At 39.6% G+C, this 144,179-nt stretch overlaps 2 long non-coding RNA genes across 2 annotated transcripts; one reads left to right on the top strand and one right to left on the bottom strand.

The window, feature by feature from the left end:
* Positions 1-3,953: 3,953 nt before the first annotated feature.
* On the bottom strand, positions 3,954-12,142 carry LOC118973299 (uncharacterized). Its single transcript, XR_005062564.2, has 3 exons — positions 12,010-12,142; positions 6,387-6,455; positions 3,954-5,075 (listed from the first exon to the last, which is right to left on the bottom strand). It is a non-coding gene; the product is annotated as an uncharacterized lncRNA (long non-coding RNA).
* Positions 12,143-51,922: 39,780 nt separating this feature from the next.
* On the top strand, positions 51,923-105,275 carry LOC140843820 (uncharacterized). The gene is made up of 3 exons (XR_012121778.1): positions 51,923-52,257; positions 103,630-103,713; positions 105,166-105,275. It is a non-coding gene; the product is annotated as an uncharacterized lncRNA (long non-coding RNA).
* The last annotated feature ends 38,904 nt before the right edge of the window (positions 105,276-144,179 follow it).

Genomic DNA, 144,179 nt, shown 5'->3' with positions numbered 1-144,179 from the left:
TCCAACAAAGCTGGAATTATGACTTTCCTTAAACATCTTGAAAATTTAATGCAATTAGTTGATGGAATGCAGATTCGACAAAAGTTTGTTGCATACTTGCTGGCTTTACTCATTTCCTGAACAAATGTTTTTTGAGGACCTACTGTTTGTTGCAAGCTGTGCCTTAGCAATGAGCAAGACAAAGTCCCTGGCATTAATAATTTACAGTGGGAGAAAAATAGCAATGGCTAGAGGACATTGTTATAAATTATGATTATACTTAGAATGGAAATAAAGTTCAAGAAAGAATAAGAAACGCAGAAGGTAACTTTTGCTAGAGTGTATTTGGTTAAAGGCAGATCTCACCTTTGCATGTTCTACCGTGAATTAAAATTAATTATGATGTTTGAATGGAGGCAAAGCCAATAGTTACTAAACTACATGTTTAGTAGTACGATTTTCAGTCTCCCCATAATCTGCATGTTTCTACTAGACTTATGACACATAGCCATGTGTTCATTTATTCAGCCAGTGCATATTTTCTGCCAGGAAATCTGACAGGGGCTAAGGATACAGGGATCAATAAAGAATTCTCACTGCCCCAAGGAGCAAACTATCTAGTTGAGAGAGCCAGTGACATAAATAAATAATTATAACAGTGCAATAAGCTATGGGAAGATTATGAAAACAGAGTAGGGAGTGATTAACTCAAGATGTGGAAGCTGGGGAATTTCAGGTAGAGCTGGTATAAGTATCTGCAGAAGCACCAAAGCAATGAAAAGCATGGCTTGTTTTTCAGTGCAGCAGGAATGAAGTTTGCGAGGGAGAAAGCGTGGCTGATGTACCAAAGTTCTGGAATTCCAGAGCATTTTCAGCATTCCTCAGAAACCAGACCTTGTAGCCTCACCTTTTGCACTGAAACTCTCTTTTTCACCTTATCTTGATTATAATTCCCGCCTGACAGGTAAGCAAACCAAACCTCAGTGAAGTGATTTGTCCAGGTCATGCTGCTGGTAAGGAGCAGAACCAGGCTAGAACGGATTTCACTGGTATTGATTTAAAGTTTATGGAAAGAGGGTTAAGACAGCTTTAAAAAAATATCTGTCTCACAAAGTTCACTTTCCTGTTTTGTATAAAATTTCTGTTTAGTCCTTAGAAAAGTATATAAAATTCTCCAAGAATTTAATGGTTGTGGACCTATCCATGCCCTCTAATGAAATTATAACTGGGGGGAAAAGGCAATCCATTTAATTCTAAGCTAAAACACAACAGACAAAATTTAAGAATGAAAGGGAGTGAGCTTTAAAAACAAGGAAAAAGGTCAGTTTAATTATTGCTTTGCTCGGCCCATGTGTAAACAATTTCTTGCTTAAGCTCTTGTTGGGTAGAATAAAAAGATATTTTCTGAAGTATTCGAAAGCCATGTTTAGTGAATTTGAATTTGTCTTGGTTTGTATTTAAGAGGACAATTAATGAAAAAGAGGGATTTAAAAGTGACTTATGCACTATCTCCACTAATTATTTTTTATAAGGACTGATTCGTGATTCAGAGTGCTGTTTTTTTCTTCCCTTTGCACGTCCAAAGCAGCAGTAACGCATGTGTGTGCTGAGGCATATCAAAGCCTGGCTGAACCTTCCTTAGCAGGTCTGGTGGTTTGATGTTAGTTCAAAGGAAACCTCCAATCCCAAAGACTTTTAAATTTCTTTCTGCAAAATAAATTAAATGCAAAAAGCCAACATAAACCTTTCTATGCCTCTATGTGAGTGATATAACCAAGTTGTTTCTCTCCAAAGTGTTCTTTGGATATATGTGTTTTTCTTGCACATAGCATATATTTGTATGATGTTCAAAATATGACTCAATCTTGAAAAGATGGACCAAGAGGATGGGGCTCTTTTGAAGGATGCTCTGTGCCTGGTTCAGGGCAGGACACTGTGGGGTCTCAAATGCATGAATGCTATGTTCTAATTTATTTTTCACACTGAAGTTTCCTACAGCACACATGTAAGCATGTCACTCCCTCTCCCCAAATTGAATAAAGAAAACCATCCTTCATTCGCCTTGTAGGTCCTGCAGGGTCTGGGTCTTTTCTGCCTTCCCAGACCCATCTGGGATCTTCCTCATTCTTGTGTCCTTTGTCTTTGTGTTCCTGTGGCAACTGCGCTACCACAGGGCCTTCGCACGGCTCTTCCCTTCCTCCAGGAAAGTACTTTCCTACCCTCTTTGCCTCATGTAACCCCTATTATTAAGTCTCAGCTCTCACCACTGCTTCAGGTAAACCTTCCTTGACATCCTTGTGTAATTCAAACCTTCTATTATGTGCTCCCACATGACTGTGCACCTCCAATATTGTGATATAATTTGAAATAGATATTTAGTCTTCATGCCCAGTTCCTGACACAGAGTTCTAAACCCCTTGGAATTTCTGAGTGATAATGCTAGGGTGCCTTTTGTTATTCATAATAAGCCCCTTTCAACCATACCCACATTATGTTGAGTGACTCTTGGAGGATGGGGCTGCTTGCCAGAGGAACCAACCTTGAGGTTAGGGGGTTGGAACTTCCAGCGTCTCCCAAGGGAAGGGGAAATGGAATTTGAGTTCAGTTACCACAGGCCAAAGATTTAGTCAGTCATTCCATAAAACCCCTAAACAGTGGGGTTCCAGGAGCTTTGGGTTTGGTGAATGCTTGAAGGGTGGTGTACCTAAGGAAGGCACGATGCTTGGTGCCCCTTTCCCTTACACCTTGCTCTATGCATCTCTTCCATGTGGCTGTTCCTGAATTGCATCCCTTATAATAAATTGGTAATCACTAAAATGTTTCCCTGGGTTCTGTGAGCCATTCTAACAAATGATCGAACCTGAGGAGGGGGGTGTGGGAACCCTTTATTTATAGTTGGTCAATCAGAAGTACAGGTGAGAGACCCTGGGACTTGAGACTGGCATCTGAAGTGGGTGCAGTCTTGGACTGAGCCTTTAGTCTGTGGCATCTGCGTTAACTCTGGGCATTTAGTGTAAGAATGTTGGTAAACTGCAGGACACCCAGTTGGTGTCGGCTGAGAACTTCAGAATTGCTTGGTGTGGAAAATCCCACACTTCTAGTGTCAGAAGTATTGTAAGAAGGGGAAAAAGTGTTTTTCTTTTAAACTCCTTTGTGGTGCCATCCCCATTGCTATAGTAGTGCATTTATTTGTACGATTGGTTAACTCACATCAATCTCCTCCACTGGATTTACAGGAGAGCTGAAACTGAGTCCCTTTTGCTCGCTATTATATCCCCCGTGTCAAACACAGATATATTGCCGTGGCTTAATAATTATCTGTTGTATGTATGAGTAAATGAATAACAAAGTTAATGGGTTTCAGGAAAAATTGGTTAGAAGTCATGTGCATAGTAGAAAGGCCACTGGACCAGAGTCACAAATCTAGAACCTTATGCTTATTAAGCCAATGAACCAATTATTGATTTTTACTTCCTGAGTTAAGCACAGTGAATACCCAGGTTGGTCAGAAGAGTAAGATTCCATCCTTGACCCTGAGAATTTCACAGTCTACTTAGGGAAACAGTAGCATTAGCCTTGGCTTGGGGAGTAAGGTCAAGGGTTATACAGAAGGCCCTTTTACTCTGGTCTTAAGGGACAATAGGAGTTTGCTTTCAGACTCTGTGCAAATCATTCATCCTCACTTATTCTACAAAAGTTTTGAGAACCAAACAAAAGGGATGTTGCTTAAGTTCCCCAAGACTCAGGTTTTTCATTTATAAAAAGTGGAGATGATGCAGATATCCCTGCTTAACTCAGAGGCCTGTGGTGTGTTGGTAAATTGGAACTCATCATCATCTTTTCCAATCTCCATAGGGTGCTCTCTTGAACTATTGTTGCTAGAAAGTTATTTACAGCACATTTCTCAGACAACCTTGCAGCTAGGGCTACAAATGTGATTTAAGTTTCTCCACCTAGATCCAACAGCTCGTGATTTGGAAGATGGAAGGTAAGTAGGAGCCATCTTCCTGCTGCTTTGGCCATTTGCTTACCCAGTTACAGAGATGTTTGCTCCCTGTTGCAGCAATGTTCCAGGACTGACTACCTAATTTTAAGCATGCTGAGAGGCAGTTGCATCAGCCATGACTTCCTTACACTTATATTGCAGCCACAGCGATGTGTCTTTGAACTCAACAGATCCACGCGTGGCCTCCTGACTGCTCCCTGTGATTGACAGTGGTGAAGGCAGTGGGCCAGTTCGGCAGTATTGTTCTGGTGGTCTTTCCTGGAGGCCCAGGCTGGAGCTCGCTCCTCCAGCCCTTCCAAAAACTTTGTAGAAGTCAAATTCCTTCGTTAAATCCCTTTCTGACTAAAATAACTGGGGTGGAGGCTTGTGTTTCCTTCTACTGAAGCCTAACTCATAAAGGGCTAGTGTGCATTGCCAATGAGGCATTTAATGTAGAAGTGCTTTTCATTGATTCATCCATCCATCCATCCAACCATTCATGCATTCATGTATTCATGTATTCAATGAATATTTATTGAACATCTACTAAAACCAGATACTAAGCTTGGCACTAGGCACATGATGGTGAGTAAGTCAATATGGTCTTATAATCATGGACTTAGGGGAAGAGGCAAACAAAAAAGTAAGTAAGTAACAAACACTTAGGTAATCATAGTTGGTGCCGTGTTGTGAAGTGAATAAATAAGGGGTTGAAATAGAGGATAATTGAGGGAGTGGGAGGAGGAGAACTTATGGGCTCTGTCTGGGCCTGTCAATCTCTAGGCATCAGAAATTCTACTTTTTGTCCTCTTTAAAATCAATAATCCAAGGGCCCCCACCTTCAGAACTCAGGTGATCTGTTAACAAGATACCACAGAACATGTGAGTGACTTAATTGTGCTGCATGTCCCTCTTAGCATGTGGCAGTTGTCAAATGAACACACATGCAGAAGGGTAACTGCAAGCCCAGGAGGAGACCTGGCAGGGGAACCTGCCTTTGGTGAATTTATCACAGTCCAAGATCAAGTCCTCAGCCTCGTGGACTCTTGACTGGCCAAGAGTGTTCTGACTGTAGGTTCATCTTTTTGGGATGGGCATACATGAGCCAAGTCTGCAGAGATAAGTCATTATTAGAAAGACATCCTCTGAATCTCCACCCCGAACTATAAATGTCAAGGAAACTGACCACTTGACTCCTGACCCAGAACATTCTTTCCTCAAGGGCATGCTAAGTGGGAAGGCAAATAAGAGTTTGCTGGGTAAACCTGGAGTCAGTACAGGTATACCCTGTTTTCTGAAAGTTTGCCTTACACAACTTTACTTTTACAAAAGACCAGCCTTAGTATGGTAACAGTTTGTGTGTGTGTGTGTGTAAAAGTGAAAATCCTCTTTGGATTTCTTTCGGTTACTGAAAACTGATACTAATATAGGTCTTTTGTAAATGAGAAGTTGTGTAATACAAAGAGCAGGGGATACTCTTTGTTTTACGCCATTCATCTCATGAAGATTTTACTTTCAGATAGCAGGAAAAACATGTGCTAGCATGCTCAGTACTTAATGACGTGGCATCTGCTTGGTCTAGGGCTATCCACGGGCAGTACCTACATCTGCCTCAGTGGCTCTTCTTTCCATACCTCTGTGGTTATCAATCTCACTTCTGATGAACATTTTGGATGTGACACAAAGGGATGTCAAATACATGCTATTCTGCCATCATCCCCCCTCCAGTGCGCTGGCAGACATTACTAATTGATCTTGGCTCTATTTCCCACTGGGCCCAGATAGAGCTTCAAAAAATCCTTTTCTATATGGCACTCCAGGAGACCACAGTCAATTGACTGAAATTGACATTTAGGATGAAAATTCCTTTCTCTGGGTCAAAGGGCAAATCTGGTTATAGACTCCATCTACTCTTACTATGACTTGCATACCCATGTTTTATTTCATTCTCAGAGGGCAATTCCAAATTCTTGGTGGGAAATGTGGGCTCATGACTCATTTACATTTTGACTAATATCTTCAATGTCTTCACTCATTCATTCAATGAATATCTATTGGAAACTATTAGTACCAGCCTTGGGTCTCTCTGATGAACCCTACTCTCATGAGGCTTATTGCTCAGTGTTCTAAGCCTAGGAATGGTTCTAAAGATGGGAACTTGAAGCTGATCCACTGTAGAGTTAATGCTGGACTCCAGTCTTCCCCCAGAGGCAGGCACCTGTTTTTCTGCAGGGTATGGCTTGTCCTTTGGGACACTGGCACCCAAACCAGTGACAGCTCAGTTCCTTTTAGATTATATATTTTCTCCTTTGATTTGTGTACCTGTGGGCTGATGCTTATTTATGAAATCATGCAACAATACCTGAGCTTAGTTTTTGGAATACAAGGCTTTTTTACAAAGAGAAAAACATGTGCCCCTTACCTTTCAAAGGCAACTGCAGAAACAAAGGTATTTAATATTCTCCCAACACCCCAAGAAATGTTGGTTGTGCTGTAATAAGAAAGGGAGAAAATGATTCAGTTTCAGAAGTAAAAAAGTGACAGGACAAACAAAAAGAAGTCTGTTAGGAGGAAGCAATAACCTAGGAGAGGAGGAGAGCCTGCTGGAATGGAAAGACTGGCTGAGTGGGTTAAACAAAGCAGGGCAAGTGAGCTGCTGCTGAGCCCCTAGCCTGCCACCTCCCTGTGGATGAGACACATATGCTAAGGCTAATGGGTCAGGAAAGTTCCTGCTCAGGTTTGCCTGCTGTTTGCTCAGGGCCCCCACTGGGCAGTCAGCTCCTGCTTCCAGCACCGAGCTCCAGAGCTGGGAGAGGCCTCTCCTGTGTCCCATGGTGCGCTCCTGGCAACAGGCAACATGGGGCTTAGACACCTGCAGCTGGGGCTTGTCTATGATTCCCTCCCTTCACTGCCTCCTAGAAAAGTTTCTCCTTGAAAACAATGGGTGTTTAGAAGTGGCCTACTTTAATGTCAAGGAAGGAAATAAAAGAGAGAAAGGAGTAAAAGGAAAAACAGAAAGAGGCACTATAACAGGATGTGAAGGGCTTAGGTCACACGGTCAGCCCTGGGTTCAAATTCTGACATTGCCATTTACTAACATGGAGTTGCTGGATAAGCTATTAACCTCTCCAAGCCTCAGTTTCCTCCTCTATCAAATGGAGATAATTATGCTGATCTCATGAGGTCACTGCAAATGAGATAAGATATCTAAAATCCTTGGGCCCTTGGCCCATAGTGCAGTAAGGACTCAGAAAAGGTAACCGTGACAGTCAAACTGAGTGAGGCTTTTGCTATTGACCGTGATGATGCTGGTGACCATCTCTCTGGGCTTCAGTTTTGTTATCTATGAATGACTTGATCCGAGTGATCTATGGCACCCCTTCTGAGAGTCTGTGCTTTCAAGATTAAGAGGAATTTAGGCTTAATAATGAAAGACAAACACAACTGACATTTGTATAGTTCATCAAATTTGCAAGTCATTTTATACAAATTTGCACTAGAATTTCATAGTCATTCTATGGCTAGGTGGAATTACCCCAATGTACAGTTAAAGAAACTGAAGTTTGGTAAAGTCAAGTGATCTGCTCAAGATCATGAGGTCAGCAAATGGCAGGATGGAGACTCGTCTTTCCAGCACAACACCAGACTGCATTTGGGGTTCCCTGAAATGCATTCACATTTGCACCTCTCAGTTTTTGCTCATTCCTTTTCCTCTGCCTGGAATGTCCTCCCTGTCAGAACGTCTCCTTCCAGATTCCATTAGTTCTGTTTCAGCCTTTCTAGAGCTTGCACCATGAACAGGCTACTATCACATATTATCCCCAGATGGCTGTCTCCTCCCTGGACCCTGGAAAGCCCTTTGAAGCAGATGCTAGTTTTTAATTGTCTTTGTATTCCTAGTTCCTATCATGTTATCTGACATATATTAGGTTCTCAATAAATTTTCAACCAATGAATGAATAGAAGTGATGCATATTGTTCATCAGCCTGGTTGGGGAAAGAGATGGTTTTGAGGCAGTATAAAAATATTGGAGAATCAATCTATTTTACAATGGCTCACATGAGTCAATCTTTAAAAAAAAATGAGACCTTTGTCTTTGGAATTTGTATAACACTTACTGAAACCTATTAAAAATGACAATGTACATTCTTAAGAAATTTTGATTGGTCAGCATTTTCAAGGTGACATTTGGGAAAATAATTACATCTAAAGGGCTAAATTTGCCAAGTATTATTCAATTTCAGGTATGCCACAAACAGACCAACACAAAAGTGATGTGTCATGAATGATTCGTCCAATAGACATCTTACTTCTTTAGGGCCTGTTATTTCTTTCTCATCCTGGGCTTAAGGGTCATTTATCTTATCCCCCAAAGGTTCAGTGTGATGGTTGTTTTAGACTACTTTGATAGGACTTTAAATGTCATGGCTCTGTGTAGGAGGAGGAGATTCAAGGTTAACGAGAACTCAGACCACACTGAGTGTAAATCTGGCCCTTTGGATTGACAGCCGTGGGTGAGAGACACAGAAGATTTCTTTGCACAAACATTAGATGTGGTTTGACCTTTCTTGGCAAAGGAAATGAGCTGACTCATTCTGAGCCAAGTGGAGCTCTACTGGGATTAAAGATTCAGGAAGATCAATTTGAGAGCTGGAAGGGATCTTGAGGGGATCTCTACATGTATATATATTTATATATGTATGTGTATATTGTATGTGCATATATGTATACATGTATATTTGTATATGTATGTATATTTGTGTGTGTGTGTACTCATTCTCATCCATTTGTATGTTTGAGGCAGCAGATTTGCAGAGATACACCAGCTATAGACTAAATGTTTATGCACCCCCCCAAATTTATATATTAAAGCACTAACCCCCAAGTGATAGTGTTTGGAGGTGGGGCCTTTGGGAGGTGATTAGGTTTAGATGAAGTCAAGAGGAGGGAGTCCCGATGTTGGGATTAGTGCCCTTATAAGAAGAGGAAGAGAACAGAACTTTCTTTCTCTCTCTGCCATATGAGGATATAGCAAGAGGGCAGCCGTCTGCAAATCAGGAGCTTTCTCCAGACACCAAGTCAGAGGGTACCTTGATCTTGGACTTCCCAGCCTCCAGTACTGTGAGAAATAAATATTCATTGTTTAAGCCACCCAATCTATAGTATTTTGCAATAGCAGCCTGATTAAGATAATACTCAAGGGGTTTGTGAAGCCCATGAAAGTAGCATGTGTGTACAACTTTTGCCAACTTCTCAAAAAAAGGTCCCTGGAGGCTGGCTTGTTTCTCCCTCATTTTTCATGTTCTGTTGAGAAGGAAGGATTTTTGTTCTACTCCCTGACAGGTCAGAGGATGGGAAGCCCATTCCTGGCTTCATTCTCTCAGCCATCTGGCCCAGTCCTCCTCTGGAGCAATCTCTCTGGTTGGAGAGTCGGATTGTGCGCCTCTAAGAGTGGCCTGGACTCTCTCCACAGAATCTACCTGCTATGGAGGCAGCACTAGCTTTACGGGCATGCAGCCTATGCAGTTGTGCAGGCCCTGTGCTTGATTTAACCTTCTGCTGATGCCATTTAAAAATTACTAACAATTGTTGAATGCGGGCACTGAATTTTTATTTTGTACTTGTCCTTGCAAATTATGTAGCTGGTCCAGGAGTGAAAGCACATTACCACTTGCTCTCCATTGTGGGGAAGTGTTGAAGAGGGGGAAGCCAGCAGTTTTGGAGGGTACATTTCAATTTAAAGGGGGAAGTTTCAGGAAGCCCATTTGGCTACAGAACCTCGGCTTACTCTTCCACCAGCCTCCCTGGCTAGTCGAGGGGTCCGAGAGGCTTTGTTGCATGTTGGTTATGAGTGTGGGCCCGGGCACCACCTCCAAGTACAAATCCTGCCCTTTCAGATGACATGGCCATGGGCAAATGGCTTAAGCTTGAGGCCCAATGTTTTCCATCCTGTAATACTGCCAAATGATCTGACATGTCTCAGTACTTACTGGTCCTAGAACATAGTAAGTGTTACTAATGACTGCTATTATATTAAGATCTCCATGACTTCTGTACCTTATTTCTCTTGATTTAGAATTCAGAAGGGAAAGATAGGATGTTATTTATTGAGTTTCTGTAAAATTCATGTCTCAAGAAAGGTTAAGAATTACCAAGAATTCTATGCAGGATAGACTGATATGAGAACATCCTTTAGAAGGATCCTTCCCTGCTGTCAAGGAGTTTGTAAGTTCACTGTCTGGAAACTGATAGTGCAAGGTAATATGGGAGAAGAGCTTTACCCTTTGGAATCAGCTGGTGACAGATGAACCCCTCTCATTTAAAAAAAATTTTATTAAGTCCCCTCTCATTTTTAAAAGAAGGCTTTTTTAATCATCATCTTTGTGACCTCCTCCCAGGGCACCACAGATGGGTATCTGTCCTTCCCTAGACAAAAGTTGCATGTATTATCTGAGAGGATGATGTGTTTATAAGAGATTTGGTTTTCAACTCAATAAATCAAGTCTAGTGCAGTATTTCGGTAGCCTCTATGACTGGCTTAATAATTCTCTAGAATCATCTGATTGTTTTCTCAACTCCAAAAGGGGGATGATTATTTATTCTTTCACATCATTCCTGACCTCAAGAAACTTATAGACTAGTGAGGTGACCAAAATGTAGATGGCCAGTGACTACACAGGGTGTGCAAGGTGGTAGAAGGAGCATCTTATTCCTTGTGGGCTGCTGTAGGAAATTATGACAGACTGAGTGGCTTAAGTGACAATTTATGTCTCACAATTCTGGGAGGCTGGAAGTCTAAGATCAGGGCCAAGTTCTGGTGAGGACCCTTTTCTGGGTGTATTGGCGGCTGTCTTCTTACTGTGTCCTAACTGGGTCTCTGACCTCTAAGGGCACTAACCCTGTACATTAAGGCTCCATCCTCATGACCTACTCACTTTGCAAAGGTGGTACCTCCTAATGCCATCATGTTGGGGTGGGGGACAACAAGCATTCAGTCCATTGTGAGAAGGAGGGGTGTTCTGGCTGCCTACAGGGCCAGCTGGAAGAGCTTCACAGAGGGGTGAGTCTTGAACTCTGTTGAAATAAAAATAGAGTTTTCATGGTAGACAGTGGCATGTGTGTGTGTGTGTGTGTGTGTGTGAGATGAATGTTTTAAGAAAAGTAAAATGAAAGTAAAAATATTAATGTGCAGATAGAGCCTGCTCTTCTGGTGGCAGTTGCTTCAATTTTGGACTTACTGGTGCTGTAAATGAACGTCTTATTTACATATTCTTCCCACCAAAGACTCCCTTGCTCTTTCTTTCTCCCCAGAATGCCTTTATGTTTCAACAATCATCCCCTTTTGCAATTCATACCTGGTTTGGCAAAATTTCTTTCTGGGAGTTCAACACTGGTAGGTCGTTTTCTAAATGACCACAATGCGATAAAGTTTCGAAAGGTTTCAAACGACTTCTGACAGGCTCCTTCTGAGTGAGGGTGCCATGGGGAGAAGGGGGCAGGACGGATGACTCAGCAGAGGCCAAGCAGGCTGAGACGCAGAGGGGCCTGGCCTGAGCGGGAGACACCTTTCATGCCAGAGCTCTCAGTGAGAGGCTGCTCGCAGCATCTAAGGCAAACGTGTGCTTCCACTGTCAAAAGGCAAAGACGAAGTGCCTCAAAATATGTCCCAGGTTTGAGCTCAGAACAAGAGCTCTGCTGAAATCCTGTGTGGTGAGTGAAATCTGTGAGGGGGCCTTACCGCACCCCGCCTGAAGGAAGTCTTCTGCATGGTCTGGCCGTGGGACCTCAGTCTCCACATCTGCAGTGTGGTGCCCTGCGTCTCAGGGTAACCCCCAACGAGATGCCTGCAACCTGGAAGGTGCTTTAGGCATTATTATCATTGTTTATTTATTCCACATCACATAGCATGTGTTGAAGCTATCAAAAAACAAAGAAACTAGCCCAAATTAAATAGAAACAAAGCAAAGGAAAAAAGGGGGAGAATTTTTTGAAGGTGCTATAAAATGCCCCAGGCTGGGAGGCTTAACAGAAATTTGTTTCTCACAGTTCTGGAGGAAGGAAATCCAAGATCAAGGTGCCAGCAGATTTGGTTCACGGTGAGGTCACTCCTCTGGGTTTGCAGATGGCTGCCTTCTCGCTGTGTCCATACTCGGTGGGGGGTGGGCCGGGGGTCGGGGTGGTGGGGGGAGAGAGAGAGAGAGAGAGAGCTCACTTCTCTTCTTATAAGGGCACTAAACCTAATCACGAGGACTCCACCCTCATGACCTGATTACCACTCAAAAGCCCCATTTCTCAATACCATTAACTTGGGGAACAGTGTTTCAATACAGGAATTTTGGGTGTACACGAACATTCAGTGCATAGACAGAGGACTTGTAAAGCTTGTAGCCGTCGTCATCCCCAAGGCCCAGAGCCTCAGAGAAAGGCAGAAGCTCTATGCAGGAGGCCACAGGCCTGTCACAACAGACAGGAAAAAAGGTTTCTGTTGAAATTTACATCAATGCTACAAAGGATGCCTTTCTTCCTTCCATCTCTCCTTTACCTGTCCCGTGATGGGCCTAGTGCTAGACACAAGGGCAGGGCTCCTCTGAGCGTTCCCAGACCACAGGGGACAGAGGCCTTGGAGCCCACCGTCCCCACGCCATGTGCAAGTAGCTAGAATGGCGGGAGGGCGTTGAGGTGGTGTCAGATGCCAAGGGCTCCTGAGACTGATGCTGGCAGTCACGAGACCTGCTTCCCGTTTGGCCTGTTCATTACAGGTTTGAGTTCTTATTTACTTGTATGTGAATATTTATTCCTATACTTATGTACTGAATATTCATTTATAAAGTGTCAGAAGCAGGATTTATACTGTAGTCCTGGTGGACCACATCTGATCATCATTTGAGCCAAGGCACCCACAAAAGCCTGACTTCTTGAGATCTTTTCTGACAACACTCTCCTTTACCTTGATGCAAGTTGCAGGGAGGATGTTCCCCTTTGGTCTAAAATATACTGTGCTTTCATTGACTCAGAATAGGTCATCAGACCCTGGTGATTGTCCCAGTATAACCCTGCTCATTTCATGCTCATTCACTTCACTTCATTGCAACTCAACTTAATTGAATTCAGTTCGGTTCAAAACATCTGTGAGGAGTTTCCAGGCACTGGGGAGGCCCAAGGACCAGGCACTGGCTGCTATTTCCGGGTCTTGGCAATTTCCCTATTGGCCACTGGGTGGCAGTGTGTCCCATGAAATTTTCATTGTGCCGTGCTGGCGGGGCTCCTCCCCCAGCCTAAGGCTCAAAGATTCTTGCACCTCACTTGGATTTGTTTAATGCACATTTCCAAATTGAATCGACAGCTCGTATTATAGCTGTGCGTGTGCAGTATATGTGTTTAATTATACTGTGGAATTAAATTCAAAAGGGTGAGAATGTGGTTACATGTGCACATTTCCAAAGCCTGCTCGAGTTAGCAGCTTTTGCCCAGGCCCAGTCAGAGGTGGTGAAGCTGCAGGGGAAGCTGAGAAAAGCCTCAAACCCAGAGGAAGGTGGCATCTACTTGGAGCAAAAGGGAACTGTGCAAACTCTGCTTCCTGGGCCACTGACAGCCACAGCCCTGAGGTCTGGTCCTACCCACCTGCGGCCCCGCGTTCAGACACGTCCCTTCTGTGCTCTTCCTCTAGCTCCTAGCTGGGTGGTCTCATGAGAACCGGCCTTCGGGGGGCCTGCATATTGCCCCATCCCTCCGTCCCCCAGCATCCCTTACTCCTACGTCCTACAGAGAACAGCAGCTTTACTATGTGGAATATCAGTGACTGTAGAATGGCATTAGACAGGGCTTTACTGTCCGCAGATGTCTCTAATGGTGCCAATTCAGGCACTGGAAGGTCAATGCTAACAGTTACTAGAATGGAAAGTCTTCAAGGTTATTTCCATAGCATCCTTAGCAAGTAGGATTCATTTATGTTGAATACCTCAAGTGATAGGGAACTCCCTGTCTCACAAGTAGATCCTTTCCTTCGTGATTGTTTTGTTTAAAAAGGGCTTATTTTCTTTGAGTTGAAATCTGGCCTCCTGTGGGTTTTAACTGCAGACCTTATTCTTTCCTCTAGGGCCACACAGGGAAGACCTGTGGATCTTGTTTATATTGCACATTTTGATCTGGTGGATCTGGGAAGGGCCAGAGATTCTGCATCTCTCACAAGCTCTCAGGTGATGCTGTCCCTTGGTTCAAGGAAACCACTGTGAGTAGCAGGGGACTAGAGAAAAAGCCTTGGGCTTTAGAATTATCTCTGGATTTAAATTCTGGCATCACTCTCTAGCTCTGTGACCTTGGAAAAGGTACTCAAGTTCTAACCTACAAAATGGGCATTATAAAGCCTAAGTAAATAATGCTTAATTCTTTTATTATGTGAGTTAAATGAAATTGTAAGTTCATTTTGTCTAGGAACGCTTTCAGCGGCAAGTAAAAGAAACTTGACTAATACTGGCTTAAACCATTTGAGTTAATTTTTCCTGCCTAACAGGAAGCACAGTGAATGATAAGTGACTATTAGCATTTGCTCAGCTGCTCATTGATGCAGTCAAGTATCCAAGTTTTTTAGTATCTCCTTCCCTGCTATGCTTAGCATTTTAACTTTTCATTCTCATGCTTCTTGCTGCATGGTCACAAGATGGCTGCCATTTTAGTCCAAGCATTATATATACATTCAAGGAAAGAATAAAAGGGGATGTCTCAAAAATGGCAGTCTGATTCTTTCATCCGGAAAGCGGAGCACTTCCCAGAAGACCTCCTGCAGAGTTTTCCTTAAGTCTCATTGGCCAGGGCTGGGTCACATAACCCCTCTTAGTTTTACAGGATCTTGGCATAACAAATCACTGCCAAAAAGGAATGGAATTTTTATGGTTCGTTACCTTAGGCTTGCCAAATTGCTCTGAACAGAAGTGTAGTTTTGTCGGCAAGTGTCTCAGTCGTATATGGCCTGCTATAACGAGGTATCATAGACTGGGCGGCTAAAACAACAACTATTTATTTCTCAGTTCTGGAAGCTGGGGAGTCCAAGATCCAAGCACCAGCAGGTCCAGTGTGTGATGAGGCTCGCTTCCTGGTTCATAGATGGCTGTCTTTGTACTGTGTCTTCACAGGGAGGAGAGAGGGTGAGACAGCTCTCTGGGCTCCTTTTCACAGGGCACTGATCTTATTTATGAGGGCGACGCCCTGAAATGCCTTGTAAGAAGTTGAGCTCCCTGAGGCCTCCACGCTGTCAGGACACACGTCACACATGTAAGTGCTTTTTAGTTTGCAGTCCTGGTCTTCCAGTTATCCTACCCCAGGTCCCAAGGTGAGTGCATGAGGCTTCGGATGATTCCAGTTCACCACCCTTGGGTCTTCCTAGCTGAGGCCTTGGCATTGGGCAGAGGAGACAAGCCGTTCTTACCAGGCAGTCTGACTTCCCAACCTACAAAACCTGAGCATAATTCAATGGTTCTTGTTTTAACCTATTAATTTTGGGGATAATAACTTCCTTAGTAATGGTAATTGTAATAGAAGCTAATAGAATTTGTCACAGAATGTTTCCCACAGTGCCTGACAGAGTAGGTGCTCAAACTATGCTACTTACTAGAACGTCTCTTCACTCTCACCGAAACTGTTTATGTCTTTGGTACCGATGACTAGACTAAGCAAGCTATGATAGATATCTTAATGTCTTTCCAATGTTTCTCCGCTTGAGTTGATTCCATGTTCCTTTATCAGCCTGCTTGCTTTCCTCTCAGTGCATCCCTGGTGATACGCCCTATTTGAAGTTTGGCTTCCAAATCTAATGATAGTAACAGTGAAGATTCATCAAATGATTACTATGTGCCAAGCCCTTTGATAAGCACATTACTTAATGAGGTAGGCACTCATACCCATTTTAAAGTTGAGGATACTGAGGCACAGAGGGGGCAAATACTTGTTCATGGTAACAGAGCTAGTACGTGTTGGAAGCTAAAAGCTCTAGTCTAGCTGTTCTTCCTAATGGAAAGCAGTATGTTGGCTGTATTAAGACCATTGCAATAGGATCATGGGCCAGGTGGTGTCTTTGAGATTCTATGGGGTTGCAGGGAGAAGAGACATATTGTGTATATGAATAGTTCAGTAAAAACCATGCTGGAAGAAGAAGAAGCCATCTGGAAGATTTGTCAGGTCTCCAAGTTCCTATCTCTTGAGAAATCTTAACATTCTCTGGCCTCTGATATTTGTCCTTTCTGTGCTAGTTTTCAACACCACACCTGTCCTTTGTCCATGGACCGTTTGTACTGGCCACGTGTAATCCCCTTTCCTCTGCCTCGTCCCACTCTGTATCCTTTCCCAGTCCATTCATTGCTCACTGCTGCCATTCAGATGCTCAGTGGCGGACCACCTCTCTCTGCTTGACTACCCAAAATGGCCTTGCGCTCCAGCCCCACCAGTGTCCTATTTCTGAGAGCAAAAACAGGTTAAATTTATCTTAGGAAATATTTCAGGGGTCCTGGTTATCACTACTTCCTTTTTCAAGTGCTCATAATACATCCCTTCCATTTATAACTATATTAGAAAATTTTCACTTGAGTTTGACATCAAAATCACTGAACCCACCTTCTTTTGGAGAACTAGAATAACAACATACTTGTCTTCTGTCACCTGTCAATAACAAGAAGAGTTTTCCCTCCCCCGGTCACTCCCTGTTTACTTGCCAGAGCTAATCACTTAGACTTTGAAAGCGTCTTTTAGTTCTCACTGCTTTTATTTCTAAAAAAACTCAATTTTTCCCCTTAATTTTAAAATTGTGAACTTTTTCAATTTACTTTCTGTTAGAATTCTCATACCTTTTATTTTCTCATCTATGACAAATTTATTTCATTCAATAATCATTTTTGACATTATTTTGACTATAAAGAGATTGCTGAGCCAGTTAGGGTACTAGGATCATATTATAAAAGTTTAATAAGCAAGTGAATGTAGAAGAAAACATTATTCTCTTACTTAGTCGTAGCCTAACATTTTGCCACAGTTGTTCCAGGTATAAAACACAGCATGAGGGATGCAATTGAAACCTTCCTCTTCCTAATCTCATTCTTGTCCTCCTCTCCTAACTTTCATAGAGTAATCACCATCCTGAAGCTGGTGTTTGTTATTCTGTGAATTATTATTTTTTACTTGTATTCTATATGCATGTATTTCTAAATTGTATATAGTACTGTTATGTTTAAAAGTTTGGTATAAATGGCAGAATACTTTATTTTGCTGTTTGTACCTACTTCCCCCCCCCCTCAATATTTGCTTTTGAAATTTATCCATGTTGATACATGAAATTGGCTTTTAAAAGTAATGTATGGTATTTCATTGCATGACTATACCACACTGTATTAATCCATTTTCTTATTGATAAAGTTGCATTCTTATCCCTTTTTTTTTGTCATTATGAACAAATGCTGCAACGAACATTTTTATAATTGTCTTCTTGGTCATATGTGGGAGGCTTTTCTGAATAGGCTGAAGTATAGTATGTAAGCATTGGCAATTTTATTAGATATTGTCAAATTATTCTCCAAAATGGTTGCAATAATTATGTACCCACCAGCACTGGATGTATTTTCCTGGAATGGTCAGACTTCTATCATTATCTTTTTCCCCAATATCATGGGCATAAAATGGTCCCTATATGTGATTTCAGTTTACAATTCCCTTTTACTTGTGAGGCTGAACATCTTTTCAAAGATTATTGGCCATTGCTTCTAAGTGATTGCCTCATATTTTTTATTTGCCCAGATTTCAGTGTACCAACTATTAATTTTTAAAAACAGATGTTCTAACATATCGGTCAATGATATTTTCCACACCAGCTAAGATGCTTTTGGCCTTGAGTAACAGAACCCCAACAAACACTAGCTTCAATAACTGATGTGCAGTTTTGTCATGTAACAAGATTGATGGCAGTAGGTGGCTCCAGGGTAGGTGTAGATGCAGATTTAGACGTGGCTCTCCCTGTCTTTCTCTTCCGCTGTTATAGTGTGTTGGCCGTATCTCTTGGGTGGTGCCAAGACCACTGGTGCAGTTCCAAAGAGCATGTCCTTATGTCACACAGGCAGGAGCTGGGAGGAACATGGTGGGGCCTACACTGGGCCTTTGCCTTCAGTCTTTTTCCTTTATTGGGGTACATATTCTTTCTTAAAACCCCCTGAAACCTTGTGCTTGTATCTCATAGGCCAGAACCGATCACAAGTCTGTATTAGACAAATTGCTGGTACTTAGGTATAGGACTCCATGATTGGTTGAGGCCAATCCCAGTTCATCCTGGGACCTGGGCAGACTGCATGGACAAAGATGGAAATAACTGTTTTGTAGGCAGCCAAGGTGTCTCCCTTTTCACAGATCAATAAGTAATCTTCCAGTTCATATGCTTTTCCTCCTGAGCACCTTCCTTATTAGTCTCTGTCCAGCCGGTTCTTCCCAAGGCCTGCTTCACAGCTTTCCCTTTACTGTTTTCCTTGTTTGGATCCCTTTCCTGAAGGCAATGTTTTACTCTTTCTTATTTTTTTCTCTGCTTTTACAGAATCTCAACCCTTCAGGAACTTCCTAAGAAGGAACCTATAAGAAGTAATAATATATGCTTTGAACATTGCTTGTGTGAAAATGTCAATATTCTACCCTCAGATTTGATTCACCGCTTGGTTGGAAAAGAATGCTAGGGTTCAAATAATCTTCTCTCAAAATTTTGGGGGCATTGCTCTTTTATTTTTTTTGTCTCCAATGCCTAGAGGTCCAGAACCATCCTGAGTCCTGGTCCTTTGATGAAAAGTCTCCTTCTCGTCTCAAAAGCTTTCCAGGTTTCCTCTTCATCCCTGGCTTCTGAAATCCCACCCAGCTCTGCTGCGGTGCTGGGCATTCAAGAGGCTCTCTCACACAGATTTTTATCCTATAATCCTGGGAAACAGCCTTGTTTTATGCCTCTGCTAGTTCCCTTTTCTCTGTGCTGACTTCCTGGGATTCCTGTTGGTCACATGGTAGACTTTCTGGATTAATCTCCACAGCTAACTTCCTATTATTATTATCATTTTTTGCTTAATTTTCCTCTCTTAGCCTTTTTGTTTTACTTTCTGTGAGGTTTTTTTTGGCTTGATTGTCCAAATTCCTTATGAGGTTTTTTAATTTGCTTTCATATTTTTAATATCTAAGAACTCTTTCTTGTTCTTTAATAAACTACTTTGCATCACAGTGTATTCTATTTTAAAATATTGCTGAGGAGGTATTTCTTTGATGTTTTCTTCTGTTTCCCAGATCTTCTGCTGTCTCTAGGTTTCTTGTCTTCTATTATCTCTCACTGTGGGAACTTTACTCTTAAGTATGATGGCTTCTTGTCTGTTTGTCCTCATTAAAGGGGAGGCACTGAAAGGTCAGTGGAAGCTCTGACTGTGTGAGCTGGGCTGGTTGATGAGGGAGGGATTCATGTAGAATGATTGGAGTGTAGAGTAATTTTTTGATGCGATAGCTCCAAAGTCAAAATCTGTAGGCCTTTATTCTATGACCATTTGCAATTCGGTCTCGATTGGACCTAACAGTAGGTCTGCATAGCATCGGGTTTCTGCAACATTAACTTATTCATATTTCTCAAGATATCAAACATCCTTAGGTCTCAGTTTCCTTGTCTATAATCAGATGGAACTGGGCTAAGTGACCTCAAAGGACTCTTCCCACTGTATGATTTTATAATATAATCAGGACAGAGATTAGTTAAGAGATGGAAGCATATTAGAGGAAATCAACTATGCTAAAATACAAAAATCCTTTGAAGCTGTCAAGAGATAGGATCTTAAAAATCTAATAAAACTTTTGACTCACTGGGGACATGACTCAATGGGAGATAATTAGAAATAAACTTGGAGGGAGGACTCAAGGAGGGCTAATATTTAGCAGCAATGCCTTAATTAATTTTGCCTACGCCCTTGGGATGCTGACGTCACTAGGTTTTGCAGTCTACCTTTTGGAGCTAAGCTGCACATGTAAGCTGGACATTGCTGATTGAATGGGGCATTATAGATCCAGAGAGGAAGGAGTATTAGATTTTAATTTATAATAACCCATCCAAGATCCTGGGTCTTAGGCTGATAGATTCCTACACAAAGGTCAACATCTTGGAGGATTTCTAAAATTAGATTCTTGTTTACTCCTAAAATGAAGATGTATTCCTTCCCCTGGGGCTGCATGAGGTTAAGGGACTCTCAAAAGGTAGTAGAAAAAACATTACTTGGAGATTTCACATTTCTGCACAGAGATTAGTAGGGTCTAATGTGTGTGTGTATTAAAATTAAAGCTAAGTCTTAGTTTAAATTCTATTTGCTTACTTAGACTGCAAATTCCTGCAAAACTGGTGCCTGTGTCCCTACCGTTTAAAAATGTATCACTCACGCAATGTGTGCAGTTGGTGTTTATTGCACGTTTGAGGAAATGAATATTTTGAGATGCAAACTTGCCCTAGAAAACTGCTTCCTTTTCATCCATTTCTCATGCTGAAAATCTATAGGTCACCATCCAAGTTCAGTGTATTCTAAGCAGGCTGGGGATTGGAACCGGGGCTTGTTTAAAAGATAAAGGTACATTCAGCTGCACTTCATGGAATTCCAATGTCAGAAAATACCTTAAGGAATAACATCTCAGCCAGTACAGCAGTGTGACTTGTCCTGCAGTCACCTCAATATTATGTTGCCCGAATAGAAATATAGCTAACCTGTCATAATGGTATTTACACAGAGCGCAGGAGAGAGTGATGACAGAGGAGACATTTAGGGGAGATTTCCTGGATTTATGATATTGATTTTTGCTCTTTGTATGAGGAAGAAATTAACATTGCTCCTCCTAGAAATATGTTCTCTGTAATGAGCTTGGTTAGCTTCATGAAATACAGCTTATCTACAGTGTTAGTGTTTGCCAGGAAGGGCAACTGGATTCAGAGAGAGGCAGGCAGTCCCACCCAGAGATGGGGCTTTATTAAATTGCAGAAAAGGAAGAAGAAAACTCAGGCTGTCTTTGGTTTTGGCAAAGCTAATGAAAGATGCTTTTGTTGGAGAAACTTGTTTAAGAGTTAGAAGGGAAAGAGGCTTTGCATAGTAGCACAGACTTGGGGGGCTACTTTTTATGTTTTGTTCTGAATAGAGACGTTCATTCATTTATCCGTTCAACAAACATTTGCTAGGGCTGGACACCATCCTCATCACTACGGATGTAAGGAATTGCCTTTAGGGCACTCAGAGACCAGAAGGGAAACCACCCAAACCAGCCTCATAGCAGCTGAGTGTAGAGACTTTAACTTTTTGGGAAGTTCATTATCTTCCCTGAGGATGATGTAATGGGAAACTTAATTTCGGTAAAGCCTAGTGTCTACGTATCATCTGTAGTTCTCTGGTACCTGGCACAGCATCTGGCCTCAACTTTGAAATCAGTTCTCCTAAAACACGCCTTTTCTCCTTCCTCGCTGTCTTGGGGGATCTACGATGACTTCCTGGTTTGCCTGCTGAACTTAAGATCAAAAGCCTGAGTTTTAAAGCTTCTCATAATTTAGCTTATCTTTTCAGTCACATGTGAGTAGCCCCCTGGGGGGCACCTTCCACTTCTGAGATTGCTCTGAGTCAGCTGTTTCTCTCTGCGAATCTTCAGCTTATTAAAATGTTGGTAGTGGCTGCTGCCCCAAGGAGCACCCCTACCTCCTGCCCCCGAAACCCAAGGGCAGCTTTGCCTGTGACCCACCCACCCTTCCACAGCCTACAGACTGGCACCACAGGGCACAGCAGCCTTGGCACCCATTGTCCTGTGTGGTCTGTGCCCAGGCTGGACAGCTGGTGGAATATTCTGCATCCACCCTGCACAGCCCTGCAGACCCAGTCTTTATCTCTTCCACCCTCCATGCTTGTTCTTCCTCATCTTTGCTTGTTTGGATTCCTGCCATTTTTCAAGACCCAACATAACAAACTCCCTTCTTTGCATTTGCCAACTATTGAGGGCCTGCCATGGACACAGTGGGCCTGTAAGGTCCTCACAGAACTTAGAGTCCAGAGTGGGGAGAGAGACAGCTATCAAATATCAGCCAAATCAGCGTAAATTGTGTGATGTGGACCCTGCAGGGGGTATGGTAGTAGGGGTTGGAGTGGTGGAGCCTGTGGAACTCCGCACCCTGGCTGGGACTCTATACCCAGACCCTGGACCTGATCTGGGGTTGGGGAAAAGAAGGAGCCTGCAGGGTGCCTTCTCTGTGGTCCTGGCCTTTGTGTTGAGGTCTGAAGTGAAGTGTACATTGTCTAGGCAAACAGAAGGGAGTGTCACACAGTACAAGTGGCATGTACAAAGGCCTTGGGGTAGGGAATTCCGCATAATGTGTTTGAGGAATTGACAGTAGCCAGTGTGGTGGCCTGCAAGTCCCATTTCTTCCACAAATTCTTCTAGGATTCCCCAGAATCATGTCCTTATATCCTCTTGTTGATGCATTTATAAAGAGTTTTATGGCTTCAGTAAGCATTGATTCAGGACCTAGTATGCGCTGTGAAAGGCCCTGGGAGCAGAAAGCTGTGAGCTCTCACAGTACCTCTTTCCTTTTGCTTACCCTGCTGTAGTGCTCAGCCCATGTTTAAGTATTGTGTGTTGCTTCATTGCTTGTTTTCCTTCCCATACCTCATCAGAGACTGTAAGTAATATTCTGAAAGGACCATCTTTCCTCCTTATTAGAACATCCCTAGATCTGGGAACAGAGCCAGGCATAGAGTAGGTGCTCACTATGTATCTGTTGAATGAATACTTGTGTTGGATTAAAGCCTGATGAGACATGGTTGTGACCTAAAGGAACTTGTGTCTGGTAATTGGTTTACAGATTGCTTTGCATTATTCTTTAATGGCCTCATGAGTGGAGCAGAAATCTCTCCCACTAGACTGTAAGCTCTCAGGTGGCAGGACTGGTCAGTTAGCAGTTGCCTTGTGCAGCCTTAGTCTAAGAACTCATAATGAAAGAATAGGATTTGAGAATTCAGCAGCTGATGGACACAAGTTTGCAAAATAGAATCCTTTGTGATAAAACAAAGTCCTCTGAAACTTCTAGGAGAAATTACTTCAAGAGATAATAATAAGACAAGTTCAACTCAATTCACTTATTGCCTCAGTGCTTTTCCTGTGAATTCCTGACTTTACAATATAGAGTTCCATATTTATTGGAATTAAAGAAGGTTTTAGCCTGCCAGGTAAGCACCATATATACTTTATTTTTCTTGGTATTTGAGAAGCAGAACTGATAGACCCAATCTCTGGCCACTTCCTATCTCACCCCCTGGGTCACTGTCTGAACTCTCACATGCAAAGGTGACACAGAAAGCCGGGGGTATTGTTATTGCCTCTCTCCGTGGCTTATTGCCTCCATTAAAGAAAAACGGATCTGAGATGGGATCCTTCAGCTTGGGGTCTGCGGAGGCTAGCCTGAGCCCCAAGGGAAGGCCAGGGGTCATCACGTACTACTGTGAGCCCGCTGTAGCAAGGTCCTAGGAGGAAGACTGGTTAACCATGGGGTGGAATTCTATTTGGGGCTTTGCAGGTTGGTGCTAACCCCTCCAGCGACCTTGCCCAGACTTGTAAGTCCGCTGGCTGCGCCCCTGCAGGTTTGGCCCTCTCTTCTGTGTTTTAGGCAAGGTCTTCGAGGAAGAGAACAGGGCGCAGTTCCTGGGAAGAAATGAGCCCAAAGGAGACTCCGCCAATTACTGCACCTGTCAGTGTTCACCAACAGATAAAATTAATTCAGAAACCCAAACAGTCTGCAGAAAACCGAACACAATTATCTAAGAAATTAAGTTATACCGTCGCCATGACCTTTAATCAATCATCCAACCGTTAATGTTAATTTTGTGATCTAAAAATCATAGTTCTATTTGCATTTTAATGGCTGCTAAATGAGTGTCATCAGGAAGAAATAATGGCAGGGTGGCCTTTTGCTACAAATTCTTCCTTCCTAATGGTGATGCGGAAAGCGAGGAATAGGTGTTTGGAAAAGGTTTTGTTTCGCCTTCTAGCAGATGTATGGAGCTGCCCTTCTCAAATGAAAAAACAAGCAATTCCCCACAAATACCACCACCTGTTGTTATAAATAAATCCATGCTGTAAAATGGAACGCAAGCTTAATGGCAAAATCATTATGGGCATCTTACCCCCCTCCCGTCAGCCCTTCATTATGGCCTTTTAACAACTTGTTTCTCAGTCATGTACCTTTTTAAGCTTTCCACTGGCCATCAGGCTCCATCCCTAACCCAGAGAGAGGGCCTGTGGATTTGTGGCTAAAAATAAAAAGTTACCAACCTCGGGGAGAATGATCACACATCCGTTTGCATGGTTTCAGCGGCTAGAAACTGGCTACACGCCACTCCATAGTTAGGGTTCCCTTTAAATCTTAATCCAGACATCCAGGGGTGAATTTCACAGCTAATGAGCCTAACCTTCAAGTAAGAGCATAAAATCCTAATTAAATCAGGGCATCGTGAAGTTATTGGCAGGCCGCTGATAATTCGGCAGAATCTTGCTATATGAGTAATTATAGGAAAATTATAAAGCATTAGAACTGGAATATTGTATCCTTTAATTATCCTCTTATTTATCTCCAAACTCTGTTAGTCCACTGTACACTGTATTACTCCATCTATGAATATTGATTGTTTAGCAGGTGCAGGATATTATCCTTAGTAAAATATTATGTTCTTCACCTGAAAGTAAGCTTCTTTCCTCCCATCTCTTGGAAGAAGTGCCATATGAATTATTTCTTCTGATGAAAGAGGTCTTGAACTTATAAGTTTAGAAAAAAAGCTTTTTTTATTTTTTTAAAATAAAGAGCTTCAGAGATTTTGAGTACAGGAAATTCAAATCGGGAAGAGAGGAGAAAATATTAGAGATGCTTGCTGACTTATTTTTTTCTTCCAAGGAAAGATGGGGGAAACGTTCCTGCTAAAATTGCAAAACTCCATTTCATAAAAGATTTATTAGCAATGACAGAGGGAGATTGCTGAGTGGAACCCTGATAAATGCCTTGTCTTTTTTCACTGCTTTAAAATTACGGGTTCTGTCCATAAAGTACTGATTAATTCATATTCACTCAATGACATACCCTCTTTTTCTCCCCCAAGCAAAGATTATAAGCATTTTACTTCAACAAATAAAGAACTCTGGGTGGGATGCATACTAATTCATTTAGCTCTGGAACTTGTACTGCAATTTATGCAGCTAATCACAGCAAAGCAGGAAAGAATCTTTTCTTTTCTGTGACAAGACCTGCCTACCTTTCAGCATTCCCCCTTTAAGGTATTATTAATCTCTAAACTTCACAAAATGGAAGACTTATCTAAGACCCTTTAAAAGAGTGGCATCATACGTAGCAACTCCCACAGAGAGAAGTTTCTTTGCTTTCCTAAAAGACTGCATGTAGCAACTGGAATCTTTTCTTGTTTCAAGAATCCAGGTAAAGTAACTGGTATCTGTTCTAAATTTCCAGAGGAAACTGATTGGATTTTTTTTTTTTTTGAAACTGGTTGGATTTTAAGCAGAGTATTTATTTCAGAATACTGGGTGATTGAGGCCAAGAGAAATGGCAAGGTACCTGGAGGACTGGGAACAGAGTTCAGGCTGCGGATGAAGAGGTAGCAAGGGCTGTTAGCTCAGGAGCTTACCTGAGGGAAACACAGCCTGTTGCAGCGAATGACCAGCACTTCCCTGCTTCGGGAGGTGGTCTGATAAGTTACTTACCTGCACTTGTCAGAGAGTCAGCAAGTTTTTTCAGTTTTAGTGAATTTTTAAATTCTAAGACTAATAGACTCCTATTTAAAATATTGGAAAGTGTAGAAAAGTACTAGTAAAAGAGTTATTTCACAAGCCAGCCCTGTGCTAGGTAGGGTCCTGGATTAGTAAGGGGTTTTCCACCAAAGAAGGTCCCTTAATTTTGTTGGGAGCACTGGACTGTAACCTCCATGAAGGCACATGTCAGGTCTGTCTTGTTCACGTGGTTCAGCGCTTGGCACATGGCAGACACTCATATATTTGAGGGAATGAGGTTGTAAACAAACCGCAAACAACTGTGTATGTCCAAATTTGATTTTAGATCATTTTGATGGAGAGTCCTAGAAGGATTAGTGTGAACAGCTCTCTAGGTTTTGAGTAGTCTCTAAGTTGAAATTTTTTTGGAGGGGGTTTGAGGTTTTCTAAGTTTTGAGTAATTTCTAAATTGTTTTGTTAAGCATCTAGTTTAAGTAGGTATAGAATGACCAGATATCAAGTTACGGTAGAGATGGGGAGTACTACTTTCCATCAAAAAATAAGACCAACTCATTGAATACGTCTCTGTGCCAGTTCTGGAACTAAGCCCAATTTATCTCTTTCAATCTTTACAACAACTCTGAGAGGCATGCATTTTTTCTCTCCATTTTAAGTTTGGCTCAAAAAGTGTAAGCACTTGCTTAAGACCATATGGCTAGTAAGTGGCAGACCTGGGATTCGAACTCTGCTTTGTGTGACTCCAGCACTGTGTTCATAACTCTCAGTTATGCAGTCTAGGTCAGCCAAAGACAGGGATCAAATGTAGGAGTACAGCTGGGGGTTGGCACATGGGGAGGTTTAGCAGATCCACCACAAGGAGCTAAGTCTAGGGGAAGACCATGTGGGATTCTTTTGAATCAGGGTCTACTGAGGACCCAAGATCTGGAAAATATGCTGGGCTGTGACTCACGCAGCTTTGAAGACACTGAGTTCTGATCAAGCTGGCAATGAGAGTTGGGAAAGGCAGGGCTCAGTGGTCAGGAAGCTAATGACTGGCATTGATGGACAGGAGGCGGAGCCATTGAAGGTTGTCTCATAAGACTGTATTCAGCTGCTGGGAAGGTTTGGGCTTTGCAGTTGACAACTTGAGGTGCAGGATGGGGACTTAGCCACTGGTGGAAATAGAATGAATCATTATTGACTCCATAAAGTGTCTTGTTGACAGAGAGGTCATCCTATTTGGCTTGCTTGGAGACAGAATTAGTACTAGTGCCTGGAATAGGACTGGAAGGGAATCCGGTTGACTCAGTGACCAGGGCTGGAAGGTGTGCTTAAGTGAGGCAGACCATCCCATGTTTGTCTTACTTCAGGAAACAGTTATACCTAATAAAGAAGACTCAGGATCATTTTTACCAACATTAATTGAAATGTGGCATATTTCAAACTTACTCCCTTAATAATAAATGAATGATAAAAGTTATTATACACCTAATATGTGTCAGGAACAGTGCATAACACTTTGCTTGCATCTCATTGAATTCTCACAGCACTTCTGGGTGATAAGCTCTGTTATCATCATCTTCATTTTACAAAAAATAAAATGAAGGCTTGGAAAGGTTAAGTAATTTATGTAAGGTCACATATCTAGGAGGTGGGAAGCAGGGCTGGATGTACCAAATAGCTGGACAAGTTCTTAAAATACTGATATTTTCCTCTTCTAGTGGGTAAGTAGTCACTCCAAGCCCCTCTGAGTGTCCACACACCCACGAGACCATCTGACCTCCATCAGACTATACTAAGATGGACCAGCTAAAGAGGGGTTGGTTCAGCAGGAAGTCCTGGGGTCGGTGCTGACTTTCGTTAGGTGGTCCCTTTGCTGAACTAGGTGTACATATTTTGGCTATCATCCCTGGGTAGAGGTAGTTTTCATGGCGTTCGTCCCACATGGCAGGCTTGGGTTAATAAGCAAAAACATTCTGTAAGAGAAAGTACAAACCAACCTGGGGGTCCAGACGCACAAGCTCTTCCTGGTGTTGCTTCACGAACAGTTGCTCCAGGGAGGGGCTGAGGGTCTTTCCTGTCATTAACCCAACTTCTTTTCTCAATGTTTCGCACTTTGTCCTTTGTAAATGTGCTAATCTTATTAAAACTCCCTTGTATGTCCTGCTATTGCTTTCTGTATGGCAGCTGGTGAAATAATGTAGGGCAGGTAATGAACTCCAAGAATGTTGAGGTATTTACTTCAGCGCAGTTTAATGAAAAGAGCTGGGATCCAAAGGCCGCCCACTGGAGCTGAGTTGGCCCCATCAAGTATTACCTGTGTGACCTTGCACAGGCCACCAAACCTCCTTGAGGCTTTTCATTTATAAAAAAAGGGGGGTAATTCTATCCATTCCCCCTAGATTCCTACCATCCCTTTAAATCTTTTCACCAGAGAAAGATGTAAATTAATATCACAATAGATACAATCTACTGTACAGTGTAGTTGTCTAGTCCTCGAGGGCACTGAAAAATTGGCAGAGCAGATCATTAATAGTTTCCAAGATAGAATCCACACCAAATCTGCTTCCGGAGAGCAGACATGGGTTGTCTGTCTTATTTGTTGTGATGGGTTTGTTTACTGGAGCTCTTCTTTTAGAACTGTCTAGAACTTTTCCAATTTAAGTGATTCTGAAATGACATTTCCAAAACTAGCCTAAGACTTTGCTCTCCCTAGCCTCACTTCACATCCCCATGAAAGAACACCCAGGCTTCATTACGTTTACCCAGATAGACTCAAGTAAATCCTACTGTAGATAAACAGCCCATAAAATTAACCATGGGTGAGCAGACTGCCTCTAAATGCACTCTTTAAAGGGCATGCTCTTTAAGGGGAGACACCAACCAGGGAATGGATTTGGAGATAATATTTGTGTTGCAGGTGTGACCTGATAAGGCACTAAAAAGCTCAACTTACCATTGTAGAAATGCAGTATGTCCATCACCAGTATAGCCTACATATGCAAAGTCATTTACTGGAGCATGAAAAATAGCTCATTATTTGTTAGGAGTGAAAACGAATAGGTACAAAAAATAATATGGGAAAAGTTGTTAAGTACTGGTTATATACATTGTTTCTTTTCATCCTTAAAGCTACCCTGTAGGATAAATATTACTGGTCCTCTTTTATAGATAAGGAAATTGACCCCATGGGGTTTACTAGTTATCTGTCCCCTAGTTATGAGTTGTAGTAGTGGTTCTCAACCTCTAGGGTGACATTTATCAATGTCTAGAAACATTTTTACTTGACACAACTGGGGGCAAATGCTACTAGAATCTAGTGAGTAGAGGCCAGGGATGCTGCTAAATATCCTTCACTGAACAGGACAGCCTCGACAGCAAAGAACTGTGTGGCACAAAATATCAATTGTGTTGAGGTTGAGAAGTCCTGAGTTGAAGAAAGTGGCAATGAACCCAGGTTTTTTTGATTCTTAATTCAATGCTTACTTCTCTACAGGTTTTTAAAGAGAAATAGAACTGTCATTGAGAAGTTTTTCCAGATGGTGTTGATCTAGTACATGCTAGTTTCAGCTGGCATTATTTTGATTGGTCATTGTGTCTATTTATTTCAATGAGTTCCTGCAGAACTGGCTTAACTGTTTTGAATATTGCCTCTGGGTGTCACATGATCAAATTTGGCAGTATCTACTCTGTAGATGGTGGAGGAAGAATCTCCTTATCACATAACAAAGAGGATACAATGAGGAGAAAAATGAACTGGGGGTTTCTTTTAAAAGGCTCTCCTTTGGCTTACCCATGTAAGTAAAATAATGCCATATCATGTATTTAATGCTTTATAATTTTCAAAGGCACTTTCATATTCCCTCAGCAAATATTTTTTGAGGAGAAAGTAAGTGCTAGGTCCTCTTTTAGTTCTGAGCAGACAGTAGTGACTGAAGCAGACTTTTGGCTTCGTAGAGCTTAGGTATGAGGGGTAGGGGATAAAGGCAATAAGGAAATAAGTAAGTATATAATGTGCCAGAGAAAGATAAGTGCCCTGTGAAAAAGAATAAAACAAAGTAAGCATAATAGGGAGTGTGGGTGTGGGGGTGTTGCCATTTCACATGGGTAGGTGAGGAAGGTCAAAAAGGGAAGGTGGTATTTTTGCAGAGACATGAAGGTTGGAGGAGCGGGAATCATCGGGGTATCACGGGGAGGAGGTTTCAGGCAGAGAGAACAGCAAGTACTCTGGGATTGGCATGTGCTTGCCAAGTTCAAGGAACAGCAAGGAGACCAGTGTGGCAGGACCTGAGTGGGTGAGGAGTGAGCGCCTGGAAATAGGGTCTCAGAGACAGTTCCAGGGAGAACTTGTAGGCCACTGAAGGGTTTTGGCTGAGGAGTGATGTGATCAGACATAATTTTAAAAGATCAGTCTGGTTGCTGTGTTGACACTAAACTAGAGTAGTTAAGAGTTGAAACCAGCCATTTCCAAGGCCGCTGTAGTAATCCAGAAAAGAAATAACTGTTGTTGGCAGCAGAGATGTAGCCTGGGGGTGGTGAAATCAATCTGATTCTGGGTATCTTTTTAAGGTTGAGTCAACAGGATTTGCATCACATGTAGGTATGAGAGAACGAGAGGAAGAAGAGATGACCCCAAGTATTTTGGCCTGAGAAACTTGCCCATTCAAGATGGAGAAGCAAGTTTGAGGTGGAAAATCTGAAGTTCTGATTTGAACATGTTAAGAGTAAGGGTTTATTAGACATCTGAGTGGAGGCATAGAGATACATCATATCATGTAGCATATAACATATCCAATGTTATATCTTTCTTTGACCAAAGGCCAGTGTTTAATAACATGCCCATGGCTGCAATGTGATGGTTCTATCCGATTCTAAGACCAATACTGATGGAGAGTTCTAGATCTAAATCAGCATACACAAAAAAGTCTCTAATAGCCTCAGTCCCTAAAAACTTTCTTTAAACTGTGCTTCTTTGTGACCTTCCCTAAAAATCAAGGGACAGTCACACTGGGACAGAGGCACAGAGCTTGTCAAAACGAGATGACCTCCTGGTGTGGCCCTTGGCATTATTACCAAAGTCATTAAAAAGCAGGGCGAAAAGCCCAGGAAACTCAGATTCTGCCCACTTCAAATATCACTTTTTTTTAAAGCTTTCTTTTTCTTTATGCATCTACAGAGATAACAAAAGCGAAATCCTACTCTATGTGCTTGTTTGGTTCATTTTTGGCCAACCCTTTGTTTTTTTCCCCTCCATTTTTATTATAAAAAATTTCATACACACAGAATTACCCAGTAAACATTCATATACTGACCTCCTAGCTTCTACTATTAATATTTTTCTTTATTTGCTTTTTCACATGTCTGTCCATCCCTCCATCCATCTACTTTTTTTTGATGCCTTCTGCGGTATGTTGCAGCCATCAGTACACTTCACCCCTGAAGACTTCAGCATGCATATCATTAAGCGCCAGGTTCCATAGCTAACCCTTTACATTCTCACACTTGTGGGTCATTTGGTTTCCAGTGTTTCTCTTGTAAGCAGCCCATAGTTGAATTTTGAATTCAGATCTCATCTAAGAGTGTACATCTTTTACAGAGGAGCCTATAACCCCATCACATTGATTGTGATTGTGGAAGGTCAGCTCTTAGTTCTGTTTCCTTACTTTATGGTTTTCTTTGTGTATGTCTCTTTGACATTTCCCCTTTTATTCTTTTATGATCTTAAGCCATTTATTCAAGTTTTCGTTGGTCTTTTTCCTCCAGGGAATGTACTGTATTCTTTTTCAATGAATCATTACTTTAAATTAAAACAAATAAGAGTCTAAATTTCTCTGGTCACAGCAAGCATAAAACAGTACCTATTGCCTCTTCTGTGAGGAGAGAACCTTGAACCTTCTTTGCTTTCCTTGGCTGCCAAACCATTTCAAAATTTTGGTCCAAGCAATCACAGACTCAGAGCACGTCAGGCTCTCATTTTGCAAGAGGGGGAAACTGAGGCCCAGAGGGCCCTTCCCAAACCCCCAACTTCTGAACGCAAGAATCAGAGAACCAGCCCAAACACCGGGCATCTAGTCTACCTCTGCCTTTGCTCAGACAATGCACAACCCTGAATGGCTGTCACGCAGATGAGAAAATACACTAGTTTTAGAGGATTAAAGAAAATAGATTTCTCAATTCATTGTAGAAGCTTAAAAGCCTTCCAGGAAAGCCTTCCATCTCTATAATAAAAAATTTTAGCCTGTTCTATCAATCTTTATGTCCACAATGGAAAAGTCTTTGCTTAATAATATCCCTTCAAATATTTGAAAACTCTACTTAAGTCTCCCCATAGACTCCTTTTCTTGGGAATAAGTAATCCAAATTTCTTTAAACTTTTCTGATAAATTCTTCCCATTTTTTAAAATTAATCTTTACAACTTTCCATGAGCTTTCTTCAGATTTTCTATCTTTCTTCTAAATTGTGAAGCTGGGGAAAAACAAAGTACTCTGATATTGGTTGTTGAGTTCCTGCCAAACTGTGAGTTCCTTGAGGGCAGGGGGGTTATTTCTTTTTTTTTTTTGTAATTTTTTTTATTAAGGTATGACTGATATACACTCTTATGAAGGTTTCACATGAAAAAACAATGTGGTTACTACGTTTACCCATATTATCAAGTCCCCACCCATACCCCAATGCAGTCACTGTCCATCACTGCAGCAAGTTGCCAGAGATACACTATGTCCCTTCTCTGGGATACACTGTTCTCCCCATGATCCCCCACACCATGTATACTAAACATAATACCCCTCGGTGGCAGGGGGTATTTCTTGTTCAACTTGATACCCCTAGGTTAGGGGGCAGCAAACTGTTTTTCTGAACAAGGCTAGATAGTAAATATTTTAGGCTTTACAAGCCAAGAGACAATGTCCTCTACCTTATTTTTTTTAAACAGTTGTTCTCTCTATAAGGTTATTACTCTTTTTTAAAAAAATTTTACATTATAGAAATGAGAAAATCATTCTTAGATCAAGGGCCACACAAAAATAGGTGGTAGGCAGGATTTGGCTGGTAGGTGCTAATTTTTTGACTCCTGCTGTTGATCCTAACACAATGCCTGGTACATATTAGACATTCAGCAAAGTTTGTTGAATGAAAGAATACATGTGTCTATGAAGATTATTTCATAACTTTCATCTTTTATATACTTGTTTAACACTTCTGTTACATTGCTGGCTCAATGAGCTTGTCCACTAAGACCTTCAGCTCTTCCTCTGTCTTACACAACACCCATGGCCAGCACTTTCACCTGCTGCTTGTACTTAGGTAGTTTTATTGCTCCTCAGGTAGAAGCCCTCTATTAACTTTTATTTGCTGGTGGCTTTGGAGCTCACCTTTAATTTAATGAGGCCATTTTGAACTTTTGTTTTTCCAGTATGTTCAGCAGCCACCCTAGTTACAAATTATCTGTGAACTTAACAAGCATCCCCAGGCAGTTGACAAAACCCAGTTCACCTACCTCAACAGAGGCCCCAAGCTCTGTTTCCATTCTTATGGCTCCTACCTGCCCTGAAGGGGTTGGGAAGCTCATTTCTACTTATTGTCCTGGAGTCACTGGAAGGAATCAGACAGCCTCACAGGGAAGGCTGGCACTAATGAAAAAAGAAAAAACCCTTCTTTTCTTTCTCTTTAGTTTGGGCCCATAGAAAACACTTGTCACAGCCCGAGGGAGGGTGGAGTTTTATATTCCTTAGAAGAATTTCCATTCTGAGCTGAATTTGGATGAAGCAGTCGTGAGCAGCACAAACCCATAGCACCAGGGGGCTGGAGCTGCTTTGCAGAATGCCTGGAGGCTCATCCCTGAAAACTGAGCACATCATTCCTGCCACCTGCTCTGTCCCATTCCCAGTGTCAGATGAATTTATTCTTTGGTCCACAGATGCCTTTCTGATTGAAGTCCCCTGTTTATCTGCAGCGACCTTATGTAGGGATCTGCTGTCTCTTTCAACCAGGGTCCAGTAGAAGTACCTTTAAACTGCTAGCAGGTCAGCAAGGAGCCACACTACTCCTGTCTATCACATCCTGTCTTGGGACTCAGAGGGGCAATTAGATTGAGCCAGATGCGATGTTAAGGCTGATGGAGAACAGGAGAAGAAGCATTCCTTTCAAGCTCCAGCCTGTAGGTGGTTACAACTTTTAATCCAAGGCAACTGGGAAGAGCTTTACCCTGTTTCTCTAGGGTGGATATGCATTGCCCATGGCCCATTTTACCCACTCCTCTCTTTACTTCCCCTCCCCTCCACTCTGTGTTGCTGAAATTGCTGTGATTGCTACCTTTTAAAACATCCAGGAAAGCTGCATTTATTTACAACAGACTTCTTTCTTAACCAGCTGGGGGAAGTTGCAAAATAGCCAACCCAGTGGTGGATCAATCTTTAACATTTCTTTCAAATGTTGAAGTAAAGAAAATGATGACAATTTTAAGGCTCTATTAGGCGAAAATGATCTATGAGGGGTGGCAGATGGCTGAAGGTCACAAATCAGGCAGCTGCCTCTGGCTCAGTGATTCAGAAGCAGTGTGGAAGGCAACAGGAAGGGTGTTCCTGAGTTTTATGAGAGTCCATGTTTGGGAATTTATCAGTGTGTGCCTGGGATTTGCCATAATGAGGCTTGTCGCTCCTTTCATGAAACAAACCAGTGTCTGATTAAAAGCTGGATGGCCTTCCTAGATATGGAAATTAATTCATTTGGATATTAGGGGGGGGATATCATGACTTTTTCTGGCTTACCTGATAAATATCCTCCTTTGAATGTGGGGATCATGCTTATTTCCTACCTGGTTAGAAGAATAATGTCAATGCCATTGAATTTGCACATTTTCCATCATTAGTGTTTGGAGAGCTTCTTTCAAGATGTTGTAGATTCTGGGTATACATTTTTTTTCTCTATTTTTGGTAGAGATTGTCTTTACCCTGTGTACCAGTCAGGATGGGCTTGGGCATGCTGGGGTAGCAAAATACTTAAGAGGCTCAGAGGCTTAAAACAATGAAGGTTTATTTTGTTCTCATGCTTCATGTCCATCATGTCTATCATGGGCTGTGATATTTACTCTCAGGGACCCCATTATCCAGAGCAAGAGTTGGCAAACTTATTCTGTAAAGGGCCAGGTGGGAAATACTTTTAGGCTTTGTAGGCCATGTGGTTTCTGTTGCAGCTACTCAACTCTGCTGTTCTGCAAACAGCCATAGATAATGTGTAAAGGGACAGGCGTGATTGTGTTCCAATAAAACTTTATTTAAAAAAAACTGTCAGTAGGCTGGATTTGGTGTCTTGCAGAGGAAGGAAAGAAGTTAAACCTTACACTGATTCTTTAAGGCTTAACTCATACTTCACTGACCACAGCCTGCCACCTGGCCACTCCTATATTTGAGGAGGTACAGAAAGTGAGAAAATATCTGCGAACAGCACTAGCAATCATACATCCTTCTTTTATTCTTGGTAGAAAAGCCAGTATGTCCTCAAATTCTAGAATAACACTTCTTCAAAAACCATCCTTTAAATACGATCTGTATATTTTACAGCCCAGTTACTTTGATGGGAGCTAAACAAATTTAGGAGACGAACAGTATCTAATTTCCTCGGGGTCATTCTAAACATTAAGTATGTAACATTTTTTTTTCAAGCCCACCAAGGTTCTGTTTGAGATCCTGCACCATTATGAAGTGAAATTAAATTCATCTATCCAACTCGTCTCTGGTTTAGACTTCTGGTCAGTCTTCTGGAATCCAGACAGTAACCACATCCTCCCCTTAGCTTTTTCTTTTTTTCCTTTATAGCTGGCTCTCTCACCTTTCGCTAGCGCAGGATTGGGCCTGGGTCTTGCTGAGTACCTTGGGGTGGTGACCCCTCTTTGTGGCCCTGGGGGAGACTAGCAGCCCTCACCATGTTGGGCTCCTGGAGCCTCCTTCCCTTGTCTTTTGACATCCATTGCCTTCTCTCTAAGCTTCACAGATCAGCAAGGGAGATGTAACTTCATCCAGGAGAGGGCACTGTGCACAAAGTCTAGAATACTCAGTTCATTCCGGTGGAGCCGCAAATTAAGGATTAATGAAACCCATATTCAAACGCTGAAACTATAGCACCTATCATAAAACATAAACCAAAACACCACACTAGGAATGTACTCTATAAAAAGGGAAGAAATGCAATTTATTAACAACTTGTACATTCTGGAAGGTACAAACTGCCTCATTAAATCAACCAAACCCTTTTAGCGGCTGCTTCTCTTCTTTTCTTACAATACAAACTCAGGCTCTTTGAACCAAAGCCTGCCCTAGTGTTGACTGTTTAGATGAGGTCCTAGGGACATTGGGAGCTGAGGCTGCAGGAGAGATGGGAAGGTGAGATCCTGTTGAAAAAAGAATAATTTGCCGCTTTCAAGAATCTTCTCTCAGAGGAAAGTGGATAACATGAGAGAAACAATGCAAAATGTGGGAAACAAATATAAATGAATACAATGGTTTCCCTATGTACTAAAATGGAAGATGCCAGTGTTTCAAATATGGGGAAATTTTGAAAAGACAACTTGGTAGTTATAAACTTTTTTGTCCCACCCTCTCAGTTGATTTGTACCTAAGCATCCATCTCTGTGTGGTGTGTTCTTAATAGAACCATTCAGATCCTTTTTTATTGTAAACTTCTACTTACTTGCTAAGTGTTCTCCTTGGATCCTGCTGTGACCATCAGGTTACTAACCCCTCTCTGCCTTAGTCTTCATGTTTGTAATATAGGCATAATTACAGTGCCTATCTCAGCTGATGTCATGAGATTCTTATTATCTTGCATTCTTTGTTGTCTCTTCATCAGCAAAGATAAAATCATTAGGGAATGACCCAAGTGGATGTTTGAGAGAATGGTTGAGATGTTTGAGATGAATAGGTCACTGCAGTAGTAAATTGGGACAGAACTAGCAAAAGCTATAGGAATACAATTGATCAATTGATGAAGTCACAATGCTTGAAGTTTGCACAATGAGCAATTTCAGGCGGTCAAGTGAAATACAAAGGAAAAAAAAAAAGACCAAACACACACCCCTGTAAATCAGCATGGAAATAGATTGATGTGGGGCAGGAAGGAGAATTAGCATAGCCCAGAGAAAGTACACTGTGAACAGTGTGGAAATAAATGAAGACCAATCAAATGAGAACAAGCAAAAGCTATTGATTCAGGGCTTGCTATAGCAAGGGAGTCAGCTGCTATCACTTGCATTTGGCAGATGCAAAGGCAGGCAAAGGATGGGGGAAGCTTTATAGTGGAAAACAGAGAAAGCTTCAGGGGTGCCCTGACTGGAGGCTGTTGGTGTGAGGAAGCTATAGGTAGGCTAATTAGAAGTGGGACATCCAATGTGTATGTTTGGCACTTCCTAGTTGGTCCTAAGCTGGAAATGGGGAGGAAAATTAGGGAAGCTGTCAGTAATTAATCATGTCTTGGCCCTTCAGGGCCAATTGTTACCAGGGTTATTGTCTGGCTTTCTGGACCTGTTGCTAGAGATTCTTCTGGCTTCTTACAAGTGTGACTTGTCTTTTCCCATTGCTTAGAAACTTCTGCTGTGGCTGCTTCATCAATCACATGGTCAGTGTCTGTCCTTCTTACCCTGCAGAAGCTGCCCCAGAGATTAGAAATAGTCCAGCTATTGATCACTCTGAGATTTTTCTGTCCAGTTACTTCATGTGTCTTCAAATATCATTAGGTGAAAAATGAGATTGGTGTCAATCTGGGCTTGTAACATCTTATATAGAAAGTGTGGATGTAGCCCTAAATTGCCTTATTTGTTAGGGTGCCCATTCTTTACTCTGGGTTGTACTGAGCTGGTTCTACATGTGGGCCACTTCATAAACAATTATTAGGTATCAGGAATTGTGTTAGGGACTAAGGAAATGGAGATTTATGAGACTTTGGTCTCCAGGTAAGAGATGCCCCTACACATAACAGAGAGGAGACAGTACAGGGTCTTACATTCCGAGCGTAGGATTAGCTACTCCTTTTTGTTGGCGCCAACAGCAGTGGTGTTGGTGCCAAGTCCTGGCACTAGTTCCGGTGCTGTGCAGTTGAAGGCATGTTGCCATTTACCCCACCGGACTGTGATCCCTCGAGGACAGGGACTGACTCTTGCACACCTGCTGTGTTGACACCTCAGTTGGTACCTGGTTCACTGTAGACAGTTTGAGAGTATGAGCTATTTAGTGAAAAGAAAACCAAGTTCAAGTCCTAGTTCTTCTACATATTAATTATGAGAACCGGGGCTAGTTACTTAGTCTTTCTAAGGTCCTGTGTTTTCATACAAAAAATGGGATAATAATAATTACAGCAATCTACTCTACCTCATGGATCATTTCCACATCATTGGCACATACTAAGCATGCAATAAATATCTTCTGCTACAATTATGAATTCAACTGCCTTGAAATTCCAGTGATACAGATGATATATTCTCCAGCATGGAGAAGAAGGGGGAATTGCCGGAGCACGTCCTGAAAGTTGGGTGTTTTTCTGGGGTAAAAGCCAAGCGAATCCATCCCAATGTTAATGTGACACTAGAACAAGTGATAACATTACATGGCACTTCTGAATAGCAAGAGGTAAAATAAAACATCTAGGTAATGATGGGGGCATAAAGAACATGAATTCATGACTTGAAACGAGGATTAGAACATTCCAGACTTTCCATTTCACACTGCAAATGTTGGCAGTCACTTTTCCACAGATGCATGGTGAGATCCTGATTCATTTACTAGTGCTTCAGGAAAGGATCTTGGTCCTAGGGAAAGTTGAATAGGGATTGTTGCTGGATTTTAAGGAGGAGAAGAATTTAGTCAAATCTGTTTCATGGAGGAGAAAACTAGGACAAGTTCTAAGTGTAAATGCTCTCATTTCACATATCAGTGCTGTGAATCTTAATTTCCCCAAATGAGGTTGTGAAAAATTGAACGAGATAACAAATGTGAGAGCACCAACACCATGTCCAACATTTCTTAAATACTGGAAGTATTCTAATATTATTTTCCTTTTTTATTCTTCTCGGGAGAGAAATAGCAACATTTGGAAAATGGACAATATACTAGCATAGTTATCCCAAGATGGGAAATGAATGTATAAAAAAATAACATTGTTTTACTTAGGAATAGTGTGGCTGAGTTTGCTGATTATCCTCCAAAATCCACTCTCCTTTTCTCCTACTGTAATAGAATCCCTCATTGTTAGATGGGCTCATGGCCACTTGGAATAATGACTACATTTTCCAGCCTCTTTTGCAGTACATGTGGTCATGGATGATGGGCTATAAGGGGAAGTGGAGTGTGCAATCTATTGGATGTTTTCTTAAAGAGAGACTATATGCTCTTTCCCTTCCCTTTTCTCTTCTTCTGCTTAGAATGTCAATGCGATGGCTGGAGCTGTGTTGAGTAGCTGTCTGACTCTAAGATGTGGGCCTCATTTGAGGGTGCAGGAGCCCAGGTCCTTGATGACTATGGCGCTACTACATCAATGCTCGTTGAAGAGACAACACATGTCTGTTTTTTCAAATCCACTGTTAAGGCTTTTGGTCACTAATGGCAAAAATCTAGTCCTAATAATTATTTCATCATTGATATAGTCATTGCAAGACATGGATTTAAAGGGACTCATTGATAGAGTCATTGAAGACATGGCTTTAGAGGGACTGGAACATTTTAGGAGACAAAATCAAGGCCATCAAAGAAAGTGCATTCCTCACAAGAACTTATTTTTAAAAATGCTGTCCCATCAAAATAAGGAAGGGAAACAACCAACTTGCTCTTAAACTTAGTATTTTATATTTTAGGAGTTTACATTGATGGTTTTCTTCTGCTTCACTGTAGCCGATTTGGTGTCTGCCTCATAGTAAGAGTTTTAATGCTTGTTCGCTCATAACCCAGTGGTTGTGTTGCTTACAGTGGGTCTTGGGGCAGGCTGGGCTGAGCGCTAGTCATATTTTAAGCATAAGCTGATCTTAATTTTAGGGTTAGTTTTTTGAACTTTGAACAGTTAGCTTGCCACAGATGCAACCAGCAAATAATCACTTACCAACTCAGTAAGGCAAGTGGTTGATAACAACTTGACTAACAAATTCTAGTGATTAAAAAAAAATATGTAAATGGAAGAAGATTGGATTAATCATGCTTTTGAGTCCATGGTAAATTAGTATCACTGTTCTATGCAGGATTCCTCTTGTTTTGCCTGTATTTATTCCTTTCTGTCTCATCCTCATTCCATTCCCTATAGACAATCATTTTAATGTGTTAAATATATATCTTTCCTTTATATCTGTTTTTTAAATAAAATAATAAATAACATTTGTATAGAACTTAACTATGTGCCAGGATTTGTTCTAAGCCCTGCATATTGTAATCATTCATATAATTCTCATAACCACCTTCTTAGTTAAATACCTGTATTTCCCCATTTAAAAGAAGTAGCTGAGGGACAGATCAGTTAAGTAACTTGCCTAAGGTCACACAGCTACTAAGCAATGAGGTTGGGATTTGAACCCAGGCAGTTGAGCTCTTGAATCCCTGCTCTTAATCACTAACCATGCCATCAAAATGTGTACTGTGCTTTATGTGTATGCATGTTTAATTTATATGAATGGTATTGTGTAAATGGCACTGCTATCAATCTCATTTGTTTCTTACACTTTGCCTTTAAGAAGTGCTCATGGTGCTTGTCTACTTATGATCCATTCTTCTGATGGCTGTACCCCAGGGTGGATACCTCTCACATTTTGCCTCTCTCCTCTCTAGTGCTGATACTCCAATTTCCTGTCTTCATAAATAATGCTATAATGAACATCTTCCTTAATACCTGTGGGAAAATCTCTTTGGGATATAATCCATGATTTTATTTTATGTAGTAAATGTGTGCCTCCTATGAAACAGGAAGATGGTAAATTTAGAGCACTAGTGGTATTACCAATGCCATTGCAATCATGTCTCAGGCACTCACTGTTCTTGATGTAAGAGCATCTCAAGGTGGAACAAAGATATTCATTTATATGAAGTTAGAACCCCACTGTTTATGAAATATTCACTTTGTAAATGTTTATTCACGCTACTCATGTGCTAGTAAGTACTGGAGGGGTGACACAAGGAAGGCTAAGATGTCCTTGGTACCAACATAGTGCGGTGACCAAGGGTGTGGACTTGGATTTGGGTTGCCATGGCTGCAGAGATCATCTCCATAACTTGTACCTGTGTGAACTTGTGTTCAAGTTCCTTAAACTCTCGAAGGCCAATTTTCTCATGTTTAGAATGAGAAAAATCATAGGTTGTTGTGGGAGTTAAATTCCTCATATACTTAAAATGGAGATAGTTGTCTGACAAAATTCAACATCCATTCATGATAACAACTGTCAACAAAATGAATATAGATGGAACATACCTCAACATAAAAAGGCCATATATGATCCTACAGTTAACATCCATACTCAGTGGCAAAAAGCTGAAAGCTTTTCCTCTAAGATCAGGAATAAAACAAGGATGCCCACTCTCACCACTTTTATTTAATATAGTACTGGACATCCTAATCATAGAAGTCAGACAAGAAAAAGTGGCAAATGGCACCCAGTTGTGAAGGAATAAGTAAACTGCCACTATCTGCAGATGATATGGTAGTATATATTGAAAACCCTAAAGATGCCACCAAAAAACTATTATCACTAAAAACTGGACTTAGGAAAGTTGCAGGATACAAAAATCAATATAAAGAAATCTGTTGCATTTCTATGTACTAACAATGATTAGAAGGAGAAATCAAGAAAACAATTCTGTTTACAATTGCATCAAAAATAATAAAATACTTAGGAATAAACCTAGACAAGATGGTGAAAGACCTGTACTCTGAAAACTATGAGACACTGATGAAAGAAATTGAAGAAGACACAAATAAATGGAAATCTATCCAGTGCTCATGGATAGGAAGAATTAGTATTTTCAAACTGGCCATCCTGCCTAAAGCAATTTTCAGATTCAGTGCACTCTCTATCAAAATACCAAAAGCATTTTTCAAATAGTTCTAAAGTTCATATGGAACCACAAAAGACCCTGAATAGCTAAAGCAATCTTGAGAAAGAAGAACAAAACTAGGGGTTTCCTCCCTGACTTCAAGCTATACTACAAAGCCACGATGATTAAAACAATATGGTAATGGCACAAGAACAGGCCCATAGATCAATGGAACAGAATAGAGAGCCCAGAAATAAACCCATACATATATGGTCAAATAATATATGACAAAGAGGCAATAATATACAATGGGGAAAAGACAGTTCCTTCAATAAATAGTGTTGGGAAAAAGTGGACAGCTACATGCAAGAGAATGAAACTGAATTACTGTCTAACAACATTCACAAAAGTAAGCTCAAAATGGATTAAAGACCAAAATATATGACATGAAACTGTAAAACTCTTAGAAGAAAACATGGGCAAAAATCTCTTGAATATAAACATGAGCAACTTCTTCCTGAATGCATCTCCTCAGGCAAGGGAAACAAAAGCAAAAATAAGCAAATGGGACTAAATCAACCTGAAAATTTTCTGCACAGCAAAGGAAACCATCAATAAAACAAAAAGGCAACTTTCAGTATGGGAGAATATATTTCCAAATGATATATCTGATAAGGGGTTAACATCCAAAATATATAAAGAACTAATACATTCAACACCAAAAAAAAAAATAAAGAGGCCAATTAAAAAATGGTCAGAGGACCTGAATAGACATTTTCCCAAAGAAGACATACAGAAGGTCATAGACATTTTCCTAAAGAAGACATGCAAAAGGCCAACAGGCACATGAAAAAATGGTCCATATCATTAATCATTAGGGAAATGCAAGTCAAAACCACAATGAGATATTGCCTCATACCCGTCAGAATGGCCACTATCCAAAAGACAAGAAATAACAAGTGTTGGTAAGGATGTGGAGGAAAGGGAACCCTCCTACACTGTTGGTGGGAATGTAAATTAGTGCAGCCATTATGGAAAGCAATGTGGAGGTTTCTCCAAAAACTAAAAATAGAAATACCATATGAAGTGATTCCACTTCTAGGAATTTACCTGAAGAAGACAAAGTCTCTCATTCAAAAAGATATATGCACACCTATATTTATTGCCATGTTATTTACAATTGCCAAGATATGGAAGCAACTAAAGTGTCCATCAATAGATGAATGGATAAAAAAATGTGATACACATATATGATAGAATATTATTCAGACATAAAAAAGAAAGAAAACCTGCCATTTGTGACAACATGGATGGACTTAGAGGGTATTATGCTCAGTGAAATAAGCCAAGTGGAGAAAGACAATACCATATGATTTCATGATCTAAAAACAAAATAAAACAAATAAAACATCAATAAAGTCATAGATGCTGAGAAGTTACTTGTGGTTACCATGGGGGAATTGTGGGGGTGAGTGGGTGAAATAGGTGAAGGGGATAAAGAGGCACAAATATCTTAATCATAATATAAAATTACTCATGAAAGTACAGCATAGAACATATAGTCAATAGTTTTGTAATATCTTTCTATGTTGACAGATAGTAACTACACTAGTTGGGGTGAGCAGATAATGTAGATAACTGTTGAGTCACTATGTTGTACGCTTGAAACCAATATAATTTATATCAACTATAGTTAAGTAGAAATTTATTAAAAATAAAATTAACACACATTTCCAAAATCTAAAATAAAAGTAAGAAATACCATATGACCCAGCAATTCCACTTCTCGGAATTTACCCAAAGTGAATGAAACCACTAATTCAAAAAGATATATGCATCCCTATATTTACTGCAGCATTGTTGACAATAGCCAAGATATGCAAGCAAGCTAAGTGTTCTTTGATAGATGAATGCATAAAGAAGATGTGGAATACGTAGACAATGAAATATTAGTCATAAAAAAATGATATTTTGCCACTCGTGACAACATTGATGGACCTTGAGGATATTATGCTAAATGAAATAGAGAGAGAAAGACAAAAAAACATATGATTTCACTTACGTGGGGAATCTAAAAAACAAAACAAACACACTGAAAAAAAATAGACTCATAAACACAGATAATGGATTGTTTGTTACCCTAGGGGTAACCAGCATGGAGGGACTGGTGAAATAAGTGAAGGGGTAAAGAGGTACAAACTTCAAATTGTAACATAAATTAGTCACAGGAATGGAAGTACAGCATAGGGATTATAGTAAAAAATGTTATAATATCTTGGTATAATGACAGATGGTAGTGAACATTTAATAATGGATATAATTGTTGAATCACTGTGTTGTACAACTGAAACTGAGATAATATTGTATATCAACGCTATTACAATAAAAAATACAAAAAATAATGTACAGTGTTAATATTAACTAAATAAGTCATGAAATAAATTGATGTAAAGGGGAAAAAAAGGAGATAATTGTTGTTTGTGTGAGGATTAAATGAGGTAATGTCTGTGGAGGGCCTCACATAGAGCCTGGCCTGAAATAAGTGCTCGTAAAGGTTGGGTAATCTCAGCCCTTGAGAATCTTGCAGCCTAGTGGAGGGGACAGATGTGAACCAAATATTCACAGCATAGTATGAAGGACCATGACAGCAACATGTACCAAGTGTGGTGAAAGCACAGAGGAAAGAATATGAAGGAAAAATTAATAGTTACCATTTATTCCAGGCCTACATTGTTCTAGACACTATGTGTGATTTCACTTTATTCTGGCCTGCTAAGCTGTGTATCACTATTTCTATTTAATATAAGTAGAAACAAAGGCTCAATGACAACTTGCCATTCAAAGTCACTCAGCCAGTGTAGTGCAGAAAAGATTTGAATCCCTGGTCTAGCTGACTCCACAGCCTGTGTTTGTTTTAACTACACCAAAGCGAAGCTGGCATTTGATCTGGATCATTGAAGATGAGCAGGCATTTTCTAGGTGGACAGAATATGCAAACATCTTTCTTGGTACTTTGACTTTAGGGTCTTTCCAGGGAACCGTATTTTTTGCTCATTCATTGACAGCACACATGTTTACCCAGAATTTATTCTGCCTGGATGCTAGAAATGCAAAGACTGAGAGATAAGTTCTCTGTCTTCCAGAGGTTTATAGTCCCACAGGAGAGAATGACTGCATATACATACACCACCCATAACTAGGTGGGTAATGATACAAGGTTGCATAAATTACATGCCAGGAAACGATACTGGTATAAGTCCAGGGGAGGGAGAGATCACGGAGGGCTCAGGGGTCAGAGGCAGAACTGAGGAATCAGTAGGACTGCAACTGGGCACTGAAGCAGAGAGGGGATTGTACTGGATACTTGCAGTAGGTTTAGGAATCGTATCTAATGCAAGGTTTGCATTCAAAAGAGGGGCACATACATTCATGGAAAGTCAGATTTTACTCTTAAAATTCCCTTAAATAGCCACAAAGTATAAGCTCGCGTACTGATTCTGTGGTGTGCATGCACCTTCTATCTTCAAGCTCAGCACAGTCACTTTTCCCTACAGATTTAGCACAGATTGCTGTTTCTTTGAATAACAGAGCCTCTTCCAGCCCTCAAGCTTCTATAGTTGGCTTGATTTGGGATGGTGTTGAACAAAAATAGCATTGTGAAGCAAGATTCTTAAAATATTGGGTCTATGAGGTAACAGGATTGGTTGGAGGGGGTCCTTTGCCTCTGTGGTTGGCTATTTGGCATCTCTAAGCTCTTTCTCTGTCTGCTGAGGACAAGCCCAAGTGAGCTCAAGGAATGATCGCATTTACATTTCTGTTGCCCATAACTAAACTCACATGACAGCACGTCAAATACTGGGGAATTAGGTTGGGGTACTGATGTTCAGTTGGAGGAGGGGAAAGAGTAAGTAGTGGAGGGAACCTCCCTCGATAGGAGACATAATCTGCATGTCTCATGTGCCACAGTGGAATGGGGGAATGGCTAGGGTATGGGAAGATTGCATAAATCTGAATTCTTCTGTTTACCTTATTTAGGATATGACATTTGTGTGAAAATGGAATCATGGGAATTTACATGGATATATCTGTGAATTGGCTTTATTGGGAGAAAAGACTTCAGGGGAAAGCAGAGATAATTTGGGAAGACACTAGATGGTGGAACACTATAGTGTATGGGATAAGGAGTTTGGGCTCAGTTCTCTAGGGTGACACTTCAGTGTCTTTGCATATGCCTGACCAGGGGAGTACCACTTGAAAAGAAAAATTTCAGGAATACTAAACAGGCAAAAATATGTAGACTGGATTGGTTGGGGGCCTGAGGCTAGTATACAGGAACCAACTTGGAGGGGGTAGCAAAAATCTGGTTAAAGGTAATGCAAATCCAGAAATGGCGAAGAACAGAAGTGAGAGATAAAGAACCAGTAGGCTTCATAAGCCTGAGTGGCACCGGCAACATTCACATTGACGCCACAATCACTGACTCCAACATAGATGCAGACCTGCCCCTCTTGCCCCCTGAAGTCCATGCTGCTGTCATCTTTTGTTGAGCTTGAAGGGGATCTCTGAGTTAAAAACCAACTGAGAAGTAAATTTAGAACTTAGATGGAGGCAAAATCTTGGATTGTTTGCCAGCAGCAAAGGACTGGAAGTGGCTTTAGAAACAGGAAAGAACAGGTTTCCTCTCATTTCCCCCCAGCCCAAGTCTAGACCTTGAGACAGCCTGCCGTAGAAGAGGCTAGGCTGGTGACTGCCCGGGCCAGCGGTCCGGTGTGGACGGAGGGCCTACCCAGATGGGAACTCACCCAGGAAATAAAGGTGGATTCCTCCCATCCATCCAATCAGGCGTACAGATACTTCCCATCTGGCGGGAGTGAGCGTGGGGTAGGACAGGTTGGAAGTTTTACTCCATGGGATGGACAGAGTAAAGTGCGGGTACACAAGGAGAAGGAAATGGGTTTCCCCTAACTTTGAGAACATGCCCTAATATGATTAAAGAAGGGAATAGAATCAGCAGTGAAATTTGTGGCCTAGATTACCCAATAAGACTTATTTAATGAGCTGGTTTTGCCCAGTTTGAGGGCAAAAGGTAAAATGCTCACCACCAATCTCAGGAAGAAACACAAAGGATTGGTGATCGGTACCAAAGTGGTCTCATGAAGGGGGCCCGGTTTACTGGTGATCTCCCCCACGGGATCCTGCAGTCTCTTCACACACTCTTGGTTGACCACAATCTGGAGGCTTCAGCTTCGTGGGTTAAGAGAGCAAAATCTTTGGAGTCAAAAGGGAAATAATTTTCTTTCTCCTGCTTTTTTTGTTGTTGTTGTTGCTTTGATCCATAAAGTGGGACCATCCACCTTATGGGAGAATGGCAGACTTGGGGAGAAAGTCCTTTTCCTGTCCCTTTCCCAGCTGGGAAGACAGTCATGGTGTGTGAGAGCCCAGCCCCTCTGGGTTTTCTGTTTCCTGGCAGCCTGTCCTCATCACATGTCTATTCTCTCCCTTCTGCACCACAAACTCAGTAGGGCGACTCTGCCTTTTGGAGGCAGGCCTGGCTAGTGGTTCTGGTTACACGTCAAAACAAGTTCCCCGAGGAAGCCATATTGGAAATAAAGCCAATCATTTCATCTCTGTAGATCTCCTCAAAGAGTTCAGAACCCATAAGGGACAAGGTGTGATTGGTAGCATCCCTTCAATCCCAACATCCATGCCAAGATAAAAATCCTACTTTTGAGGTTCTTTGGAATTTTCTTTTATCTCCCCTTTCTTCTTCAAAAACACTTACTAAATGGAGTGACCCCTCTGAACTTGGCACTTAGGTATTTCTTTTAAACAGCCGTGTTTGGCCCTGTTACCCAGTGCGGAGGACTGCAGGCAGCCCAAATGGGCACATGTACCCACAAATATATGACACTTCTATACAATAAACATGCCTGAGTCCCAGGGTCTATTAAGGACTTTACAGATACATGTATATATGAACATGTGAGTGCACATTCATGTGTTCATACACCTACCACATATACGCATGATACCACATACATACACACATACCATGTGCAACATCCATACCACACATACACAATGAACTCACAAGCACATCACGTGCATGAAAACACATGCTACACATGCACATACTACACACAGAAAATGCACACAAACACGAATATCACAGATGCTGTCCTACATGAAATCATCCTCCCCAGGCACACATGCAGCACATGAATGTTCCCTGCGAACAGACATGCTGTGCACACACACATCCCACATGCACACCTCAACAATGTGTGCACACTCACAACACATGTACACCATGCACACACAGATCACTCACACAACACCTGAGTCTACTGTACACACACGGACACACACACATACTGCTACATACACATCTGACTCCAGGGTCTATGCAGAACTATAGAAAGCTCCTTGACACATTTATTTCCTCTCTCTATACATATATATGTAAATATAATGTGTTCTTTTCTCTCTTAATCCTGGGTCCATCCATGCGGGACCACACAGAGCATGCACAGAGACACAGAACAATCCTCTGGGCTAATGTAAAAACAACCGCAGGCTCTGGGAAGCTTATCCTTTCTGCAGAAGCCCCTACTGCTGTGGACCACCCCCAACCCCAGGAAGGTACTCTGACAAAGAAGCACCTGCACCCGAGACAGACATCGTTATTTCTTTTTGCCTTTGATTAAGTCTCACAATAAAATGGCACACCAAGGGGCGCGACATTACAATGTCATTAAAGCGAACGTTTCACAAGGAGCATTGCCTGAACTGAGATGCTTCTGATGTTTTTATTTTCTTTGAATCTTTGAGGCCAGCTCATGGAAAAAAATGACTGAGGCCGGAGCTTGAGGAGGTCAGCTTCACCTGAGAGGCGAGCTGGTCAGGCTGGCCTAGGCCCTGACCTGATTTCCTTAAGAAAAGGTAAAGGAGTCGAAGTGTTCGATACATAATCAATAAACAGGGCTCACAGGACAGAACACACACACCATACTTGACAGAACAGTCATATAATTACCAAGAAAGTCGACTTTGTAAATACAGGACCACATTTAAATATTTTTTCCTCCTTCTAAGTTTTTGTAATGGTGGATTTCCATGATTTTTCTCCTCAAACACACACACATATATTTCTACTTCAGTTCTTTTCAGAGCCAAATCTGGTATGAATAGCAGTTTGTTCTAAAGGAACCCTTGGCATGTGTACATTTAGTGAATTTAGAGCTTTACAGGCCAAGTGCTTTTGCTAAAAATGGCCCCTGCTCATAGATGAGACCCCATATTCCTTTTAATGTCACTAGCAAGCAGAATAGCAGCCTCTACAAAGCTCAGAGCAGAGAAATGATACCCAGGGGGACCACATGATGCCACGTAAATGTGAGATGATAGACTGTTTTCATCACTACCTCCACAGTGGGCTGGAGCCCCTTCAGAAGGGGCTGCCTTGGGCCAACGGGAAGGGGGCAATCAGACAATCCTGTGCAGTTTCCATTGTCCTCAAAGACACATCATCTCCAGGAACAAAGCCCTGGGTCACACCATTTGTCCTGAAGAAACTCCTGATCAATTTTCCTTTTGAAAAAAGCCCCTTTTCTTTGATTAGCCATAATAAAAGCTTTTCCTTCTCAATATATGTCCTCACATATCAAAAGCCTGAGATGAAAAATTCATTGTCATTTGCAAAGAATAGTGTCTCCTCGTGACTTGTTATCTGTTGAACTGGATGTTACGAAGTCTCTTTGAGGGCTCTGTAACAACTAGAATATTCTGCCTCTTGTGCCAAACATGTTTGAAGGCATAATTATGGGTGTGGGCTGTGGTGACCAGCACATTCTCCTAGACCAACCAGAGAGTCAGTGGGTTTTGTGTATGTGGCATACTTCCTCTCTTTATCCTGTTTGAATGGAAATGGGACTGACATCAAGTGATAAGCTATTCCTATCCTTAGAAACCTCTGTCCTTGTGGTCTGGTCTGGATTTACAAATAGCTGTCTTCCGTTGTTTAACTTCCTGAAATCAACATTATGAATGGGGTCATAAAAACAACAGGGTAGCCTTAGACAGGAGACAGTCTCCAAACACTTAGAAGTGACTAAGGATGACTATCTAATTAGAATGAGCTGTATCATGTTTGAATTCTTGAATAGCTTCTAAATTGTACTAAATTTTGTTTTAAACAACAAAAACTAAGTAGCTGCAAGAAAATGATCCTGATTAAAAAACTTTCTTGATTCAAAAATTACGATTCTGAAGGAGGTTTGGGAAGCTATGGTTTAATGGGTACAAAGTTTCTGTTTTGCAAGATGGAAAGTGTTCTGGAGATGAATGGTGGCGACAGTTGTGCAAGGATGTGTTGCCCAAGGATGTGTTGCGCAAGGATGTGAATGTACTCAGTGCCACTGTACTGTATACTTAAGAATGACTCTACACTTAAGATGGTAAATTCGATGTTATGCGTATTTCACCACAATTTAAAAAATAAATAATAATGAAACATTATAATTCCTAGATAAGTGCACTTATTTATTTTTTAATAAATAAATCACTTCTAAGTGTCTGCATGTTCTGCATTAAAAATGTCCCCTACATGTCCTGCCTCTTTCATCTTGCAGTAACAGTTTGATCAGACTCTCTGTAATTGACTTATTAATGATGTTCTGTGGTTAAAGTACTGCATATCAGCTTATGTGATTGCTCATGTGATCTTTTGTTTTAACCTGATGTAAACTATGGTGCTCTAACCAAATCTTTAGAGATTTAATTATGTAGGAAAATATTCTTAACCCCTCTCATTTTAAGCCATCGACTTTGCTACTCATTTGTCTTTTAAAATAAAACCTTTGGCTTCTTTTAGCTTTCTTTTGTTACTTTACTCAGTTATATGTCTCAATATTCTCCCTTTTCATGAAAGACTTTAACCTACACATTTTCTATGTTGACTTTTCAAATATAACTTTTTTTTTTTTTGCCTACGAGAGGCTGTTAGGAGTAGGGGAAATAATAGTGGATATGGAACCAGGAGACCTGGGTTCCAGTTCAAGCTTTGCAAATTACAGGCTTATTTCTTGGGGTCTCAGTTTCCTTATCTGTGAAATGGATGCAATAACTACCCTACTTTAAAGACTGTTGAGAAGTTCAGAAATAGAAGGTACTGTTTATTGGTTGTTTACTTACTATGTGGTAAGCACTGTTTTAATTAAATAATGGGTACAAATAAACTAGTTCACCCTCCTGACAACATGATGGAACTTTTACCATGCCCATTTCCATATGAGGAACTGAAACACAGAGAACTGTGGAAATTGTCCAAGGTCATGAAGCTGAACTATGGCAGAGTTTGAGTTTGAACTCAGGCAGTCTTATTGCTGAGGCTGTTTTTAACCACAATACCATTTTGCCTCTACACAAATGTGAAAATGCAATGCAAATTACTTGAAAGTACCATGTAAGGAGGAATGAGTAAGCAAGGTTGACTTTTTCTAGATTTGTTTTCCATGCACAATGTTACAAATGTTGGGCCTGTATTCATCAGACCACCTCAGCACATCTTCCTTCAATTCAGAAGCCCCAGTTTACTAAAATGTAAACATCTGGACCATCTTCATAGCATTTATCCTACTTGCAATATAAATAATTATCTGTGTAATTATATGTTTAACGTTTTTGCTTCTCTCTGGTAAATGCCATGAGACCAGGGATAATGTATAGCCTGTTATCCATAATCTTCCTGACAACTAGCATGATGTCCAGGACATACTAGGTGTTTAATAATAATGACAGATAACAGTTATTGGGAGCTTAGCACATGCCTGGGGCCAAGTGATTTCTACATCAACTTTATGTATTATGTATCAACTATGATTATATTGCTGTTTTACAGATGAGTACACTTAGCTAACATACTCAAGTTCATGCAGCTGTGTATGGTGGAGACTGGATTGCAACCAGGCTGACTGACTCCAGGGCCTGCACGTTTCAGTTCCCATGTAACAGCATAACCCTTCTTAGGACGTGGTGAAACATTGAGTGAAATATTGCCTGTGACAACCTGGGAAGTGAGGCTGTATCTTCTGAGCCTGTTCCCCTAGGGGAAGTGGTTGAAAAAGGTCAGAACACTGGTGTTGACTGCTCCATAAAGTTTTTAGCAAACTTCTGTGAGAAAGGAATCCGGCCCGCGTGGAAGCGAAGGTGAAAGTAATTGAGCTGCGCTGAGGAAGGCTCTGCCCCTCTGCCTGCGGCCTGCGGCCTAGATTGACTGATCACGAGTGGCCCTTCAGGATGAGACAGCCAAGTGCTGTGTGCCCCAGAGAGCAGGAGCTGACACGCAGCGCGAGCCTTTCTCGGCCGCTTCCCATCTCTTCCATTGCTCTTGGAGAGATCCTATGCGGAGCGCTCCGGATACGTTAGTGCTGAGGTTTGGAAAGTTATAATCACAGATACTACATGCCAGCTACTGGCAGAAGTGCTTTACAAGCCTACTTTATCTCATTTATTCTTCACCATTACCTCTGAGGTAAGTATTCTTCTCCCCACTTTATGGAGATGAGACTGAAGGGAGGGGGATAAATAATGTCCCTTGAGTCATGATGTTTTAAGTGGGATTTGAACCCAGGTTGGACTGATTAAAAAATCTAGGCTTTTTTCTCTCTATGCTGGAATTGAGGTGTCCCTGCGGGAGCAGGGCAGCAGTGTGGCAGGGCCTTGTTGCCAGGCAAAGCCTAGTCTTGGTGGCTGTGGCCTGAGAGTCTGTCTTCTCTGGCATCCTTTCAGTAAGGGCTCTGTGCTGGGCACTGGCCCGTGGCAGAATATTGAGCTGCCCCCTCTGCTGCCCCTCACTGTGCGCAGAGCTGCTGAGGCGCATACACATTGCGGTTCCTAGCAAGCACCAAGCCCCACACGCTGAGCACAGCAAGGCTCCGATGCTGGGGTTTGCCAGGAGGGCTAAAGAGTATTTTCCTCCTCAGGGAAAAAAAATCATTTTTATTGACACCTAGGAGAGAAACTTTCCCTTTTTATTCATAATTAAGGCATTTATCTTCCATTTCAAGGAACACAGCAGAAGAAAAATTAGACTGCAAGGGTGTCTGTCCGCCAGGTCAGGACAAGTGAAATGCAACAAAGGATATCAGCCTTATTTTCCCACAAGCAGGTTGTAAACATAAGTAGTCATCCCTGGGGCAAATTCAACACCTGTTCACCGCTAACATTTATTATTCACTCAACCCTGTCACGTCCTGTTCTAAGCAGGTTTCATGGATTATCTCATTTAATCTTCACAGTTCCATGTAACTCACACTGTTGCTACCCATTTTATCGATGCAGAAGCTGAAGCGCAGGGGGGTTAAGTACTTGCCCAAAGTAACCCAGCTTGTAACTGGTAAAGTCAGAATGTGTATTCAGGCGTCACGGCTTCAGGACCTCAACTCTCAGCCATTATGCCACAAGCTCTTTCCACCATTCTTCACCGTGACAGAATTCCTCAGCTCTCAGTCCTCACCAGGCAATCACTGTGCACTGATTATTGTCAGATCTTTTTCTGGAATAGTCTAATGAACCTCCTAACACTAGCAGAGAGCTAATATTAAAATCTCACATTTCACAGATGCGGGAACTGAGGTCCAGAGAAATTAAAGAGTGTTGTCCAAATATTAGAGCCGGGTTTGAATCCATATCCTTTGAACTTCCGGTTTGTTTTTAAAGCACAGTATCTGCCTCTGCTCTTCCAGACATAGACCTGTGCCTGAAAAATATTTAGAATGTTAGTAAAAATTGAAATGATGCATATTTTAAATATATGCATTGATTCATATAGTAGGAACTCAATTTTAATTTGCTGAAGAAATTCACTGCCTCGGAATATTTACATTTATAACTCTGCTTCTCTAGAAACAATGAAATAACCTCTGGACATGGGTAATTAACAGAACCATAAAAAATCCCCACAAATGGCATCTGCAGAAACAAGGTAAAGTGAAGAGCTGTCATTTGAGCCAACCCTATCTGAAACTCATTTCAAAACATTAAACCAAAGGGAGATAAGGGAGAGATGTGTGGCTCTTGGTTGCAGGATCATTTAACTAACAGCAGTGTGCTTCCAAATTAAACCTTCCGTTTAGAAAGTCTGAATGTACGAGTGTGTTTTCACATGCACATGCACGTGTCTACCTGAGCCACTCTCTGGATATAAGAGCAAGTTGCAATAATTATCTGGAGATAGGTTTTCCAGCTCTTTTAAGGAAGGCAGTCTGCTCCCTGGTCCTATGACCATTGCCCATTAGGGACTTCTGTGCTGTACAGAATCCTTGTAAGTTGGGACCTTGGGTATGTCTTCCAACCTCTTTGAGCCTTAATTTCTTAGTAGAGTATATTCCTACAAACTTGCGAAGGAGATAGTCAACTAAGCAGATAATGTATGACAGTGTACTTTTAGATGTGTGCCCAGAACACACAACAGAATGGTTAATATGAAACAATACCAAATTTTGGTGAGATGTAGAGCAAAGGAAACTCTCATACACTGCTGATTGGCATGTAAATTGGTGCAGCTGCTTTGGAATGCTGCTTAGCATTGTCTACTACAGATACAAGAACACATACCTTATGACCCAGAATCTCTGTCACCAGGCATATTCCACAGAAATGTGCACGTGTTCAATCAAAAGACTTGCATGAGAATGTTCATAGTAGCATGTAGCCCCCAAATGGAAACAATACAAGTACCATCTCTGATATATCAGAAAAAAATATATTGGTATATTCACCTAATGGAATCTTGTACATCAATGAGAAGATATGAACTCCAACAACATGGATACATCTTACAAAAATAATACTGAACACAAGAAGTCAGGCACAAAAGAGTATGGACTATATGAGCCCATTTGTAGAAAGTTCCAAAGTAGGCAGAAGTAATCTCTTTGTTAGAAGTCAGGATAGTAGTAACCATCAGAAACCTTGGAGCAAAGGATGGGGATTGTCCCTGGAAAGGGAATGAGAGAGATTCTGGGATTCTGGTAGTGTTTTATTTATACATATAATGTTTTAATTGTATAATGTATATAAAGCATTAGCAGAATACTATATGATTATTAAAGAGGGTTATTTAATCCATAACTGAGGTAACCAAGGAAGGCTTCCTGTAGGAGGTAGTTTTTAAATCTTTATCCTTTACCTTTATCATTTATCTTTTATCCTTTACTGTAAATACACTGGGATCTGTTTTAGTGTGAAACTACTTCTGGCTTTCAATTTTACTATGTATGTATCACAGTTTTAAAATGAGAAATGTTGGGTCAAGCATGAGTCTACTCATTACTCTTCTTTTAAAAAACCTTCCTTAGGTGGTTTCACCTGTTTATTCATCCACATGAAGTTTAGAATAATCTTGTCAAAGTATATAAAACAAAGTGCTCCCCCCTTCATTGGAATTTTTGGGAATTATTAAATCATAGAAATGATATCAATGGGGTAAGAAATAGATACCTTGACAACATTTAGTTTTGTCAACCAGGATGGGGTTGGCATCCTCACTGCTCACCGCATTTAAATTAAATTTTGTTTTCTGCAGGATGTTATTGATAAGTGCTACTTTATCCCCTGGGCCTATCCCACATTGACCAATTGCCTCTGACTATTGCAAAGGCATAATATCACATCAAGAAATAGATCACTAAAATTTTTTTATAATTAGGAGAGATGGAAACATCAAGACAGGGGGCATCTTGAGTTGAGGAGAAAGAAGTCCTTGTGAGAAGAATGGCTGGCCTAGGGATGCTGTGTATCTCCCACAGATTTCCTGGATAGAATGTACAAGAAAGAGACAGGAGAGTCTGGAATGGGGGAGGAGGTGACTCCCCTACTGAACCTGCATCATCTGCCTGCCTGTCTTTCTAACTAGATTCATTCAGGGATTTTTGCCCTAAATGGTGCAGGAGGACTGATCTCCAATATGTCTCAATATCAGTGCCTAGACATCAGGATGCTACTCAGTGAACTTAATCCCTGAGACCAGATGGATTTGCAATGGGTAAAAATCTACCCTGAAGGTCATACCAGAGGCACAAATTGATGCAATGTAAGTAGAGGACTCTTCAGTCTAGTTGCTGGTTCCACTAAAGCATTACAACCCTTCTTGTGTTAGGAGTGCTGTATAATGGACAAAGCCATTCTTCAGCAATTACCTCATTGCACAGCCCTCTGCCCCTAATGCCCTAATTCATGGCCAACAATTCTTTGCAGGGGAGGGAGAGAGCCAGGGCAGGACTTACCGCATCATTCTGGAAACAGGGAGATGAATTCTGAAAAATTGAATAACTCATCTGAGATCCATGGGTAGTGAGTGGCAGAGCAGAAGTTGGAACCAGGTCTATCTGAGTTCAAAGCCCATGCTTTTCCTCTATATTGTATGGTGTATCTATTCAAGTCTCTTGATTCAAGACTCCAGGCAAATGTTCTGCTCTGGAGAACAAAATGACTTCAAAGTGATCACTCTTGTTTGTGTTAGTACCAAGGGCAGCATTAAAAACCATTTGATATATAGTCATTTCAGTTTATAGTCTGAAATTAAAACTGTAAAGTAATTTCCTCTCCTAGTTTTAGGGGCAGCTTCTTGCTGTGATTAATATTAGTGGGCTTTCAATATTATCATTCAAGTAGGGGATCTTGCAAATCAAGCAGTGACTCACTGTAACTGAGGGAGAGACTAAGTAATGTTGTGGTGTGTCACAGCTGTCAGAGGGCTCAGAAAGTCTCGGTTTCCAAAATGGGCTGTTTTCCCTGTAGACTGAGCTCATCTTCGCTGGTACAGCTCACGTCTGGAACCGGAAAGTGTCTATTGTGGGAAGGGGAAGTGTCTGGCTTGCTCTGTGTCATACCCTGTTATCTTATCCTCAAGAGCAGGAATCAGGAAACTACAGACCCCATGTCAAAAATGACCCACCCCATTTTTAAAATTAAACTATCATTGATAGACAATCTTATGATGGTTTCACATGAACAACATTGTAGTTTCAGCATTCACCCCTATTACCAAGTCCTCATCCATTGCAGTCACTGTCCATGAGACGGTAAGATGCTATAGAATCACTACTTGTCTTCTCTGTGCTCTACTGCCTTCCCCGTGACCTACCTACATTGTAATTGTGAATTATAGTGCCCCTTAATCCTCTTCTCCCTCCCTCCTCACACATTCTCCCCTACTCCTCCCCTTTGGTAACCACTAGTCCCTTTTGTTTTGTCTGCTGTTGAGTCTGCTGTTGTTTTGTTCCTTCAGTTTTGCTTTGCTTTTATACTCCACAAATGAGTGAAATCATTTGGTACTTGTCTTTCTCCGCCTGGCTTACTTCACTGAGCATAATACCCTCTAGCTCCATCCATGTTGCTGCAAATGGTAGGATTTCTTTTCTTTTTATGGCTGAGTAATATTCCTTTGTCTACATGTACCACATCTTCTTTATCTATTAATGGGCACTTAGGTTGCTTCTATATCTTGGCTATTGTAAATAGTGCTGCGATAAACATAGGGGTGCATATGTCTTTTTGAATCAGGGATCTTGTTTTCTTCAGGTAAATTCCTAGGAGCGGAATTCCTGGGTCAAATGGTATTTCTATTTTTAGTTTTTTGAGGAACCTCCGTATTGCTTTCCACAATGGTTGAACCAATTTACATTCCCACCAGCAGTGTAGGAGGGTTCCCCTTCCTCTGCATCCTTGCTGGCATTTGTTTGTTTCTTGTCTGTTGGATGTTGGCCATCCTAACTGGTGTGAGGTGATATCTCACTGTGGTTTTAATTTGCATTTCCCTGATAATTAGCGATGTGACCCATCCCATTTTTATAAATAAAGCTTTATTGGAATGTAGCCACACTTATGTGTTTACTATTGTCTATGGCTGCTTTCTCTGTAGAGTGGCAGAGTAGCCAGAGTTACAATATGGCTAGCAAAACTGAAAATACTGATTATCTGGCCTTTTTCAACAAAAATTTGCCAAGCACTGCTCAAGTCTCTTTGGCACAAACAGTTGGTAAAATTCCTACTTTGGAAAAGAGTGGTCAAATGTATATCAACTTTTGAGAATTTTTTGGAACAAGGGCATATTATCATAAAAAGGTACAGCATAGAACACATCAGGAGACTGAAACCTTGGGACAGACTCAGATTTTGGCTTCTCCGGGTTTTTTTTTCCTCCTTGTGGGCTGTTTTATTTTATTATTTTATTTTTATTTTTTTGTTGTTGTTCTTGGCTCTCTCTAAGGAACTGTCTGGGCTTCAAGCTGTTCAATATGATTCCTCTCACTATGTTTGGGCACAGTCTATCCTGCACTCTAAAAAGGGTTATTAGTAGTTTACCTTAATTACCAGAGTCAACTGCCAAAAGAGAAAATGAGTATTTGCTGGTTTCAGCTTTTACACACATGGAAGTTTCCAGTCATCAAAATCTTCCCCCATTCGTTTCTTACAAAGTTGAAGTGAGTGACAGAACGAGATGGAATTTGGTAATTGATTAATAAAACTAGCCCAGGGTGAGATGGGAAGCTGGCCTTCAGCAGCGGACAGTGCCCGTCTGAAAGCAGCCATGTGGGGTCCTGACACAGGCAGCAACTGGGTCATGTTTATTTTTTTCTGCTTTGTAAAAATGTGCTCATCCTCCCAAGAGCTTGTGGCTGACTGTAGCCAGGCAATTGCTGCCGTGAAGAAAGCACCGATATAGGGAAGAGAATAATGGTCTGAAGGCGATCGTGGGCTACAGGAATTTAAATTCGAGCTCTGGCACGAATGCCCCCTCATCTAGGCCCTGGCAGGAGGATTAGCTCTGTTCTGTTCACTTGAAGGGTAATTTAGCTGCCAGCATTTCCTTCTCACACTTCACTGTTCCTTTTCTATTCGACTTTTTAATTTCTTGCTGTAAGTAAATCATCTGATTTTTTTAAAAAACATAATTCATCTTTGTAGGGTTTAACTGTTCTGCTTTGCTTATGTCTCACGGATACTTAGTTGCGTTGATTGCTGTTTTTCCCAAGCTCAAGGAACCCACTTAAGACAAATGTGGAAAATCAAATGAGAAATCACAACCAAAGGCAAGGTATCCCAGCCCTGCCACTTCTCCTATAGCCCATTACAAAACACTCTGCAAATCTGAGGAGATGAAGGGGCAGTAGAAAAAGCACATGGTCAATGAAACCCTTTCGAGATCCAAGTGTCAAATGACCAGAACACGGCAGGATAAGCCCAGAACCCTGTCTTCAAAAGCTTTGTTGAAGGAAGAAACTTCAAAAAAAAAAAAAAAGCAAACCCCAAACCTATGGATGAGCCATGCCACTAAATGAGCTGACAGCAGAAGTAATTTAAAAGAGGAAGCTTGAGCCAGTGTTCAAATAAGAAGCACGAACAGCCGCTACATCGGCAGTGGGGAAGCGAGGGAAGAGGCAGAGAAGCAGCCAGAAAACCAAATTCTGCAAATGTTAGCGATTTATAAAATACCCGTGAGTGCAAGTGCATAACAAATAAAAACAGATGGAATTGCTGACCCTCCTGTCTAGGTATGCCAGGGGAAAACCCCCCACACTTGCCTGAGCCTCACAGACCCAGGCAAAGAAAGCCTGCAAATCAACTTGCCATGGGGGACTGGACACCAGGCCTGGGAGGAAACTTGGAAAGAAGTATCTGGAATTGGTAGGGCCACCTGAGTGTGTGGAGGCTCAGAAGCATGCCCTCCTCAGACCAGGTCTGATTTATGACTTCCTGGAGCAGTCCTAGGATCTGCCCCTTTCTGAGCCCCAGGGTGTGACTAGGCTCAGGTACTGAGTCACCGCCCTGGGGAGGAATAGTTACCAGATCTCAAGTGTCAACTGCTGCCCCCGTTTCCCCAAGCTGTTCTTTCATCTCTGCATTCTCTGTGCTTCCAGCACTGTGCCAGCATATATTTGGTGTTCAAAAAAATGTGTGTTGCATGAATGACCAAATGCTATAGGAAGAAATGACAGGCAGTAAGTACAGTGGTTAAGAGTACTGGACAGAGGTAGGTGTAAGTTCTGGGGTGACCTGAGGCATGTTAATTATGTTCCCTGACCTTTGGTTTTCCCATCTGTGTGATGATACCAACTTCATGGTGCTATGAAGATTGAATGGAGGGGGTGTTTGTAGCATGCCTGATATATCCAGGGCACATAAAACATTCAATAAATCGTAACTATTATAGCTAATAAGGTATACACCTCCTAGGGTATTTGCAATTTAACAGAGCAACTTAAAGAGAACTAGTTCTTCTGCTGGAGTTGAAGGAAATGTTGTAATAGGAAAGGGTGATATTTGGGAGGGAGTTGGGCGTGGGGTTCCAGTGGGTTAGGACAGGTAGTTTGGGAACAAGACAGTGAACCCTAAGGTAGGTTTGGAGACCTGCCGTGGAGCACTGGGATGGGTCTGAGCTCAAAAAACTATATAGAATCAAGGAAGATGGCTCTGGGCCAGGCCCTGAAGCTCACTGGTTTCTTCATGTAAAAATGAGGGAGTTATAATCTAGGGTGGTCTCTAGCATCTCATGGTTCTAGGATAAACTTAAATTGAGACAGATTTTAAAAGCTATGTTAACAACTCCAACAGATCAGTGACAGGACTAGAATAAGAATTGTCTTTTCACTCGCTGAACTAGCACTGGAGGCAAAGGTCACTTAATTCCTCATGCACTCTTCAGGTAATTAGCTTCAAAGTGTTTGAGGGAAGATGAGGAAGGAGCCACGAATCCTTTTCTCTTTCCCTGCTTGCTGCTATCCAAGACATGCATTACTGTTAGATTGATGGAAAAAATATTGCCTCTGCCCTTGTGGTCCTCAGGCTCAGAAAGTCACTGGAATTCAATCTTGAGAAAGACAATGCCCTATGCTTTGTATACTATCACTCCTAAGAGGTAATGTTGTCATTAAAAAATAATCATCTTGAATTTTTGATGGTGCTCTGCTTGTTTGCAATTTTATTATTCATAGGTCTTAGCTTTGCCATTATAAAACATGTTGTTGGCATTTTGGAGCAGATTCTGACATCAGATTTGGTTTTCCAATAGATAGGTTGAACATGTCAAGGAAAATAGAGAATAATGACAATGGATAAAATTCCATTTGGTTTCTACAGCTAATAATCTTGTTCAGAGCACAAGATATTTGAACACCATAATTCGATTTCCATTAAAGGCACGTTCCAGTCGATTCAAAAATTAAGTAAATAGAGCAGAGGCATCCAGTTATACTAACCTACCAATGTCATAAATTTAATGATTTTAGCAGCTCAAGGAAAACAGGAATTGTTGTAAAACTTCACATCTAAATGTGTTATTGCCTCTAACAATGATTATTTGTCATTTATCTGACACCAAAAGTGTGAACTGCACATTATAGGAGTCAAAGATTTTGCATAAAACAAAACAAAGCCTCTTTCTCCAAGGTTTACACTCTGAAAGTGTGCAAGTGACTCATGAGAATGTGTCAAAAAGCCAATGAAAGACATGGGGTTAGTATACTGTCCAACGGTTGGTCTTGGAAAGGATACATTTTTCATGAAAGAAAGCCAGGAATGTATATTGCAACATTTAAGCTTGCCTAAGATGAAGTAAGTTTTAGAAAAAATCTGCAATCTTATTTGACCACCAATCACTAATGGTACAAAATGGTCTCATTAATATCTTCTTGCATAATCTCTTCCATCATCTTACAAATCTTTGGAAGAATAATGGGAAGGTACACACATGTTAGTCTCTGATTTATCTGTGGAAGAATTAGGCTTTCAAGCATATTTTTTATTAAGTTAGTGAAGGTTTTTGACAAATCTTATGTTCACTGTAGGTTTAAAAAATATTACTTATTTAATATGTAGTGAAATTTGCTCAGAAAGTCAAGTAGAAATGAAACTTGTTCAGGAAGAGTTCATGCTGCTTACATTGTCTCTACTCCAGGGACCAGAATTTTTAGAGCTATTGTCAACTGGGTCTGATCACTGTTAGCAACAGCAGTAAGAGCAGTGTCCCAGATTTCTGGTACTCCTCTCTTATTTAGTATGGTTCTGTCAAATGCAACTATAAAAGATCACCAATGGTTATTTGAGAATGACTGAATCTACACTAAAGAAAGAATGGTAGAATCTACATAACAGTGCATTAAGCTGCAGACAAATATAGCAAATATAGCTGATAAACATAGCACTGTAGTCTAGAGCGGTTGGTATTTCCTATCCTCTACCCTAAGATATTAATAAAACACACAAGGGCAATGTCCTGGTCCTGTTTGGGTCCTTTTTTTCTGTTGACATCTTGAGTCTGTCGGTGTTGTCAGTTTTGGTGCTCCCCTCTGGCCTGTATTGCACATATCCAAGCTGATACATGAAGTGGACTTAGCAGTCTTATTGTTTGCCAACTTGTAATAATTAGATTTAAAGCATGGGGTCTTCCTCAACTGCCGTTCTATAACACTAGTTGTATTTCTTTTCTCATTAGTTATTGCACTAATGTGCAATACCAAAACTTTAGTGAATTCCAGTTTTGCAAATATGCCTGTCTTCTGTGGCTGTCTGAGGATGGGAGAGAACAGTCGCCACTCAGAGAACTGTCTCATGCTAGCTTGTCCATTGGGTTGAAGTCACGGGCCCTGTGTGTATTTGTTTTCTGATTGTTCCAGAAAAGCAGCACGGTAGCTGGAAGTGCATGGATCAGAAAGGATACAATTGTGCCTGTATCTGTACCCCCTGCAATGGAACTTGAAGTTTCTTTAGTTCCCTCTTCTTAAAAAGAGAATGATTAATATTTCATGAGCTTTCATAGGTTTAAATGAGATGACGAATATTAAAGTATCTTGTTTTGAACTTAGTATTTGGTAGACATTCAGTAGTTAGCCTTACTTTATATCCATTCATGTTTGATCTGCATGCAGGCACTTAAAAGTAAAGGAAGATTCTGAAAATGATGTTTTGTCTTCCCTACCCCTGCCATGGTACAAAATAAACCTATATTTGCCAGATAGATTCCAACTTTATTTAAAATGGAGGTGTAGACGAGGGAACGATGTGATAAAATGACAAATAAAGAAGTAATTGTTAATATGCTAACTATATCTCAATAAAACTGGGAAAAAGGGAAATAATTGTGTAGGAAAAAAATGGAGACGTATTACTAAAAAGGATTGTGATATATACTTGTGGCTAAGTTGTGTATTTTTGGAGTGGTCTGATTAATTTTACAGACCACTCTGAGAATCATTTGCGTAGGGCAAGAATATTGGAAACCTCCTTTACACCCCCCTTACTCCCAGGTAAGGGTTTCTGGTTCACTTTGAAATGTACATATTCAAACATCTCATCTCAGACTTTTAGTTGTTATGAACTGTTATCTCCCAACAGCTGGTATTTGAACTTGGAGGTACTGCCCACATTTTTCTTCTCTTTTCTGCTTTTGCTTCTTGGGCTTTGGTCACATTAGTAAATAGACAAAAAAAACAAAAAACAAAACAAAACAAAAAAAAACAGAGAGGGAGGGATAAAATAATAAAGAAAAATATCATCCATTCAGTTACCATAAACATCATAAGCTCTTGAAAGTACAGAGAATTTTTGCAGAGCTCTGGGTTTTTTTTTCCTTTTTAATGAAAAATTTAAGTGTATTTGGTATGGAGAAAGAGGCATAGTTTAAAGCCCAAGTGTCATTGGTTGAAGCTTTCACAGCCACCTCAGCAAAATGAAGATGATGCATGGGTTGCTTTTCCTTGAAAAGCACAATCATTGGGAATACTTCCATGTTTATGTGAATACATTCTTCATACATTTATACCTTTTGAATTCTAAGCACATAATACCTGGGAGATAGACTTTTGACTTTGTGTCTAAGAATCAAAACAGCAGCTGGAACATGAAGAAAAAACCCCAGCATTTATTTTTCAGTGATCTTGACACACAGGTTTATGAGTAGACATGAAAATATCGACCCAGCCGTAGACAACCACTGTCAGCAGCTGAGAAATAACTTGGCAGAAGAAGTTTCCTTAATGACTTGGGAGAGTGACATAGTCGAATTCTCAATTGGATTTTGGAATAATGAAAATGGGCACGTGTAGTTTCAGGTTCCCTAAAAATAAGTGGAAATGAACATCACATATGCCCTTCCCCAGTCCACTCCCACCTTCACCAGTCCAGTATGATGCTGTTGGACCCCTTAACCAGGGGACCTGGCACAGCAGTGGGTGAGCTGCTGGTGGCCTGGGTAAGACCAAGAATTCCAGAGCCAAAGGGTCTGATTGGGTGTGGGTCTGGCCCTGCGATCAGCCAGCTGTGGCAGTTATTTAACCTGATTCTGTGTCTCGCTTTCCTCATTTCTAAAATGGGCTTAAAAAAACTACTGCATAGGGCTATTGTGAAGGTTACATAAATCAAAATGCATAAAGTGTTAAGACAGTGCCTTTAAGTGTTAAGCTAGGTGCTAAGTAAGTATTAGCTTTGCTATTATTGGGAGACTGTGATCCATGTTTTGTGCTTGGAAGCCCCAGACAGATAATGAACCAGTCAGAATCATTTTGGTTGCAAAGAACAAAACCCCTGATCCAAATTGGCTGAAACAATAAAGGGAATTTATTAGCTTATGCCTTTGAAAGGCTGAGAGGGAGAGCATGTTTGGGGCAAGACTTGACCCGTGTATCAGTGTCGTGATCCAGTGTGTATCCAGTGCACTCAAGGAATCAGACTTTACCCCTTTGTCTTTGCTCTGTTTTCTGTCCCTGGCACTGTGAGCTTCATCCCAGGACTGGGTTGCCTCTAGACCCCAAGATGGCTGTTGGTAGTGAACACAACCCTACGCTTCCTCATTCACATCTAGTGGGAGATTGTTGTCATCTTGGTAGTCCCAGGGAGGTGCCGAGACAGTCAAAGAGAAACTGTGATGGGGGAGAGGTTGAACTTAATTCTGCTGAAACAAAGGACGGGAGCATTGCTAAGTGCTGGGGTGAGCTCGTGAGAAGGCACTGGAGGACGTCAGTAGGGAGGCGGGTCAATGCGGTAGGAGCCTCTGTGTTTGCTGATTGGCCCTTATGGCTGGACTTCTGCCTCCGCACAGAGACTGGGAGTTGGGAGTTTTATCTTCCTTGATGTTGACATTTCAGAGAGATGGCTCGCAGGTCGTCAGAAAGACATCCCTGGGTTGTAGAGGATCTACATCTCCAAGGGGCAGAGAAAGAATGTACAACTGCAAGTATTCTACAGTAAATGCTCTAAAAAAAAGGGAGGTCAGATTCCCAGAATCATGAATCCTGTCTAAAGGGGAATGTCAAGCTGAGGGGAACGTGAAGGCTGCCGTTGTCAAGAGCCACTCTGACTGGACCAGCTTAGACCGGAGCCCACCTCTGGATCACTCAGTTCATGCAGGCTTAGCTTGCATCACATGCCATACCCCTTACGTTCGGGGCTGAAACCGTCTTCCTGGAAACCATGTCAATCTTCCAGAGGAAATGAGGAGCTTTGGCGAAGCAGGAATGGAGGAATGGGTGCCAGGGAAGCAAAAGCAGCCCGTGACCCAGGATCTCTGGGCATGGTGTTGGGTAACACTTGCTGAGGGTTTTGGCTTAGTTCCGAAAGAGAAGGGAGGGTCATGGTGGTGATGATGTTCCTGGGAGGCGTTTTCCCTTTTGCTCAGCTCCACCAGGACCAAGCCATTCCCCCAGAAGAGCCTGCACCTCTGGGTAACTGATGGAGCAGGTTGGGCTGCTGGGAGCAGGGCCGTTTACCTGCTTCCTGCCGATTGTGGCATTTATTCTTTGAATATTCTTTTAGTGTAAACTAAAAGAGCACTAGGCTAAGGAACTGGGTGGAAAGACATGGAGGGAGACCGCTCAGCAAAGACTTGGGAGAGGTCAGAGAGGCGGGAGCATGAGCAGTAAGACTGCAGGCTGGAATCCAGGTCCTTCATGCAGCAGCACAGCCCTGGACAAGGCGCTCACTCTCCCTGAACCTCCCTCCCTTAGTTGTAAAATAGGAACACTAGCAGTATCTTCCTGATAGGATTGAAAGAGCCAGAGAGATAATATATGAGTTCCCTGTGCAGACTAAATGCTTAAAAAATGTTAAACATTGTCATTACTGTTACTGTTATTCTACGGGCAGCAGATACAGAGTAGAGGTCTTGGGATCTTAGGCAGGAAAGTGTCCTGACCTTCTTGACAGTAAGTGAAACAGGAGACATTGGGTAGGACTCAGACATTATTTTAGTTTCCATATTTTTCTCTACTGAATTAGAATTTGTTAACATTATTTTCTATCAAGCAAACCTCTTCTTTCCATATTCTAGGTTGAGTAAAAATTCTATTTGCATAGGAATTATTTGGCCATCTATCCTAAGAAAATGATCAGACTTGCATAGAGATTTACTAACAAATATATTCCTTGCAGTATTTTGTTTGGCATGGGGGCAGGTTGCAAACAAGTTGAAAAATCACTTGATCTGCTAGTCCAGGATTGATTAAGCAGGGCACTGTTGTAAGACATTGTATCTGTCAGTATGCTTTTGGCTACAAATAAGGCAGTCTTACTCTTTCCCCTGTGCCTTTTAATGAGAATTTACAACTAGGACATTTATGATCTAAACAGGAAGCATTTCAGGGTCTGGCTCAGTTTCTCTAGATTTTTCTCGTTTGGACCTTGCAGTGCTGGCTTCCTTCTCAGACATGATTCCAGTCTCCCAGTTAGACAGAGCAATCTCCAGGGAAAGCAGGACCACCATTCTCTCTTAGAAGCGCCCAGATGATCCTTCCTCCCCCAGCACAATATACTAAGTGATAAAAGCAGCTTATGAGACTACAGGGAAAGTCATTTCCCTGATTTCTTCCAAGAAATACTTGCCAATTCTTGTTTGTTTTCTTTTCCAGATGAACTTTCAAATTAGCTTATTCGTTTTCATAAAATATCCTATTAGGTTTTGGCTAGATTAGTTTGAATTTATAGATTCATCTGGGGAGAAATGGCCCTAAACATTATTTTAATTTAGAAAACACTAAAGTGGTAGCATTATTTGTATTAGTGAAAAATAAGAAAGAATTTCCTATCTACCAGTAGGAAAATGGATGAATAAAACATAGTACAGTCATACACTAGAATATCATATAGCAGTTAAAAGGAATGAACTGGCAGTCGAGCATAGTGCTTAAAGGTATGACGCCATTGATGGGAATATCAAAAAGCACAGTACCAAACTCTCCGTGGTTCACAAATACATACATATGTATATAAAACCATAAAAAGACATTGGAAAGATGCATCAAATTCACGATAATGGTTGCCTCTGGGGAGCATTGAAGGGGAATGAGGAAAAGGAGACTTCAACTATACCTATAATGTTTTATTTCTTTGATTTAAAAAATAGTTGAAACATGATAGCCTCTGGGAGCAGAAAACAGCATTGTGGGCAACAGTGGAATGGGGGGAGATTTTCCCTATGTACCCTTTCTTACCTTTTATATTTTGAACCATGAGGAAGTCTTAACAGCTCAGCATGAAAGTAAAATCAAAAGAAAGACTCTAAAACACATGGCAGTGTGCTAACAATGATCTATTCTCAGTGGCACTGATTCTCTGTATTTTTCATATTTTAAACATTTCTTTCAAAAGGAAGATATGACAGTAATCTGCAGCCAGGAGGTGGTACATGTATTCCTAGGGGTGGTGGCTGGTGGTCGTTGAGGAGCAGGCGGAGGTGTGGAGATTGTTAGCGCTGCCATCTCCCGTGCGATACGCGTTCTCACATAGCCTCTGTGAACTCTGCACCTGAAATGAGCTTGTTTTCCAATATGCCCCAATCCAGATTCTTGTGCAAGAGTGCTGGAACTTGACAAGGATGCACATGACTCAGAGAGAGCTTTGCACTGTGTCCCTGGGGAGGTGATGCACTGGACTCCAGTCTCCCTGGTTCCTTTCGCGGACACCACCAGCATCTCATTTCTCCTGGACCGCATTATATGAGGGGAGGAAATTACGACTCTCTTTCACCTGCCCTGTGCCCTCTCGGCTTCCACCGCTTCTCCTTCTAAGACAAGACTGGAAACTGCAGGTGGAAGCTTAGAAGAATGACAATACCCCTTGGTGTCTAGTGGGAGACAGGGTGTCAACAGCTTGTTCCTTGAGGCCAGGGAGGAGAGAGGCCACGGAGACACTAGGCTGGTAGGGATGGGTGGTATGTGTAGATGAAGGAGAGAGAAGGGCTCTTCAGGGCACGTGCAGAAAGGCACTCCCAGAAGTTTTGAGTTCCTGTGGATATCCTTTAATAATTGAAGGAGGCAAGGGTGAAGCTTACAAACTCCTGGGCTTTGCTTCTTTAAATATGCTGCTGCTCAAAGACTTTAATATAGGGCTTTCTATGCAGTACGGTTATAATAGGTTGACCCTCCAGGGCAGGCAGTGGTCATGTGGCTTTTTTGCAACTCATTTGATTACAAATGTAATTCTCCGAGGATCCTTGTGCCAGCGTTTCAGCCTCACCTTTGCGTAGGTCCGCAGTGTGAATTACTGTCTCCCCACAGGAGGCAGTTTTTAGAAAACTGGGGGAACAGGAAGTAGGAAGGCAGGCACGCAGATGTAGGAAGGAGCTGTGTTGTCTGTGAACAAAGATAGCAGACAAATAAGTGGACAACATGAGGAGAAAAGATGAAGAAGGAAGTGGGTGCTGCAGACTGAATGTGTCCCCCCCCAGTTTATGTGTTGAAAACTAATCTCCAAGGTGATGTATAGGAGGTGGGGCCTTTGGGAAGTGATTAGGTCATATCGGTGGAGCCCACATATATGGTGCTCTTATTTATAAGAGACGCCAGAGATCTCCCTTGTACCGTCTGCCAAGTTGAGGACACAGCAAGAAGATGGCTGTCTAGGAACTAGGAAGTCGTCTCTCACTGTACACTGAATCTGCTCGCCTTGGGCTACCCAGCCTCCCTGACTGTGAAAATACATATTGTTGAAGCCACCCAATCTCTGGTATTCTCTTAGAGCAGCCTGAACTGACTAAGACAGTGGTCTCTCAGGTTTTCATTTTTTTTTTTTTTTTTTGCTCATTTTACAGTAGCAGGAAATGTTTTGTTTTGGGCCACATTCTTCCCACCATAATTTAGGTGTGTGTTGTTGCCATGTTGGAAAACCACTTGAAACAGTAATTGTTACTCTGCAAGCACTCGTTGAAAATGACAAAATTATTTACATGCTGGGGATACTGTGCCAGAAAGATTACTAAACAAATCATATATATTTTTTCCTTTCACAAAGTCAGAGTTGCAAAGAGCAAGATATTAGCTATTTTCTTTGCCAAAGAACTTGAGTGATCACGTTCTGCTTTTTTAAAATTCATATATATGACCTTAGATACTAATTTCTAAAGGAAAGACTCTTTGCAACATCTGTGTAGAACCTGGGTGTTTATAAGTTGAATTTACTTAAAAATCTAACCTGTACAGTTTGATTTTGATCATGTAGAAATATATATCGGAAAGACTGCTGGGACAAACACTAAAATGCTTTTCATTAATTTTCTCTGGTCATTAACATTCTGGGTGATTATATTTTTTTCATAGTTCTATTTTCTAAATATATTATAATCTGCATTCATTACATGAAAAATAAAAATAGTTGCTGTTAACAATAACTCTAAGGTTTTTACATGCCACCTAAAAAATTTATGAAGCAAAGAGATTGCAATTTGAAAACACCAAAATATTAACAGTGATTCTCAATGAGTTATAATCCTTTTTAATTTTATAATTATTCTAAGACGAACAGGAACTACTTTCACAATAGAAAAAAATTATTTTAAGAATGAATTTATTAGACTTGATCCAAAGAAATGCCAAAAGGGTCAGGCCAGCTTAGCATTCTCTCTCTCTCTCAGTGGCATTCTAGAATCTTTTTTGAAAGGGCATGTTTCCCCCTGATATTAATCTCAGGAGATTGAAGGACATTCCCTAACCACCTCTAGCTTTCTTAAATAACTGATTTGAATGCATTACCCTCATATTTTTAGCAACTCTTCTTAAATCTCACTGTGACTCAACTTGAAGGAGAAAATGCATTTGTGTCTAACTTTAATAAAAGTGTTATTGAATGTATGGCTGAATTAACATCTAATTCCCTGTTCTGGGTAGAACCAGTAGGGATAGTGGTTTATATGCATTTACCATGGGCTGGAGTCATGGGGGCTAGTCTCAGCTGGCATGGGGAAAAGGTCAGTTTTCTTGAGGGTCTGGAGGCTGACCACCATGGCCACCTTTGGGCAGAGAGAGAGTGCAGACTGTAGCTGTGAAGGGAGACTAGTTCAGTATTCAGAAAGCAGAATGGTGTCAGCTCCAAGGGAGAGGTAGAAGTCAGGAGAGAAATGATAGGTTAGAATGCAGGGTTTAAGCCAGGTAGACCTTGGCCCAAATTTAGTTCTGGCCCATATCTAGTTTTGGGCAGGTTACTTAATCTTTTGAGCTTCTGATTCCCCATCTTTAAAACAGCTACGACCAGATGTCAGCTAAGATCTTATTCTTTGGCCTTAAGTAAGACTGTCTTCTGGGTAAAGTCCAATGCCCGATCCTATCAGTTAGGATTAGGATTGGCTGAGATGAATAGAGACTTGAAAATACTAGCTCAGAAAAGAGGAATTTTTTTTCTCCCTCCCAGTGAAGTCCAGCTACGGACCGGCCAGGGCTGATGCAGGGGCTCCGGCCACAAGGGTTCAGGCGGTGCCCAGCCTTTCTCTCCGTCCTCTCTAGGGTGCAGCTCCTGGCCCTCCTCCCCACTCCCCTGCTCCTGCCACGGTCCCAGCCATACCTCCCAGCTCGAAGCAGCAGCACAGAAGAGAGGAGGAATAAGAAACGAGGGAAGAGATTTATGATATCTTTTGTGGTAATGGCCATTAACCAAGGCAGCCCCCTCCATAAGAGGCCCTCTGATGCCAGCTGTTAAAAAGAATCCTTTATTCATTCTTCTACATCAGAATAACAATAATATTCACCTTGCAGTGTTATTGCAGCATATAATACAGAGCTTGGCACAATAGCACTTAGCAGATAATCAAGATTTTATTAATAACTAATGTTAATTATACTTTTATTAAATTTTCACGAATATATTAATGCTAAATAATAACTCAGGAAATTCAAAACCGTCTGGGGAATAAGCTCAACTTGCCATGGGTGTGCTCTTATTGGGGAGCTGTGGGCTCTCCCAATAGTGTGTGGGCTGCATGATATGGGGGGCAGGCAGGTTGGCCAGACAAAGCTACAGGGCCAGATTGGCAGCAGCGGCCTATTAGTAACTCACTGTTCTCCGTCTCGTTTACTCTTTTAAAAAAACTCTAAAATATTTGTGCATGAATTTCTTTTACAGAATAGTAATTGCTCAGTAAATCAGATTTCCTGAGAGCTAAATCCATGCAAAACACTGAGCTAAGCAGTTCCCAAGTGTTGTCTCACTGAATTCTCACAGCCTAAGGGGGCAGGCACGGTTCGTTCCTTCATGTTGCATGTGTGGAACTGAGGGTCCAAGGGAGGAGTTCATGTGTTCAAGGTCACACAGCTAGAAGGTCAAAAAAATCCGAACTGAATCTTCATCCCTTAACCACTCCACTCTATCTCCCTCAAGGAAACTTTTCAACATCCTTAATAGAGTCACATGGCAGGTTCTTCCCATAGATAACAGTCAGCCACAGCTTTTACTTTGCCTATTTGTTCCACAGTTTCACTCCTGGTTTGAGAACTCTTGTGTTGCTGTTATTTACTCCATATACATTGTTTATTTCTAGTCTGTCAATTAAGTCTAGCATATTCTATGCATTTAACGCAATTTTCCCTATCATCCCTCAACCCCCAATTTTCAAAGGACATTTTGGGGGTGGGAAGATCTTCAATGTATTTATTAGTAAAGACGATTCTTCACAACGTTTTTATTTTTAGGTCTTTCTTATCCCATATCTCCACAAGCAAATCACTGGTTCTTTAGCTGCTGTCTTTTCTTCACTAAATATAAAACTAGCAAAAAGCCAAAAAAGCATGTAAAATGACTAGCAAACATGGAAAAATAAAACTACAAATAAACATGGAAAAATATTCAATCTGTCTTGTAATCAAATAAATGCTGTTTTAAAAATATGTAGAGGTAACTTGCTTCCCTATTATATCAGCCAAATGATTTATGAGTGATAATATCTAATACGTGTGACACTGTGGCGAAATTGATGTACTTCACTACAGCGAGGTGGTGTAATTTTCTAGAAAACAGCACCTCACTATATCCAAAGGGCCATAAAAATGTTCACAACTGTTGATCTAATAGTCCTATGTCTAGGAATCTTTCACAAAACACTAATATGAAAGGAGAAATCCATATGCATAGGCATATTTCTTCCATTATTATTATATTTTTATGAATGTTCAGGTATCCTGTTTTATTTATTTATTTAAGTTTTTATTGAAATATAGTTGATATACAATATTACATTGGTTTCAAGTACACAACATAGTGGCTGTACATTATTGTAGATGCCCACCCCAATTAGTGTGGTTACTACCTGTCACAATGAAAGATATTATAGAACTATTAACTATATTCTCTATGCTGTACTTTCATCCCTGTGACTATATTATAATTAAGATTTTGTGCTTCTTTATCCCTTTAACCTATTTCACCCACTCACCCACTCAGTCCAATCCTTTCCCCATGGTAACCACCAGTCACTTCTCAGTGTCCATGAGTTTATTGTTGTTTTCATTTTGTTTTATTTTTAGATTCCATGTATTAATGAAATCATATGGTATTTGTATTTCTCCACATGGCTTATTTCACTGAGCATAATACCCTCTAGGGCCATCCATGTTGTCACAAATGACAGGATTTCTTTCTTTAATATGGATGAATAATATTCCATTGTGTATGTGTACCACATCTTTATCCATTCATCTATTGATGGACACTTTGGTTGCTCCCATATCTTGGCTGTTGTAAATAATGTGGCAACAAAAAGGGTGCATACATCTCTTCAAATCAGAGATTTTGTTTCCTTTGGGTAATTTTCTAGTAGTGGAATTACTGGGTCATATCGAATTTCTATTTTTAGTTTTTTGAGGATCTTCCATACTGCTTTCCATAGTGGCTGCACCAATTTACATTACCACCTTTCATTGTGATTGATTTTAAAAAACCAAAAGCAAAAATATAACTGAAAAAGCATAAATAAATGTGATGTCTTTAATTTTGGAATATTATTCAGTCAGATGTATGTGGTTACATATACTTATGAGAAATGTTATATTAAAGAAAGGAAAGGAGTTTGTAGGCATAACAGCTACAACTCCATACAAAGATTAGGATAAACTTTTAAAGAAACTGAATTAAAAAGAATACATTCAGTTTTGTATAAAGGCTTATCACAAGTTCATTTCATAAGCAGATGTTTCACTGGGTGCTAAATAAAGTTATTTTGTGAAATATAGCTCACCATTTTTGTTGATTATGACTCATCCTTGGAACTGGAGGGCAAGGAATTCGTGACCATGTGTGCAGAAACTTGGCCATGTTCTGGAAGAAACTGTCATCTAGTGGCACTAAATATGTGGTTGTGGTAGAATTTAGACCCCATCCAGGTTCTACATTTTTGCTAATATCAAAGTTTTCACTGAGCTGGGGCATTTCTACATTGAAGGAATATGATACTTTTGATAGACCAGAGCTGGAAAATCTCAGGTAAGAGAGATTAAAACTCCACAAACACAGTCTAGTTCTTTAAGGCTCAGTGTAGCTTTCATGGAATAACCACCTGGAATGGGCTTTAAAGTAGAGAATCCTTTCCCTCAAAGCTCCATCAAATACACATCATCCACTTGAATCAACAGAGCGAGTTAAAACACTCACTGCAGCTCTTGGCCATTATATTTCCAGATCATACCTTTTAATTCTGTTACTTTCAATTCCTGAAATTTTCTGCCACTGTTTTCTTATTCCAGATATTATTTCAGAGGAAACATAGAGATACATGAATGGCAATTTTATTGGTGTACGTCCTGAGAGCTGTAATTCACCTAAATAAAGTAAAATATACATAAAAGGCACATGGCCAGAAATGTTTTAAAAATGATTCAAACTGATGCCAAACTTTTTTCATCAATTCAAGTTTCACATTGTAAACTTGGTAACAAGGAACCCACTCTTTTTTGGGAAAGAACTTTTGAGACACCATAGTAAAACACATGCATTTGAGGAAAAAAGAGATTGAATACACCAAAACAATAATTGAGTTATGGTTGTGAGTTTGAGGGTGAAATATTTTTATTTTTTAAAATTTCAGAACTGTATTTATGTTTTTTCTACTGAATAAAAATTAAAATAGTTCTTAATGACCTTTAAGAAATCCAAGTACTCCCTAACATCTTTTAGCTTAAAAAAAATGACTTTTCAATGTATGAAGATTTACTACTATTGAGGATAATCCAAAATCTGTGTTATAGATTAAGAAAGCAATTCCTAGAAGCATTTCCCCAAACTACTTGGGAAGAAGACAGTATCAAGAGAGTAAATGTATATACTTCAAAAGGGAAAAATTAATGAATCCGATCATGTTCTGGATGTGTGTATAAAAAGCAATCACATTTTCTTATAGGCTCATCCTATGCATGGAATTATCTAATTTTCTTTTAGAAGAGTGTTCTAGTTAATTATTGTTACATCAATGCAGCATAAAATTTTAATAGCATACAACAGCAAATACCTATTAAGCTCATGAATATGTAGGTTAGGTAGAGGTCAGCTCATCTGGATTGGGCTCAGTTTGGTGTCAGCTGTCAAGTTGCAGTATATGGGGTGGCTCTGCTTCTTACTGCAGGTTTTGGCTAAACTGGCTCTACATGTCTCTCATCCTCCCTGGAGCAGCCATCGAGCTTTGTCTAGAAAGGCAAGTTCTTCTCATGGCAATGGCAGAGGAGCAAGAATCAAACAAAAATATTCGTATCTAAGCTTTGGACTGTCATTTTCTTTCCTCCTGCCACTGATGCAAGCAGGCCACATAGTAGAGCCCAACTTCAAGGGCAGGAAATACATTCTGGCCATAATGAAGCCATGGCAAGTGAGAGTGAAGAACTGGAACTCATGATTCAATCTCCCTCAAGAGTGTGAAAAGATAAAAGACCGTCGAAAAGCTAGAAAATGATCCAATGATAAATGAGGTAGCCAAATTGCAAAGGGCGATAATTTGAGAGGAAGTGGCCATTTGATGACCCTCTCATTGTCTGACTAATTATAACCTTTGGCCACTTCTTGGTCAATATAGGAATTTAAGGGCAGCAACTTAAAATAGAGTGGATGTCTCATACTGAATCTTCCAGTCATTTTGGCCAAGGCAGCAGAAATAGCTTCTGAATACTGTCCCAAGTAGAAGTTTCAGGAAAAGATATTGATTTCGTTTTTCTAGTCCAAAGCAAATCCGGCCTGTGCCAGGCTAAGAGTACTTGAAGGATCTCAGTATGTCAGCGTAAGAAACGTGGACTGCCGTCTGCTGTCAGATCAATGCTGGCAAAGAGAAGAGTGTAGGGGCTCTGGACAAAGGGAATATGGACAAAAGAACTTCATTGGCTTTCTCCATCACCTGATTTGATATTGATTTCCAATTTTTAAAAAAGGAGCCCAAAGTTAGTCCCTGTGGAGTCATATGTGAGGATGAAACAGCTGCTGCTTCAGCACGGGTGGCTGGTGTTTAGAGGGTTTATAGGAAGAAGGGGACCTTTCCTCTCTAAGTGAAGCTGCTCATTTAGAATCTTTTCTCTTCAGCAGTTCCTACTCCAGTCAAGATGCTGCTAGTATCTCAACTGTTTAAAACCCCAGATCTAACAACAAATTAAATGAATATGAAGGGAAGTAATCTCCCTAAATACAAAGACAGACGCACCTTTAACAGATATTGTAAACCTTCTTCTCCTAAGAACACTGGGATTAAGTTCTGGCCATGGTGGTGACTGACTCAGTGGCTTTGGGAATTATTTTAGCTTCTCTTAGCCTCAGTTTCCTTATCTGTAAAGTGAGGTCTTCCTCCAGGCAGGGTAGAGGTCTCCATAGATCTGAAGCTAGTACTCCATTTTGCAAGTAGAGAAACTTTGAAAAGACAAACAAACCCATGTAGTAGCATGGTTTCGAAGGCAATCTCTAGAGTCCAGCTTGATTGGAATCCTGGCTCTGTCAATGGTTATTTTTGTGATATTAGGTAAATTGCATAAACCCTCTGGGCTTCAATTCTTGCATCTATTGTGCATGTAAAAATACTGCCTGGTTGTCACATAATGATTGCAAAATGGTTAACTCAAAGCTGGTTTGTAGTAAATACTCAGGGAATGTTAGAGCACATTTGGCTGCCTACCTAGCATCCCCCTTCCTCTTTTCTAAAAAGCATGTTAATTTTGTTTCAGTATCTACCCCTCATCTATGCAGCCTATGAAGGGGAGATTAATTAACCCCAGGTTTTGGGGAGGTCCTGATTCTCTGAATCCTGTAGTCCTTAAACTCATGTTTCATCAGGATGACCTGGAAGGCTTGTTAAAAAACACAGACTGCTGGACCCTACCCTTATAGTTTCTGATTCAGTAGGTCTGGGGTGGGGCTGAGAATTTTTGTTTCTAGCAAGTTCCCAGGTGATCTGATGCTGCTGGTCTGTTCAACATTTACTATATGATTGGCAACGTGCTAACCTTTTTGTATACATCATATTATTTAAACTTGAGAATAACCCAAATGAAGCAAGTATTCTTGTAATACCCATTTTGAAGATGATGAAACTGAGGCCCAGAGAAGTTAGCTAGCTTGCTCAGTGTCAGGCAGCTACTGGCAGTGCAGGATCTGACCTTGGGGGTTTCTGGATCTTAATATAAAGACCAGACCATGTTACTTCACCGTGCTTTCAATGGCAGGAATAGTCCTTTCCAGTGAATGCTGTCCTGACTATCCACAGCAGAGTGATAGGATGCCTGGGAAGCTGGATTAATACCAGAGGTGGCTAGCTAAACATGTAATTGAGAAAGGGAGGAAAGAATTTTGATGGGGTAGTTTACAAGTTCGTGAAGGTTTATAAGGTGAGGTCCAATGAATTATCCCTTTTCCAGAAAAAAAAAAAAAGGGTAGAGCTTTGTGCTTTTCTTCACAGCACAGGAGAGCAGGACCCCTGCCAAATTCTGTCTGGTCCTCCTCTCTCTAAGCCTTAATTTACTTACTTACCTTTCCATTCTGCCCACGTGTATTCACCTTCATTTCACTTTAATTGAACTTACATCTTCTTAGTCACATCTTTACAGACAATTCTTAATGTATTCTTCAGTGGCTTAGCTCACCCATTTCACACATACAAATAAATACAGAAAATAATTTATCAGGTACTCATGTACCATCACCCAAATTTACCAGAGGTTCACATTCTCTTTTTTTACCTCAAGACCACTCAAGTAAATGACAGGAAAAAAACACAAATTCTGTGTGGGTGGGTATCATTCCCATGCTTTCTTTTTAATTTTTACTAACGTTGTATCATTTTGTGTGCTTAAAATTTTCATAAATGCAAACCTATGTATTCTGTGCAAATCATTTTGCAATTTTCTTTTTTCCATTAACATTCTCTCAAGATTTAGTTTATTGTAATGGCTTAAGTGTTTAATTTTATTAACCAGTAAATCACATTTTATAGTCTATTCTGATGAGCACTTTGTTCCTGTTGTTTCTTTTCACAAATAGTACAGTGGACATTTTTTTTCTTTTTCTTTTTAGGAATACCATCTTTATTTTGTCAAGGAAGGAAATTATAATAATAATAATAATAATAATTTTTTATTAGGGTATCATTGATATACTATCTTATGAAGGTTTCACATGAGCAACACTGTTCACCCATATTATCAAGTCCCTCCCCCAACCCTATTGCAGTCATACAGTGGACTTACTTTTATACATCTCTCCCTATATGCATGTGCTAAGGTTTCTCTAGGGTAGATCACCAAGGGTGCAACTTCTAAGTTGAAGTTTTTGCATCACTTTCAAATTTGCTACATTTTTTGCCTTCCTGTGAGGGCATTTGCAAGTTTCCATTTCCGGCATGCTTGCCAACAGTCTGTGCTAATAGATGTAGTTTTTAAAAATGATTTTAAATATCCATTTATGATAAAAACTTTCAACAAAGTGGTGGGTTTAGAAGGAATGTACCTCAAAAAATAAAGGCCATGTATGAAAAACCCACAGCTGACATACTCAATGGTGAAAAGATGAAAACTTGTTCTCTAAGACATCTACTTTCACTACTTTTGTTCAACATAGTACTGAAGTCCTGGCCACAGCAATCAGACAAGAAAAAAGAAATAAAAAGCATCTGAATTGGAAAAGAAGAGTAAAACTATCTATTTACAGATGACATGATGCAAACATAGAAAATTATTAGAACTAATGACTGAATTCGGTAAAGTCACAGGATACAAAATTAACAGGACAGAGAAATCAGTTGTGTTTCAGCACATTAATAATGCTTTATCAGAGAAATTAAGAAAACAACCCAATTACAATTGGATAAAAAAATACCTAGGAATACATTTAACCAAGGTGGTGAAAGACCTGTACTCTGAACACTGTAAGATATTGATGAAAGAAATTGAAAATGACACAAATGAATGGAAGGAGTTGCTGTGCTCATGAATTAGAAGAATTAATATAGTTAAATATACATACTACCCAAAAGAATCTTAAAATATGGATGGAGCCACATAAGACTCTGAATAGCCAAGGAAATTTTGAGAAAGAAGAACGTAACTGGAGGTATAATGCTTCCTGGTTTCAAACTATGGTACAAAGCTACAGTAATCAAAACAGTATGGTACTGGCACAAAAACAGGCACATAGATCAATGGAATAGAATAGAGACCCCAGAAATAAACCCATGCATATATGGCCAATTAACCTGTAACCAATAACAAGAAAATATTGTGGGGAAAAAATAGTCTTTTCAGTAAGTGGTTCTTACAAAAATAATCCCAAAATAGATTAAAGACTTGAATGTAAGACCTGAAACCATAAAACTCCTAGAAGAAAACGTAGGCAGTAAGTATTTTACATTGATCTTAGCAATATTTTTTTGGACTAGACTGTTCAGGCAAGAGCAACAAAAGCTAAAGTAAACAAGTGGGATTATATGAAACTAGAAAGCTTTTGTACAGTGAAGGAAACCATCAACAAAATAGAAATGTAACCTACTGAATGGGAGAAGACATTTGCAAACCATACATCCAGTAGGGGGTTAATATCCAAAATACATGAAGAACATATACAACTTAATGTCAAAAACAGACAACTTGATTAAAAAATGGGTAGGGGACTTAAATAGACATTTTCTAAAGAAGATGTACAGATGGCCAATAGGTACATGAAAAGATGCTAAACATTTCCAGTCATCAAGGAAATGCAAATCAAAAGCATAATAAGATACCACCTCACACCAGTCAGAATGGAAAGTATCAAAAAGACAAGAAAAAACAAGTATTGGTGAGAATGTGGAGCAATGGGAATCCTGGTTGGTGGGGATGTAAATTGCTGCAGCCAGTATGGAAAACAGTATAGAAGTTCTTCAAAAAATTAAAAATAGAACTACCATATGATCCACTGATTCCAATTCTCAGTATTTATCTGAAGAAAAGGAAAACACCAATTTGAAGAAATATGTGCGCCCCTATGTTCACTACAGCATTATTTGCAATAGCCAAGATATGGAAGCAATGTCCATTGATAGATGAATGAATAAAGAAGATGTGGTACATACATACAATGAATATTACTCAGCCATAAAAGAGAATGAAATCTTGCTATTTGCAACAACATGGAAGGATCTAGAGGGTATTATGCTAAGTAAAATAAGTCAGATAGAAAATGTCAACATATGCTTATACTTACATGTGGAATTTAAAAAACAAAACAAATGCACAAACAAAACAGAAACAGACTTATACACAGGAGAAACAAACTTGTTTACTGGGTGGTGAGGGGTTGGGGCAGCAGACAAAATAGGTGAAGGGGATTAAGAGGTACAAATTTACAGTTATAAAATAAGTCATGGTAATGTACAGCATTGAGAATGCAGTTAATACTATCATAATAACTTTGTATGGTGACGTAGGGTAACTAGACTTATTGTGGGGATCATTTGTAATGTATAAAAATATCCCATCACTATGGTGTACACCCCAAACCAATAGGATATTGTATGTCAATTATACTTCAATGAAAAAATAGATTTTATTTATATTGTGAAAAAGTAAATCCTTCTTTTCTCAGTAATTTTTAAGGCCTGTTTTGTCATATACTAATGTATAAACCCAGCTCTGTTTCCAGGTTCTCTATTTTGTTCCAATTGTCCACTGTTTTACTGTGCCTTATGATATGACTTTATAAAATATCTTGATATCTCTAGAGTGCATTCCTCTTCATTTATTTTCTTCAAACTTATCCTGGTTATTCTTTGCCCTTTGTTGTTGTTCTATGTGAATTTTAGCATCAGCTTGATGAATGTATGAAAAATCTTCTAGGAAGATTTGACTGAAATTATTCTAGATTATTTTGGAAAGAATTGCTATCTTGAAAATATTGAGTCTTATCCAAAAACATGCTGCATTTTTCCATTTTTTTCAGGTTTTAAAAATTTACACCCTTTAATAACATCTTATACTGTTTCCATAATGAATATCTTTTATCAGCTATGCTCTTATGTACTTTACATTTTTGTTGCTACTGTGACTGATACAATTTTTAAATTATATTTTTTAATTGAGTGTTGCTGGTGTATAGAGATGTTATTGATTTTGTATATTATTTTGTATCTACTAAGCTTTTACTGCTTTTAACAGCTCCTTTATGTAATCTCATAGATTTTTCCATGTAGACACACATATCAACTGTGAATAATGACAGTTTTGATTCTTCCTATTCAGTCTTTACACTCCCCTACCCACCTTTTTGTTTTAGCTAAGACATTCAAGAACATGCTGAATACAAGTGGTGCTAAAGGGCATCCTTATTCCTAGAAATTGAATGCTTTAAATATTTAACTATTTAGCATGACATTTGTTGAAATTTTCTGGTAGATACCTTTTAACAAATAAAGTTCCCCTCCAGTTCTGATTGCTACAAGTTTTTACCTGAGTGGATGTGGAATTTCATCTGTTGTTTTTCTGCCTCTTTTGAGGTTATCACATGGATTTTCTCCTTTTATGTATTAGGGTTGTATATTACTTTTCTTAAGCTTTTCTAATATTAAATCATCCTTGCAATCCTGAAATAAGCCTTACTTGGTCATGAGAGTATTTATTTTTAAATACTTCACTACATTTGGTTGCTAATAAATTATTTAAGACTTTTCTATGTTCACGAGTATTTTCAGTCCTTCGAGGCAATGGTAGCCTTAAATGCTACATTTGGCCTGTATTTTCTCTTTTTGTGCTACTGTTTGCTAGTTTAGGCGCTAAGGTTACCTTAGCCTTATATAATAAATAGGGGAGTTTTTCCCCTTTCTATATGCTTGGTAACATTTTCAGTTAAGATATATTTGTTCCTTGCAGACTTGGCATCTACTTATACAATATCTACGGCCCTTATTTTGGAGGTGGGGAAAGCTCAGGTTTTTAATTACTGAATCAACTTTATTACTCATAAGTCTGTTCAGGTTTTCTATATTTTTTATGAGAAAGTTCAGTAATTCCAGGTTTAAAAAAAAATCTTTCTAGGTTTCAAGTTTATTGGAATCAAGTTGAAGCATTCTCTTAAGATGCTTTAGATTTCTAGTGTGTCCATAATTATGGATTTTTTCATATCTAACATAGCTAATTTGTGCCTTGTTCTTTTTCTTACTCAGCCTTGCCAGAGGATTGGCTTGTTTTTGGTCTTTGCAGCAACCCAGGCTTTGGGCCTGTTGACTTTTATTTCATTCTTTGTTTCTATACGATGAATTTCTGCCCTTTCAGTTTTCATTTCCTTTCTTCTGCACCTTCATTTGGGTTTATTGTTTTTCATTTTCTAATATGTTGAATTAGATGCTGAAGTCATAACCTTTTGATTTTTCTTCTTATCTAATATATACATTTAAGGCTACAGTTGCCTTTAAGTAATGAGTATTGAGTTGCATACATCAATTTTGATATGCAGGACCTTTATTGTCATTCAGGTCTGAATACTGATAATATCCTTTATGATTTACTTGTAGTCCTATAAATCATTTATAAGACATCTTAAAATTTCCTAACATTCATGGCTTCGAGGGTTGTTTTTTTAAGCCATTATAGTACTTGGGTCAGAAAATGTGGTTTGTATGCTACAGAATGTTTTGATTTTATTGAATCTTACTTTGTGGGCAAGTACCCAGAAAATCTTTAGTAAATTATTCCTGCGTTCTTGGAAATACAATATATTCTTTAATTTTTAGTGTAGGACATAAGCTGCAGGTCTTTAGGTGGCATTTTTTAATTGTGCTGTTTAGACCCTTATTTCCTTACTGCTATTTATACAGCAGTTACCATAAGATGTTATCATCTTCCCTCAGTGATTGTGGATTTATTCATTTCTCCTTGTACATTTTATGTTTTTTCTTTATAGATTTTGAAGCTATCTATTAAGTATATATTGATTCAAAATTACCTCTTCTGAAAAATTATTCACTTTATCAGTACACAGTAGTATATTTAATCACAGGCTTTCTCCCTTCAATACATTTTTCTCTGATTTAATATGACTATACCACTTTTGTTTTCATTAGTATTTGCCCATTATATAGTTTTTCATAATTTTACTTTTAATCTTTTTAGCATTATGTTTAGATGTACCTCTTGTTAACAGTTTATAATTGGGGACTATATGCATTTAAAAACAAACGTGAGACTGGTGAATTAAGTCTGTGTATGTTTATTGTGATTACTGATGTCTTTGTTTCTAGTATTTTATTTTGTAACTTATAATAACCACACAGCTCTTTGATTATTCATTCTTTCATCTGTGTGTGTGTGTGTATGTGTGTGTGTGATGGGGTCTATTAGATTCATTGACCTACCACCTTCCCAGATTCACTTCTACTCCAGAGGTTATCCACTAGTCTACCTTTTTAGGTGCTATATGATTCCTTTTTTGCATGTATACTTGACCTAAAAAGTCTAAATTTAATCAATATCTGTTCTTTTCATGAAAAAGCAGTAGCTCCTGCCTTTCATGTTATTGTTGTACAATATTTAATTCTACTTTTAAAAAACACACACATACACAAGATTAGTATTTTTTACCTTTTTTCATAGAGTTCATGCTTCCCCAGCTTCTTTGCTTCTTTCCTCATCATAACACTTCTTCATTTAACTTTTTTCTTCCTGAGGAACATCCTATAGAACATTTTTTTAAGAGGGCCTGTTAGTGGTAAATTCTCTCAATCTCAGTATTTGTTAATCTGAAATATCTGTATTTTGCTCTCACTATATCATTTTTAATTGAGTGATAATAAAGATACAGTAAAATACACATAGTTCAGTTCAGTAAGTTTTGGTAAATCATTACCAAAACAAGATATAGGGCATTACTACCACTCCCCAAGGGGAAGTATCTCAATATCCAAGGCTTTTTCTGATGGTGCAGTTGTTTTCCAAATTACTCAGCAGAAGTTGGGAGTGGTTAGTGCATGGATAATTGTTAATGAGATCTTTCATGCACAATAATCAGTCATAACATTTTCAGAGCATTTACCATGTGTAATTTACTTAAATATTTTATTTAGATGGTTTTATTTTATCCTCACCACAATCCTATGATTACTCCCACTGTACAGATAAGGATACTGAGGCTTAGATAAGCTGAGCAAGATGACACACACACCTAGTAGATGGCGAGTCAGAGCTTGAACTCAGGCCATCTTTTTAATTGGCATTCTTAAAAATTTCTGTTGCATTGCTGAACAGGAAACACTCTACTTTTAGGAGGACACCTCCATACATTTGCCAGAGTAATTACCTGGTATATCTTTCCCTTCTGGACCATGATACTAATTACCTGCAGAGCTTTCTGTTTCATGATTCATGGACTGCTGTGTCTTCTCCAGGTAGTGTGGCTCACTTCCTAGGACAGCCTCATTTTTGGGTGATGTTCAGAGATCCTTTTCTTTCCCAGCTAGCTTTCCAGTGAGCCCGAAGGAAGCTTGAAGGGAGGAATTCAATCTCTGTTTCAAAGGCAGGCCCAAGTGCTATTCTCCTGGCTTCTGGAAGACCTTTGGTTATTTAATGATTATTTTCCCAGCCCAGCTGGGCATTCAGTTAGAGTCTCTTGGATTAATTAAGCTGTAGTAATTAACTGATTCTTGGGCCTCCATGGAGCAGTTGTAGTTGGTTATTTCCAAGTTACCATGATAAATTTAACTCTCTCAGGGTATCTTGCAGTTTCTTTCCTGTACCTTGGGAGAAGCTGAGCTGATTTCCCAGATAATTGTGTTGCCCTGTTATATATGTGAATAAAGATAATAAATGTAGATGAGATAGATAAGCCAGTTGACTACTAATAATTCAAGCTTTCCCAGATTGCCCATGAAATCATGATATAAAAGAAAAAAATCCAGCATATAGTGAAGAGAGAAGAAATTTGTTGAGGTTTGGTCTATAGACTAAATGTGAAACTGAAGGAAAATGCAGTTGTTGGAATAATTCAGGTTAAATCCATATTGGAAGGAGATGAAACAAAGAAAGGGAACATGGGAAAGAGAAAATGGGGAACAGCGAGGAACAAAATGTAAGGAAACCTGGTTTGGCTCTTAAACACAAAGAACAATAAAACACACCGAGGGGTCATAGAAAGGGTGTGCGTCGGGCACCTTCATTCCTGTCTTGGAGACTCGTGACTTTGAATTACTAATGAGGAATTTAGAAGGTGATACCAGAGTTTGGCTTATGCTTGCAGAGAGCAACTGAGGTTACACTAAAGAGCCATGGAAAATGAAAAGCCTCCAGGCAGAATTCGGGTCTGTTCTCTTGTGCAAACCCCTGTTCCATGGCAAGCAAAGAAATGGAATCACGCGCAGTTTGTTCCTTAATGCCCAAGGGGGAACGAACTCTCACATTTTTCGAGTTTGCAGGAAACCCCTGTCTATACTGAGGCTCAACTGCTGTGAAGTATGTGGTGCACAGAAACACATGTCCAGCAGCGACCTACCTACTGGTCCTATGATGACAGAGTCTCACTAAGTAGAAGAGTTCCGGCTCCTCAGGAGCAGTGACCAAGGGGAGAGAGAGAGAAAGTGTCTCCTGGGTCTGGGAGAGGAGCCAAATTCCCTTGGTCACTGGGTCATTGTGGCAGCAACGTGGCCAGAAGGGAGAGTTCTCTCGCTACTGATTTCCTTTCACGCTTTAGGGTGTGAGTCGGTGTAAAAGGCCCCAGGAGCTGGTCAGAGTGGAGTCATGTGATTCGGGCTTCATAACCTACACCCAGGAGGTTTGGAGGATCCCATTTGTTGAGGAAATTGGGATCCTGAGTGAACAAGTCCACTTTTTAGGCCACATGTGCTGCCCACGAAGAGGGGAAAGCTGCTGGGGAACGTATATTAGTCAGGATCTTCGATAATGTTTAGTCTCAGAGAATCAGAACCAATAGGAACCAAAATACATGTGTTTGAAGGAATGAGCTCATGTAATTGTGGGAGACAGAGAGTCTGAAATCTGTAGCACAGACCAGCAGGCTGGGAATTCTGGGGAAGCCGATGTTGCCCTCTTGAGTCTAAAGGCAGGGTGGAGGCAGAATTCCTTTCCCCTTGCGACACCTCAGTTTGTTCCTGGAGGCCTTCAGCTGCTGATGCGGACCGCCACGTTATGGAGGACAACCTGTTTTGTTCAAGGTCTACTGACTGAAATGTTAATCTAAATAATACCTTCGTAGCAACTGGTAGATTGGTGTTTGGGCAAACAACTGGGCCCCACAGCCTAGTCAAATGAACAGGAAGAGAGGAAGGATGCTCTTTTTCACGTTGCTCCTCTTCTCCTCATCAGCAGTTGAGCAGGATCTGAACCCTCGGTGTTGGTGGTGGTGGTGCATTGGGGCTGCCTCAGTGGGTGTTAGTATTCAGGGTTGGGCATTTGTGGCCTCAGCAAAGGAGTGAGACTAGGAACTAAAACAGCACAATAGGGAGACATACGGAGCCTTAATGACGACGAGAGGGTCTCTTACATACACTCCTGCCCCAGAGAGGAATTGAAACCAGAGCCTGGGGGCAGGAGGGTGGAAGCCGGGCGGAGGGAGAATTTCAGAAATCAACTTGATGGGATCCTCTGAGACTGTGACCTGGGCTTTGATTTTCTCCACGGGGGGCCTGGCCCTGGAGACTCAGGTCTTGTGGCAGGCTGGAGGATTTTCATAAGGCTTTTTAAAAGTGTTACAATGAAAAGTTTTTTGAAATATCTGTGGGCAATGCATTAATGCCACTCCAGCACCTTAGCCTCCTCACTCAGCTGTGATATACTGAAACAGAATTCTGAGCCACAACAATGCATCAACCTGATTTTGTTGTTAAGTACCTTCTAAGAGCATTTTGAAGTCTCAGAAATGCTACTGAGGAAAAGCTCTTCTAATCCCTTTCTCCCCTTTCCAGCCTCCCTTTTCTGTTGGCTGCAGAAATAGATTTACATTTGTTATACCTCCATTGTAAGCAGTCAAGCAAGCAATCGGTGGCATTTTATCTTTGGTATTTGATTGAAGGTAGAAGGCATTTTTCATTTATATTTTTTGCCTGAAGGAAAAGGGGAAGCAGATAAAAGGAAAAAAGGCATTGCTGTGATGTACTTCCCCTGTGTATGAAAGTTGTAATCTAATGTCGTACTCCAGCTCTTTTCAGCTCGGTGAATATTCCTGCATTATCTGACAGAACTCTCAGTGCTGGGATATGGTTACCTGATATGTAGGGGAACACTGCAGTGGTAATAAAGTCGTGTTAAACAGCCTCTAAAATGTTTATATATTTGTTCTCATGCTTTACTTTTACCTTCAATAGAAGAATTTGGATTCATGCACTTGCTATTTTAGAATCCACATTGAAAAGTAACTTGGACTACAAGTAAACAATCAAGACAGAATGCAATTAATTTATTCTAGGTTAAAAATGTAGATGTCAATCTTTATTATTCCAATACAAAAGGGGATCAAGAGCGAATGCATTATGCTGAAGGATGATATTAAAATACATAGAAGTTTGTGTATAAGTAATAACCTCTCTTAGAAAACTCATGTAGACTAAGTACAAATGAATATTAGGTATACTAGAATCTAGTAATAATACCTTATATCTATTTAGAACCTTACATTTTATTAGTAATCTCACACACATTGCTCATTTAGGTTTTTATTTTATTTTTTCCAGTTGAGTAATCCTCTCAACCCATGGGTATTCATAGATGGAGAAAAACTTCTTATGTACCCTGAGGGTTAAATTTCAGATCATGGTAATAAGAAGGAAAATAAAATCAGAGAATTGACTACCAAATTTTTTTATTAACATATTTGTCTTCTTCAAACAATTTAATGGAGGGAATCAGGAAAAAATATTTTCCTTGAATAATATCCATATTTCCATTTTTGACACTAACCAGTGGCTGAGGGAGGAGTTGAGAGGATTTAATCAGATTTGCCTAAGGCGCAGTGATCTGAAGGATGCTGTGGCGTTTGACTGGAGTAATGAGAGACCTGTGAGAGCGTCTAGATTCTAAGGAACTTGACCTGACAATGTCCAGTAAGGCTTTCAGGCAAACTGATAGAGAAACTTCTAAAGATACAGGGAGACAGGCACTGGAAATGATCAGAAAATTGGTAACCAAATGATTGTGTATTCTGCCTCCCCCATTCATCGTGGAGTCAAATTAAGAAGAATTTCTAGGAATTATTTAAGAACTACACTCATACATATGCACACATTAAACATAAAAAGACTTTTCATTATTATAAAAACAATCAATGTTTATTATAGAAAACTTATAAAAGACAAGTGAAAGAAAAAATTCCTAAACCCATCATGAAATAGTTTTATATTTTTCTTTGTATCTGTGTATTATATATGTAAAAACTGAGACAAAATAATTATTAATTTGAAACTCAAGTGGAGTAATTTCTTTTAGTGAGAGAATAATCTTTAAGAAAAATCTATGATGGATTTGCCGTAACTGAAAAAGAAAGCCCAAGGATTTGTCTTTGTGGAGAACATTATTTCTGTGCTCATCAAAGTCTAGTTTTCTCCTTTTGGATCCCCTGGTGATAGGAAGGTCATGTGACTATTTCTGACCAATGGGCTTTGAGTGAAGTGGTGTGTGTGTGTGTGTGTGTGTGTGTGTGTGTGTGTGTGTGTGTGTAATTTCTGAAGAAGGAAACAGAGACCTCCATGTGCTTTTTTTTCAGTGGTGTGTTGAGCTGATATGTGTATCTTTTCCTAATTCTGTGTTCAGTGACTTCATGTTGGTAGCCAGAAATTGGCCACAATGAGAAAGTTTTTTGATAATGTTTAGCTGTTAGAATGTGCATCACGATGATTATCAAAACATGATGATGTTGAGCCAAAGCTCTCTGCACATGCCGTTAATTATTTCTTAAGAGGAGCTTCATAGAAGTAAAAATTTGAGATAAAAGGGTATGAGAAATTTTAAAGATTTAGATATGTTTTGTTAAACTGCTCATCAGAAAGTTTAGATCATTTTATTTGCTCAAGAGTAAAGACCTACTGTGGATATATCCATTTGATGAAAAAGCAATCTTAGTGCTATGCTTTATGATTTAGTAAAAGCTGACTGAAAGTTGGTTCTATGTGGATTCAGAATATAGAACAGATAGATTTGATTAATTTTATAATAGTTTGGGGGCTAAATGGGTAGATGTATGTGGTTAGTGTACCCACAATTACCTTTGCAAAATTCATATTGTCTTATACCTGTCTCCCCTTAAACACCCTCTCCCCTTTCATTGGATGAGTTTATATGCTTAGGATCAGAATCTAATGAGGATTAAGAGATGGAAAGAAAGAGAGATAGAAGTAGGAAAAGTATATGTGTGTTTGTGTCCATCTGTTAAAACCATTTGGACTGAAAAACAGCTGCTGAATTGTTTTACCAGATTTTAAAGCAACTCTTTTTTGTTTCTCTTGGCCTGAGCAATGGCTCCGTAATGGGGGCTAGGGTAAGTCCAAATTCTGTGCAACGGATGACAACACAGAAGCATAAAAATTTGCATTCCAAGCTTGTATGTAAAGGAGTTAGCCTGGTGCCCAAAGCCCTCAAAGCTCCCTACTGGGGAGCGGTTCTAGTCTCCTCTTTGCCCCTACCTACCAGACACTCCATTCTCCAGCCCTACTGAGCCATTTGAAGTTCCCTAATGCGAGGTCTTTCTCTTAGGTCTTGACCTTTGCAGTATGCTTTTCCATCTGCCTAGAATCTCCTTCCCCCACTCTTTTCACTGCTGGTGCTCATAGTTTCAGCATACATATCACCTCCTACCAAAGCTCCGAGTCCTCTGAATGAGTTAGTTGCTTCTCATATGCTTCCCTCATGTTTGGTATTTATTGCTTAGCATTATAACTCCCAGTTTCCTTATTTGTTTCCCTCCTACTAGGCCGGTTGCTGCCGCAGCATGAAGACTGTTTGATTTACTCTAATCTCTTAGCAGAGTGACATCTGGTGGGCTATCAGCAAATCTAAATGGATCGACTATTTAAAAATAAACAAATAAATATAAGAATTCTTGTGAGTCTTTGGGCTTACCATACAAATTCAAATCAATTAGAAAACATTTTCTGAGGGCCTGCTTCATGCCTGTAACTTTACAAAGGGCCCTGGAAGGTACAAAGAGGAATACATTTTAGATCTTAAGAGATTCACCTTCTACTGAGGAATTTACAATCAGTGATTCTGATGATAATTCAGTCTCCTGAACAACTGAGTAATTGAAGGAAAGTGGCAAACACACGGTCTGTTATTTTTTGTAGATCCAGAAAGTAAATAAAGGATGTGGAAGTAACAAAAGTTTTTAACCTGAAGTTGTAGGTAAAGGAGGATTTGACCACTTAAAAATAAAATTACACACTTCCAAGATTACTAACATGTAGATAATTTGGGGGTTTGTCCTTGCGAAGATATCTAGACTTCTAAATGATCATAAAATTACAATTTAACTTTCCCAACAAAATTTGTTATCCATTCGTATTTCATGTTTTCTATGTGTAAAATTGAATAGGAGCTGTTTTCCTCATTATTAAAGTTTTCTAAAATCCATAATTCAGCAAGACAGTAAGTAGTTGAATTTATGTCTATACAATTCAGCTCTGCACAGCTGACTGTGAATTCAGCAGGGCATTTTTGTGCTAGCCAGGTTTTGTTATCAGCTACGCAACATGAAGGAAGATTTTATTTCTCAGCTAATGGAAAAACTGAATGAGAATAAAGACGCTAAGTATTTTAAAACACTGTCTTGAGTTGCAGCCTTGAGATCTAAAGGTAAAGAACAGTGTATGCACTGGAATAGATGCATCAGTTACTTTTCTGGGACAAAAGGATCTTGTTTTCCTTTTACATTAAATGAAACTACCCATTTTACTTATGTTCTGAACACAAACATCCAAATCTTAAAGTTCTTTTCCTCATTAAATTGTATTCTTCCATTTCCTCGCTTCTCCAGTTTTAAGTACAATAATGACATTAGCTTGAACTTTAATTTCAGCATTTCAAAAACACATCATTAGGAAGTTTTTTTAAGAAAGATGTTAGGGTAAAAAGAAACTTTCTATTTCAGCGGTCTTCCAATTACAGTATCTTCAATGTGGCTCCTCCAAAAACATTTGGTCCAAATTCAGATCAGTTGTGATCTGGAGCAGAGATAAAACACATCCTAGACACAATATGATTTTCCATGCTGCTTTTATGTTTTTTGACATTCTTTTAATATTAGGCTGTTGATGAACTTTGCTAACACAGGGCAGTGAAAAACAACTGACAGGAGATTTTATTTCGAGAATCTTTTCTCCCCCTGTGACTTTTTGATTCAGAGTGCCTTTCCTTTGGCAATGCGTATAGACTCTAACAATTGGAAAAGCCCCAACACACAGCAAAATGCTCCCAGAAAAATCTACTTTTTTTCATTTTCAAGCTTTGGGACAAGTTGATCCAGGTCAAATCCCATTAACGTGATCAGAGTTTGAGGCGTGATGATATTAGTCCTCGCTAACCAATGTGGAATCAATGAAATTATTCTCTTCTGATTCAACTGATAGGAAATTAGTTCCAAATGCTTTTCAGCATATTGGGTGTTTTCCCCTGGGCTATATCCACTCTTCAAAAGTTTTCCTTTAATTGCCTTCAACAATTTCACTTTCAAATTACATGGCAAATCCAGATACCACCTACATAAGGACCATGAGAAATGCTTCAAGAAACAGCATCCAGTTAAGCTTATTTCCTGTATTTCTGTTTGGCATAAGCTGAGAAATTGATGATATGGAAGAAATGACCAGTGTAACTTGGCTTTTTTTTGTTTCTTCGTCAGCAGAATAGGTATAATAATTCCCACATCACAGAGTTGTCATGAGATTAATTTTGATTACGTATGGAGAGTACCCAACACTGTAGCTGATACCTCTTAGGTGGTCAGTAAATTCTAGTTCCCCTCTCCACCCCCACCTCACTCTCCCCTCTCCTTGCCTTTCCTGGTTGAACTGGAACCCCTAGATGTTTTCCAAAGGATACAGTGAAGATGCTGAGATTTGAAGGACTGTTACAGACTTCCCTGTCCCTGGATACCTGGCTGGCATATTCTCTGAATTTTCTGATTTAGATATAAATTTTTGAGGGGATCATTGAGGCCCTATATCATCTGGTAGTACTCTGCTTAAAAACACAGGAATGCTGAAGTGTTAGCTGGCATACGTAAATAGAAATATTCCCCATATACCCTGATTTACTCAGTTTTGTCCTGGTTTGATTTTTAATAGCACCCATTTTCACTCTCAAAAGTGTCCTGATGTGCTGCTGGTGAACTGTGTGATCACCCATGTTCCATGGCGAGAGGTCCTTTTTTTGGGTTCACTGCTTTATCTGCAGTGTTCAGTGCAGAGCTTGGTACATGGTTGATGCTCAATAATGCTCAGTAGATATTTGTGGTATAAATGGTGCTATATCTGTTTTCTTAATACATGAAATATTCCTGGTTATAAAAGTAGGACTTATTGCTTATGGGAGATTTAGAAACTTCTGAAAAGTAAAAGAATAAAATAAAATAAATGACATTATTGTTAATATCACAAGATAGACTGCCTTATCACATTATTAATTGTTTCTTGGAAAACAGTGGGCTGTATCTCAAGGATATTTGTGGGAGGGAGGGTTTGGCATATTAACCATGTCTATCGCAGTGTCTGCCATGCTCAGATCCCCTTCTGATGGGCAGGCCAGATTGCTGTTTTGTACTGTGGGGTTCTGCTTTACTGGCTGGAGTGGGTTATATAAAGGGTAGGCTTAGATCCAAGAATAGTCAAATGAGCAACTGGCCAGCCCCATGACCTATTGCAAAAGGATGAGCAGGGCTAATTATATTTCCTATTTTGAAGTAGAACTAGAAAACACCATTAGGAGTGGGATCTGAAACAGAAGGAATTTATAAAGAGAAGCCATGAGCTAAGTTAGGGTCATAAAGGTTCTGGCAAGCTGAAGTTATGAAGCAAAAGGTATGTGGGAACAGAATCTTTGAAGTAGAGGAAAGCGACACAGAGTGGAGGGGAAGAATAAACCAGTTGGTATAGAGAGGAGAATGGTGCAGGGCACAGAGAGGGACTGCCAATGCTCCGAGAAAAGCAGAGACTAGTGGGTTCCTAACTTGTTTTGGTCCTCAGAAGTTTCTCTGGTCCTGGACTCACGATAAGACATCATGAGTATCTTTGTGGTAAATCAGTTTTTCTTATTGTGGCCTGCGTGAGCTTCCTTTGCAATCCTAAGAATCTGTTTGGAACAACTGGCTCATGACAGCATTGGAGTATATGCTGAATGTGGGGAACCACACAGGGTCAGGGCTTCCGGTTAGATAATGAGCGTGCAGGGGATCTCAGAGAATTCGACTGAGGAAATCACCTCTAGACCTCATGGGAATTGGAAAACTATCAGAGAGCTATTCTCCCCGTCTCCCTTTTGCTCTGGGGACATATGGTCTCTTGCTTTTGCTACTGTCTGCATATCCTTGTTCTTCTTTCCACACCAACTTCCTTCAGAGGTTCTCAGTTTCTGCTCCCCTATAACTCTGGCTTGCATGTGACTTTGGGTTGTTATGGCATTGACTCTGGCCCCAATTCTCTATGACGTTGGAGATCTAGTGCCTCACACCATCTGTCTAGCTGCAATCAGCATACCTTTTAAATTCTCAAGAGAGAGAGAATCAGATGGCCACTGGTCAGCTGATGGATTGACTGTGTTTGAGTCAGATGTTCCTCTGATCCCATGACTGGTGACAAAGGTGTGTGAGGCCCAATGAGCTCCTGCTCCATCAATGGCAGGTGTAGGTGATAATTTTTCTGATTGCAGGGAAGGGGAAGAGCAAATTGTGCAACACATGCCTTACATCTTGGTCTTGTCCTGCTGTTTAACCCTGATCTTTATTCCTGTATCCAGCGCACTGTTGGATTGCTCTGCAAGTTTCAGACCCGAGCTGTCATGACTCCTGGTTTCTAGGGAGATCCCCTCCTTTCTGTCATTGCCTTGCCTCTCCTCCTCTCAGATTCCTTTCCTGTCTCTTCCTGGAGCTGTCTGCAGTCCCACTTCTGCCAATTTGCCTTCTTCCCAGTTTTGTCCTTGGGGTCAGCCCTTGAACCCACATCTGCTAGCCAGTCTTTGCCTTTCCTCAGAACTGGCAGTGCTGTAAATGCCCACTCTGTAATTGTGGAGAGAATGCTGTACTCCATTATAGGCTGGAATGAAGAAATAGCTGAAAAAATTACACAATGTTGAATACTGACAGATTCAGCACTACTTGCCTGAGGGTGCCAATTGTGTAAATTCTTCCACAGCAATGTAACTATCTCTTAGCAACTCTGGGCTCCTCTGGTTTCAGTTTAGCAGTAACAGGGCAGGAGACCACAGGGGAACTCATTTCAACCCATGTAGTGTATTTGCCAAAGCCATCTCGGCTTAGCTGTCTGTCTGAATCAGCATATCCTGATGAAGGGCAATTTGGCCTTTCCAGAGTGTATCGGTGGGAGTGACAAGAAAGACGTGAGGACGTGCCTCCTTTGGGAATTGTCTGTGTGGCCAGCTGAAGCTCTGTCCGCAGAGGCCCATGTCATTTGTAGCAACTGCTCCTTCCAGGTCCAGTGTGTTGTTCGTGCCTTCTCAGGGAGGGAGAACATCATATTATCCCTTCTGTGACTCCTTTGCATCTGCGTTCTATGCAATTTTTATTTGACACCACAGATTCTGTGGCTGTCGTCCTCTCAAGACTGTGTGGCCAGAACAGATTACATCTGACAAGTTGAAAGCTCCAAGGGGCCATTTCCGTGAAGGAGGAAAAGAATTCAGACCAAAAATTAAGGCTTATCATTCTTATAGTATTATAAGTTCTATTTTATTTAGAGAACAAAAGGAAAGCATTGGACTTAGAAGAGAGGGAATGATGTGAGGTGAATGTATATATGTATTGTTTTCATGGCTCTGTCCCAAGTGGCTACCCACTTGGATTTTAGAACAAATTCCTGACTTTCATACATTCCCATTCCTCAAGAAGAATTAGAAAATAATTAGCAACAGCAGGAATTTTATAATTTTTTTATTTGGCAGTCAGATTTTCTTAGTGGATGGGCTGCTTCATGGGAGTAAGTCAAGCATTTTCTGAAGCTGTGTAACTCTTCCAGGCAACTGAGGGACCATTTAGTAAATTAGTCTTTGGAATGGTATCCACAGAACTTGTTGGCAAGGGTGAAATGTACCAAAATTGCTCACTGGTGACCTGAAAGAGCTAATGAGTGCTTAACAGATTCTTAAAGAGTTTCCTAAGTGAAAACCAAATATGGCTCCCCAAATGTCAATTCCATAGGATGTATTATGTAGGGGTGAAAGGCAGACAGGGTTCTTGGTCACCCAAGGGGGCTTTGGATCCTGGAGCAATGCAGGAGCAATGATGATCCTAATGATGGGGTTCTGAGAAGTGTTTCCTCCTGCAGAGTGCAATGAGGAATAACTGGAATCACCTATGCAGTCACCCAGACAGAGGCCTGGTCAGCAAAGGCTGACCTGGAGTCCTGGTGGGGTGGGGTAGACACCAATATAAGGATTGTCTTTTTAAAAAGATAATCTCAGCAAACTGCCATTTGGAGAACTAAGGGAAGGATTTTAATTTTTAGGTTGATGCAAAGGTAACTAGAAAGTCACTGAGAAGCTATGTTAGTCATATTTCTCTACTGTTTATTGCAGGAGTTAAGTATTTATTTGGACAAGAGACTGCTAGATACTTAATATTCACTGTCTCTGCCTCTTTTTTGTATAGAACCCTGATTTCATTAAGGTGGCATGGTGCTTAGCTAAAAGATGTTTGAGAAGATGGGAGGGACATATGATTAAATTCTAGCCAGTGAGATGTAAGGAAAAGTTATTGTGTAGGTCTTCTGGTAAAGCTCCATTAAAAAAAAAGCTGATGGCTCATCTGGTATGCTCTCTTTGTTTGTTGTCTTTTCCTTTCTTCCAACCTGGAATGAGGAAATGCTGGCTGGAGTTCCAGTAGCCACTTTGTGAATATGAGGCAACCTTGAGGAAGGAAGCCACAAGTCAAAGATGGCAGCACAGAAAGATGGAAGGTCCATGATGAGGTCGTGGATCCACCACACCACACCTAATTTGCTTAAACCCTGTTTCTCAGGTCTCTGCTACTCACAATTGAACACATTTTCTAACTGACACAATATGCCAGGCTGGAATCTTACCTCTTCTGCTCTTAAATAGAAGTTATTCTGTTCACACAACAGGAGCATCAGTGGGGAATAGGATTCTAAAACCCAGCCAGCCCATCCATATGGATGGGCGCCATATGGTCTTTCACTGCTGCCAAGGCCTGTCTAACTAACAGACACAGGGAAGAAAGGCAAGTGCAAAGTCAACAACAACATTCCAAAATGCACAAAGTGGAGGCAATCTGAATAACACTGATGTACTATAGAGGCATTAATTCTGAATTATTAAAAAGAAAAATACTTTATATTGCATACCAACAATTTTCTGAAGTCTACAGAGCAACACTCTGACTTTCAAACCATCATATTGGACAGTTACCTTAATTAGTGTTACCTGCATTATTCAACAAATCCACTGTGTAGATGATCATTTTGGTCAAACTATGTCCATTTTTATCCTTAATACATGTTGGCTTTACATGTATGCACTCAGAGATACGTGAGCGAGCTGAGTACTCTCTTTGTTTTGTATATTCCAGCATAATACCACCCCCTACCCCAAAGCATGCCCCTGGTCATTTGCTTCCATATTCTGTCTGCATGTGGAAGCCTCCACAATGCACAACAGTGGCCTCTGTTTATTGAGTTATACAAGGCATTGCACTATGTGAGTTAGGTATTGCTGTCCTCATTTCACAGGTGGGAAAATTGGGGTTTGGAGAGCCACCGAAACTTACTGAAGATTATGCCGGTGTTAATAAACAATAGAGCTGGGATTCAAATCTAGTCTGTGTAACCAAAATGCATTATGTTAACTACCCTTTATTTGCTTATCAAGTATTTGTTGAGCAATCACTATGTGCTAGTATTATTCCAGGGCCTGGGGACAAAAGGTGGAGAAAAATTGCAAAAGTTTTCTACACTTTTCAAGATTCTGTATTTTCTAAATCCTAGTGGGGAATTAAAACATAGACATGACAAGTAAGTAAATTATGTGATAAGTGAGAAAGTGATGGGGCAGGGTAAGAGAAAGCAGGCACACAGTAGGGGCCAGTGGAGGACAAGCTTGCAGTACTCAATATGGTAGTTAGGGAAAGCCTCCTTGACATGACAAGGTGGCACATTAGCAAAAAGTTGACAGAGGAGATGGAGTGAGCCACGTGGACATTTTCTGAGAGCAGAGCATTCATGGCTGAAGGAACAGCTCATGCAAAGGCCCTGAGGTGAGAGCATGCTTGGAGTATTTAACAGCAAGGGGGTTGGAGTGGAGTGAGGCGGTGGGAATAATAATTGGAAATGAGGTTTGGGAAGGAATGGAAGGCCAGATCATATAAGGGCTTATAGACTCTTGTGAAGACTAGATTTTACTTTGAGGGAAATAGAGGGTCAATTGTGCTGAGAGGTGATGTGATCTGAGGTTTCGAAGGATCACCCTGGATGCTATGTTGAGAACAGGCTGAGAGAGGTACAGGTGCCAGGAGTCCAGTTGACCAGGTGACCAACAGGCCTTGATAATTCTACAACAACATTAACGAGAGATCCGTGGCATCAGTTTGCCTTTTATACCATACTTCCATGGTCAAGAAGAAAGGTCAGTTGATGCCAGTTCCTTCTCTCCAAATGAGCTAAGAAGGCAGATCTCGTGTTCTTCACTATCACCATCTCAACTGTTGACTCCTTTGATCCTTGAAGGGAATCAAGATTGGTGCCTTCTCACAAAATGTGAGCAATGTCTGTTTCAGCCAGATGATTTTGCTGGGAAAAACCCCTGCTCCTTGTCATTTATATATATTGTTTCAGTGTCATTGAAGGGACTTCTGGGATTGGGTTCTCATTGACTGGGTCCCTATGATAGGATGGTGAAATATGGTATGGGTAATGAAAACATTCACTGATTAATTTGTGCTTTTCCCTTTTCATTCTATTTATAAATTCCTGATAATATAGCAATTGATCACATTGTCAAAAAGTTCTTTAAATTTGGTTTTAAGATAATGGAGAAAAAAGGAAAATCTTCAGCATAATGGTTGAATCAGCTGTGTAATGGTTATTACTGTCTAATTAATCATTTTTTTTGTCTAAATGGAGTGATTCAGTAATTTTGAAGAGATGTCATGACTAAAGCATTAATTCTAGATAATACTTACAATAATAATCTAATGTGAACATCACCTGAAAGAGTCTAATTCAGAAGGTTTTTGAAGTGTATTCCATGAAACAACAGCCCCACTTTATGCCCTCAAAACACAGAAGAAGACTCACTGGTCAAATATGTTTGGGAAACACTGCATGCTACAGTTCTCTCTTGGGGTTCCTTGGTACACTGGTTTTTAAAATAGCTTTGAGAATTTTTCATAAGTAAACTTATTTTGTTTAACTCAACGTTTCTCAAACTCCCTTGATCACGGGATCTGTTTGTCACATAACCATCAATTAAGTCCTTCAGAACTACCAATTTACAGGATGTACTCTGGAAAAGCTGATGTGGCAGATGTTAAATTTTGTAGGAGAATGAGCAGAACTGCTTATTAACAGGATTCAAACAATGTTTATTGAATGAATGGGCTTGTGGGTGAGCTACACACTTGAATTTATTTTAATTCCTGGCTTTTATTCCGATTATGGTGCTGAAAGTTTCTATATAGTCTTCTGAATCTGAATATTAGGGAGCCCTTTTGGGGTCATGTCAATTTAATTTTGGGTTTGGCATACAGTCATAGAAGAGACAGGGTCTCAGAGGTAAACACATTTACAAAGCTACTTATGGCATTATTGATACTTAAACCAGGGAAATGGCTTTACGTGGCTTCTTATTTTTGACCTTGCTCTAATAACCACATCAAGTAACTAATGTGATAAAATTATTTCCTCAAATAAAAACAAAAAAGATCAGTCTCAAATACTGACAATGTGTTCTACAATTTTGAGATTTCTTAACATTGTCTATGACACCAGAACATTTTTAAGACTTAAAATGAATACTCTTAGCTTTCTGAAACCTCTCAAGTTTTTTGAGGTACAAACCATAAAGGTGCCTGAAGAGGCAATTGATGTTGGCAGTGTTAAATTGTCAAAATTAGTTTAAGCTTCACTTTTTTAGCTTCTTCCTCTTAAGCATATTCTCCATCCCTTATGCAAAATGAAATTTAAGCGTTAGCTTCTTTCACTGAAATGCCCTTCAAAGACTTCTCTGGAAAATTTCTTTTCATAATGATAATGTCCTTTAAAATTCTGTGTTACAGTGGACATTCTATTTCCTCTCATTCCTTGTTGAGTAGAAAATCAGAGTATAATTTATTTTTTGTAATCTTGAACCAAAATTTGTTTTTCAGGTGAGAATAACATTGTTCATTCTTTGTCATATTACCTAGTGGTTCAAGTTGCCAAGTATAAAGTATAATTTACATGGAATTTTTTTTCGTAGATAAGAATCACTTTCTCTTTTCATTAAAGAAACAGGACCAATCTTGCCTTGGAAAACAAATAGTATATTGAAATTATTCTTTCCTCACTTTTATGGAAAGTATTGGCAAAGTCACTGTGGTGCATTGTATGACTGTGTGTCATATATTCTGGCACCTTTTCTTGTGGTGTCTCTTCCTGTGGGAGGATTATGCATTTTTTTCCTTGTTGAGGTAGATTTGGTCATGTGATTTGGTTTGGCCAATAAAATAAGAGTGGAGTTGACGGATGATACTTCCCACAGAAGCTTATAGAACCATCTCATGGTTTGCAATATCTTTTTTTTCTCCCTGCTGTGGAGATCTGCCTTGTCCCAGAGAGAGGCTTTTCTGTCACTCCAGGTCCTAGGGGAAGTTGATGTAGGGCAGATCCATGGCTAACCAGCCATGGATATGTAGCACAAGGAAAAAGTAAACCTTTGTTTTTATTGATATTTTGAAATTGTTACTGCTTATAACCCATTATATTTTGACTAATACAAACACCTTATTCACTGGATTCTTTCCAAATTTCCTTTTGAAAAAACCTTGCTCTAAGAGCAGAGAATCTATCACTTAATCAATTAAAAAAAATAGGAGAAATTCCCAATGAGTTGATGCAAAGTGAAATTTCAACATCAACAATGTGAACTGTAGACTCTTTAACTGTTGTAACATAGCTAACTGCTATTTAGTTTTAAGTAATGAAGCAAATAAAAATATAGACCCCACTGCAATGCTACTGTTTAATGGACCAATTATAACAGTTCTTGAATGTGAGCATGATATTTAATCTAAACGTTTTCTGTTTAGACTTTAATAACTGTCTTTGTGGGTTGCAATTTAGTCTCTCAAAAAGACAAAAAACAAAAAAAAATTATTTTAGCAACTTGTGTTCAAGTGAAATGATTCTTTGAGATAGCAGTGGCTAGTTAGTGCAATAAATCCCCAGAGTGTCATTTTTACATATGTACCTTTTTTTTTCTCAGTTGAGAGTAGACTCTGCAGGTGATTTGCAAGTCAATTCCTTGGTGAGGGGGCAGCATTGATTCTGATGGTTATTTAATTCATAAATTATAATTAACACTTATTATTTAGTGATTTTTTCCCTCTAGGAAATGTGAAAGGGTTACTTAAGAAAAATTTGGAGGTAAGTATAAGAGATACTATTCCTGAAGGCTTTTAGAACTTGAATTCTTAGGGCAAATATTTATTTTTATTTTTAATCTATAAAGTAATGGAATTACTGAGATAATTTGTCTACTTTAGTGGAGGATTCCAGAGTTTGGGGTCACTCACAGAAACAAGTATTGATCTTGGAAACTAAATAGCACAATTAATTATCTGTGAACTGGCTCACAAGCACATAAGGAGGACAACAGGTTGCCTTTCTTCAGTTCCGAACCAAAGCCATTTTCTTTCAATGTCTAGAAAAATGCTAACTCATATCTTCTAGTGGGTGTAAAACATATTTGAAAAATACATTTAAAGAAAGTTATATTAATCTCATTTGAGAAGAACATAGTCTTATTGTGAGAAGCTTTAGAAAAAAGAAATCTTAACTACCTGTCCCCCACTCATAATCCAAATACAAACGGTGGCATTACCTTTTCTTCTTAAAGCTACTTCATTTATTTTCCTTCTCTCATTTTCTTGAAAGAAGCAAGAATCTTAGAATGCTTTAATTTTCCACTGAATTCACCCCATCTTTCATATTATTGTCCTCATATTTTAGGTCCACTGTACTTTTAGGTGACCCCTCAATATAAGTTACTATGATTGTATTTATTTTTACAAAGTCTATATTTATTTAGATTTGAAAATGAAAGCCAAATTACTTCTTCACTATTACTTCTTTTTTTCAAACCATCTGTGATTTGATTTGCTTTTGGCTCAAGTTTTAATTTTTAGTGGTTCTTTCAGTAAGAGGAGGGTCTATGAATAGCAAACTCCTTTATTCTTTGTAGTCTAAAAATGTATTTTACTTTCATGCTTTTGAATGCCAGTTTCACTGGGTAAGGAATTCTAGGTTGGCAGTTATTTTACTCAGAACTTTGTATGTATTTCCCCTTTGTTTTCTGAAATCTGTTCCGGCTGACAATAAGAGTCCTGTCAGTCTGATTGTTGTTTATTTGAGGGTAAATAGTCATTTCTCCCAGGTAGCTTTAAAAATTGTCTCTATTTTTGTTTCTCTGAAGTTTCACTGATGTATAACTTAAAATATCATGTTAGGAACTCACTGTGTGCTTAAAATCTGATGATTCATGCCTTTATTCATTTCTGAAAACATCTTCACATTATCTCTTTGAATACTGCTTTTTCTAATTACCTTTTCCTGCTCCCTGAGCCATTATTGTATGTATACTAAAACTTTTCACTCTGTCCTTTGTGTTTCTTAACCAATTTTTTTCCACAACCCAGGTGATTGCCTTAGTTCTTTGCCTTCCAGCTCACTAGTTTATTTTAAGATATATCCAGCTTATTGTTTAAACCATTAGTTGATTATTGCCAAGACTGTGGTTTTCATTTCTAGAAGTTTTTTTTCTTTCTCAAGTCTGCCTGTTCTTTTTTCATAGCATCTTGCTGTTGTCTTGTTAATACTTTTCCTTCCTTTACTTTGTAGAATGTTATTAACATATTTATTTTAAAGATTTCACTTTAGATTGCTTCAGTACCTTAAAATTCTTCTCAGCTGTAAATACCCTTATTTATTGCATTTGATTTCTCTCTCAGGATTATAGATTTCCATGTTTTACAATTTTGGATTAGGAGCTCATCTTCACTTGGATTTGTTTCCTGGGGGGTCTTGTTTGCACTTTGGGGTACTTTCATCCAAGAGTAGTACTGGACTAGTTTATGTGTGAGTTTCTTGGGTATGAATTTTCATACTACTCGAGTAATGTCTAAATTCAGGTCCCACAACCAATTCCTATAGGTCAGAAACATTTGGAATTAAGCCATAGAGTTGCTGTTGAGAATGTTTGGCATCAATTGGAGCTTCAGTCTGGAAGGTAGTAGAGCCTGTTAAGAAAACTGTATTAAAGTTGCATTTGTAATTAGCATGGCAAACAAAATGTTTTTTTACTAGTTTTACATGTTTATTTGGGATAGCTTGGGGGTGGCTGATGGAAATTTGATATGGCCTTTATATTGTACTCAATAGTAAGAATGGAATTTTTACATATGTGTTTATTTAGAGTAGATTGAGAAGTGGTGACAGAGATAATGGTGGGGTGAAAATCAGCTTTAACTTCCCCTTGTGGTTACAGCTAGATATGTGGTCTGGAATAATATAAAGACACCCATTAGCCTCTGGAGAGTTGATAGGAGGGACCTCTTGATAAATATACCTTTTAAGATCTATGCATCTGGATTAAATTTTAAAAGTGTTAAATAATGTTTACGTTTATTGTGAATTACAGCACAGTTGACCTAATAAGTGTGGGATATTAGATTGCTTAAGATTGTAGAAAATAAGCAAATCAATCAAAACATTTAAGTTTCCCAGTTTAGTTTGACATGATCCTGAGCTTTAGTCTCATAAAAACAAGAGGACATTTAAACTGAAAACTAAAGAAGATTTTTATTGACTTGGACTGAAAGAGCTTTGATTTTAGTCTTCCCCTGATGAGTGGTGTGTCTAACTGCAAACCCCGGGGACTCTGGAGCTGTACAAATTAAGAGAATTCTACTCTTCCTTTGAGTGTCTGGAGAGTGTAAAACAATAGAAGGTCCAGGAGGACTTTGTCTTGATGTGTGGCCTGCAAGTCAGGGAGATTAAAATAAGGAAGTATGGCACCTCCATATTTATGGTTTAATAATTAGCAAGAGAAGAAACCCAGTAAGCTGGTTTGAGTTTAGGAGGGAGATAAAACATTTGGTCCCACATCTGCCTAAGGTTTTCAAGGAATTCTTCCTAAGAATGTGTGAAGGTAAACTCCATTGCTAACCTGTAAAAGTGCATGGCAGGCAATTAAGTACGAGTGATGTATAACACTCACTCCCTTGAGGGTGTATCAGGAACACGGATAGGAGGGTTTCTTTTTTTTTCCATTAAAGGGATGTATTATTACCTAGGGATTGGTAGTGGGGATAGTATCTCCCTGTGGTTATGTGTATTATGTACAGGATCACTGGAGGTAGACTAATTGGCTTCCAGGCCTGCTCTGTCATTTCCTAAAGATGGGTAATGGCAAGTTGCTTAGCATGTCTATGTATCCTTTTTCTTGTCTGTAAAATGGGGAAATTTGAATTGTTATAGGAAATGGATAGTCTTTACCACTGTGCTGTGCTGCCCATGGGAATCTATGGTGTTCCTGTAGGAAATTGTAGCTGAAAAACAGGGATTTTACATTATAAGATTTTCTTAGGAATGCCTCATTCACATGTAATTGAAATTCCTTCTATGTTTATGTGAATTTTTCTGTGGAGACAGGAACCATAGCTTCCTTTGGATTTTCAAAATGACTCAAAATCCCCTAAAAGAAACTAACCACGCCCTTAAAATTTCTTCAAGGAGACAGGACAGTCCTGATTTGTGTATTACATCATGCAGAATAAAACATGTTGGAGTTGAAGATGTGGTTCTCATTTTAACAAGGTGAGTGTTGGAGCACTTAGGAATATTGGAGCAAGTATCAGAATAGGTGGGGGCAGAATTGTGTTCCTGTGGTAACCAGAGACTGCTTCCCCAAAGTTTCAGAAACACATGTTTATAAGGACATCTGTGAATTTATATGGACATTCACATTAGCATGTGAATTCTGTGGACAACATGTGAATGAACATTTAGGGGCTTCCTAATATGTAGGGAAGATTTGAGTAGAGCTATGGTCCCCCTAATTCTGTGGGTATTGAGGGGTTGAACCAAAGAAAGAACTACTGGCTTTTAATTTCCACTTTTATTTTGCTGTAGCTCCTTATCCATGGTCAAGTTGTTTAATTATCTCCTATGTGTCCTCGGTCAGGAACATCTGATTCTCAGTGACTTCTTAGCTTTGTTGTATTACAAAGACTTGTAGTTTAATTCACAAGTGAGACGGTTACTTAGGTTAATCATGATCTCTTTGCTATTTGTTTTTTCTTTGTTCTTTGAGAAACTTGAAATTAGTGAGGGACACCCTCTAGGTAATGTCAACATTTTCAACTCACACTAGAAATGTCAACTGAGATTTAGAGATTACTTAGAAAACAGTGATAAAGTACACTGGGCTTTTTGGCTAGGTCAAAGGAATCCTAATGCAGTGCAAATGTGTATTCAAGGTGGCAGAACTGATGGTGCTTGCCAAGGTAGTTTTATCCTAGTCTCCTTAGCCAGGTATGTTGTTCTCTACTTCTTGGCACAAACTAGGCAATTGTCAGAACAGGCCCCTCATATTCCTCTGCCCAAAGCAGGCCTCTCTCTCTACCTTTGCTTTTGCTTATACTGTATTGTTTTACTTGGGATGGATCTTCTAGTTTATCTCCAAGTTCTATATGAATACGAATATATTTGGAGGTCTTTCCTTAGAAAGCCTTAACTGACTAATCCAGTCTCTAATGACTTTCTCTTCTCATGTTTCATCTTGTCTTCCTCTTTGAATTATAAGCAACTCAAGGATGAGATGGTGGCAGAGACTGGCTAACTACCAAATCCATTCTTCCTGTGCATATAGGTAGATCATATTTTCAGCTTGCCTTGCCTTCCAGTTAGATGTGGACTGAGTCCTAGCCAAAGGAATATAGACAGAAGTCATGAATACTGCTTCTGGGTCTTATTAAAACATCCTACACACATGTTCTTCCATGCTTTTTATCCCTTATGTTGGTTGAATGCAGAAGATTGTGAGATTCTAGGAGAGGGTAGATCTGTAATATGGAAGATGCTTAGGTCTCTGAAGTATTAAATGAAGTATTTCACCAACCAGAAATGGCCATATTATATGGTTAGATGGTATGTAACTAACTTACCTACTTACATATTAGGCCATCAGGATCTTGGGACTTATCTGTTGGTGGAGCGCTCTAACAAATATGGGGTAAATCACATTATATTTCTTTGTTTCCTTCACAGTGTGCATAGAGAGGATCAATCAATGCTGGCTGCTTCACAACAAATGATAATTTACTGACTTTCACCTTCCATAGCACAGAGGAAAGATGCTCTCTCTGCTCAGGTCTAGAGAGTGGGTAAGTAGGAAAAAGAAAGGAGATATTAGCAGTAGGTGGCCCAGTCTGAATGTACATAGGGTGGATAAAGCCCATAGACATGGTCTTCTTCCCTGATCAATAGCATCAAATAAACAAACAAGTATTGTTATTGATTATTTTATTAAGTAAATACCAGGAAAGGTATTGGTATTGATTATTACATTAGATAAATGTGCAGAATGGTGGCATCATTGATTTTTATATTCAACAAATATGGGGATGGACAAAAGTTATACTCCAGCCAACCAATCTTAAAACACAATCCTGGGACAGGGAGTTATTTTATGATGAATATTTTAGGAAATCTGAGAACTTTCCTCATCAAATTTCCATTAAAAACAAAGGCATTAGGGACACATATGATTCTGACTATAAATCGGGTATAGAGAGAGCAGCAGCATTGTCAGCAACAAAGACCCATGGGGTCTATCAAGCACCAAATGTTGAAGAGAGCCCCTTTAAAACATGGGACCAATTAAAGAAATCAAACTGGGGATGGAATACAATTGCACAGGGCAGGAAAATTTTGATTATGTGCAAGATGTAAGCAAGGTTATCTGTAATTGGAGGCTCACAGTTTTGTACTTCTGAGGTTGAAAAATGGTAGCTAGATATGGTGGGGAAGTGTGGTGAAGGTAAAGGGAAAACATTAAAAACTATTTTTCAGTTTTTGACTGTGGGACAGGATGAATCTAGTCTTCCTAGTAAAGAAGATGTCTCTGAATCAGAGTAAAGTGAAAGAGAACCTGAAAAAGAGACCTAAAAACTTTCTATGACTCAGGAGAGGGCCTTCAGTACATATTAATTATCATGCTTCAAATGCAAGAACATTGAAGAAAGGTTAAACTGACAATGTGGTATAAACAATAGCTATGACCTTCTGACCCTGAAATTCTCAATTACTTTATTGCCTATTTTGTACATGTCTCTCATTAATATTTGGAAGAATAATATTTTGGAGGAAAATTAAGTATTTTTTGGCCACTCACATAAATCCTTCAACCACCCCAGCAAATCCTCTGCTTGGGCTGAAGGCAGTCTGACCCAAATTAGTAGCAGGCAGTGATTTAATAGTGTGATTTGCATTTTTGAGGTGATGTGTATGCAAAAGTTTTGCTTATACTGGTCTAGAGTTCTTTGTATTAAAATTTGTTTATATTTAAATAAATAAAAGCTGAGATACTGGCCTGCTTTTGTCATGGTTGTAGTATAATCCACCATAAAAATCATAGTATGATTTCATTTTTCCTTTGGTTTAATGCCACTAAAGAAGCCAGCTTTAGGTCTGAGGAAACAAATCTACTTTTAACCATACCTGTATGCAAATGGGCTACGGAAGTGGCTTGTCTTTTTACATAACAAATAAGAGAGTTCTCTTTTTGGTGGAATAGATGTATAGATTAATATACTAAGATGAGGAATATGGATACTCAGCATCAATGTAAGCCTGGTTAGAGATGACAAAGAGCTTCATGCTCGAGTGCTTTGCAGCCTAATTCAGTGAAACAAAATGAAAGGCAAATGCTTGCAGAGCCAAAGAGAGGATCTTTATGGAAATATTAAAACTTCTATACAAGAAAGTCACACATTCTCCTTTGAGTTTGCTCTTAACACTGCAATGTAATGAATGGGCCTTTTTTTTTCGGGGAAAGAGCTTTGTAATTTTTAACAAAGCAACCAAAAGGAGCCATTTTGAGTGTGGAAACCTACCCTTTGGTCTTCAACTGGAAAGTTAAACACACTGAAATAAAGCTAGATTTTTTCCATTAATTTGCTAAACTAAGTATAATCCAAACTGAAATGGCAACAGTGTGAAAAGCTATTTACAGGTCTGCAGCCATCTCTGATTCCGTCAATTTGTTTTCCAGTCTTTGTTGCAATTCTGTTTTGCATGGATCTCCGGAGACAGTTTCTGGCTTGAGGAGAGAATATCAATAGCTGGCATGTCCTCTAGGAGGCTTCCCTGCGACACTCGCAATGTTTCCGCGGATCAGATCTTCTATTTCTTTTAATGACTGTGGTAGAACAACAAAAATTATTCATTTTGGGAAACATGAAAATCAACAAAGCAATAATGTCTGAGTAAGGGTATAATTTTGCTCCCTATTTGTTCAGTAAGCTCAAGGGCAAAAAGTAAGAATCAATTGTATCTATTCTGGTATTTCATAAATCCATAATTATATCATGTGCATTTAAAAAATGGAGCAAAGAACTAAATATATTGAACAGAATGCACAAAGTAGATGTGGTGCACTGCAATGAAATAAGTGCCCGATTTTTTAACTGGGTCTGGATAGCCTAGTTTCTGATCTGAGCCCCATCCGATGGCAGGTAGGTCACCTCTGATAAAGTTCCTAATTTCTCTGAATTCTCTTATTTTACATTCGTAAAATGGAAATAAAAATACTTGCTCTTCTAACCTCTCAGGGCTGATGAATGTTAAAGTGTGTATGAATATAATGTGTTACAAATTATTAGAGGAGATATAGTTTTCTTTAATATTCATACCATTCTCTAGGAACTCTGTACAGAAAATCCTACCTTGCTTGTTTATAAGAGGAGAATTCTTACGTGCCAGTTGTTTATTTTATCTTTTAAAATATTTGTGTGTATATGTATATTATATGAATATTTATGTTTTTCTGCCTTCCCCCTTCTCTACCTTCCCAGTCCCTTCCTGGCTAACTCCTGCTACCCTTGAAAATTCAAGTTAGTGTTACTTCCTTCAAGAAACATCTTCCATATACAAGGCTGGGTTGATGTCCCACTGCTTTAAAAAAATTCTTCAGTTTGTCTTGTACTGTTATTTTCTTTGTATCTTTATGATTATTTTTCTATCCCTCTGATGGATTTATAGGTATATTGAGCACTCTGTGTTCAATCACTTGAATTCTCAAGGCCGATCAGAGTGTTTTCACACAGTAGGCACTCAGATTTTGTTATATTTTTAATTGCTGGTCTTACCAGAAACATATAAATGTACAAAGTCCTATTCCAATGTGAGGGGCCAGAGACTAGATAGATTTATCTATTGCCATAATAAACTGAGTTTATTTTCTTTAGAAACTGTGGTAGGCAGATAGTTCCCCCAAGATGTCCATGCCCTAATTCTGGACTCAGTGACTACATTATGTAACATGGTAAAAGGGATTTTGCTGGTGTATTAGGTTCCAGACTTTAAATAGGGAGACCATCCTGGATTATCTGGAATGGCCTAATCTAATCACGTGAACCCTTAAATGCAGAGAACTTTCTCTGGCTGAGACAGAAGAGATACAGCGAAAGAAGTCAATGAAATTCCAAAGACAAGAAGACTTAACGTGCTGTTGCTGGCCCCGAGATGCAGAGGGCTATGTGCAGAGAATGTAGAGAGACCTCTAGTTGCTGAGAGAGGTTTTGGTTTGATTGATTACATAGTTTTATCATCTTTTCCACCTATGTATGTATGTATCTATCATCTATTTTCTAATTTCTTCAGCTTTAATTTTTGATTCTTCATTTAAATTTTAAGATTACTGGTATCATTTAAAAAAATTAAAAGATCATTCTTGTTACATGTATATTTCTTTTTTTAAAAATAGCATCCTGTATTTGTTTCTTGGATACAACATTTTTTCTTAGTTCTTTTTCTAAGAAAAAGATATTCTACTTTCTTTTTCATTTTTCTTCTGTACCTTCATTGTTTCTTTTTATCTGAATTTCCTTTCTCCAATTTGTTTGGTTCTTTTTTTTCACATTGCAGACTTTCCTCAAACGTCTGGTGGTCTTGGGCTCATATTCTGGGCACTAGGTGGGTTGGTCTGACTGGTGACTGTTCAGGCAGGTCCTGTAGGGCTTTTCTCTGTGGTTCTTCATCTTCTCTGAGGATGAATACTTGAATCTACCTTTGGAGCTGTATGTCTGAGTCAAGGCTTTCTGGAGACTGTGGTCAAGGGATGACGGCCCCCTGTATGGGGGGTTAATGTTCAGGGGCTAAGTCAGACTAGCTGGTTTTAAATATCTGCTCTGTCACTTGAACTGTTTTACCTGTTTCCTCATCTGTAAAAAGAGGACCCTAATAGTAGCTACTCTATAGGATAGTTGTTAGGATTAGGTAATTAGTATATATAAAGTGCCTCTGGTGTTTGAAAACATAATTAGTGGTCAATAAGTTACCTATTTTCCCTGTCACTGTGGTCATCATTATTGATTTGGCGTGTAGTGATGCACCTCACTGCTCCCCGCTCTGCCCTAGCGTGGGGCTTCTTTGGTCCAGTGTTCCTAGAGGGGAAATCTTCCACTTTCTGCCACAATGGAGGGTGAGTGATCTCCTGGCTGGGTAGCATTGGGAAGGGGGCCTCAGAGATGACCAGCAACTTATCGTGACTTTTAATCAAACTTCTGGATCTTTATTTGCATTCATCACCCTTTCAAAGGTAGTGTGTCACCAATTCTGGGGGTTAGAGGTACAGGAAGGTTTTCTTGCCATTGGGCTTTCCCTCTAGAGGTACTTAATTTTCATACTTCTCTTCTATAGTCGGCGACCCCACTCAGTCACTCTGCTGCAGTCTCTCATCTCCTATGTATTTCCTCTCCTGTTTTCTTTTTCCTAGTGGGTTTACTCCTTCATGTTCCTTTACTGATAGCTGGGTTTGAAGAGGGAATGAAAGTCACCTCACATATCCAATTGGCCATGGCATCATTTCTTCATCTATGAAATGAGGGGTTCCAGCTGATAAAATTTGAGGCCTTTTCCTCCACAAAAAATCTTTGTGTGGTTTAGATTTAATTCTAAACTGATCTAAACTTAATTCCCAGATGATCACAGCTAGATTCCCTATCACTTATCTCTCTCAGAACAGTAGTGATTATTTTTGCTTTTGTTGTTTTGAATCTCTTTGAGCAAGAGACCTGTGGTGTAGCAAATTATATCTTGTGTACAAATTAGAGTAAACTGAAAAACACAGGTGACTTTTGTTCCCTTCATCATCACAAAGACCTTTTCAATACACCTGATTGATTGTAAAAGGAACTCCACAAGCAGGTGTGAGCTACTGGGACGCTGCTGATGGTAATTTGGGTGCTATACTATTTATCATGCTGTGCTATTTGGCAAGTAAGTAGGAAGCCTTTAAACTTTTTGCTCTTTCAAAAAAAAATTCTCAAAGAACATGATACAATGATTTAGATTAGGAAGAAGTTTCCATCCTACGGAGAGTCACAGAGAATGTCCTGGCAATCAATAGAAGTCCTGTTTTAAAATAGTTTAGGTTGGGTTTTTATCACTTGCATCCAAAAGGGACTGACTTGTCCGGGGCGGTGGAGACAGGGAAAGATGTGGTGGCTTCCTCTCTGGATCCCCACCTCATGGCCTGACGCTTTGTACTTAGAGCTTCAGTGTCTGTCACTGTTTGCTGGACTCACTAGCATTAATGACTAGCTCTCGTGTGTTATATTTTAGTATCCAGCAGAGAAACTTACACAAGATGATGCATATTTCTGAGAGGAGGGGGTTATATAATTTTTGAAATAACAGCTTCTTGGAGTTTGGTGTAACCCATTGCTTATGATTTTTGTTTGTTTCTGTGTCATGGCATAGTGGGTGGAATACATCCCTCTGACAAGTTTCCAACTGAAACAGGAATCTTGAATAATCAAAGTAAGGGAGACATTGAGAATTTAAAAAAAACTTTTTAAATTAAGGTATTATTGATACACACCTTATGAAGGTTTCACATGAAAAAACAATGTGGATACTATATTTACCCATATTATCAAGTCCCCACCCATACCCCAATGCAGTCACTGTCCATCAGTGTAGAAAGATGCCGCAGATTCACTGTTTGCCTTCTCTGTGCTACACTGTTTTCCCAGTGATCCCCCACACCATGTGTACTAAACCTAATACCCCTCAATCCCCTTCTCCCTCCCTCCCCTCCCGCCCTCCCACACCCCTCCTTTGGTTACCACTAGTTCCTTCTTGGAGTCTGTGAGTCTGCTGCTGTTTTCCTTCAGTTTTGCTTCGTTGTTATATTCCACAAATGAGGGAAATCATTTGGCACTTGTTTTTCTCTGCCTGGCTTATTTCACTGAGCATAATGTCCTCCAGCTCCATCCACGTTGTTGCAAATAGTAGGATTTGTTTCTTTCTTATGGCTGAGTATTCCATTGTGTATATGTACCACATATTCTTCATCCATTCATCTACTGATGGACACTTAGGTTGCTTCCATATCTTGGCTATTGTCAAAAGTGCTGTGATAAACATAGGGATGGATATGTTTTTTTGAATCTGAGAAGTTGTATTTTTTGGGTAAATTCCAAGGAGTGGGATTCCAGGGTCAAATGGTATTTCTATTTTTAGTTTTTTGAGGAACCTCCATATTGCTTTCCACAATGACTGAACTAGCTTACATTCTCACCAGCAGTGTAGGAAGGTTCCCCTTTTTCCGCATCCTTGCCAGCATTTGTTTTTCTTTGTCTTTTCGATGCTGGCCATCCTTACTGGTGTGAGGTGATATCTCATTGTGGTTTTAATTTGCATTTCCCTGATGATTAGTGATGTGGAACATCTTTTCATGTGTCTGTTGGCCATCTGAAATTCTTCTTTGGAGAACTGTCTCTTCATATCCTCTGCCCATTTTTTAATCAGGTTATTTGCTTTTTGGGTGTTGAGGCATGTAAGTTCTTTATATATTTTGGATGTTAACCCCTTGTCAGATATGTCACTTACAAATATATTCTCCCATACTGTAGGATGCCTTTTTGTTCTGTTGATGCCTTTGCCGCACAGAAACTTTTTAGTTTGATGTAGTCCCATGAGTTCATTTTTGCTTTTGTTTGCCTTGCTTGAGGAGATGCGTTCAGGAAGAAGTTGCTCATGCTTATATTCAGGAGATTTTTGCCTATGTTGTCTTCTAAGAGTTTTATGATTTCATGGCTTACATTCAGGTCTTTGATCCATTTCGAATTTACTTTTGTGTATGGGGTTAAACAATAATTCAGTTTCATTCCTTGCATGCAGCTGTCCAGTTTTGCCAACACCAGCTATTGAAGAGGCTGTCATTTCCCCGTTGCATGTCTATGGTTCCTTTACCATATATTAATTGACCATATATGGTTGGGTTTATATCAGGGCTCTCTAGTCTGTTCCATTGGTCTGAGGGTCTGTTCTTGTGCCAGTACCAAATTTTCTTGATTACTGTGGCTTTGTAGTAGAGCTTGAAGTTGGGTAGCATAATCCCCCCAGTTTTATTCTTCCTTCTCAGGATTGCTTTGGCTATTTGGGGTCTTTTCTGGTTCCATGTGAATTTTAGAATGATTTTCTCTAGTTCATTGAAGAATGCTGTTGGTATTTCGATAGGGATTACATTGAATCTGTAGTTTTCTTTAGGCAGGATGGCCATTTTGACAATATTAATTCTTCCTATCCATGAGCACGGGATGTGTTTCCATTTATTGGTATCTTCTTTAATTTCTCTCATGAGTGCCTTGTAGTTTTCAGAGTATAGGTCTTTCACTTCCTTGGTTAGGTTTATTCCTAGGTATTTTATTCTTTTTGATGCAACTGTGAATGGAATTGTTTTCCTGATTTCTCTTTCTGCTAGTTCAACATTAGTGTATAGGAAGGCAACAGATTTCTGTGTATTCATTTTGTACCTTGCAACTTTGCTGAATTTAGATATTAGATCTAGTCATTTTGGAGTGGCTTCTTTGGGGTTTTTTTGTGTACAATATCATGTCATCTGCAAACAGGGGCAGTTTAACTTCTTCCTTGCCAATCTGGATGCCTTTTATTTCTTTGTGTTGTCTGATTGCTGTGGCTAGGACCTCCAGTACTATGTTGAATAGAAGTGGGGAGAGTGGACATCCTTGTCTTGTTTGTGATCTTAAAGGAAAAGCTCTTAGCTTCTCGTGTTATGTATAATGTTGGCTGTGGGTTTGTCACATATGGCTTTATTATGTTGAGGTACTTGCCCTCTATACCCATTTTCTTGAGAGTTTTTATCATGAATGGATGTTGAATTTTGTCAAAGGCTTTTTCAGCATCTATGGAGATGATCATATGGTTTTTGTCCTTCTTTTTGTTGATGTGGTGGATGATGTTGATGGATTTTTGAATGTTGTACCATCTTTGCATCCCTGTGATGAATCCCACTTGATCATGGTATATGATTCTCTTGATGTATTTTTGAATTCTGTTTGCTAATATTTTGTTGAGTATTTTTGCATCTATGTTCATCAGGGATATTGGTCTGTAATTTTCTTTTTTGGTGGGGTCTTTACCTGGTTTTGGTATTAGAGTGATGCTGGCCTCATAGAATGAGTTTGAAAGTATTCCCTCTTCTACTCTTTGGAAAACTTTAAGGAGGATGGGTATTAGGTCTGCACTAAATGTTTGATAAAATTCAGCGGTGAAGCTATCTGGTACAGAGGTTTTGTTCTTAGGTAGGTTTTTGATTATCAATTCAATTTCATTGCTGGTAATTGGTCTGTTCAGATTTTCTGTTTCTTCCTGCATCAGCCTAGGAAGGTTGTATTTTTCTGGAAAGTTGTCCACTTCTTCTAGGTTATCAAGTTTATTAGCATATAATTTTTAATAGAATTCTCTAATAAATCTTAGTATTTCTGTGGTGTCTGCAGTGATTTTTCCTTTCTCATTTCTGAATCTGTTTATATGAGTAGACTCTCATTTATTCTTGATAAGTTTGGCTAGGGGTTTATCTATTTTGTTTATTTTCTCGAAGAACCAGCTCTTGCTTTCACTGATTCTTTCTGTTGTTTTATTCTTCTTGATTTTATTTATTTCTGCTCTAATCTTTATTATGTCCCTCCTTCTGCTGACTTTGGGCCTCATTTGTTCTTCTTTTTCCAGTTTCATTAATTGTGAGTTTAGACTGCTCATATGGGATTGTTTTTCTTTCCTGAGGTAGGCCTGTATTACAATATACTTTCCTCTTAGCACAGCCTTGACTGCGTCCCACAGGTTTTGTGGTGTTGAATTATTGTTGTCATCTGTCTCCATATATTGCTTGATCTCTGTATTTATTTGGTCATTGATCCACTGGTTATTTAGGAGCATATTGTGAAGCCTCCATGTGTTTGTGGGATTTTTCATTTTCTTTGCATAATTTACTTCTTGTTTCATACTTTTGTGGCCTGAGAAATTGGTTGGTATAATTTCAATCTACTTAAATTTACCGAGGCTCTTTTTGTGGCCTAGTATGTGATCTATTCTTGAAAATATTCCATGTGCACTTGAGAAGAATGTGTATTCTGCTGCTTTTGGGTGTAGAGTTCTGTAGATGTCTGTTAGGTCCATCTGTTCTAATGTGTGGTTCAGTGCCTTTGTGTCCTTACTTATTTCCTGTCTGATTGATCTGTCTTTCAGAGTTAGTGGAGTGTTGAAGTCTCCTAGAATGAATGCTTTGCATTCTATTTCCCCTTTTAATTCTGTTAGTATTTGTTTCACATATGTAGCTGCTCCTGTGTTGGGTGCATAGATATTTATAATGGTTATATCTTGTTGGATTGACCCCTGTATTATTATTTAATGTCCTTCTTTGTCTCTTGTGACTTTCTTTGTTTTGAAGTCTATTTTGTCTGATACAAGTATTGCAACTCCTGCTTTTTTCTCCCTATTAGTTGCATGACATATCTTTTTCTTTCCCTTCACTTTTATTCCTTTTATGTCTTTGGGTTTAAAGTGAGTCTCTTGTAGGCAGCATATAGATGGGTCTTTTTTTTTTATCCATTCAGTGACTCTGTGTCTTTTGATTGGTGCATTCAGTCTATTTACATTTAGGGTGATTATCGATAGGTATGTACTTATTGCCATTGCAGGCTTTGGATTCATGGTTACCAAAGGTTCAAGGTTAACTTCCTTACTATCTAAGAGTCTAACTTAACTTACTTAATATGCTATTACAAACACAATCTAAAAGTTTTTTTTTTCCTCCTTTTTCTTCCTCCTCCATTCTTTATATATTAGGTATAATATTCTGTACTCTTTGTCTTTCCCTTGATTGACTATGGGGATAGTTGATTTAATTTTTCATGTGCTTAGTAATTAACTGTTTTACTTTCCTTACTGTGGTTTTACCTCTGGTGACAGCTATTAAACATTAGGAACACTTCCATCTATAGCAGTCCCTCCAAAATAGACTGTAGAGATGGTTTGTGGGAGGTAAATTCTCTCAGCTTTTGCTTATTTGGAAATTGTTTAATCCCTCCTTCAAATTTAAATGATAATCTTGCCAGATAAAGTAATCTTGGTTGAGGCCCTTCTGTTTCATTCATTAAATACATCATGCCACTCCCTTCTGGCCTGTAAGGTTTCTGCTGAGAAGTCTGATGATAGCCTGATGGGCTTTCCTTTGTATGTGATCTTATTTCTCTGTCTGGCTGCTTTTAATAGTCTGTCCTTATCTTTGCCATTTTAATTACTTTATGTCCTGTTGTTGTCTTCCTTGAGTCCCTTGTATTAGGAGATCTGTGTGCTTCCATGGCCTGAAGACTATCTCCTTCCCCAGATTGGGGAAGTTTTCAGCAATGAACTCCTCAAAGACACTTTCTATCCCTTTCTCTCTCTCTTTTTCTTCTGGTACACCTATCATGTGAATATTGTTCCATTTGGATTGGTCACACAGTTCTCTCAATATTCTTTCATTCTTAGAGATCCTTTTTTCTCTCTGTGCCTCAGCATCTTTGTATTCCTCTTCTCTAATTTCTATTTCATTCATTGTCTCCTCCACTGTATCTAATCTGCTTTTAAAACTTCCCATTGTATATTTCATTTCTGATACTGTATTACGTAATGATTGGATCTCCGACCCGAATTCATTCCTGAGTTCTTGAATATTTTTCTGTATCTCCATGAGCATGTTAATGATTTTTATTTTGAAATCCCTTTCAGGAAGATTCATGAGGTCGATGTCATTTGAATATTTCTCAGGAGTTGTATTCATAATTTTCTTTGAACCAGGTTCCTTTGGCCTTTCATATTTGTATATGGCGCTCTCCAGTGCCCAGAAGCTTTACTCTCTGGAGCTGCTCAGCCTCTGTAGCAATGTCTGGGGTCACAGGGGAGTGGTATTGGTGCCTCAGGGGAGGAAAGAGCTGTTTCTTGCTTCCCATCTGCTATGTCTGTCTCCATTACCAGAACCAGTGGGCCGAGCACACAGGTATAAGCCTTTATGCTTTGTGTTTGTAGTTGCTGTAGACAGGTCTTCCCTCTGGATGGCCTAATGCCAGGATAGGGTTTGCCAGTTTGCAAGCCAGGTGGGGCTGGCTGGGAAGAAGGTGCAGTGGGCTGTGTATCACGGATGGGGTCCTCGGAGCTGTGTAGCCAGCCAGGGGACTGGAGCACCTGAAGATCATGAAAATTCCCAACCTGCTGGGCACAGTACACCAGGACAATTTTGTCTACCTGTCCTTTCTCTTGAGCAGTAAGCTCTGTGCAATCCTTGTCCCTTTAGCAGCCCTCTTACTGTTAGGAAGTCTCTCAGACTGCCCACCTTTCTTTTGTTCCTGAGCAGCCGGATATGAATCCCCGCTTCCCATAAGTGCCTGGAGTCTCAGTCTCTCCAGGAATTCTGCCTGTCTTAGCTTTCCAACCCCCTAATTACGAGAGTACCATGCAAGCACCATGAAATGTAGGTTTGCGCTCCCAAAGCAGATCTCCAGAGTTAGGTATTCAGCAGTCCCAGGCCTCCACCCCCTTCCCCACTCCGTTTCTCTTCCTCCTGCTGGTGAGCTGGGGTGGGGGAAGGGCTTGGGTCCCACTGGCCCACGGTTTTGGTAATTACCCTGTTCCGTGAGGTTTATTCTTTTCCGCAGGTGTATTCAGCTTGGCGCAGTCCTCTTTCCTGTTGCTCTTTCAGGATTAGTTATATTAATTATATTTTCATATTATATGCAGTTTTAGGAGGGAGCCTCTGTTTCACCTCTCACACTGCCATTTTTAGTCCTGCCCGTGAAAGTGGGTTATGGACCTGTAGACTGCTGGATGCAGATGTGATTCTAGTGTTTGACCTACCACCATAAGAGTGAAGCCAGGTATGAACCCCTTTACCCCAAAAACGTTCCACTGTCATTTCTCGGTGTCACTGAATCCTTAGTGAACTAGCCTGGGGCTGAAACCCTCAGGCAAGACACTACCCGTACAGACTTCCAGAGGACCAGATGCTTCATTCAACAAACAACAAAGGAGAGGTGCCTCTGTGAGAAGCCCAGTCCTGTTCCTTAGCTGCCCACTTCATCTTTCTTACTTGTGCACTTCCAGGAGGCTAATGTGAAACAGTGTCTACGGCCTTATTAAGGTAGAAGTAGAATACATCTGTTTTGTTTCTATTCTCAGACGTATTTAAAAAAAACCCTGGGCCTGATGCCATCTGTCAGGAAGCACACACTCTGACATCTCTTAGAAATGCCTGTGGGAGGAGGTGTGATACCCAACAATGCCCAACTTATTGGTCCCTTTGGAAGCTTCCAGACCCTTCTCTCCTCACAGGACTGAGTTGTTGAGTGTCAGGTTAGTGGTGAGCTTGACAGGTTATCAGGACTGCATTCCTATTTAGAGGAACAAAGCTACAACAAACTGATTGGGACCCTGGATGTCTGGGAGAAGTTCACTCCGTTTGCATCAGCCTGAGACTGCCATGCCATGTTCTTGTCCACTTAAAATAAAAGAAAGGAAGGAGGCATGACTCCAAAATAAGGGCCTAATACTGGAGGCTGATTGGGAGGATGAGAAACCCAGAGTAAAAAAGGAACTAAAATGCAGGGCATGTATTTGAGAAGTGCTTACACTGCCTCAGCATGGAGAGAACCTGGAAAGGCTAATGATGTGGTTTGCAGTTGTGTGTTCGGTGTGAAGCTGAGACAAAGTTCACAGGACCAATGCATTACATGTGGTCTCTAGCCCTTGCACCTGTGGGAATATGGATGTTTGGGCTTCTGGGGTGCAACCAAGGTTTGCATCATGGGGAATGGAGCACCCAGACTAGTGCCTATTGTCATAAAGTCAAAGAACTCCTATGAAGAATCTAGAGTTGCTTAAACCTAGAAGACTTTGCTAAACTCAAAAATACCATGTGTGCATTCCCCTACCCCCACACCCCCACCACATACACACTTCCCCCAGAGACAGTGCATCTTCAGCTATTTTCTTTATACTCAAGAAGGGAAGACAATACTGGCCATATAGGTGGGATGAATCAAATGGGATTATTTTAAAATGCATTCTGCCTCCCCATTCTATAGGGGATTGAGGAGGATTACATGCAGCTTTCATGAAATGTCTTGTACTCCTCTCTGGGAAAGGAACAGTAAATGTCAAGTCATCAGTCTCCGTGACAACAGCTCACACAGGGACAGGCAGACCCGGCAGGGAGGCAAGAGCATGGCCGGCCCACACACAAGTGTCACCTGCAGTCTCAGAGACCAAGGTGCCAGCAGTCCAGTGTAGCTAACAGATGGAGCCGTGAAGACCGTCAGGGATGGGGAAAGGGATGGGGGTCTGGCAACAGCCCAGAGGTACAAACCACCCTGGGGAGGGCACAGCACAGCAGAGGCAGCAGGCTGAGCAGGTGTAGACCCCTCACTTCTTCAACCTAATTCTCAGGTGCGCTGTGTGCATTTGGTGTTAACGGAGCTTCTCAAACCCTGATGTGCATGTGAGCCACCTGGAGATCTTTTTGAAATGAAGTTTCTGATTTAGTAGGTCAGGGGATCGAATTCGAGATGCCGCATTTCAAACAAACTCCTGGTGATATCAGCGCCGCTGGCCCAGGCACCATGCTCTGATTGACGAGGTGTTAAAAGAATCTCAGGTCACAGGTGTGCTCTCAGGTAGCACGGGAAGGAAGGAGAATCAAATTATGCACAAAGATATACAAACATTAAAGTCGCATTTAAACTAGTGTTAGGAAGAAATTGTTCAGGTAACTCCTAAATCATTTGGATTTGGAATGCCTTGTATGATGGAAACATCTTTCTCTATAGCTGACAGCTGATGTGGGGCTGTTCAGGCCTATATTAAGATGGCTTAGCAATTCGCGAGCACACACCAGCTGAGAGAAGGAGCATGCTGGGCGGCAGCGGGAGGCGAGCTTGGCAGGCTTGTTGGCCAAGGACCATCTATAAAGTGCACAACCCACATGTGCATAGTTGGGAACTGGATTTTGTAGTGGATGCTTCTCTTTTGGATGAGCTACGGGAGAGAAATTAACACAGGGCTGGTAAGGTCCTTCCTGCCCCTCTAGATTCCCAAAAGGAAGAAAACCCAGTAGATAGGAAGAATTAGAAAACGATAGCAAGAGAAAAGTCAAGGGATTGTTTGGGCTTCTATTTTTATTTTTTTATTTTAGGGAGGAGAGAAAAACAAACTCCCTAGGATGAATAAAGAAGAAAAACATTAAAAACAAAACAAAACAAAGAAAAGAGATGAGTGATAAAGAGAGGAAGGAAATCTCCTTGGTAGATAAAACAGATTTGCCAAATATATTACATTCATTAAGATTTCCCTCTGCTTATAATGTGTGCTTTTTGGAGGCTTTTCTTAGCATTAACGGACGCTCTGGGAGAGGAGAAAGTTGGCAGAGAGAAGCCTGGCAAATATATAAATAAGCTTTGGAGGTTTCAGAAGTTTCATTTCCCACAATAGAACGTTCTCCAGGCTGGGCAAACTTTTTCTTACTTAAACAAATGCTTTGAAAGACAAAGATTTCATATTGTCAGTGGAACATTCAGCCTAATAATTGCTTCTGTTCTTCCTGCCTTGAAGTCTCAACAGCCAGCAGATTTATGATTCACTTTTGGCAATAAGCTCCTTCAAATAAATATCACTTTCCCAGGCTGCAAATTGCATTTTTGCAAACACGCAGATAGACTTCACTAAGCGGAACTAAGTTTTCTTGGTGTAGATGATTATGAAACAGTTTGCCTTTTCCCGGTCTTCTTTGGGAAAATTGATTAGAAAACTTTATTTTAAAAAGTAGCCATTTTTGATAGTCAACATACTACCAGTGAAATTTGTAGTGACTCTTATTTGCAAAGCAAGGGGTGGAAAAGGAAGGGGACAGAAGGCAGTTTGATCTTTCTCTTAAGTTTGTGGACCTCAGAAATTTGACACAGTCTAAAGTTGAGGACTTTAAACCAGTTTACTTTGTAGTTGGGGCAAGACAATTCAAAAAACTTCAAAGCAAAAGAAATAATGTGAGTGGGTATAGATGTAAGAATTAAATTGAGGACCCAAAGTGTGGGATGGAGACCCTTTCAGAGCACCCAGCCTTCTGTCAGTGTTAACTCGATGAACTTTATTGAGTTCCTTAAATATGCCAGTAGTGGGAGTGCTGAGAGAGGTGAGACATGATGTTAATACCCACACAGATACTTGTAAGTTAAGAACAACATAGAGGAAACACAATGAACCGTGGGAGTGCAAAGACCCCCCACCTGGGACGTGGGGAAAGATGTCAGGGCCCCAAGAGTCTTGCCTCACTTTGAAATGTGGCGGTCACCTCGGTCCTTGTTCATGTGCATTAAGCAGGCTTGAAGGCAACCAGGCCTTTTTCAATAGACCTGTGATACCGTTTCTTTGGCCTGTCCAGGACACTGTTGCTCAGTTCTGCCTGGATGCCATTCACTGTTCCTTCTCCAGTGTGAACATAGAAAGATGTTACAGAATCATTGGCTATATTCTTCATGCTGTACTACCATTCCTGTGACCAACTTTTATTATGACTGAGAATTTTTGGGCCCCTTTATCCCCTTCGCCCACCCCACCTACCTATCCCAACCCCTCTCTTGTGGTAACCACCTGTCACTTCTCAGGGTCTGAATCTACTGCTATTTTATTTATTTTGTTTTGTTTTTAGATTCCACAAATAAGTGAAGTCATGTTTGTCTTTCTCTGCCTGGCTTATTTCACTTAGCATAATAGGGTCTAGGTCTATCCATGTTGTCACAAATGGCAGAATTTCTTTTTCATGGCTGGATAATATTCTATTGTGCATATATGTACTGCATCTTCTTTATCCATTCACCTACTGTTGGACATCTTGGTTGCTTCCCAATCTTGGCTGTTGCAAAGAACATGGCAATAAACATAGAGGTGCATGTATCTTTTCACATCAGGGATTTTGTTTACTTTGGGTTAATTCCTAGAGGTAGAATTACTGGGTTGTATGGTATTTCTATTTTTAGTTCTTTGAGGAACCTCCATACTACAAAGTGTACTTTCTTTCACTTCCATCTGTATGGGAGGCAGACCATAGAGTAGAGACTATGGAAGAGAAGAAAGTGTAGGTCTCCCTTGGTAGAGACCAGTAGCATTCCTCCCAAAAATAGTCCATTTGTCTTCTCTTGTAGGGCATAGAGTTTAAGGACTTTGGGATCATATAGCAGCAAAGCTGGGCCAAATAAGGTGTAGGTCAGTGGTATTAGTTATATTCACGTTGGTACCACAAAAAGTAAAAAAAATGGGCTAAATGAATGAAATCTTAATTTTCTCTTAGTTTGTTGTAGCTGAGCTCTTGACATGCCAAACTGAAAATTATGAACCTTCAATGCAAGTGAAGAGTTGGTATGTGGTATAAAGGCACAGGGGTTCACAAAGGATTGTTAAATTCTCTGCATTTCCCCCTTTTCCAAAGCACCGTGTGAAAACAGGTTCATGAGATGGGCTCTTTGATGACTGTTTAAGTGTAATTTGCACGACTATATTCAGGTTTCCAATAGCCATTTACAGAAGAACAGGATCTTGATTCCTAACAGGTTTGCATGTTTTCAAAGACTGACTTTGAATATAATTTATACAGGTTGGAGAGATTTGGAGGAACAGAGACTGTGATGCCAAATGTAAGAATGTACTTTCTTTGTAAATGTCCATCCGTCTGCTTAGTACTGACTATAAAACAGCAATGAAATAAACAGTAATAGATGAGCAAAATAGGGCCTGTATTCACAATTGTTTTGTCTAGCATGTGATCAAATAAACATAATCTACTTTGCAGGATGGTCGGCAGGTTAAAATATGGTACCTACCATGAAGGGCTTTGAAAAGTATCGGTGGGCAGTTAGCTGTCAGGGCTAGAGAGAGGGACTAAAGAATCACAATAGAAAATATTTCTCAATAAAAAAGAATTCATTCAGCAATTATTTATTGTGTACTAGCAGATTGTATTAAACTTGAAAAAATGTGATGAACAAGATAAGCATAGTTTTAATTGTATTGGGATATATAATTCTCAAGAGAGAGGAAATTAATCCAAGGACTGTAATAAGGTTTGAAAACTACTATAGTGAGGAAAGTACTACTGCTATATAACAAAACATCCCCTAATCCAGTGACTTAAAACAGTGATCATTTGTAATTTCTCAGGCATCTGCAGGTTGGCTGACCCGGGCTGAGCAGCTCTGCAGATCTTTCTGGACTCACTCACCATGTCCATGGGTCACCTAGGGAACAGCTGACCCGGCCTGGGCTTGGTTGATGAAGCTTGTCTGGGTGGCTCTGCTCTACGTGTCTCTCATCCTCTCCTGGGGTCAGCAGGCTAGTGCAGGCGTGTTCACATGGCTAGGGCAGAAGCAAAGAAGGCAAGTGAGAAAGCACAAGACCTCTTACAGCCTATGATTAGAATTGGCACATTGTTCCTTCTGCTTCAGCCTATTGGTCAAAGAAAGTCACATGGCTGAAACTATATTTAAGCAGTGGGAAAATATTCTCTTAACCATTAGTAAGAGAAATTGCAAAGTCACAGGACATCGTGTGTAGATACAGTGAATAGTGAAGAATTGGGGTGAGTGATACAACTTCCCTACCAGAGGATGAGACCCAGAGGATGAGTAGGATTTATCTAAATGAAAGGGGGTAGGTGCAATTGGAGAGGAAATGTTCTAGGCAGGAGAAAAAGCAAGCGGGCAGTTCTAGAGGCATGGTAGTTGTGAGAGAGTGGGTGGATAGAAGAAAGCAATGGTGGAAAGAGATGAGAATAATAGGATCAGATAAGGAAAGCCTTATTCACCATATTAATAACTGACTTTGGAGTTTCTCTCAAAGCCTTGAGAACTATTGAGGGGTTTTGCTATCATGGTTTTTATTTGCCCATCATCACTGGCCCAAGGTCTAGATTTAAGGGAGAGTATCCTTGCTCCAGTTTGCAATCACATATACAATCATGTGCACCTTCCTTAATATTTTGATTAGAGTTTCATATTATTTGTCCATGGGCATTCTCATTCCCTTGGGCCCTCTGATTAATGTCTCTGAACAATCTTGCTTTGACATTAAGTAATTACTGCAAATATTTTAAGTTCAGCATACTAATTCCTCTTTATGAAAAATATTTTCTTTGAGAGTCATCAAGAATCATTAAAAAATAAACTGGCCAAATACCTGCAGGTATTTGCTGACAAATACCTGCAGTCTAATTCATTATGGGACAAAGCTCTAGACGTTGGAAACAGTTTCTGACCTGCTCAGATCTTCAACCTGTTCAAAGCAAAGATACATCTTTCTTCATCTGTCGTTCCTCAGGGTCTTTAATCTTTTAAAGTATTTAAAGGAGGCAACATGGCAGAGGTAGAAGAACCAGATTTTACTCCCAACTCTGCCACTGACTACTTGGGTGACCTTAGGTAACTCACTTATTCCCACTGGGCTTCAATGTGTTTATCTATGGAGAGGGGAGTAAATGCTTCCTTAGAATCTTTCCAGTTCTGAAAGTTTCTGTATTTTGGATTATGCTCTGAACATTATGGTAATTCTGTAGATGGAAATTTGTAATTTTCAGTTCCAGAGACTGGCTGAAGTACCCTTTGCTATTGTATAAAGTCAGGAGTTGGAAAGATTCATTAAAGATGAAGCGGAAGAAAGTCAGGAAAAGGCTGTCTGCATGCATGCAGGCAATAAATGAATTTGTTAGGAGTTAAGGCAACTGCCAAGAGGCCTTAGTGGGCACAGCAGTGGATCTTGACCACCTGTGTGCCAGAATAAGGCCAGCATTTTATAACGTACTTTGAGGTAGAATTCTGCTAAGGATACTGTGGTTCTTACTCACTTAGGATTTTTTTGTTTTGTTTTACCTTTTTTGTATGTATGCTTTACCTTAACTCTTGAGATTCATGGCTGTTGAGTTATACCTGAATGTCTTCTAGATCCAGTGATTCTCTGAATAGCAAGGGAAGCACCTTGCCTAAGAGCAAGAGTGTGGGGGCCTATCATGAGTCAAAGTGAATTTCAGAATTAAAATTTACATTGAGGCTGAACTTATTAGGTCTCCTGGACAGCAGCTGTATCAGGGAGTCTCTTAGTTCAGTATTGATGTGTTTGTAATTGCTCTTTACTTACCATCTATTAGGCACAGGAATTTTCTCAGAACTGAGAGTGAAAGGGAGGCAGAGGTCACTTCTCTGTTGTGTTTCCAGCACTCCCCAGCACACGGATGGGGGGCCTCTACAACTCAAATAGTTAGAATTTCCCAGAGCAACACAAGCATTCAATCCCAAAGATAAATCTCAAGCATTCTAAAGGTATCCTAGTGCTTTAAAAGCCAAGTTAGTTATTTCCCAGGGAAGGGTTTGGCTGGTGGTGATTATAGAAATAAATCTGCACTTCATTTTTAGCCCAGTGGCCCATTATAGCTTGCTTTAGAGCCTAAGCCCCCAAGAATAACGAGAGTCATTTTATGGGAATGAGAGATTATAAATCACGACTTTGTCAGTTCAGTGTTTTCCTCCAGCGTTCTTTTCTCAGAGAGTTGTGCAGACAGCGGCCCCAGAGGCCACCCCTTTGAGAAGCTTCACCTATTCATTGTTGCTCTTGACTGAAGCCTCAGTAGTTGGCCCTGGCTGTGTCCCAGGGCTGCTTGTTAGTCCCAAATGGAGAAGTGAAAGAGAAAACTTCGTTTTTAATGGATATATAGTTTCAGAAGGTTTGACTCTTGTTTTCCAAGTAAGTTTCACTCTTAAACTTACCATAAATAGAACATTGCCTTTGAATGCAAACCTTGGACAAACAAAGGCTGAAACAAAATAAATGCTAGGTCTGCAGAACTCTGACCAGGAGAAGTGAGTCCAGGTTTCCGTTCACAAGGTACCACCTGCTCAACATGGCAAACGGAGCCGTTCAGGATGTGTGAAATGTTCATGAAAGGGCGTGGAAAAGAAAAAAATAGCATATCTACTTGTATCTTAATCTCCTTTTGGTATCAGTTTAGATGTATACAATGTATCAAGAAAGTCTTGTAAGTATAGAATTGATTTATACATATGGTATAAATGCTTTATATGGTGCATGCTTTAAATTTTTTTTACCCATAGGGGCGTGAGCAGAAAACTTGGGAAACAATAGTGCTGAGTCATCTTTCTTAGCGCTCATGAACAAGATTCCACCTTAACTCCTCATTCTAGCCATTTGTTTTATTTCTTAAGTCCTAACTATATTTTTACCAGCCAAACAAACTGAAAAGCTTTGAGAGATGGAAGGAAGGGCTGAGGAGGGAGACAGTGAGAGTGGGAAGGGAGGCAGAGAGAGGTGGGAGAGGCAGTGGATGGCAGCGTGGAGGCCGAAATCTCAAGGGGCCCTTTCGGTCCTGAGGTTTAGTGACCCAGGTTCTGTCTCCTTTTATGAGCTGTCACTGGATGCAGGTGCTGAAGGGTGGAATGGCTGAAAGGTGTTTCATACTCTTTGAAACGCTGTGGGTAGGGTTAAGTTACAAACTACCATTAGCTTCTGAAAAACGTAGAGTTGGCTATATAAAGCCGGGCAAGGATGACCGTTATTAATGAATAATCACTTACTACAAGGCAGATGCTGAAGTGATAAACACATCAATTAGACTGGTTTAAAAACCGTTTGCAGGCACATTCATCACCCTGAACAATTCTCCCAGCCATACTCTTGCTCTGCACTTGTATTGGTCCATGTGCTAGTGAGGGGTCAGATGACGAGGACTATAGCTTCCTGGATTTACTGAAATATAAACCAAGTAGGCATGTTCCATGTGAATTTGTCTTCGCATATCAGAGAGGCATATGGGTTGAAATTATTATTACTTTTTTGGTTCTTCTGCTGTTGATTTACATACAAAGCAAATTACAGCTGGATGTTGTAAAGTGAAATTAGCATTCTTCTGTGGTTACCAATAAGAGGCAGATGTTGGATCACTCGTTTTAAAGATTTGACTGGTGCTGAAATGAACATGTATTAATATGGCAAGAATAGGGAATAAGTGTATTATGCCATTGGGATGGTATGACAATTCATTTATCACCATTTATGAACTACGGGTGCATACACTGTCACAAATGAAGATGGATGTATTATCTCTTGAGGTCCCCTGACACACAGAAGTAATGTGTGTGGGCATATGTGATTTTAATATATATTAACTTGCAAATAAGTCTGTGATGCATGCAAGCCATTGCTTGTGACAGGAGGGGGTGCTTATTAGTCAGTACATGGCTTAGAGTGAAGAGACACTGCAGGCAGGAATTAGATGCTGACTGATCAAGGCTATACGCATCAACCTGTGACCTTCATTCTTCTTTTTTAAATTTTGTTACAGATTTCTATTCAGGTAAGGAAACTACAATAAAGAAATACTGTGTTTAAGGCAAGACAAAGCCTTGGGGCACAAGAAACCTGTGTTGTGACCCTAGCTCTAGAAATGATCCACTTCCTTATCAGTTACTGTAATTGCGCTGGAAGGGCAAGGTGATCTTGACTGGGAAGAACAGCAGAGAGAGGTTGTTTGCTTTATTCCAGCCATGCTGCCCCTGATCTATCTGAAGGCTTGGCCATTTGGACCAGTACATATTTATAATTTGGAATTCCCACCCAAAATCCAGCTTTGTTGAGACAGCATTCTTTAAGAACACTGTTCCACAATTTTACCCATTCTGGGTCCCTGGGTGATGACAGTATCATTTAGATGGGGTCCATTTTAATTTCTCTGCTGATTTCTGAGGGTGTTCTTGAACTGGGAACTTTAAGGAGAAGACAAAAGAACTTTAATCTCCATTCATGTTGTAATGGGAATAACTGCACAGCTTAATGTGTGTTATGTGCTGTGGCAATAGAATGATTAATTAATCAAAATAATACATTTTAAAATAAAAACTGTAAGAGCACTCACTGTATTTCAGGTTCTCTGGTAAGTGCTTGATCCTTTTATTTCATGTAAACCACAGTAATCCTGTGAGGAAGCTAAAATTATTATTCCCATTTTATAGATGAAGGTTGACAGTGGTAACTTCACTTGATAGGGTATCACAGTAGAGGCAGTGCTCCAACTCAGAGGGTCTCTAATTCCAGAACAGAGATCATTCTGATGGCCACCTCACTTGACCTCACTTCTGATGGCCTTCCTCACTAAGGGCCCAGGGCTAACCCTGAAGGGTGTGGCTGAGCACATGGTCCTAGTGGCGGTCTGATGTGCACGATCTACTGTCCTATGAAAACAGTGTTGCTTGGGGGCACTTCTTCCTTCAGTACATTTGGTATTAAATTTGGTATTACATTTTGGTCTCATCTTTGTTCATATGCTTGCCTAACATGCAGTGTTGGGGTGCCACCAGGCTTGTTAGCTGAGGAGTGGCTGCCCAGTGCTTTGCGTCTGTGGTATCTCTGAGGGACCCACAGCCAGTTCTCAAGGGCATCTTCTTTCTCTGGGTGTTGTCTGTGTGGGAGGAACCTTCCAGCATCTTTGCCAGGCTGTGGCTGTTCGTGTCTAGAATCTGAACTGGAAATGGACCTTCCCATTAGTGTAAGCATCCTTCTTCCCCAAAACTATAGCTCAGGGTCATTGTTGTTTAATCTCTAATACCCAGTATCCTGTGGATTTCACTTATATCATGGTTGTGTTTTATGTTTCCATAATTATTAGGTTTACTTTTATCTCTTTTGTGTCTATAGAACATAAAAAGTTACAGTGATGGAAGCTATTTTCCAAACAAAAACCAGGATGTTACCTGGCCTGGTTTAAAAGTCAAACAGGAATATGTGAGATTAAGACTATGTAGAAAATCCGAATGATAAAGTCATACAAGTATAAGAAAGGGGCTCTGGACTTGGGAGTAGACCTGATTTCTACTCCTAGTTGTATCACTCCATAATCTCAGTTGGGTCACTTAATGTCCCTGGGCTGTATCTTCTCTTCTGCACAATGAGGATCATGCATGCTTGGACTGCTCCCCCCAGGTTGTGGTGACTCAACTGAGAAGGTGACTGAAGCACAAGTTTATCCACTGCTTATTTCCTTTTATGTGACAAATGCTGTGCTGGACTTTGGAGATACAAAGATAGTAAGACACATTCCTGTTCCCAGATCTCACAGATGTCTCATCACGAGAAGCTTGCAGTCTTGGCACTTGAGATCATGTATCATGGAAAAGCACTTTGTGAACTGTAAAGCTCTTGATCAGGATGATCTTGTGGTCTAACAAGCGTGGGAAATGCTTAATCCTTGGAAATTCATAATGAACATTAGATATTAAAAGCTATGACAAGTAATACAGCAAAGAAGCATGTGTAACTCCATTTCCAGAATTTAGGAAACATTTTATTGTGTAGTTCATACAAAGTAGCACCTCATTTGAGAAACTCTCCTTTAGTGAGTATTAAGTGCCTCTTCAGTTGTCCCTGTGGGGGCACAGGACGCCCTGCGTGCACTTGCGTTACTGCACTCATCCACTGGGTTTTATTACTCGCTTACATGTCTGTGCCCCTGACTAACCCCCAAACTCCTCAAATAGTGGCCATGTCTGTTCATATTTGTATAGCCAGGACTTGGATGGAAGGGGTGTCCTTGGCCTTAGCAGTCACTCAACAAATGCTTGCTGAATGAATGTGTGAAGTTGTACATTCACACTGTACAAATGTGAGTGATTTGCCTAAAACTGTAAGATCCCAGAAGGCAATGATTAAACTTCCTTAAACTGCTTTGTACAATGCCCAATTTAACTGATTTCTATGACCTTAATAACTTTTTTATTATAAGGATAGAAGTTTGAAATTATGTCTTTGTTTGGAAATAGAGAAATTAATTTTGAAATCAGTGAGAGAACAATTATGTTCTATGTTTAAAAACTGTTTATTAAACTCCAATATTTAAAAGAAAGCTACCAAAAAGGAGAAAAAGACATTAGGCCTTTAAGAGCCCCCAGTGGCTATACAACTAAGAAGTAGTATAGATTTGCTCTAGTAATAGGAGCCTAAGGTTATTTGAAACCCAGTAGATTAAGCATTTATTGGAATGGAAGTCAGGCGATGAATGAGTCTTTTGGTGGCAGGATATTTCTGATGGGGGACCACTGACAGGGATGAGAATTGCACAGGGGCTCCATGTTGCTTGAGCTTTAGTTTTAGCCAGGGAGTAAAGATAGAGGTGTTGGTATTGCTGGAACAGTTATGAGGTAAAATGAGACACTAAGTATAGTAACTTGAGTGATAAAGGCTTTCCACCCTTAGTGGCCAGCTACCAGTAAGTCTCCTCCCGAGGACTCTTGGGGCCAGCAGGTAGAAATGGCAGGGCTGTGGTTCCTCTCATGTTCCACCAGTGAGGAAATAGGGTGCAATAAACCCAGATAGAGTGAAAGAACAATTGAGCACAGTTGGAGTAGTAGAAGTTAGTGCTTAGAGTGTTCTTTCTTTTCACTCTTAAAAAATAACTCTTATCCTAACTTGTTCACTGTAAAAACTTTAGACAATATCATCTAATTTATATAATAAAACTAATTCCAATACTGTTAATCATTGAGATGAGAGGGTCAGTTACTGTTTTTGAGTACTTTTTGTTGGTAAATAATTTGCATATATTTACATATGTACATACTACTTTAATGACCCCATTTTTGCACTTGACAGTATAATATAAACAAATTTCAAAATCATTGTATATTTATCTGGGAGACTTTAATGACAACATAGTCTTCTATTTCATATATATATATCATTTTACATATGTACAAATACATATGTATTTGTACATATGTACAAATACAATTTACATATGTACAAATACAATTTACATATGTACATACTACTTTAATGACCCCATTTTTGCACTTGACAGTATAATATAAACAAATTTCAAAATCATTGTATATTTATCTGGGAGACTTTAATGACAACATAGTCTTCTATTTCATATATATATATCATAATTTATTTAATGCCAATAATTGGATATCTAGGTTATTGTCAATTTTTCCCATTATAAACATCATTGGAATAGATTTTCTTCTACCTAAATCTGTCCATATCCACAGTTATTTCCTTTAGATTAATTCCAGGGAGTAGATTTATTGATTCAAAAATAATGATATTGATACATATAGCTAAGTTGACCTTCAGACATGTTGAACTAGTTTTTATTAATGCTTCCTAAAAAAGTCAAGACTGTTTATTATTGAGATCATTTGCTAATTTGATAGACAAAAATGGTATTTACTTGTCTTAATTTGCATTCATTGATTATTATTGAGGTCAATTAAAAATTTTTAAAAGTGATTTTTTAAATGTGAATTGGCCACTTATATTTCTCTCAATTGATTTTGTGTCATTTGCCTATTTCCTTATTGGAGTGTTCATCTTTTAATTGATTTGTAGGAGCTCTTTATATATTATCACTGTTACATTATAAATAACTCCTTAATTTTTAAGAGTGCTTTTATTCTCAAACAATGTCTCATATATATTGTATATTTTCAGTTTATCTTAATAGGAAGAATGGCCATGTGGTTCTAGTTTTTCATCCTTCAATTTTTTTGTGTTGTTGATAGAAACCTGAATGTCTGGCATGGTAAGGAAGCAGTCTTAGTTGCTTGGCAGTAGCCTAAACTAGCAGAAATCTTGGGCTCTTCAGAGGTACCAAATCATTTAACATTATCTGGGGACAGTGTTTTCAATAGGTTAAATTCTTTGTTCATATTTTCAGATAAGGACAAGTTTCAGAGTTCAGACTTAGGAGATGACATGTTGCATTCTTTCAGAATAGAGGCAAGTATAAACATAAACTTTAAAATTTGGTAGTTTGGCTGATTCCATTCAACACAGACTCTTGCCAGAAGTAAGAGTATTTTACATAAGTGGTGGTCAAGTGCTACCGTTCCTCCCAATATTGAAGTTTTAAAAAATACTAGTCAGTTCCAAAACTGATTCAGGCACCTACTTTTTGACAGGTATTTTTTTTTTCAGAACTTCAACAGCTGTAAACATGTTGCCAACCTCTTTTATCCAACTTCCTTACTTTTTACCCACAGCATTTTAAAGCAAATCCTTGACACCACTTTATTTCACCTTTAGTGTACAAGTATCTTAGTATGCACTTCATATTAGTAAAGTTGTAAATATTTCATTGTGCATCTCTACTTACTTTCAACCTTTCAAAGCATAACCAGAAAATGTTATCATATTTAATAGAAATAAAAATAATTTTATATCACCTAACTCTGTTATGTTAAATTTCTTCTAATTTTCTCCAGGATGTTTTACTTTTGATTTGTTCAACTCGGAATCCAAAAAGGTCTACTCAGTCTATGTGACTGTTGTCTCTTAAAGCTCTTCTATTCTAAAGCAGCTTCCCTCCGTGATTTCTTTTCACACCATTGATTTCTTAGAGAAACTGGGTCATTTGTCTCTAAAATGTCCTAATTTTTGGATTGTGGCTTTTTAAAAGAACGTCTTCCTGGATTCCTTATAGTTAGAATTAGAGGGTTGATTAGATTCAGATTCAGTCTTCTTAAGGCAAGACTATTTCACAGGCAATGTGTGCACTTCCTTTTTCATGTCATTATGAGACATCTCATGTCTGATTGTCCCATTTCTAATGACGTGATTGATTGATGAGTTCAGAATTTCTCAACATGATTCCTCCATCATTAAGTTCCCCACCAACATTTCACCTAATAGTTTTGGCCTCGATTGATATATGTTGTCAGGATCCATCATTTCATAAGAGTTTCAAGGTTTTTAATCCTGTTACTTCTTCTGCAATTATTACCTGTAATTATCATTTTTTAAGAACTCGTTCCTATCAGCTATTTGGTTATAGAGAGATACAATTTATGCAGGAAAGGCAAGATTTATGCTTTGTTCTTTCCTGTTTGTCAATTTTCAGTAATGAGTTGGTGGCCTTAGCAACCCTTAGTAATGGTCAATGGGGTTTTATTTTTCAGTGTCATTATGATCTCATGGAGTTTTATATATTTGATGTGTTTTAATCCATTGCTATTATTCTTTTTGATGTTCAGGGTGTCCCATCTTAGGTCAAAGGGAGCCCTTCAAGTTGGCTCTTGTGTGCTTTGACATGACTGTGTTAGTTTTAAATATCCTATGTACATTTAGTGTAACAGTCTCACTTCACCTAGCCATCTCTCCCTAATGCAAGATTTGAAGTTTTTCTACCTCACTCAGTCTGGACTCTTTGGAATGCATGTTAAGTTTCAATTTCTTTAGAATTTAATTCTTAGACTCATATGTTACACTGAAAAATAAATTCAGGGACCAAGCAGGCACTCAATCAATGTGTATTGTAAAATTAAATTTTGTTTTGTAGAGCCAAATATTTCACATGTTAATGTAAACAAATATATGGACCCAGGGTAATTTAGCTCATTTCCATGAACATCTCTAAACTCACACATATTGTTGTGCCTTTTTAAAGAAGACTAAACACACACTGTCAAGCTTGAAATACCTTTGTGCAATTGTTTCTGTCATTTGGTCTATTAGCATTCTCCTCACAGTGCCTTGCTTATATAAATTTAACAAGATGAAAGGGTGGTGCTGAGAGAAATCTTTGGACAGATTCGTTACCTTAGCAACCTTGCCCCAGACTTCAAGGCCCTGACCCAGCTACAAAGTCCTTCACTGGCTAACGAGATACTCTTAATGACAGCTGGCTGGAACTCAGGTCTGCTGATAAAATGACTTGTAATCTGTACAGTAACCTTTGGAGGAATATTATCTTTCTCAGATTTCCAAAAGATACCAAACACTAAATGTAGTTCCACTAATAACTATATTCATAAGGCCATCATGCTTAAGTGCTTCTGGGAAAGCATTAGTAACAGGAAATTAAGTGTTACAGAATAATTGCTAACCTTGCTGCATAAAATAGAAACTGGCTGCCCAGTGATTTTGTGTTAGTAGCAGTCATGAGATGCCACTGTCCTGTATAATTGAAAAATTATTTGTACAAAGGAAATATTGTCCCTGCCTCATTAGTCCCCACATTTAATTGTATTGGGGGAATCTGAATGCCTTTTTGGGGTTTAAATTACACATACAAATTTGTTGTCAAGGTGGTTTCAATAGTTAAAAAAATAAATTTTATTTGAGCAAAGACCTTAGATTATCATAAGCATGTTCTTCAGCTGCCACTTCTAGAAAGCTCTGTATGAATAAAATCACATTTGTTAATTTATTGATTCACCGTCTCTTGAGCACTTTGGGCTTTAAGACTATTGGTAACATACTGATATTTCCCTGACACACCCTTGGGTGAGTATAGCACTTGTTTACAGCTGACTGTAAACAGCCTATTCTGATCAGTCAGTGTCCATGCTGTGTCAATGATGAAAGTTTGAAAGTGAGTCCTTTTGCACATTCAAACATAGGATGAAGGATTGGACTTTATTTCTGAGATACTTAGATGCCTTTCCCCTGACTCAACAAATCTTACTTTGTGAATGAACCAAAGATCCATGATTAAAAAAAAAAATCTCAGAATGTAGGGAGAATGTCATAATCCTAGTGCAAAATAAGGAAGGATTCCTGTATATCTAGAGAAATTGTAAATACAATAAGCTTCTGTTCAGTGTGCGTTAAGGAAGCTATGTGCTAAGGAGATTTAGGTTTTATCAATAGTTCAAGTTATATCTTGTCAGGGACTGAATGATTGTTCCTTTAGTATTCATGTGTTGAAGTCCCACCCCGCAGTGTGATGGTATTAGGAAGTGAGGCCTTGGGGTGCTGTTGGGTTTTGATGAAGTCATACAGATAGAGCCCCTGTAAATGGGATTAGTGCCCTTAGAAGAGGAACAGATACTAGAGCTTCCTCTCTTCATCATGTGAATTTACAGCAAGAAAGTGGCCCTTGATAAGCCAGGAAGAGGGCCCTCTCCAAGAAATGATCTTCTGGCACCTTGATGCTGGACTCCTCAGCCTCCAGTACTATGAGAAATACATGCTGTTTATTCCACCCAGTCTATGGTATTTCGTTATACAGCCTGAGCTGACTGAGACAAATCCCTAAAGTTTACTCTAAAGCTGACTGAGACAGGTCCCTAAATGCATGGAGCTTATTAGTTTAGGTCAGCACTGCTTCACCTCAAAAGTAATTTCATCGCATTACTTACTTTGGTTTAGCATATATTTATGAAGCCCTCCCCTGTGCCACTGTGTCGGTTTCTGTAATAAGTTACAGACCCTATCCTAGCAGAAAAACTAATCCCACAAAAAAGATAGGTATATAAACATAGTGAAGATGAATGACATTATTAAGATCTAAGACTTTATTAAGCATTGAAACAAGAAAAAATACTGGAAATCCTGCCTTTGTTTTCTGCAAAACTGTCAAAGGGAGTATTGTTTCTAATGTTGAGAAATATCAATGAAATAATGACTAAATGATATATTTCTTTAATTGTTTATTGGTATCTAGAAGAACTGGCATATATTGCTTTTTTAAAGAAACGTATCACATAATTTACTCATATTTTTCATTTCTTTTGAGTGCCAGGAAGCCCAGAGATAAATGCTCAAAGCTCAGTCTCTTGAGTAGCAGTTAGGAACCTTAGTCTAAATATTTATCTGTCCCAAATGCAAGAACCATGTGTGGTCCCTGGACTTGCTCTTTGTCTTGGTCAGTTTGGGCTGTTATAACAATACCACAGACTGAGTGGCTTAAACAACAGACATTTATTTCTCACAGTTCTGGGGGCTAGAAGTTTGGGATCAAGGTGTCAGCAGTGTGGGTTCTTGGTGAAGATTCTCTTCCTGGTTGATAGATGGCTGCTTTCTTGCTGTATCCTCATATGCAGAGAGAGAGAGCAGTAGAGAGCTCTAGTCTCTTTCTCTTCTTATAAGGGCACAAATCCCATTTGGGGCTTCACCCTCATGGCCTCATCTAGACCTAATTAACTCCCCAAAGCCCCGCATTATAACCCCATCCAGAAAGAGGTTCAGAAATCCAGGGACATAGATGGGCCTTTAAAAATCTAAACAAAACAAAACAAATGAACAAACAAGCAAGCACAAATAGACTCATAAATACAGAGAACAGACTGGTAATTGTCAGAGGGTAGGAGGGTGCAGAGATGGGTGAAATAGGTGAAGGGGACAAAGAGGTACAAAATTCCAATTATAAAATAATTTAGTCAGTGCTGTTGCCTCTCTAGGTACCTTCCTGGGTCTCAAAAAATTCCCCTGATCTTTTACCAGGCTGCATTCACTTCTCTTCTTTGTTTCTATCAACCCGTACATATCTGCCCAGGAGATTTAAAGCATTCTGTAGTACTCTTTCAAACTCAGTCTCCTCAGAGTCCCTCAATATTTCTAAAATCAACAGTGTCTTCTGGGAGTCTACTTCATTCTACACATCTGGCTGAACATTTCAAAATAATTTGGCCCTGAATTCTTGGTACAGATATTTTTTTCCCATTGGAACCTCTTATTATTTTTTTTAAAGTTTTGGGTATACAACATAGTGATTTGACAATTATGTAAATTCTTAAATGCTCACCACGATAAGTGTAGATATTATCTATCATCATACAAAGATTTTATAATATTATTGACTATATTCCCTATGTTGTACTTTCATCCCCGTAATTAAATTGTTTTATAATTGGGAGTTTGTACCTCTTTATCCCCTTCACCTATTTCACGCATCTCTGCATCCTCCTACCCTATGGCAATTACCAATCTGTTCTCTGTGTTTATGAGTCTAAAATGCTTATATGTTTTGATTTTTAGATTCCACATATAAGTGAAAGCATATGGTATTTGTCTTTCTGTGCCTGACTTATTTCACCTAATATAATACCCTCTGGGTCCTTCCATGTTGTTGCAAATGGCAGGATTTCATTCTTTTTCAAGGCTAAGTAATATTCCATTACAAAGATAATGTATATATATGTAAATATTACACACATACATATATATATATACAAACACACATGCACGCACACATACCACATATTCTTTATCCATTCATCTATCAATAGACATTTAAGTTGCTTCCATTTCTTAACTATTGTGAATAATGTTGCAGTGTACATAGGGATATATGTATATATATATATCTTCAAACTGGTGTTTTCCTTTTCTTCAGATAAATACCCAGAAGTGGTAATACTGGATCATATGGTAGTTCTATTTTTAATTTTTCATACTGTTTTCCACAGTGGCTGCACCAACTGACATTCCTACCAATAGTTCACAGTGTTCTTATTTTTCCACATCCTCACCAACACTTCTAATTTCTTGTTTTTTGGATACTTAACATTTTGACTGGTGTGAAGTGATATTTCATTGTGGTTTTGATTTGCATTTTCCAATTATTAGTGATGCTGAGTATCTTTCATGTGTCTGTTGGCCATCTGTATGTATTCTTTCAAAAAATATCAATCCAGTTTCTCTGCCCATTTTTTAATTGTTTTTTTTTTTTTGGTGTTAAGTTGTATGAGTTCTTTATATACATTGGATATTAGAGTCTTATTGGATATATTATTTGCAAATATATTCTCCCATTCAGTAGGTTGCCTTGGTACAGCTATGTTTGCACAAAGGTTCCCAAATGCAGCAGGTATGAACCTTAGTCTACTATTTAGGTAGGCAAGAAATAGAACTCTTATTTTCCTGTATCTGGACTTATTTTAGTGCCAGCTCTCCACTTTTCCAGGGTGGTAGAAACTCAGTATTAGTCAATATATTATTACTTCCTAGTTTCTGGAGGGCTTCACAAAACACCAAAGTGTATAGGAAGTATTTGGTCTCCAACTTTATCTATGCAGAGAAGAGCCTACCGAGATGTGTCGTCCTGCTAAGATGTACCTTGTTCCTGTCAATCTAATTCTTTCAGGGTGGTCGCTCTGTTACCTAAGATCTTGTTTTGGCCCAATCAGTCATTTCACTGCTCCCAGGCCCTGTTAGATGTGGGGATTCCTGGAGCCTGCTCATGGCCCTGTCTGCTACATTTGTTCTGCAGCCATTTGCTTTCTTAGAAAGCTTGACAAAGAAGGAGGCTGCTGGAAATATCATCCCGAGGCCTAATAACTTCCTTCAGCAAGGCTTTCTTTCTTCAAAAAGTATTTTTCTAACCCAATCTCCACTTCTTTTCTTCAGCTCAAGTTTGTTTACTTGGTTTTCATTTTCCAGCAAAACTGAGCCAGCACGCACAATTTATTTGCTGATTGACTATTAGTGGTTTCCCCTTACCTCATGCCATGAAAAGTTGTTTTCCTTTGAAAAGTTTGCTAATGTGGCTAAATAGGCTACTAAGTGAATTTATAAATTACATGAGTCATGATTTGAACAGTTATACCCATTCTCAAACAGGGCCCTAATTCCGAAACCCTTTAAAAAATAGAAATGGTTTGTGTCTCCTCTTCTGGAGTTTCATTGTAATTTTGTTTACTAGAACTGGTTAATATTATTTGTTTTATTAGATCATTTATTACTTCTCTATGAGATTCCAATAAACTCTTTAATAAACATAAAAACTTGAGGGCTCATCACTCCCAGTTATCTCTCCATAAACACTTGTTAACACTGCTATCATATTTGTGCCAAGCAGATCACCTAGACATTGGTTTATGATTTCTTTTTCTGTGTGGTTAATAGACATTATTTGAAGAAATCAGTTATAATGCAATTCAACACAGTACCACTAATCAAATTACTCCTTCCAAAGATGGCAGTTGGGAATATTTACCATGGAAATATCTGTCTTTAGAATGATTTCTAAAATCAAATTACTGTCAACATAGGCAAGAATTACACAGACTGTCTCTGTCAGGAACACCTCTTGAGGTGGGAAAAGACAATTTTCTAAGTAAGAGTTAGAATCTAGCCCTTTTTTATAGCAACTCCAGTAACTTTTTTTTAAAGTATCATTGATATACAATCTTATGAAGGTTTCACAGGAACATCATTGTGGTTTCAACATTCACCTATATTATCAAGTCCTTTCATTGCAGTCACATCTATCAGCATATGCTCTCAAGTCATTACTTGTCTTCTCCAAGAATCTAGCCCTTTCTTAAGGCTGAATTATTTTTAATTGTGTGTGTGCAATATTTTCTGGCCATAAACTGTGTTTGCCAAATGTATCATTGGCCAAATTAGGCATAGTTTTTCCAGCCTTAAAAATTTATATATTAGCTTTGGAACCTGCGTTAAGGCACCCCACTTTTTTTTTGCAATAGTTTCCTTTGAGTTAGAAAATGAATGTGAAACAGGAACAAATACAAAAGATAAACGGACATCTTTGATTCTTTGCTCTTTTCTATTCCTTATATCCAAATGATCACCAAGTCCTAGTGATTTTACCTCCTAAATATAGCACCTCTGCCATTGCCTTATTTGAGCCTGCTATCATCCCTTGCCTGGGTACCAGCGATGTAGCTTCCACACTAGTCACCCTACTTTACGTTTGTCCTCAGACCTGTTTGTATGTTCTAGAGTGACGAATCTAGAACTTTGTCCATCCCATCCCACTCCCTTGTTTAGAATACCTAAGTGCTCCCCAATATCTTTGATGGCAAGTCTGAGGTCTGTAGTATGTACTATGAAGCTTTCTAAATGCTGTCCTGCTGATTTTCTTGGGTCATATCCCTGATCCAGACTTTATGCTCTTGCACCAGTTCACCATCCACTCCAAGTTGTTTCTCATTTCCAGCTTTGCCTTGACACATAAAAAGTGCACCCTGAATGTCTGTTGCACGGTTGGAACCCCAAGCAGAGGACAGCTAGTAGTCCGTGGCCCTAGGCCCAAGCAGCAGTGCAGCGTAGTGGACAGTACATAGGGCTTTGCTGCTGGATTATACCAGCATCTCTAGTTCTCATAGCCATAGGATCCCATCTCTTCTTTTTAGAGTCATATGATTTTTTTTCACCTTGGACAAGTATCCTAGCTTTTCATTGGCTAAAATGAACATGAAATTTAGCCTGTGTCTGGCACATAGTAAAAACTCTGGAAATATTAGTTTCCTTTCTTTTTTTTTAAATGTCATCAAATTCTAGAGTTTAAGAGAGCAGCCGGTTCTCCTTCCAAGTACCTCAGATCAGTTACAAGTCAGTTACTTCTCTGGTGCTGCCCCACCTGCCCCACTTGTGCGATGTTCTGTATTAACCACAGAACATAGAAACATAAATCTTGAAACTCATTCCTTAAAGGATGAAATACTAAATTTTTATTGTCTGTGAGTAACATTTCAGTGAAATTTTTCTACTGGGTTTTTCCTGGAAATAACACGATGGGGAAAGGGATGCTGGACATGTGCTTTTTAAAGGATGGGAGTTGAAGGGAAAAACCCAGGAGATTCAGAGCGTGGGGTACTGTTGCAGGAGGGTGACAAACACGAATGAGAAAGAACTAAAAGTGTATGTGGCAGCACTCCTATATCTGACCTACTTTACAAATTTGCCTGGGGCCTGCTTTTTCAGAGAGACTCAGAAAAGATGACTGACTTTGTGTTAGTGATTTAAAAATGGGCAATCTGGAGTGCCTAACCTACAGCCAGTCCTCCTGATAAGAAAGTGAAGAGGGAGAGAAGTGGTTGGGAGAATCAAGAGCAGATGCAAGTTATTTAGAAGTAATACAGCAATTCAGCCAGAATGGACTGAAAATTCAACCCTTATTGAGTATGACGTTCGGATAAATTAAACTGAAAAGAACAAAACCTCCAGGGAATACCATAGAGGAAAAGCAAAATGAGGGTGAAAGTTGGCAGAAAAAGAAAGGAAGAGGAGTAAATGCTAAAAAGAGTTTAAGGCAAAGGGAAAGTCATTCACATTTGCTGTATATGTTTAACACCCAGATTTTCATTTTTTAATTAACAATTCAATCATATGTATTTGTAAGTAACTAGACATTTAGTACCATGTAGGTAAAAAATTTGATTTACTGATTTTCCTCCTCTTTACCTCTTCATGGCACACACACAAATACACACAACATACAGACACACATCACACACATACAATCATTATTACACACTCAGCCATACCCACACATGCACTGATACACACATACCTGCAACTTCATCACTTTTTCTCCTCATGTTTTTGTGAGATGAAATTTCCAGATTTAGTTAAGTTGCAAAGGCAATAAAAACTTAATGAAATAAACATGTTCCCATTTGGTGGAGATTTGACTCTTATTTTAATTGTTCCTTTTTGATCTGTAGATGCTCCGGGGGTTATGAGATGGTCAGGGTAGAACCATAGATGGGGCTAGAGTCAGGTGATATCAGCGGAAGGACAGACAGGAGAAAGATGAATCGAACCAGGATGATCTCCGAGGAAAGAGGGCAAGTAAACAGCTAGATCTGAAACACGAAAGCACCTATTAAATAGAGATAGGAACAACTACTGTCAAAATTTCTAATATTGATCGTTGATCTTTCTGCCTGAGAATCATACTGCGGTCATTCTTACTGACAAAACAGATATCTTGCTTTGGAGATCTTTAAGGAGTGTGGACTTGCTTCACCTAAATCAACATTCACAAACTTCAAGCAGAATTCTGAATTTCACTTATTAATGGGTTGCTTTCAAGATACAGAGTTAATTTGCCAAGTTTGGCCTCCTGCAGGGTGATGCGGTCACTCAGGCCTTTAATCTTGACTCCGTCTGTCGGACATTGAACCAGTATTCTAATTAAAGAAACCTGTTTTCTTGGTGTCTGTGTTCTGCAAGTCACATTTTTATATAGGGGCCTGTGTAAATGTCATATTTTTCATCTTCAAAGATATTACACCTTGGACACAAAAAATACCCGAATCAGGTCTTCGTCCAGGTGTTTTCTTTTCTTTTCTTTTTTCCCCCTTTGCACCTGCCACGTCCACTGCTGCCTGGCTACAGTACTTTCCCTTTTCTTTTCTTCACTGTTGTGTCCGGCCTCAGTGTAGAAGCCTAAAAATAAAGACTAAGATGCTAACAAAAGCTCCCATGGAAATAAAACAAAAGGGAGAAAACATGAAAAAGGCTTGAAAATAAAAGGATACAAAAGCACAGTGCATAAAGGAGAGGGAGTTGAAAAAGATCATGGAATTAAGGAAAATGTGTTAATGTCATCTTTAAAAAGTGAAATGTTTTAAATAAAGACTCAAGGAAGTGGATTCAAGGAAAAAAAATTGGAAAAAGGTGAGAAGAATTTTTTTTTGGGGGGAAGTTTCATCACTTAAGAGAAGAGTTTTCAGGCAAACCTATTACATTTTACTACAATTATGTAACAAGGTGTATTACTAAACACAGGGCACCATAAAAATAAACAATAGAGGAGGCAAAATACATTTCTTCTTTCTCTCCATAAAGCATGAATTTGGAACTGGCCACAAACTAAGCTTTAGCAGGTGCTATAACATTAATGGATGCTGACCGTTCAGAGAAGTGCATCAGCTGTCTGTTTGTAGAACAAAGCTGTCTTTCCAGAGCTATGCGAAGGAGCAGCCGTGAATGTGTTTTTCCATCAGCCATGTGGACTATGGAAAGGGAACAGAATTTAACATCTGTCAGTTGAACTTGGGAAGGTTTTTAACCTTCAATTCCTCTACTTACCTTGAAAGACCCACATGTGTATGATAGAATGTGATTATAAAGAACCAGACATATGTGAAGTAGCATTCTGTTACAGTGAATGTAAGACCACTAGCAATCCAATTTCAGGATGCTGGAATAGAACTCAGGGAGAGGAAAATCTGATGGTATTTGGTTCAGAGATGATAATACCAGAACTATTTGGAATGCTAAAATTTATCAGTCATTGGAATTCCCTCCCATTCCCACCCCTGAAGTAAGGGAACATGCATATGGCTCAGAATTCAATATCTATATGAAAGGGTAATTAGTGAAACACTTATCAGCTATTTCCCTCCTTTTGATTGTTTATTCATTCATTCGACACATTTATTGAGCATCTGCTATGTGTAGGTCAACTCTTTGGGTTCTAGGAGCACTAGAGTGTACTAAAGGCAGTCTTTACTCTTAAGATTTCATTTCCAGGGGCTATTATTGCTACCAGGTTTTTGTGTATCATTCTAGAGATTTTACATGCCCACCCACACACAAATACATATATTCTTTAAAAGATTTTACATATAATATATTCAGCAAGTGCAATATTAATAGACATTTAGGATCTGTTAATTTTTTTTTCTTTTACACACATTGCTGTACTCAGACCCTCCCCTCACATTTGTGGAGCCCAGGGCAAGAGTACAAATGGAGGCCCCACACAGTGTCTAAACATTTATAAGTTATAAATCAAGCTTACAAACTATTAACTAAAATATGTCTCTTTACTTTGACAAATACATTTGTATAACATGAAATGGAAATGTGAATAAAGCCATGTTTCTTATATAACTGAAAGTTGGCAGAATAAAAGGTGAAATTTAATTACTATTGCACATGTTTGGGTATTCTGGTAATGGACTACTGATATTTGGGTTAATAATAAAATAAAGCATATAATTCATAATTTATTACATAGTATATAAAATTTATTTTCTTGTACTTTAGCAAAATTACTAATTATGTTATTTTAATTGATTGTGACCTATTTATTGACAAAAGTGATTTCAGAATTAAAATGTAATCATATTCAAGGAGTATGAAATTTGGGTACATATTCATCAAAATGTAAATTAATATAACTGTAAGAAACTAATAATTAAAATTAATTTTTATATCTTTGAAAAGTTATTTATTGATAAAATAACCATCTGAAAGGCAAGAGGAAAATTTTAATGACTATCAAAAATAAAAAAATTAATATAGTTAAGTTTTTTGCACATTTATTCTCTGAGATCTAATTAGATCTCATTTACTATTCTAATTACAAATAGTAACTTCTGTATTAGTAAAAATATTTTAATTTAAATTAAATTTCATTCAATATAAAGGTAAAGCTTTTCAATTCTGGTCGTCCAGTGGCCAAATTGTAAGGAATCCATATCTTGCAACAATTAGAAGTAATATTGTTTATACTGGACAATGTTTCTCATCAACTTACTGAGCAACTCCTGTGGATACTTTCATAATTTGGACTTCAAAATAAAAAATCCAAAACACACAAAGTAAGAAAGCATATGATCAATTTATTGTAAAAAAAAGAATGCAAGAATCTATGGCGTCCCTGCTGTATGAGAGGATATTTGACAAGCTGATCTGTCTTTACTCTTACACTGAGGCTTCTGTGGCCCCATCTTTTCTGTTCTCCAAAGCATTGCTCATTTCTGAGGCCAGCAGTGGGGATGACCCACAAATTTCCACCATGTTTGGATAGACTTGCCTTTTGTTTTGAAGATATAGGGCACAAAATGTGGAGAAGAGATTTCTCCTGGGACCTGAACGGTGTTAAACATATGAGCAGATGTTTAGGGATTCAGGTCGCTGTGCTCCGTACTAGGTCCTGTGTGACAAAGGTGCCTTTGTCCATTGTGTGGATGCGATAAATAGAGCCTCCACAGGTGGTAAAATGGGACCACTTTTGCCTATGTTAAATATTTCCTATTGTAGTGAATCTCTCTGAACATATGGTATTTTATTTATACTGTCTGCAGGATCAATTCCCTAGAAATCCACTGTTGTGTCAAAGGGTATAGGCATTTTATTTTCAATAGATATTGCCAAATTGCTCAACAAGGTTTGATAAAACACTCAGT

This window comes from Manis javanica, chromosome 10 (genome assembly GCF_040802235.1).
Source record: "Manis javanica isolate MJ-LG chromosome 10, MJ_LKY, whole genome shotgun sequence".
Classification (NCBI taxonomy): Eukaryota; Metazoa; Chordata; class Mammalia; order Pholidota; family Manidae; genus Manis; species Manis javanica.
The sequence above is the reverse complement of the archived record's forward strand: the minus strand, read 5'-3'. Positions and strand labels throughout refer to the sequence as shown.